We start from the raw sequence: 144,179 nt of genomic DNA, 5'->3' as shown, positions 1-144,179 counted from the left end.
TACTAGAATCATATGCATTACAAGTGAACTGCTGGGTGGATCTCACTCTGACTACGGAGGTAACCAGCACTTCAGTGGAGACAGAGAAGATCCCCACCAGCAGCCCAGGGGCCCCTCCTGGCTGCTCCCCCACTGACTCCCAAGGTAACAGCTCCTGACTTGCACCTGCCACTAATTTTGCCTGTTTTGAAATTCACATCAGCGGAATCAGATAGCCCATCTTAGTTTGTTTCCTGTTGCTATAACAACATACCTGAGGCCAGGTAATGTGTAAAGAAAAGAGGTTTGTTTAGTTTGCGGTTTGGAGGCTGCAAGTCCAAGGTTGGGCAGCCCTGATGAGGGTTCGTGGTGCCACCACAATGGCAGTGCAGAGGAGGTCACATGGTGAGCGGGGGCTGAGGAACCCAAGGCCCAGAACTGCTCTTTTCATAGCGACTCAAAAGGAGCCCACTTGGTGTGTTTATACCTTTCCATTGCTGTGACAAAATACCCGAGACAAATGACTTAAAAGGAGGAAAGATTTGTTTTGCCTCAGAGTTTCAGAGCCTTCAGTCCCTGACCACTGGGGCCTGAGTCGAGGCGGTGTCTCCAGTGGTGAGTGTGTGGCAGAGGAGGCAGCTGGGCAGCAAGAGAAGAAGGATGGCCCGTATCCACAGCACCCCCTTCAGGGGCGCGGCCCAGTGACCTAGCTTCCTTCCACTAGGCCCACCTCCCAAGGGTTCCACCACCTCCCTGCAGCGCATCGGCTGGGGACCAACCCCCGACACCCGAGCCTGTGGGACAGTCAAGAGCCAGCCTGTAACACGGGTCCAAGAGGATTTTTTAATTGGTGCTTTACAGTTGCACGCACCCACGTGATTTGTGGCTACGTAGCTGCACCTGCCCACAGTGCACCAATAACTGGCCCGCAGGGCTCCCCGGCGCTCCCCTCCCTCCCAGCTCCCGCCCCCTCCTCCAGGAATCGCTCTTTGATTTCCATGAGCTCCGCCCCCAACTTTCTGTTCCTCTTTCCTCTCCAGCTTCTGCACATGAGAGAAAACATACGCCCCTTGACCTTCGCAGCTTCACTTAACATTAGGTTCCATCCATTTTCCTGCAAATGCCATGACTTCATTTTTATGCCAAATAAAACTCCACTGGGTGTGTACCTACCGCATTTTCTTTGTCCACTGGTCTGTTGACGGACACTGGGCTGGCTCCATGGCTGGGCTGTTGTGAACTGTGCCGCTGTAAACATGGCTAGCCCCGCATAGCTGCGGCGGGAGGACTTGACCTCCTCAGGATAGATCCCGAGGAGTGGCCTCTCTGGGTCACGGGTGGTTCCACGCCCAGTCTTCTGAGGATCCTCCATACTGATCTCCGCAGTGGCTGCACTGATTTACAGTCCCACCAACGCATGGAACGTTCCAGATCCTCTTCAGCGGCACTCTGACTGGGGTGAGAGGGCGTCTCAGTGTAGTTTCGACTTGCATTTCCCTGACTGCTAATGATGCTGAACATTTCTTCATGTATTTCTTGGCCATTTGTATTTCTTCTTTTGTGAAGTGTCTGTTTAATCCATTTGCCCACTTATTACTTGGGTTATTTGATTTTGGGGGTGAAGTGCTTTGAGTTCTTTATATATTCTAGATATCAAACCTCTGCCTGAAGAGTCCCTAGCAAAGATCTCCCGTCCTGTAGGTCCTCTCTTCACATTCCAAGGTTTTTTGTTGTTGTTATGCAGAAACTTCTTAATATGGTGCCCTCCCATTTATTAACTCTCAGCATTATTTCCTGAGCCTGCAGGGTCCTGTTGAGAAAGTCGTGCCTGTGTCTAAAGCTGGGGTGTTGACCCTACACTTTCTCCTAGGAGGTGCATAATTTCTGGTCTAATTCTGAGTTCTCTGATCCATTTTGAGATGATTTTTGTGCAGGGTGAGAGATAAGGGTCTAGTCTCATCCTTCTACAAAGGGATCACCAGTTTTCCTACCACCATTTGTTAAAAGGGCTGTCTCTTCTCCAACGTATGTTTTGGCAACTTTGTCAAAAATCAGGTGACTGTATCCACGTGTGGGCTCCATTGTGGTCTGTGTCTGTTTTGATGCCAGTGCCATGCAGTTCTTGTTACCATGGTCCTGGAGTGTAATCTGAAGTCAGGTGTTGTGAGGGCTCACGGCCTTGGTTTTTTGGCTTACCATTGCTTTGGCTATTCTGGGTCTTTTATTTTTCCAAATGAATTTTAGGACTGCCTTTTCTACTTTTATGAAGAATGCCATTGGTATTTTAATGAGGACTGCACTGAATCTGTATAGTGCTTTTGCTAGTATGGCCATTCAAACAATATTAATTTTGCCTATCCATGAACATGGGAGGTCTTTCCATCTTCTAAGGTCTTCTTCAGTTTCTTTCTTCAATGTTCTATAGTTTTCATTTTAGACGTCTTTCATCTCCTTGGTTAAATTTATTCCTAGGTTTTTTGGTTGTTGCTTTTTTTTTTTTTTTTTTTTTTTTTTGGCGGGGGGTGGGGGTTATCGTGAAAGAACTTGTTTTCCTGATTTCTGTCTCATCAGATTTGTGGTTGGTATATAGAACAGGTACTGAGTCTTGTATGTTGATTTCATTTAGTAATCTGTGACTCTGCCAGATTTGTTTATTAGCTCTAGCAGTCTTCTGATGGAGTCTTCTGGATCTCTAGGATACGGTCGTAGGACCTGCACACAGTGCTGATTTGGCCTCTTCCCTTCCTGTTTTATCCCTTTCACTTCCTTCTCTTGCCTAATTGCTCTGGCTGCCAATCCCTCTTGAGGGCAGCATCCCCAGGGACCCAACCATCCTCCACTAGGTCCCATCTCTTAAAGGTTCCATTACCTCTCAATGTCACCACACTGGAGGCCAGGTTCCCGACACCAGAAATTTTGGGAGGACACACTCATACCATGTCCAGATCATAGCACAGTACTTACTTATTCCTGGCACAACGCCGTGAGGTCCCCCACATCTCTGCTTGGAGCGATAGATTATTCACCTCGTCACAGCATAGCCAGGGGAGTGGGGGCGGTGACAGTGCAGCCATCCATTCTGTAGCCGGTGGGCATTTGGACGGTTGCCAGGTGGTGGTTCCTGCAAACCGTACAGCTACAAGCATCCTTGGACATTTCTTTTGGGGCCCTTAGGAGAGAAATACACAGCCTTAGGAGATTCTGTTTTCCAAAGTGGTTGGGCCAGTTCACAGTCCTGCCAGCAGGGCACGAGAGTTGCATTTGTCATCCTTCCCTTCTGCTTTAGTCAGCTTTTCATTGCTGTGACCTAAAGACTTGACAAGAACCTTAAGGGAGGATATGTGGGCTATGGTTTCAGAGGTCGTAGTCCATAGACAGCTGATCATGTCTCTGGTCTGAGGTGAGGGAGAACACCATGGTGGAAGGGCATGGCTAAGAAAAGCAGCTCAGTACGTGACAGCCAGGAAGAAGAGAGAGCTCTGCTCACTAGGGCACGCCCCCAGTGACCCACCTATTCTGGCCACACCCCACCTGCCTCCAGTTACCACCCAGTTAATCCATGCAAGTGGATTAATCCACCGATTAGCTTATAGGTCTTAAGATCTAACCATTTCACTTCTGAACATTCTTGCGTTGTCTCCCACATGAACTTTTGGAGGAAACACTTCCTGAAGATAGGAGTCTTTGTTGTTTTAGCCATTCTGCTGGGTGGATGCTGGACAACTTTTAGGTTGAAGAACTGAGCATCAGACCCAAATGATTCCAACTTGGTACCTAGCCTACTGCCCAGTACTCAGTGGGTGCTCGAGGGGTATTTGTTGAATTACTTAATCAGTGACCCCACAGCTCATGATGATTCCTCCTCACTCCCAGACCCCTCCACTGCACAGGTCCCAGCTTCCCCTCTAAAGCCACACAGCAAAACAGGCTGATGAAACTCCTTTGGTCTCCTGAGATTGGCCATCAGTGATAAAAGGAGGCCATGGCCAGCCATGAGCTGACTGGGGAGCCGCACTCATGCACTTCAGGCACTAATGTGCGTCCTGGGGTCCCGGGCTGTGGGCCAAGGCAGATGTTCCACAGGCTGCACTACAGCCAGGAGTTGGGCAGTGAATGTGCCTCTCAGTGCGGGCTTGGCTGCCCCACCACTGGCTGGGAGCAAAGTCCCTGGAGCAAGAGGAGAAAGGAAACCCAGGGACGCGGCTGTGGGAGCAAGCCCACACATACACAAGCTCCCTCAGAAGACAGCACCATGACTGCAAGACGTTGATCCCTTGCCAACCACCTGGGTGCGTGGGGCGACCTTTCAGAGGAAGTCAAACAAATGAGGGTTTTGATCTTGAGATGCCCTGGTGCGAACGGATGGTGCATGCTTGGGACGGCTCTCTTCCTGGGGAGGCATGGAGGGCTGCCAGTCTCCCGCTCTCCAGCGTGCCTGGGCTGGGCTTCCCCTTCCCTCCTCGTGACGCTGCTGGCCAAGTCTGGGGAGAAGCAAGACCAGCATCAGCACCTTCGAGTGCTGACTGCACCAGGCCCCGCCCAGGGCTGCGCTGGGATCTTCCCAATTGACCTTCACCAATGTCCTCCCAGGCAGGGCCCATCCTCGCCCTGGGCATTAAGGAGACTGGCAGGTGGAGAGGACCCCTGGAGACGGTGAAGACCAAACAGCAGGTCACCCTGGTGATCCAGGTAGCTGCTGCTGTGCCACCAAATGACCTCAAGGCTTAGTGGCTTAGGACAGTCTCGGAGGTTGGCTCCACGCACACGGACTGGGGTCCCTGTGGGGTGTCCAGCTGGCAGACGGACTCCTCTGAGGGTCCGGCATGGCTTCTCTTGTGTCTGGTGCCTTGGCAGGTGGGCAGGGGCTCAGCTGGGCCTGCAGGGTCCAGGTCTCACCGATGCCACACGGGTTCCAAGAGGCCACCTCAGCCTTCCTGTCGAGGCCCTCGGGCACTGCCAGACTCAGGGAACTTGCAGACTCTGCACCCCTGCATCCGTGGAGGTCGACTGCTCCACTGGCCACCGATGACATCTCCTGCTTCATTGATTCCTGTAAGAAAGGGAGGTAGGGAGAGGAGAGCACCATAGGAGGCTGGGGTCGCTCCCATTCACAGGGGCGGAAGCGAGAGACCTAAAGATCAAGATCATGTTCAAGATCAGCAGATGAGCAAGCGTCAGCGGGACTTGAGCCCTGCCCCCCCAGCTCCCCCTGCTGTGGCCCTGCACCACTGCCTACAGAGGCCCAGGGTCCAGACAGGCTCCCCAGCAGCGTCTGCGAGGCCTCTTCTCCCAGGGGCAGTGCTGGCTGGTCCGAAGGCAGAGCAGCAGTTCCAGGCTCAGCTGGATGGCCGAGGGGATCCCCACCTGCCCACCCTGAAGGCCCAGTGTCCTCAGAAGTGCTCTGCAAAGACACTGAGAACACAGATGTCCTTCGGAAACACACGTGCCCATCCGGGTGGCTCCCCAGTGCAGGGGCAGCTCCGAAGACCTACCAGCCCGTAGGCGGAAAGCAGAAGAACCAGCAGGTGCCTCGCGGGGACCGCCATCCTCACGCGCTGGCACGGTACGGGGCTGCCCCAGGCAGGCTCGTCGCTGCAATGTGCCAGCATGCGTTCAAAAGCAGGCTTGGAAGGCTTAATTATAAAAAGGGATCTTCCCAAGACATTTTAACTCCCTCAATCCCCACTTACTGACAAGAACTGCACACACGCACCAGAATGTGAGTTTAGTTTGATTTGGGGGTCTCGAAATCTCTGTTAACTTGATTACTTAATCCCTCTTGGTTCAGTGGCAGAATTTCAAACATTTCTGGTTAAGGGTTTCTTTTGCTGCAGGCAGTGCAGAAGGAGTCGAGAGTCTGGGTTCTGGAGACATTGGCCTTGGACCTTGCTCGGGCCTCCTCCAAGTAGCTTGTGGGGTTCCACTCTAGCACCAGCTTGGGGGCTGTCCTATGACCTGCATCCTGTTCTGAGAAGGATTCTGAGGCCGCTTCAGCCTGATGACGAGTGCTGTGATTGATTGGTGATGTCTGTCCAGGTGCAGGCATGGGAAACAATGATACCTGCAGCTTAGATTCTTGAGCAGCTGGTCACAGGAGGCCTGCTTTCCCTGGGAGCCTGCTGCCCATGCAGGAGGGCCCAGCTCACTAGGTGACCAGGGAGCCACCCCCTCAGGAACAAGGCGCGTCGTTTACCAAGCCTCATTCATGTCAAAGCCTTTCCTGCCTCTACTCCACTGGCTTTCAGAAAGTGTCATCTGAGAGTCAGCTCCACCCTGCCCAGGCCTGCAGGCTGCACTGGGAGACGGCCTTGTGGGGGAGCAGCCTTTCCCCAGAAACAGCCCCCACGAGTGAACACCAACCGTGGACCTGACACCATGCTCACGGCCCACCCGATCCTCTCACTGCTGGTTCCCAGGCATTTGGCATTTGGTCACCATGTCACAGATGAGGAAACTGAGGTTCAAGAGGTCAGAGCAACTTGCCCAAGATTCCCCTGCGGAGGGTGGGGAGCCGCCCGCCGGTCTGGGCAGCTCCACGTCATGCACCACCCACACAGAACGCTGCTCCTTGTGTGGGCACTGCAGCATGCCACCCGGCCTTCCTGCCCAGCGAAGAAGGGGAACTGCAGGGGCAGCAGAGGACTCTGGGAGTGACCACGCAGCCAGGGGACAGGGGGTCAGGTTAGCAAGCTGCTGGTCGTTCTGAAGAGACACTGGGCTCAGGGGTCGCCAGAGTGAAGACGTGTTGGCAGAGGACACTTGCGTCCATTCGAGGGAGGCGTGGCTGTTGGCCGAAGCCTGGGAAAGGAGCCCAAGGGCGGCCACCTGAGCAGGGTCTGCCTGCTCCTCATGCAGCTCTTATCTGGGCAGCACCTGCTGTGTGCCCACCACATGCCAGGCACGGTCCCCACACCTGGGGGCCAGTGCCCTGGTCACGGTGCCTCAGAGCCTGGACCCTGCCAAGAGCCCCAGGGGTGGCTCGGGGCACGCAGTGCGCCAATCTTGCCAGGGGAGCTGTTCAGCAACACCCATCAGGTCCCCGTCCCCACTTCTAATTCCTCTCCATGTAGAACAAAGATCCGATTCTGTGCTGACTTAATGTTGTTCCTTGAAAGAGCCGTCCCTGGGACAAGGATGGGCGCAGTGCTGGCTTCCGTGGGAGCGGCAGGGGACACAACAGCGCGGAGGGCAGGCAGGCCGCAGTCACGTCATGGTGGTGGCAACCGGAGCTGTGGCCCCGGGGCCCTGGGGAAGGTGTTTCCAGAGCAGCTTCCTTACGGTGTGGGGATGCAGGGTCCACGGACCAGCGGTGACGGCCACCCAAGGGTCAACGGCTACTCAGCCCCCAGGAGGAGGGCACCACATCACACAGGGCCCCGTGGAACACCCGGCGGGTCAGGAAGAGCCGCAGGAGAGCAGTGGTCAGCTGCCGGTTCCGTGTGGAGGGGAAGCACGGCCAGGCAGGCCAGGTGGGACAATCGGTGGCCTCTGGGGCATCTGGCTGTCCCTATTGTCTAGTACTCGGCCGTGGGGGCCTCAGGGCAGGTGGAGAGTGACCCCACGTGTCAGAGCCCTGGACAGGCTGCAGGAGAGGGGTTCTGGGTGGGGCTTCTGCATCTACAGGTGCCCCCGAGAAACAGGCTCAGCCTGGGAGGGGCCGCCCTGCAGTGCCAGCCAGGCCCAGACGTGGGCATCAGAAATACGGACCACAAGACAGGCCAGCACCCAGGATGGAACCGACACCTCGAGGGAGCCGGCCAAGGGAGGGGGCCGTTGGCCAAGTTCGTCCTGCACCTTAGTGGGCAGGGCCTGGGGCAGCGGCAGGTCAGACACTGGTACCACGTGCCCGGGCACAGGGAGGAGCAGGCATCCCAGGCAGCACATCCCGTGCCTGGTCGGCCAGTCCTGCTCTTTATAAAGAAGGCGCAGAAATTGCTCTGGCCCAGCAACACCAGACCTGTCCCTGAAGTCCCTCCTCAGCCCCTGGGAATGAGACTGCATTTGGAGACGGGCCTTCAGAGAGTGATCACAGTTAGATGAGGTCATCGCCAGCGGGCTCACAGAGGTTGTTAGGGGAAATGAGGTCGTTAGGGTGGGCCCCAATCCAGTGCGCGAGGTGTCCTTGTAAGAAGAGATCTGGACACCAGCACACACACAGCGACAGGAAGTGGGGACAGGGTGCAGCCGGCACCTGCAAGCCCAGGAGAGAGGCCTTGGGAAACCATGGGTTGGCCTCGTATCTCGGCTCTGTTGGGGCATCTGTCCTGGCCACCCACACTGGGTGAGCTGGAAGGTGGGCACCTCACCCGTTGGTGCACAAAATATCCCAGCTGACTCAGCTCGTCTGCAGCTGGGTCACTGCCCTCCCGGGCTGGTGGGGCCCTGGCCCTCGGGGGCTCCTGTCCCTGCTATGGGGGACTGTGGCTCTTGGCTCTAGTTGGCTCTCCCCAGTTCTTCTGTTTTCCAAAGTGAAGCCAGAAATCTATGTTCTGTGTTAAAAAAAAAAAAAAAAGTCCTCTTTTTAAAAGCCGGCAATGAATTCAAACATTCTTGAACACTTCAGGCCCAACAGGACATCTCTGCAGGGTCAGGGGCAAGTCCGGGACTCCGCGTGCAGCTCGCTTCCGGCTTGGGGAGCGCTGCACCCCAGGGCTGCACACGGCTGTTCCATGGCCTCGGTGACTCAGTGAGTCAGGGCCAGGGACTCGGAGCCAGTCGGCCCGGTGAAGAATCCCAGCTCTGAGACCAGCGGTGGCAGCTGGAGTGGGGACTCTGCCTTATCTGAGAAGGGGCTTAGTGCTGCATGACTCAGCGACAGAGTGGATGTCAGCCAGTGGCGGTTCCTGGGGTGCCCCCACCCTCCCCGTTGGCTGGCAGGGCCTCCAGGGACTCTGCCAGGAAGAGTCTCCGGGCCTCAGGGGCCTGACTCTGACGGTGGACCCACGGCTGGCCTCTCCTGGGGGATGGCCGGTGTCTGCTGCGGAGATATGCTGCTGCTGCTCTGGCCTCTGAGTTCCACGAGGCCCGGGTGAAGCTCCTCCCCAGGCAGGCCCGTGCCTGTCCCTGTCTGTCAGGGCCACGGCCCCAGTGCCCACGTCCCTGGTCTGGGCTCCCGATGGCAGCGAGCCCAGAAGGTCAGCTCCCAGGGCAACCCAGGTTGACCAGGAGTTGTGGCCCAGCACGTTTCTCTTTAACTCCCGTCCAGAGGTGGAGGGACGAGGACACTGCTAAATACGGGTCCCAGGAAATGACACTCGCTAATTCCACCCCAGAGCCCACCCCTGCAGGTGGCTGCATGAAGGGGACTCTCGTCCCTCTCTGTCCTGGCTGTTGGGTCAATGGGAGGATGTCACGTGTCCACTCCATCTGGGCACATGTGGCCGTGGACTTGCTGGCAGTGCCTGCCCAGTGCGAGGGCACAGCACAGCCAGGCTCTGGGACTAGAGCTCCGCCCTAGCTTGGTTATTCCCTTGCCCTCAAGGTCTGTGAAAGGCCCTGCCCAACTCTCGGAGGCTCCGTTTCCTTGTCTGGAGGGCGCACAGCAAGGCCGCCATCACCAAGCAGAGAAAAGGCCCCCAGGAGAGCAGGCGTAGCTGAGCCGCTCGCTGTAGGAGCCTGCTGCCCAGCTGATGGGCCGCACCCCGACACTCCAGGCAGTGTGCCAGCAACCGCCCATTTTACAGCTAAAGAGAACAAGGCACAGAGAGGCGACCAGGGCACACAACAAGGACAGGCAGAACCAGGGCCTGCACCTGGGCGCTGTCTCAGTGGATTCTGAGTGTGTCTCTGGCAGGACGCGGAGCCCAGAGCCCAGCGCGGGGAGCCAGGAAAGACCTTTCTGGGCAAGGAGCGGCCAGGTCAGGGTGAGCAGCTGGGAGAGCTGGCTGGGAGGCTGCCGGTCAGGCTGGTAGCACTGCAGGGCTGTGCGACCCGCAGGGCCGGGGGTCAGAAGAGCAGGGTGGGGCTGTGCACCTGGGCTCCCCCCAAACCTCCAGGCAGGCGCTGCCGCTGCTGCTCTCTGGAGCACACGTGGAGGAGGAGAGAGAAGAGGGGACGATGGTGAGGCTCGGGTAGCAGAGCCTCAAGTCCAGCAGCCTCCATCCCCAAGAGCCCGTCCCTGGTGACCACGTCCTGTCCAGGTGGCAAATGAAAACCCGGGGCTTAGCACAGTGGATTAACCTGAGACAGATCTGTAAACGTCAGAGGCAGGATGAGGAGGCCAGGCAGGACCAACGTGGGGGCTCCGTCAGAGGCAGGATGAGGAGGCCGGGCAGGACCAATGTGGGGGCTCCCTCTGAAGCTGCAGGAGCTGTCCGACCCGACCAGCCAGAGCCTCTGCAGCCACCTTGCGCTCTGGGCTGAGTGCTCACATCCCTACTGGCCAAGACGGGGACGCTGGCCCAGCACCTGGGGCTCCCGAGGAGAAGCAGCCTTGCGCACAACTTGGGGTCCCCAGGAGAGGCACAGCCCCTCCACCCTTGGGCCTCCCTGCTCCTGGGGTCCCAGAGGCAGGGTGCTCCCTGCCGGGAGTGCAGGGGTCGTTCTTCTCCCTCGTTCTGGCCTGTGAGGCTGCAAGGGCCACCACGGGCCATGGCACAGGGGAGAATGCCTGGGTGGCAGGGGACAGGGGCAGGGCAGGGGGCGCCATGTGTGCCCGGGCTGGCCATTTCCCCTCCCTCCCAACCTCCCCAGATGATCTGACGTTACACACGAAGTGGCCGCGTCTCAACAATCACCCCGAGGAAAGACTCTGTAGAATTCCTCTTTCCCTTTCTTTTTTGGTGCTGGGATTTGGACCCGGGCCTTGTGTGTGCCAGGCACGCTCCTCCACTGAGCCACGTCCCTGGCCCATGGCTCCACTCACACACTGCAGGAGAGCCATCGTGAAGGATGGGAGCTGGAGGGGACAGGCGGCTCCCGGGCAGGAGCCGAGGCACTGCGAGCGAGGGGCGGCCCCCGTGTTGAACTCAGCCACACTTCTACCAGTGCGCTCACGGGTCAAAGCCGCGCGGGGGACACGGTGCGTTTTATTACGGGAAACTTTGGCCTGAACAAGAGCTACTGAGCTGTGCCTCCTGGGAGAGCTTTTCTGCTTTCCTGGGGCTCTGCACAACGCGGCGGCGGCTGCGTCCGGAAGACCACAGGAGAGGTGGTGTGCGTGGGAGCTGGGCACCGTGCCCACAGCTTGGGTGCGTGCCACGTTGGCTTGCTTTCCATCTCCTGCTTTTCATGAAAGGATCGATGGCCTGACCATAGGTATCACTCGCTCACATGCTCAACAAGAATGTCCAAGCACCTGCTGCATGCCAGGCGCACAGGAGGGACATGGATGCTGGCGGCTTGGTGACTGCGCCCTCAGGGGGCATCCAAGTAGAAGGTGCAGCGCGTTAGGAGGTAACAGTGCGTTAGGGAGACAGGGAGACCAGTGGCCGGGAGCGGGGCTTGGGACTTGTGCGGGTCGAGGTGGCCAGCAGGAGCGCGGGCAGCTTCAGAAGTAGGTGACACCTGAGCGAAGGGTGCAGGAGGCGTTCACAGTGACAGAGCGAGGGGCCTACAGCCCCTGGGCTTTCCGGGTCGCTCTGTGACATGGGTTAAGGAGGACTTCACTGGAGTGTGGACACTGAGATGGTGACGTCAGGGAGGGTCTGCCAGTCATGGGCAGCCGTACTGGCACCTGGATTCAAAGGCCCCTCAGCCCCGCGCTAGCCCCACGCGAGCCCCATGCTAGCCCTGTGACCTCCAGCAGGTCGCTCTGCCTCCCAGCACCTCGTTTCCCAGGATGCCTTAGAAGGCTGCAGGGATGAAAAGGGAGGTCGCGTCAGGTGACCCCTGCATGCCAGGGTCCCCTCCTTACCTGAGCCGTGGCTGCCCTGAGTACGTCAGCCAGGTCTCCGGTACGGGAACAGATCCAGAGGTAAGTCAAGCTATAGAGAAAGAAGGTCTCCTTGGCTCTCAGCTTTGGAGGTTCCTGGTCAGTTGGCCTGTGGCTTTGGGGCTTGTGAGAAGTCAGGATGTCACGGTGGGGACCAACGTCATCCACGTCACAGCTGCGGCTCAGAGGAGAGAGGCTGGGGTCCCACCACCTCCCACGAGGCCAGCTCTTCATGCTCCCAGCATCCCCAGAAGCACCAAGCAGAGGCCCCGCCCTTGGCACCTGGGCCTGTGGGGACAGGTCATGCCCCAACTTCAGCAGCAGGTCCCCATCACCCTGGCACCACGGTGACGGTCCTCAGCTCTCTCTGCTCCGCAATTATCAGGTGAAGTTTCAACACTTCTCCAAACAGATGGTTTTAAATTCAAACTCAGTAATTTCCAGAAACGGATGCAGGCACGCCCCACTCACGGCAGCCAGAAAGGGTGGCCTGTCTTCCAACACCCAACAGCAGGTGGGCCATCTACCCAGGGCCCAGCCGTTCTGCTCCAGCCAGAGGCCCAGGAGGGAAGAAAGCGTCCTAAAACATTTTAATTGTGAGTGGGGCTCGTTGGCCAAGATCCCATTGTGATAAACTGTCATCCACTGCTCTGAATGCTGATGGAACGGACGCCCGCTGCTCGGCCTCCTGTGTTAAGTGGCCCCGTCTCACTCCAACCGCAGACGCGTCCCAGCCAAACCTGCCATTTCCCCCGAGAGGCAACACCTCCCGTCAGAAGGCAAAAGCAGGAGCCTGGGCCCCTTGGTTCTCGCAGAATGTTCGCGCTGACGTGCACGGGCAGATTTAACGATGGCGCTTGCTTGCCCAGACCCTGCAGTTTGGCACCACGGTCGGGAGCTGTGTCACATAGTAACACCGAGGACAGAAAAGCCCGACGCCTAGAGGGACAGAGAAGCAGCGAGTCTCGAGTGTCGACTTAACTCCTCAGTGAAGCAGTGGCGGCGGTAAAGCTGCTTCCCAAGGCACTGGACAGGCTTGTGCCCACCCCCAGGGAGGGTGGGCTGAAGGGAGCTCTGGTTTCCTTGCTGGTTTTTAAAGTTTTAAACAGAAGTCCTTCAGGGCCATACAGCACGACCTTGGGCTGTCTCCTGACCCCACAGAGGCCAGCTCACCCCTCAGGACAGCTGGCCACACCCTCGCCAGGTCAATCAGCAAACAGCAGAGTCCAGCCAAGGACCACCCAGGGGAATCAGGCAATGCTGGGGGGTGGGCACGTGGCCAACATGCGTCCTACACTGGAAGACCTGCCTCCTTGCGTGGCCGACGACATCCCTCCTGGCTCCTCCTCCTCCTGTCCCCGGGACACTATCTCCCCTGCAGAGGGCGGCGCCCCCCAGCTCAGGCGTCCCTACGCTGAAGTCGGCTGTCCTGTGTTGGACCTCAGCCTCAGCGGCCCCCTGCAGGGGCGCTTCCTGAGCCGCGACTGCGTGGCACCCCGAGAGCAGGCCCAGCAGCCTTGCCCCAGAGTGCCCGGCGACCCAGGTCAGCGACCTCTCTGGGCCACTCACGGCTCCAGGTCTGGCTCGCTGGCTGGAGTCCAAGTGCCCTGGAGCATGGCAGGTTGGGTCTGCTCTTCCCTGGGGACCAGGGCCCCATACTGAGCCTGATGACAGAGCGGGGACAGGAGGAGAGGGGTGGGTTTGGGGCCCATGCCCTGCAGAACAGTCTCTGCAGCTGAGGCTACTCTGGTGCCCAGTCCTGGCCCAGAGGCTGGCCAACCCCTTGTTCCAGAAGTTTCCGTGAGCACAGACCCCTGCCCCTGGGCATCGCCTCCCTCGTGTGGCGCTCGGGAATGCTTTTGAACAGTTCCGAAGCCATCGTGGACACTCGGTTTAACAGCCGGAAACTGCTGCTCCTCTTGGAATCATGGAGCCCCAGTGGTGACATGCGGCCATGGCCGAGGGGCAGCTCTTCCATAGGGTCTCCTGGCTGAGGCCAGCTGCCCTTTGCCCTCGCACCTGGTGCCCCTGCCTGGTCCCAGGGGCAACACCTAGGTTTTGACCTCACCACTGAGGTCTCGAAGGGCCCAGAGGTCATGGAACAGAACCATGATGGGACATTGCTTTGGTCCCTCATGGTCCCTCCCAAGGACATCCCTGAGAGTCCACGGTGGCGTCCACTTCAGAACTGGCCGGGACAGCATCTCCGCACACTGAGAAGTCTAAATCAAGTCCCTGCCGAATGGATCATCCAACCTCGCTCAGTTCCCGTCCACAGAGGACCTCCCAGAGCGTCCTCCTCGCTTCAGGGGACGAGGACGCTGTTCTCTCCTCATGATCTGCTCCGTCCTGTCCTGTCACCGCCGAGAACTCGGACGCTCAGGGCTGAAGTCCGAGTTTGCTCTAGGTACACACGTTAGTCTCGTTTTCCAGCAACTCAGACGCTGACTCTGCTCTGATCCACCCACACTCTCCTCCTTCCTGGAGGCCCATCCTAACCGAGGGGCACCGGGATGTCCACTGTGACCCCCCCCACCCTGGCAAGAGCTCCCAAGGTTCCTGCTTCCTGTCGAGCCAGGCAAGTGGCGCCTGGTGTGCGTTGCTGCTCGGATGGCTGCTGAATGAAGGCACTGCCCACAATCCCAAGGGCCACCTCAAGTGTCCAGGGATCGGCCCTTCTCCTGACGACTCGAGTCCCTCGGTCCCCGTTGCTGGGGTCCGCCTGCCCTTGCTGGCAGGAGCCCCGCGCCTTTCTGGAGCGAGCATGGTTTTCCAACTGCCTACTCAGAGCAGCTCTGCGCAGCGCCCTCTAAGCACACGCAGGCAGGGACGCCCCAGGGACAGCGCGGGCAACGTGGCTTTCTGTCACCATGGGTTACAGAAGAAGAATCCGAGGCAGGAGGAGGGAAGTAGCTGCTCCAAGCCAGCAGCCCACCAAGGACGGAGCAGGGACGCCCACCTGTGCCCCGACCTCGGGGCCAGGTCGCCTCACAGGCCGTCGGAGGAGGGTCGTGGCTCTGGCCCTCCTGTGGGCTGTGGCGGGACCCGGGGATGGCGGAGCCGCCCAGCACAGACTCTGGGAGTGTGACAGACTGTGCCAGACGGGCCTGCAGCGATGGCGGCCTCCCGACAGTCGCTCTGCTGGCTCCCAGGGGTTTCACCTCATTAGATCCTCGGTGCCAAGTGAAGCAACCCGCCCCACCAGGTCCACTGCTCGTGGGGCGCTTTGCTACAGGTCACTGGAAAGTAGATCAGAAAGTCAGTCCTTTTGTGGCAGTTCAGCAGGTGGAACCGCAGGCAGGTGGCCCGGGAAGGGCCAGAGGAAGGCTGTGCTGTCCTGCCGAGGCCTGGACGTCCAGCAGTCCTGGGTGTGGCTTGGTGGGGCGCGCTGCTGAGGGCGGCTCCAGGTTCCCCCTCCGTGAACGAGCAGAGGCAAAGGTGGTGCCTGGGCCTGGAGCAGGCTGGGGGCAGCCCTTTCTGGGCACCTGCTGCCCTCCAGTCAAGCAGCCATGAACACAGGAGGGGCCACACCCTGAAGCTGGCATTTCCTCCCTGGAGGAGGAGAGAGCAGAGAAAAGGCCCGGGAAGGGCCTCATGGTAGGAGCAGGCCTGGACTTGACCGTGAGGTCCTGGGGCACCGGGGGTGAGAGCGGCGGGGGGTTTGGGCTTCGCGCTTAGGAAGCAGTCCTGTGGAGCCGGCCCTTGGGACGGCGTCAGGGACGAAGGTGTACACTCAGCCTGTCGCTGAAGGTGGAAGGCTGCAGACAGTCCCGCAGACTACTGGACGGAGGGGGACGGTCCTGCTCTGGCATCAGGATGCCCTGAGGGTGTCCAGGCTGGGTGCTGTCAACGCCTGCCCAGATCCTAGGCAGTTCGTCCGGGCACCCCTGGCCTGGCAGGAGGGCAGTCCCCTGGCCAGCCCTGGGCATGGCTGCTGGGCAGAGGCACGGTGGGAGGACTCTGCCCAGAGCTCCCGGGTTCTGGCCTCCCTCCCTGTCCCGCTCCTCCTCCCTCCAGGGCTTCCCGGGCACCTCCCAGACATGACTTTACTCCAGGCCACCTGGGCTCTGCCTCCAGGAGAGCCCGGCCAAGGCAGGGCCAGGTGCAGTCTATTAAGAGACACCCTTCGGGGACATAATTTGTGACCCCCACAGATTTTGTGCTGGAAGCTGGGTCCCATGAGGTCATGCTGAGTCACCTCCTGAAGGACCAGTGCTGTCCCCCAGGGGCGCCTTTCTGCTCTAGCAGGGGGTCCTGTGAGCAGGGCGTCCTAAGGGAGCCTGGCAGCTTCCTGTGCCAGCCTAGCACATCTCCCTCCCTCAGGCTCCACCATGGCGCCCTCCACCATACTGTGGTGCAGCCAGAGGCCTGGCCAGTGCCCAGCAGGGGCCAGCGGCAGGCACCCTGACCTCCCCGCTTGGTTGGTATGTACAGCAGCCAGCCTTGGGCATGTCATTAGACAGCAATGCCCAGCCGACTCTGTGGCCTCATCCCGGTCTGAGGAGGCCCAGCAGGCGGAGTGGGCATGTGCCCCACCCACTGGACTCAGCCCCAACAGGCTCCTCTGCCGAGCATCTGTGCCCTACATAGAGGCCCTGAGTGCCAGGGCCACATCCACCAGTGCCCTCCTCTGTCACTCAGGAAGGTAATCAACGTGGGAGGAGGAATGAACGTTGGAGGCATACTAGAAATTCCAGCAAGGCCCTGGGCCGGCTGAACCTCCCTAGGAGGCCCGGGGGAGCTGGGTGAGGGAGCAGGCAGGCTGGGGGACAGCTCTGTGTCAACGCTCGGGCCCCTGCCTCTATACACACTGCCTCGGCAGGAAGGGGCAGCCCTGGGCACACAGGTGCTCTTCCCAGGCCCCTGCTGGGTGCTCTCTGCATGGCCAGGGCCCCCGGGGACCAGGACCTCAGTCATGCGGCTCTGACACTCCCAGCCAGCCAGCCCCCGGGCTACTGTCCAGGGCCAGGAAATAAAATGTTAATGGCACAGGAAGCCGGCAGCTCAGGGACCTGAGGAAGCTCAGGCCCCATGTTCCTCCCTCCCTCGGCTCCCCAACGGCCCTTTGCTGGGTAAACTGGTGCGTGCAGAGGCTCCCATGCCAGTGAGGGCAGTGCCCGTCCCTGCTGGCGTCTGGACTCAGGGCCCTCGCTGACCCTTGGGGTTCCTGCTGGGCTCTCGCCCTCCCCAGGATTCCCTCCCCTGGGGTGCTGATCCAGATGCACGTCCCCAGGCCCTGACCTTGGCCCAAACCCTGCCAGGCGCAACCCAGGGAAGAGTCCAAGTGCCCCGTGAGAAGAGTCTGGTGCCTGAGCCCCGACCACGCTGCCTCCAGGCCCGCTGAGCACCCAGCAAGGCTGTGTCCAACCAACGCACGGCCACGGGTCCAGGCCTCGCCAGCACACTGGAGCCCAGGAAGAAAGCGGAAGGCAGGAACCCGGAATGTTGAAAGAAAAACAGACAAAGCGAAGGGGCCGCTCTGTTCACTGCTTCTGTTTCCTGAAGTCGTTCCTCTATCTGAAGTTCATGAAGTTGTTACTGTTTCTAAAAACTGTCTATGACTGCACTTTGCAAGAACTCCCAAGTCTGCTTGATGGTTGCTGAGAAAGCAGAGCCAAGAGTCAATTAAATGAGTTACTATTCATAGTCAAGCAAGCAAGTTCAAAAGCGAAATTTTAAAAATTCTTTTCGAAAGTATAAATGCACATACATAAGATATGGTGCACTGGTACAACGTAAGATGAGGCCTCTACAAGGAAGGTAACCAGGTCCAATGCAGGGGTTAAATGCCCCTGCTGCATGGGGTAGCCATAATTATTAGTTCTTGATGAACTCTTTACTATGGTATACACCCTCCTCTGAGGAAGTCCTGAGTTTTCCTTCTTGGAATTGCTGATTTCAAAGTCAGTCACTGGACAATGGACATGGGCAGAAATAATTCCTTACTATTCCCCTGGAGGAACGTAGCCATTTTGTCCCTCAGAATTAAGACTTCATGACTAACATCAACACACCTTCCAATCCAGAGCCTTGTCCTGCAGATCTGCCACCACGGCCACCTCCAGGTTTCAGGAAGCCGCTCTCTTTCTCTGCCCCGAAACCTTGCTGCCTTCTCTCTGGAGAGCACATGGAATGTGGGAGTCCCCCTGGTGGCCTCCTGGAGGGCGCTGGCTACCACGGCCACCAGCATCTTCCCCCCTGGTTCCCAGAGGCGGTGGCTGTGGGTAAGGCCCCCCAGGAGGGCCCTTCTTCCCCATAGTCACTGCCCCACCCGATTAAGGCTTCTGCCAGCTTCTGGAGGCAAGGGGGGTGGGGAGGAGAAGGCCACTCGTCACGGGTCACCAACTTAGACTGCGTCAGTGCTACTCTGGGGGGAACAGATTTCCACAGTTTACGACCTCCACGCTTGACCCACTATCTTCAATTAAGGCCGGAGTCTCAGGGCAGATGCCTGTCCCTGGTGAGGAAGCCCCGTCCAGGCCAGTGCTGGAGGTGCTTGGGCAGCGGCCAGGCCTGGGGAGATGCCAGCAGAGCCAACTGGGGACAGATGGGTGCTAGCTCTGCTGATGAATAATTCACGCCCCCAGAGAGCCCTGTGGACACTTGGAATCAAAGGTCCTTCTACAGCCCAGTCACCATGCAGGCGGGAGGGGGACGAGCTTGAGGGGGAAGCGGGGGAGCTGGGTCCCTAGGACACTCCCAGGACGCTCAACTGGCACCTCCGAGATGCCCAGGTTGCCCTCCCAGGGCCTGGGTCGTCGTGGGTACGAAGCCCCACGGCCTGGATCCTGGAGTGCCGCTGGCTGAGAGAGTGGGTCACCCATGGCTTTGCTCTGGATCCCCGCTGCCTCTGGAAGCCACTGAGAGCAGGTCTCTCGGAGCCACCATCTCAGAAACACAGGGCTCAGTTCAAGAAAGACACACGGAGCGCCTATCAGGGTAAGGAGCGTGGGTTGGGTTGTCTCGTGAGTTTGAAGAGAAAAATCCGCGCACACAAAGCTGAGAGCAAAGTTAGAGTTTAGAGTAACAGAAGAAAGCAGAGCTCCCAAAGAAGGGGTCCCAGAGGCCTAAGTGTGGCCGCTGTCGAGGGCTGCATGCAGATCTACAGTCTAAGGTCAGCGCCTGCCCGGTCCTGGGCGAGGCACGGTGTCAGGAGGCACTCATGCAGCCTCAGTCCAGCCAAATATCCAGTGCAGTGGCACACGCCTGGGAGCCGCTGGGGAGGCTGAGGCAGGAGGATCACAAGTCCAAAGCCAGCCTCAGCAGAAGTGAGATGCCAAGCAACTCGGTGAGACCCTGTCTCTAAATAAAGTACAAAATAGGGCTGGGGATGTGGCTCAGTGTCGAGTGCCCCTGAGTTCAATCCCCGGTATCCCGCCAAAAAACCAGGCATTTTTCCCTCTATGGAGAGGCAAGGATCCCAGTCACATAGGTCCTGATTTAAAAATAGCCTTTTTGTAAGTTTCTTAGCAAATATCTGCAGGTGCTGTTTGTGTTCGACTGCCCAGGAAGCCACCCAGGGCCCCTCTGTCCTCTCAGCCCCTCTTCCCCTGATGTTGCCGGGAGACACAGCGTAAATGAAGCATGGAGGACTCCCAGTCTGCGGAGTGTGGTTCCGTTTTGTGGCATTGCGGGAGACAACAGTGGAAGAGAGAAGGGCATCGAGCTGCTCCCTCGGGCCTCGAGCTGTGCCTGGGCTTTGTGTTCCCTCCAAAGGTGGGGTTGCTCCCCTCCCGCAGACCAAGATGGAAGCTCAGGCAAGTCTGTCATATGCCCGAGGTCACAGAGCCCACAGGTAGCAGATCCCAGTCCATCTCCAAAGCAGGCAAAGTGTGGTCTTGGCGTGACGGACGGCACAGAGTGAGCGAGGGAGACGCCACAGTGCTTGCTGGGCCGTGCACGCGGGACCTCCATGAGCAGCCAACGGCCTTCCCCGTTGGGGACGTTCTTCCTGTATTCTCTGCAACATGCCGGTTCTGTGGCTTTCCAGGGTTGCCCCAGTCCCTCAGCCCTGCTGCTGCCCCTGTCCCAGCCGCCCCTGCAGCCTGTGACCCTCACCGACAGGGCTCTGCCTGGGGTGCAGCCGCTGTCCCCAGCCACTCGCCCTCCCATCTTTGGAAGCTCCTCCTTCCCTCTCCCTGCCAGCTCTCTTCCTGAGGGAGTCCTCCATGGCTCCCGCTGACCCAAGTGCCCTTTCTAAATGACATCGCCGCTGGGGGCTTGGCACCGCCAATAAACCACAGGTCACCTTCCAGCCTGTGGAAAACGAGGACAGGCAGAGGCAGGAGAAAGAGCTTTTCAACTGTGAGGTGGGCACCTGGCGTTTGGTTCTAAGAAGGGCTGTTTTTGAGGGTCCCGCCATGCTACCTCTCCAGGTGGAACTTGGGAGCAGGTGGTCCTTCACCACCACAGCACCTAGGTCGACTGTGACCACCCAGAACTGCAGCCTAGCCGCGCGGCATCTGCCCTGCTGTCCTCCCTCTCCTGCTGCACCTGCGGGGCGCCCCACCCAGGCCCCGTGCCACGAGCAGATGGGGTGATCATTCCACCCTTGCCAGAGGCCCAGCTGGGAGGGTGTAAAACACTAATCAGTCCTATGGCACAGATTAGAGTGGCCTCGCAGTGTAGGGCAGGCGTTGTTGCCTCGGGCACACGCAGACCACGGCTCATGTCCATCACCAGTGCCAGAGGCTGGGCCACTGCCTGCTCATGCAGTGTGGGCTTCCTGGCCCTCCCAGGAGATGCCTGGCTTTGCCTTTAAGCACCGTGTCGGATAAGTTATTGCAAAGGAGGCCATTCAGGTCGACTTGTCATCTGTCAAGTCCCCAGGTGCCATGTGGCAAGGGCCTGCGTCTGCAGAGGACAGGCAGGGACATGGCAGCCTGTGCACCCTCCGTCCTGCCCCAGGTGAGGATGAGTCACTGTGATTCAGCCCCCCCCTGCAGGAGCCAGGTGTGGCTGTGGGTGATGAGGAGCAGCGCCTAGTGTCTGCAAAGGGCAGCTGCAGAGGAGACTCTATGGGCCCCGGGTGGCAGCAGGCAAGTCACTCAAGCCCAGCCCAGCTCTCTGCTCCTACCGAGGCATGGTCTCCACCTGGGCACCTCTCCTGGCAGCTCTGGAACCAGGAGGTTGGCCAAGTCCTCAGGGAAGCAGAAGCCAAGGTGGAACTGCCAGTGTGGCTCCCGAGGATGAAGGCGACGGAAGCCAGGAGAAGGGGGCTGGGCAGCGGTGGGAGGAGGGAAGGCTGGGCAGGAGCCTCAGCTGCAGCGCAGCTGGGGGTGGACGGGCCGGGGGACAGGGGAGTCCTGGCCGTGCCTGCCTGGCAGGGCACACTCTGCTAGCAGTGGCCAGCTCTAGACCTGCCTGGGAGAGGCCGTGGGACGCAGGCAGGCCATCCAGCTGGAAAGCCGGGAGCTTCCGTTCACTGCTGTTTTTGGAACCTGCGGCCCCGCCCGGGCCAGGCAGTGCTGTAGCTGAGCCCCGCCACCTGCCCCAGGTTCTCTTGTGCTCAGGCTGGTGTGGTCCTCCAGCCCTCCTCTCCCAGTCTCGCTGCCTCTGTCCCAGCTGCAGGGGTGGCCAGAGACTGCGACACAGACAACCAGCACACCATGCTGCAGCGGCCCAGCGTGGAGACCGGTGTTCATCTCCACCGACCCAGAGCGAGCCTGGGTGTGCTGGGGAGGCGAGGTCACCCTGGTGACAGGTGGGAGGGAGGGTAGGCAGCTCAGGATGGAGTGGTGTCCAGGGACGAGGTTGACACTGAGCCCGGCAGAGCGAGCAGAGCCCGGGAAGCAGTGGCTTCGGGCAGTGTTGAGCAGTGGGCAGGCCACTCCTGAGAGTCATCGGCTGCTGGGCACTGGGGTCATGAACCAGGCACTTGTCCTTGTGGGTTAGAGTAGCTGGGCTAGTCTGCCAGGGCAGGCCGGTGGACGCTGGGAAGCACCCAGCTGTTCATGCTTTCTTACACACATGCATGGCCAAGAGCAGATCAACAGCAACCAGGACTGGATGACACATAGGGACACAGTAATGTGAACCTGGTCTCTTCCTCTGAACTGACTCGGCAACCTCAGCATGCCCCTCGCCTCTGCTGGGAGCCTCAGCCCTTCATGGACGGGAAGCTCTGCACAGCTTCTCCCCAGCACATCTGCAATGCCAGTCTTGGGCGCTCACGCTCTGGGGCCACCGCTGACCTGAACACAGCACTGCCCCTCGCTGTGCCCCCAGCTGGACAGGGCGATCTGCGAGACTTCTCCAGGTTCCTAAGAACAGGGTGCAGCTTCACGCCTAGGCATTATTTCTGGAATCTTCCAGTTGCTTCTTTCAGGTTAGGGTTGACGCAGGCTCACAGAATGTGAAGGGCCAAGCTTGGGTGAGGGTGTTACTGTGCTCACAAGGAAGGCTGGCATGTGCCGAGCCCCAAGGGACAGGCTCACTGATGGGGACTGGGACTGGGACAGGGGCAGGTGGGGCGGGAGGGCTGGGGTCTGCACCTCCAACCTAGCCAATTCCCTGCCCACGCCTGCTGGTGTGGACGCCCCCACCACATGCCCTCCTCACTTCCCTCTCCCTGCTCGCTGACTTTGCAAGACTGACTCCAGATCCATGGGCCACGTTTCTTGCTGCCCCTCCTCCCCCACCTGCAAGGGCCTGAGCCGCTCCATTTCCCAGAACGGGAAGTCGACTAACCCAGCTCCTGTCTGTTTGGACACCCTCAGCGACTCCAACTCCATTGCCTACAGAGGGGAAGGGCCTTCCAAAGTTTCTCGGAAGATCCAAGTGTGCGCCAGACCCTTGGGTCAAGGTCAACCTCAATCCAGTCAGCTAAGAACAGAGCCACAGTCTCAGTATCACCTAAATCCTCTCCACCAGCAGGTCTGTACTCCAGAGAGACTTCTGGCATGCTCAGGACCAGAGAAGCTGAGCAAAGTACTTAGCGCAATGCAGTGGCCAGCAAATGACAGCTGCTGCAACGTTCTTGTTTCTTCTCTAATTCAAGAGTCTCCTGACTTTAAATAAATCAGGTACAAGAAATACCAGCCCATGAAGTGCCTAGGTCAGTTTTTCATTGCAGTTAACAACATACCGGAGGCTGGATACTTTATAAAGCAAAGAGGTCTATTTAGCTCTCAGTTTAAGAGACTGAAAAATCCAAGATCAAGCAGCCCCACTGAAAGCTTCATGGTAGATGGCATTGTGGCCAAAGTGCGAGAGAGAGAGAGAGAGAGAGAGAGAGAGAGAGAGAGAGAGAGAGAGAGAGAGAGAGAGAGAGAGAGAACCAAGAAGCCAGATTCAGTGGCAGGCTTGCTCCTCTGTGAGAATCCTGAGGACAAGTCACTCACCTGTGCAGAGTGGCGGCGGTCTCTTCGGAGGGTGAGCTCCCAGTGACCCAGTTGCCTTCCACTGGGCTCCACCTCTTCAAGGCTCCCCCTCCCAGGGTCACCACCGAGGACCGAGTTTCCAACACACAAACCCCTAGGGAACAAACAGTCAACCTGCCGCAGGGCTGGACTTTCGAACACACCGCACAGCAGGAAGTCCTGATAGAATCTGCATGCGTAACTGCTTCTGCTGCAAGGGACACCCAAAAGGCAGCTGTGCAAAGTCCCGTTCTGGAGGGTCATTAGTGACAGGGGTAAACATCCGTGACCTCATCTGGGGAGGAGGGGGTACGCGCTCTATCTAGCACGTGATTCCAATCATCTGTTTATGTCTGTGTTTTTGGTCCTGGGGATTGAACTCAGAGGCACTTCCCCACTGTCACCACCGGCCTTTTTGATATTTTGAGACAGGGCCTCCCTAAGTTGCTTTGAACCTGCCATCCTCCTGCCTCAGCCTCTGGAGTTGCCCGATCTTCCAACTGCTTTAAATATCCCAAGTATACCGTGTCTGTCTCACAGAAGAAAAAACCCTGGAAACCAACACTGAAAAGGTACCTGCTCCCAGGCGAGTTCTCTAGAAGTTAAATGTGTTCGAGTCCGAGAACAGTTTTTACTCTGGAATAACGAAGGCCCTTTGACTTGGTGGCAACATGCTTCTGGATGGGACAGCTTCTGGGGAGCCCTGCCGGGTGGTGGGTGCATGTGCAAAAGGAAGAGTCGGCACCTAAGGCCTCGCCCTGTTTCAAATTCTCCTGATTTTCATTTTGCAAAGTCTGAATAAGAACCTGACTGCTGCTTCGCTCCAACTTTCCTTGGATTCACAAAAGGTTCCGGATTTGACCCACGAAGACGGTGCCCACCCGTGAGGGGACACTGCCCAGAGTGGGGCCTCTGCAGGTTCCCTGCCGGCCCAGCAGCCAGCCTAAGGAGCTGTGGATGGAGATGCTGGGAGCTCAGGATGGGTGGCAGCAGACAGACGGCAGCTGATCAGGCCAGGAGCAGGGGTGCTGGCCTGTGGGAGGGGTGCGCTCCCCTTCTTCTTGAGAATGCTGGGAAGCATGTCCAGAGTAAGCAGGAAGTCAGACTGGTGAGCAAACACGAAGGCCTGGCCAGTCAGCTAGTGGGGGCAACTTGGTAATGAAGGGCAGTCAGGGCTGGGGGCCAGGGATCCTCAAGACCCATTTACGTGCCCAGTAGGTCTGGTTTGATTTTTCTCCCACCTCAACGTGTCCTAGGCACAGGGTGCTGAGCAAGCGCTGTGCGGGACTTGGTGCTGAAATGGAGATGGCGTCTGTTTTGGTGAGTGGCCAGGACTCTGCTGGGGTCCCCTGCAGAGTCCCAGGAAAGCAGCAAGTGAGCAATGAGCTGAACTGTCCCAGGAGTGTGAGGCGGCAAGAGCGCTCCAGCCAGAGGAAGGAGGGCCCTGTGGGAAGTGGCTTTTGAACAGGGGCCTTGAGGTGGACCAAACGGAACCGGGCCGACTGCCAGGGGGGATGGCCCTCGGGGAGGCGCTCTGCGCACGGTGGAACCCGGCCTGTGAGACACAGTGACTTGTGCGGTGCGTGACGGTCGCCAGGGCTTCACCCTCCACGCCATGCCCTGTCCCCAGCCTCCACCAGGGACAATCTAAACACGGTGGCAGCAGTGCGGCCCTAGCGGGCCCCTTCCCGGGGGCAGGGCCTTCCGGCTGCGTCCCCTGGGGCCTGGGCCCCTGCCACTCACCCTTCTGCAGCTTATCTTCCGACTGTGGAGAGCAGTCTTCCTTATCTCAGAAACAAATGGCCTCCGCCAGAGCCGGAAGCAGCAGGGCCGTTTATCTGCCTGACACGCGGCTCCGTTTGTGTTCTCCAGCCTTGAGACGAGCTGTGTCAACTGTGGACGCTGTGCCCCCGTCACTCAAGACATCAGTCACTTTCCCAGCTGCGTTCATCACTGGCTGCCTTAAATCAAGCCTCATCGATGCGCCCTTCACTTGCTACGGGCGGGAGCCATATGTCACGCGCTGGGGAGGCGGCGGGGGAGGGCCACACAGAACCTGCCACCGCGGATCCCATGGCCCGGTGTCCAGGAAACATTCCCATCTGTGATCTGTTTTAACGGAGGCAGAGATGTGTGTCTATGAAGTGTAACTTAAACATGCCCGACACACGGTGACCTCTGTGGTGGATCGTTGCTGGGGAGGTTTCTGCATATGCAGGCATTTTATGATGCATTCTGAGGACTGGTGTCTTTTTGAGCGGAGTCTTATTCCTGTACTGTCATCACCTCGTTTCTACTTCCTTTAGTGACAGTCACTGATGACTGCGTGTCGGTATCTGGTAACGACACAGAATGATAGTCCCTCTACCCAGCACCCGTGGGAGCCCCTGTTTTAAAGCCCGACCCTCTCCCCACGCCCTCCAGTCTGGTGACAATATGACCCAGCTCTTTTCTCTCTCACCCTTCAGGGCAGACACGCTTTTCATCTGCTAATAAAGTCTCTTGTGTAAGTTCCCACCTTTGGAGTGGTCTTCTGGGTGCTTTTGCTTATTTAAAAAAAAAAAAAAAAAAAAAGAATTTGATCCACGTAACCAAAGTGGATTTCTCATTACAGTGTGAGAACCACCCCAGCTGTCAACCCAGGGGGCACATGGTGGGCAGCCTGTCTGCCGATAAATCCACCTTGTGCCAGTGAAAGACGACACCAGCTTAGTGAGGGCACCTGAACCCAGCCGTGCCCACAGCATGGCCCAGTACTCTTCAGGACCATGGGCAGGAAGGCAGGACAGCACCCGGGACAGAGGGCAGTGATGAGGGATCTCACTGAGCGCACTCGTATTTCTAGCTGCTCTGCGGAACCACATGGACTCACCACTGGCCTGCCGGCAGCCACTAGCTGGGTGGACACATTCACAGGCTGCTCCCAGGGGCCTGCTGTTCAGGAACAGCAGTGCCCGGTCAGCTCTGGGACAGCCACAAACCCTCCCTCCGCTTCACCCCCGTGCAGCGTAAAACGTGCTTTGAACCCAAAGTCTCCCAGTCCTGCAGATAAGCAGTGAAGCAGTCACGCCCTGCTCAACAGCGCCTGGGCCAGCAGTGGACTGCACACACCAATGTGGTCCCAGGGGCCATGATGAGTCGCCTGCAGTGTGTTTCTCCGTGGGCGCCATCGTGGGGTGACCCATGGCCGTGGGTCTTCCCTGCTTGAGCCTCTGTTCTTCCTGCTGAGCTGCAGACCTGGGGGGCTAGCCTCCCTGTTCTTCAGCTAATGTTGGCTGGGGTCCTAGGGAGACCCGGGTGGTCACAGGAGGTCCCCAGAGCGGCTTGGCAGGTTTCGGGTTACAGAGTGGAGCAGCAGTGTTCTCAGAACCCGTACACAAAGATGGTAACGTGAGACAGCAGAGCGGGGAGAAGGAACCCGGAGCTAGAGGAGCTCGCAGCACGTCCCTTAACACAAGAGTGGGCTCGACAGCCGTGGGACAGTAGGGAAGGGTCGCACCTGCTCCTGCTTGAGGAAGCTGTTTCTTTAAGACAAGTCTCACTCAGAGAGGTCCTGTCGCGAAACCGATGAAGGGAAGAAAGTGTCCACGGCTTTAACTCTGAGGCAAGGCTGGACTTGCTCAGCCTGCGTGGCTCAGTGGAAGTGAACGACTGGAAAAGGGGTGGTGCCTTCCAGACCGCCTGCAGGTAGTGGGCTGCGGAGGAGAAAGGCCATTTCAGCCCTCCAGGGAGGCCGAGCACGTCTGGAACACATTCGGCCACGCTGTTCCAGTGTGCAGGCGCTAACACCCATGTCAAACGGCACAGTCGCCCCGACTATCATGTTAACGCAAGCTGGAATTTGTGTCAGAAATACAAATCCTTGCAGGCCTTCCAAATCCAAAGCAGAAGGGTTCAGACCCTTACTTGGAATTAAAAATGCAGCAGAGATTAGCACGTATCAGATTTCGTGTCATTTCTTCCCCAAAGCGAGCTGGCCTATTTCATCTGCTCATTCATCCACCACATATTCATGGAGCACTGAGTGTGTGGCGTGAGAACTCGGTGGTGCCGAACACAAGCCACTTCCTGGGAGCTGCGCTCAGGGGGAGCACACGTGAAGCACAACTGGAGACCTGAGCTCCCGCAAGGGGGAGTGACAGTGGCCTGATCTGCTCCCCAGCCTGGCATGCCAAAAAGGAAAACCAGGAACACATGGGACAGCGGTGGGCGAGACACTGAAGGCAGGAGGAGGAGGCTGACACCAAGGGACGGGAAAGAGAACCAAGGGGGCCCTCTGAAGGCCCTAAGCACTGCCCTGCAAGACCTTAACCTGGGCGGAGGGAGAGTCGAGGCAGAACCCAGTGGAGCCCGGAGCTCGCGACACAGCGGAAGGCCCACAGGGACCAAGGCAGCTCAGGTTTGCAGGACAGGCCCCAGGGAGGAGAGGGCAGCCTGGAGAACCACAGGACCTGGAGGGAGAGGCGGCAGGGGAGAGGGAGGGTCCCTGTACACTCAGGAGCACAGTTAGCAACCCGGTGGAGCAAAGGCCCACCTGAAAGAAGCAGAGGGGACCGTGACAACTGCCATCAGGCAGAGGGAGGTGCCCAGGAAGAACACTCTGGAGTATCAACCTCCAGGGAGAACACCACTTGGCCACACACTGCCTAGGGCGGCCAAGCCAATCACGGAGGCCAGGCCCACCAGGGCAGCCAGCCTGCTGCAGGCCATTGAGTGGCAGCCAGGACAAGGTGAAGAACATCTGCAGGAATGCATGTCCAGCACCCAAGTAAGATTACACCAAGGCACGAGAAGCAGCAGGAGGCCCAGTTCCCTAATCGAGACCCGCAGCCAGGCTGCGCAAAGGACCCTCGGAACTCAAAATTAAGAAAGTGATGACCTACAAAAAAAAGTTGGCAAAAGATCTGAACAGACACGTCAAAAAAGATATGATAAATAAGCACATGAAAAGACGTTCAACACCCTAAATCTCAGGAAACATGAATTAAAGCTACAACAACCAGACAGGTGTGGTGGCGCATGCCTATAATCCCAGTGATTCGGGAGGCTGAGGCAAGAGGATCACAAGTTCAAGGTCAGCCTTGGCAATTTAGGGAGACCCTCTTTCACAATTAAGAAAGAGAAAGAAAGAGGGAGGGAGGGAGGGAGGGAGGGAGGGAGGGAGGGAAGGAAGGAAGGAAGGAAGGAAGGAAGGAAGGAAGGAAGGAAGGAAGGAAAGAAAGAAATGGGATGTGGCTCAAGTGGTAAAAGCCCCCAAGTTCAATCCCGAATATCAAAAAAAGCCCAAGATGCTCCTCACCATATCAGAATGGTAAAAACTGAGGCATTGGCCACACCATTGAGGGCAAGCCCAGGGAGGAACTGGACTCTGGCCTCCTGCTGCCAGGCTAGCAGGAGGCGGGTTGGCCATGAGTAAAGCTGCTCCACAGTCCCTGGAAACGTCACGGGGCACAGGGCTCTTGCACGGCTCAGCTGCTGCACGTCCAGATGTCCACACCCGCCTATGCACATGTCCACAGCAGCTTCACTTCTAACAGCTGGAAACCGGAAGCAACTGGAATACTGGTGAGAGGAGCAATCTGTGCAAGGCCACGGTCATCAGCATCAGAAAAAGCACCTGGAAAACTCCGCTCCTGTTGCCACAGGGATCCATGTCAAAATAGCCAAGAGGAAAGGAAGTCTGACCGAAAAGAGCCATACTGCACCATTTGACCTACATAACCTCCAGGAAACAGGTCACCACCAGGGAAGAGCAGATCGGGGGTTGCCTGGGGGATGCCAGTGAGAGGCACTGGCAGAGAGGGAGGGAGGGTAACTCAGGGCTGCAGGACACGTGAGGCGACAGGGAAGCCCGCTGCCTGCACCGTGGTGACGGCTTCTAGTGCACTCGGCACGCTGCGCAACCTAAACTCGAGCACTTCACATGAGGTCCTCAGCAGAGCTGGGCGAAGGTCAGTGGGCTCTGGGTTCCAGAGAAGCTGGCAGCAGGAATTTTTTTTGGTGGTGCTGGGGATTGCACCAGGGCCTTGTGTGTGCGAGGAAGCGCTCTACCCACTGAGCTACCTTTATTTATCTTTTGTGTGGTGCTGAGGATGGAATCCAGTGCCCCACAAGTGCTAGGCAAGCGCTCTACCACTGAGCCACAACCCCAGGACTAGTGTTTTCATCTTAGCTACACTTTGGTTAAAACACTTTAAAACTTTTATTTTTCAACAAGCAACAAAGAAACCAAAAGGAATTAAAAAAAAAAAAACCTTCGTATGTACAAAGTGGGAAGCACACTGGAGGATTCTAGCTCCAGAGACAAGTCCACCCCTGACCTAATTCCCGGCAAACAGCCCGGCCCAGCCTGAGTCAGTCCCTGGGCACCGCTTGCTCCTCTCTGTCCTGCGTCTCGCCGTGGCTCTGCCCAGCAGCTCCCTCCAATGGGGAAATCTGAAGTGCCGTACTCAGATGGTCCCCAAGCTCCTCTATAAGAGGCCTGCGCCCTGCAGGCTCCTGGGAAGAGGCCAGCAGCACACCCTGACGCATGGTGGACTTCTGTCCTACCCCACCAACAGGAAGCAGGGCATCACTCTCTGCCAGAAAGGGGCCCTGCAGAGAATTCCCAGGCACCACCTGATGCTCCACCAGCTCCTCTTGCTCTGAGGCTGGGTCTTCAGTGTCGGAGGACCCTGACCCCTCTGAATCCCTGGACTCTGGAGCGCAGCAAGGTGTCTGCTGTGGGGAAGGGGAGCCAGCTGCATTTCCGGCAGCTTCTTCCTCCTGGACGAGAAGGGCCGCTGCTTCCAGCTCTTCCAGCTCTAAGCCCAGCTGCGCCTTGGTAAGGGAGACTTCTTTCAAGGCTTCCGCAAGAGCAGTCAGCTTTTTGGACCTTGAAAATTTATTAAGAAGAAAGATTAATTAGGAGGATTCATTAATTGGCCTGAGGACAACTGGGCTACAGGGCTTTGAAGAAAAAAAAAGTTGATTCCAGACTTTGACATGGTACACCAGGAAAAATGACCAAATGCATCAAAGCCATCAATGTAAAAAATGAAGCTACTAAAGCATCATGAGGAAACACAGATCTTCTCCATGACTTAGAATGAGGAGGGCCCAACTATGACTCAAAATACGGATCTACACAAGAGTGACAGACTCAGCTAGATAAAGACCGACAGCTTCTGTCTCCATGGCAACAAAAACATCATAAGCAAAGTCAAAAGGCTGACGCAAAATAGGGAATATTTACAATTCGTGTCCCAGACCAAGGCCCAGTCTGCTAACATGGATGCACCGGGCCAGCAGAAAAGAGCAAAGGACACAGCAGACAATTCTCATAAAAAGAAACACAAATGACTCAAGTATACGATGGTCGACTTCAGTCAAGTAAGAGAAGAGAATCTGAAGTCACGCTGAAGTGTATTTTCCACCCAGCAGACTGGCAAACAAGCAAACGCGTGGTAATGCTGCTGGCAAGGCTAGGGTACAGGTGCCACGCAGGGAGAGCCAGCCGTCACCCCCATGAGGGAGACGTGGCCACAGCTTTCAGAACTGGAAACGTACAAGCCCTTGACCAAGTCTAGACCTCAGGCACACCTGGCACATATGCCCTAGGACGTGGGTCTGCGGTCACTGACTATGATGCTGCTTTTATTTATTTTACTTGGTACCAAGAATGGAATCAGGGCACTTAACTATGCCCCCCCTCCTTTTATGTTTTATTTTGAGGCAGGTTAAGTTGCTGAGGCTGGCTTTGAACTTGCGGTCCTTCTGCCTCAGCCTCCTGAGTTGCTGGGATTACATGCATGGCCATTCCCCTGGCTTCCCTGTGACAGTTTCTAAACCCCACATGGGAAGCAATCCAGTGCCTCTGACATGAGACAGTTATGTGAGTTAAGGCAGATCCGTGAACAGGGAAGGAAGCGCTCCATGGGCCAGCGGGCAGACTTCCACGACGACAGAACAGCAGAAGGCAGGCCTCAGGATCTGCTGCTCCCACTTCCCCAGGGAAAGGAAACAGGACAGAGACTCATCTGTGTTCCACACATCCATGAGCTCCGGAAAGCCCAGACAGCAACTTGTGTGGGGAGGGGGACCAAACGGAGGGGGCCAAGGGGGCGGGCATGAGAAGGATCTTTCTTCACATGCCCTTTTCCTGTGAAGACCACGTGACGGCAGCGTGGAAAGCGCTTCCAATCAGAAAGCCCTGTCTACTGGAGAGGACTTCTCCAGACACCTCTGGCTGGGTCTGGAACGCTGCGCTGCACTGCAGAGGGACTCCTCCTCATGTGGGTGCTTGTTTTGTTTTAAAGGAACCAACAGAGCAGACTGCAGCTCTCCAGAGGCGCCTCCACCACTCCAAAGGGTGACGGCTGAAGCAAGGTGGCAGCTAGCGAGAACAACAGCCCTGACGAGGCGTCCTGATTCCCTCCCTGCAACACTCACGCGATGGCAGTGAGCACTGGACATGGGCACGGGCCGGTGTGTTTACACGTGCAGCTCACGGCCTGTCGGGAAATGAATGACGGACAGCGTGGCGGAGGCCTGGCCAGAGATGGTGCTGAACTCGGCTCCCGCTGCACCTGAGGTCCCTCTATGTGGGAGTGAGTCTGTGCGGGAGGTGCCTCCCGGCCCCGCTACCGCTTCACACGTGTGATCAGGACGTGGAACCTTGAGTGGCGGGTGAGCAGGGGCAAGGGCGGCACCGTCACGGAGGGGGGTCAGGACTTCAGTGTGGGAAGTTCCAGAGAGCTCAGGGAAGGGAGGTGCTGAGGCCAAGGAGCACCAGCAAGGCCAGCAGGAGGCAGCAAAGCAGCAGGGCTGGAACCCAGGGCCTCAGGCATGCTGGGCAACCCACCACTAAACCCATCCCTGGCCCTGTGAGGGGCACTTTAAGAAGTACAGTTATGGACCAAGAGGACTGCAATATAATTTGCACCCCTGTTCAGCACAGATTCTGAGACTTTACGCCAGCGGGAACAGGCTTGGCAGAGCTGGCAGGCAGTTTAAGCATCTCCCCCCAAGGCCCAGCTCCCCACCATGCTTCTTGCGAGTGACACACAGCTCTGATGGGTAAAGTATAAGCTCCGGAAAGAGGACGCTGCCTCCACTGAACTGCAGAGCGAGCAGGAAGCTTTGAGGGAGCACACACCTCCTTCTCAACAGTCCTGACAAACGCTGTCCACACACGTCAGAGCCGTGAATGGATCCTGAACATCTCCAAGGCCACATGGAGGCCTGGTCCCCAGTCCGAGGTGCCACTGGAGGTGGTGAGCCTCTGCGCAGTGGGCCTCGTGTGGGAAGTCAGGCCTTGGGCTGCCCTGGAGTGGGTGCTGGGACCTAGCCCTGTGGCCATGAGGCCAGTGTGCCTCCTGACGCACTCCCTCCATGATGCACTGTGCACCATGGAAGACGGCAACAGAGCCGAGCAGCCCTGGACTTGTGGCACCTGAAACCGTGAGCAGAAAGAAACCACCCGTCCTCCTGCTAAGCTTACTACTTTGGGCACTCTGTCACCACGATGGAAACTGGCTGACAGTGCCCACGAGTATCACTGCACTCTCTCCTAAACACCTGCTGCGCCACTGCACCACACCCCACGTCCCGGGAGGAGGAGCAGCTGGTGGGGCTCAGCACTGCAGCTCTAGCCAGCAGAGGAAAGTCCAGCCCCTGCCTTGGCCCCTGGCATCACGGCTCCGCAAAGCTGTTTCCTGGCTTCTTCGCAATGGAGCTCTGCTCAGCATCTTCCCAAAGAGCAAGTTCTGACCTCACAAGGCCGAGCTCCCCCGAAGAAGCAAGGCTACCATCCTCAGCTTAGCAACAGTAAGTGAAGGACATTAAGCTTTAACTACACAGGTTAAGAAAGGGAAAACGGAACTGCCTGTGAATACTGGGCTGGGGAACAGCTCAGTGGAAGAGAGCTTGCTCATCAGCACGGTAAGGCCTCAGGTCAGATCCCAGTACCACCAAGAAAAAACTTAAACTAACAAAAAACCCAAGACATTGTTATGAATATTACCAAATATATCAGTTTCATCGATTCTCAAATTGAAACGATCTGGACTTTACACAGATGCTGTAAGAGTATAAGTACAGAATTTCAAGGCTACACACCTGTAATCTGGATCTCTTCAGAGAGCGCACCCCACAGATACTGGGGCTAAAAGAGTGAAGTGTAGCAGGTAGGAAACTGGCGAGGTCAAGCCCGTGACCACATCAGAACTCACGCCTGTAAACAGCTGATGTGAAATTCTACACCAGGGAAAAGTTTGCTTCTCACTTTTAGCACCTCTTTACATAACAAATACTTTAAAAAATTGATGTTCAGTTTTGATCCTCCACTCCAGTTCTGGTTGGCTGACTTCCTGTGCGACACTGACGTTCTGATGAGAACATAGTTCATAAAAGGAGCACTCCGAATTCTCCCTACAAAATGCTAGGATGAGGGCTGGGGCTGGGGCTCAGCGGTAGAGCACTTGCCTAGCACGTGTGAGGCACTGGGTTCGATCCTGAGTACCACATATAAATAAACAAATGAAATAAATGCTGTATACCTACAACTGAAAAAAAAATAAATAAAAAAATGCTAGGATAAAAGCAGCTGGCATCTCGAACAGCATGGGTTCAGCATAGGCCCAGGACTCTGAGGAAGGAAGGTAGGTCTGCTGCTATTCAACTATTTTACACTGACAACTTAGCCAAAAAGCAAACTGTTCCTTTGGGGGAAATCAAGCCAAGACCAAGTGGCTATCTTGCTCCTTCAACTACGGCACCATCATCTGGCTCTGATCTGCCTCCTGGTGAATCTAGAGTCCACCTCTAGTGGGGTCACCATCACAGAAAGCAGCTCCTTGCAGGTGGCTGGTGCTTTTCTCTGTCATATTCAAAAGGGACGTGACTAGTTCACATAAAAAGCTTTGTCGAACGGCATCTTTAGATATCCAGGCTCTTATAAATACCAGGTATGTTCTGACATACTCAAGGGGCAGAGGCTGAGTTACCAGTTGTAGTTATATTATCTTTTACATCTAAGAATATTTCACCTGTTATGAATGTATTAAAAGATCTGATAATCAGATCACACCAGCGTTACATTTTAAAAGCTATACCTAAAACAAGTTTTTTCTTAGAAAGTTACTAGAAATGTAATCCTACCATGTAGCGTTAAGAAAGTTTTTACTCTTTTCACATAGTGAAATAATACCCTGTTTAAATTTTGGGGGGTTTGTTTATAGATCAGAGATTGCTGACAAGATACAGTAAACGTAACTACCGTGAAAGAGGAGTAGAGACAGCTGAGAGCTCACAGTTCCACCAGGGCTGAGCTGATAGCAAGCTCCTGCACTTACCTCACATCTGGGGCTGAGCTTAGGGAAACGTGCACAGTCTTGTGAAGCAGCCCACATGGTGCAGAGAGAGCCTGGAGTGAGGGGCAGCCAGTGCGCATGAAGGGGGCGCCCTGCCTCCTGCGGCAGAATCCAGTCTTAAGCTATCAATCAGCTTCTCACCACTTCCTGCTGCAGTGGGTCTACTACAGGTTTCACTTCCTCTGCCCAAACCTAGTAGCCTGCCAGGCGTGACATCTGAGACTCAGCCAGTGGCTGACAACGCAGGATGACGCTCCAGGGAGCAATTCAAGACACCGTCCCCTGGCTGACAGCGCTCACTGGCTGCTGGTCCAGGACATCACACCTTTCCCAGGTAAACATGCCCCCATGCCCCCACCCCACGATCTCAGGTTCTATCTGGGGCCAGGGATTCCTATTAAAGGAAATGGATGATAATGACGCAGCATCATTCCTCTCCCATCCCCCACCTCAGGACCCTGGGCCCAAGCACACCCTTACAGCCAGATCTAACAGGAAACACACTGGCTTTCAGGGGAAGCTGCCAGTGGAATTCCCACCTTACACCCGCAAGCTGCCACGACTCAAATACCAACAGGTGAACGGCGTCTGCTGGTACTCTGCAGCAGCCAAAGACGCTTCCAGCTGTCATTAGTCAGTGTCCAATCCCTCTGAACACGAGACCACTGATTAAACAGAGGACACTGTAAGAGAAGAGCTATTTAAGCCATATTCTGTTAGGTCAGTGAAACACCTTCTGATCCAATTTCCAACTGGACTTGAAGTCACTCTGTGGGTATAGACTGAGGAACCACACTGGTCCACAGGAGGGTAACTTTCTACAACCCAGTAGTTTCCTAGTGCACCGTAACCAACCACCCCAAACTGGTGGCTTCAAACAGCACGGCGGATTCTCTCACAACTCCAAAGGCTACAAGTTGGAGTCACGGAGTAGGAGGGCTTCCCTTCTCAGGGACAGCTCCACGCCGCCCTCCTGGCCCTGCTGATGCTGGCAGTCGCTGGTGTCCCCTGCTCCAAGCAGTGTGTGTCTGCCACTGCACATGCCCATCTCCCTGGGCGTCTCTTCTTATAAGGACACCAGACACGTGGAGGTAAGGGCCCACCCTACTCCAGCATGACCTCACTGTAACTCATCATGTCTGCGATGAACCCACTTCCAAATAAGGCCATACTCTGGACTCCTGGGAAAGATAAGAATTTTGAGGGGACACCATCCAATACAGCACACACCCTACAGCTGGAACAAATGAACAGTGGAAGTGCTCATTAGAGGAAGCTAAGAATGGCCAGAAAAAAGATCATTTCATCTACTTAAAATGGAGACCAAAACGTAGCAGTAAATAGTGATGAAAGGTTAACATTTCACCTTGAAAGAAACCACAAACTCTGAAAATCAGGTGAAGCCAGGTGCAATGGCACACGCCTTAATCTTAGCAACTGCAGAGGCTGAGGCAGGAGGATCACAAGTTTGAGGCTCTAAGCAACTTAGTGAGACTGTGTCAAAACAAAATTAAACCAACAGTGGTAGAATGAGTGAAGCACCTGCCTAGGATGTGGAAAGCACCAGGTTCAACCCCGGAACTGCGAAGAAAACAAAAAGGAAGGAAAAAAGGTGATAAAATAATTGGCGTTAACAACACATAGGCATCAGTCCAGCTACGCACGAATTCCCAAGATGAAGAGCGAGCTGGACACCAACTGCACTGGCAAACTTCTCCAGCAAACTTCCTCGTGGGCATCCCCCGCACAATCACTTGCAGCAGGTTCATTCCAAGGGGCCGGCAGTTTTCCGCAGGGTCTCTCGCCACCAGACGCTCAAGGCAGCCTGCGATGCTCAAACACTCCCCATCCTCCTGTCCTGGAGCTCTGTTCCTCCTGTGACCGAGCTGCGCTTTCGAGCAGCGTCCGGTGTGGGGCCCTTCGTCTTTTGCGCCATCTCCATCTATTTGCCCGTGCAGTCTCCGCAACCAACAAGAGGCAGATGACAAAAGCCCCGGCGAGGAGGGCAGGGACACCAGAAGGAGGAGACCTGCTGGAATGGGGACCAAGTCACTAGGGCAGCGTTCCAGGACAGCCTGTGTTTTGTCATCGTGTCCCTTCCCTCTGTTCACTTCCTCTAAGCAGAAGCTGGACAGGGTCTCTCCAGAGTCGGGCTTCCTGCACGATACCGGTGGGAGGCATGATGGCAGAGCTGCGGCAGCTGGCTCCTGGGTGGGCCCCAGGCACCCGCACTGCATGCAGGAAGCTGCACGGCTGCTCTGCGGCATGAGCGAGCCTGTGGGACCACGCTGCAGGAGTGGCCACCATGCAGTCCCAGCACCCCCAGCTCAAAGGGCTGTTCTCTCACCTGCTCTTTCAAATGCTCACCAGAGTGGCTCAGTGACAGTAGTGGGAACTACTGGAGGTGTGAAAAGACAGCTGAGAATTTCGGTGCTGCTCAGTGCTGATGGGGCAGTGAACCTGAGGTCACAGCATGTGCTCAGCAGAGCGATGTGAGGGGAGAGCCACGAGAGACAACCACCAGCGTTCAGACCATTTTGCAAGGACACGACAGGACCACCTGTCCAAGACTCTGCAGAGAACAATGCCTCTCTTCTTGAAGGGCGATAAAATATATCAAGATCAAAAACAGATCAGCAAGGGGACCTACACGGCCCTCAGTGCCACTGCACAGACGGGGTTCTCTAAGCAGATTAACGAGCGCTTCGAGGACAGTGCTGCAATTGTGCCGCTGCCTTTTTAAAGGTTAACAACAGGTTCCAGACCTTAAGCAGAGAAAGAAAATATACCCCGTAACTCATTAATATATACCCCGAACAGTGGACTAGGCGGAAAAAATGAGGAATAAAGTCTTTAAATGCCTCACACAGGACACAGTCAACTCGTCATGACAAACAGCTCCCACAAAGACCCACGCACACTGTGAGTGCCACAGAAAGGGACCAAGCTGCCCTCAGCACCAGTTGGCAGCAGGCCTACCGGGGGGCGCTGTGAAGACCCTTACTCATAAGATGGGGAACTGAGGCAGCAGATGGTCGCTCCTCTGGATCGTGGCTGCGCTTCTGTGGTCAGCAGCATTCGGGAATAGCGTTTTTTTACACGCAGTCGTTTATTTTGCTCCAGAAATGAATGCGCATGCACTGATGTGTATGTGGGGGTGCACCTGTTCAGGGGTGGGCAGCCCTCAGAAGGACAGGCCGTGGTTGGGGGGGCACCCTTGTCCAGCGACTCCATGGGCTGCTGTCCCTGGTGTCCTGAGGGTGGCACCGTGAGACCAGCAGGCCAAGGCCAGTGCAAAGGGCTCGGGAGACGTGGCCCCTGATCCCATCGCCACCCTGCGCCCCCAGGATCCCTACTTCATGCTCTTTAAACTGCCGTGTCACCAGCAGCGTCCCTCGGACGGGCTTAAAGCCCTCGTGCCAATCTGTCTAGGAATTCATGTTTGTAGCAAGAATCTGATAATGTAGAGCCACACACACGGGCACATACTACACTTATCATCTCAACACAAAGTTCAGAATGAGGCAAGACCAAGGGCAAGCGACGGAGGTTGGGACACAGGTCACAGAGGGAGCATTTGGAGGGAGAGAGCAAGTGAGCAGGAAGGGCTCCTGGGGGTTCCTAGGGCCCAGGTCGTGGCTGAGGTGCTGGTTACGTGGTGTGTCACCTCTTGAGGACGCCTGCTTTCTCTCCCCAGGGAGACAGTCAGGGCTGGTACTATGCCCCTCATCTCACACTGCGGCTTAAAAGGCGAGGCAGGTTCCTCCAAGCGCACAGGACTCTCAGAGCTCTGCCTAAAGAGGGCTCGCTGCCAGCCAGCTCATTCCCGAGGATGGGCTGCCTTCAAATGCCACTGTGAAGCCATCTTCCCACAGGACTGCCGACCCACAGACCAGCCTCAGTGTTTTCTGACCCCAGTAAGATTTTCGATTATTTTTACTTTAATATTATTTTCAAACCTGACACTTCTTATCTAACAAAAACCTTAAACACGAGCCACAAAGAAGCTTCATGCCCCTGGTGTGCATATTAAATCAAAGTGAGCGATTCTGCGCACTAGAAAGCTGACCTTCTCAAAGCAGAATGAAAGGCACAAGGGTTTGTAAGATCCCAATTCTCCATTTACAACTGCAACTAAAATTGTACACACTTACAAAGGAAAACATTTGCCCAGGGAGGGAGCAAGACACCTGCATCAAGTCTCCAGGTGCTCACTGTTGCTTAAAGAAGAGAGCGGACGTTCTTTCTGGAGAACCCAGGTGTCTGGGCTGGTCTGCTCCACTTCCTGGCGCTTCTGTTAAGAGAAGAGCCTGCCTCACTAACACACTTCTCTGTGAAACCACACTCGAATCACACATCAGTGAGAGCTTTCTTTTCAAACAAACTCTGAAATCCAGGGACTCCTCTGCCTCATGAATCCCACCCGAGTAACTGCTGACGCAGGCAGTGCAGACGTGAGACTCGACGTGTGCACCGTTAGACCAACAGTGAAGCATCACGGTGGATCAGTCTTCGCTTTCGCTTTTCCAGCTTTCCAGGCATAAACAGAAAGTGCTCGGCAATCTTCACATCTACCCTGGGGCTTCCACTCTGTGTGTTGTCCCCTCAGGCATATGGCATCAGATTGTCACTTAATTTTACTCTCATCAGCCAGAAACTAAAGCACTTAGGTCTCCAGCTCCTTCTCTTCTAAACCTTGAATGCCTGGAATGGCACTTCTTCAGAAAACCCCAAATCCCACCACGAGGTGACCATGCACCACCTGAAACCCCGGAACCAGGACCCAGACCCAGACCCAGCTGAGTTCCACTCTTCTTCATTTTGGAAAGGCAGTGATTCAGGACATACACCACATGACCCAACACTCCCTGTCATCAGACAGACTAATGTTTCTGAGGCCGAATGAATGGCCGGTCACCCCGAGGCTGTCAGCAGCCTCATGTCACTGTCAGCGAGTGCACATCCATCAGGTGTGGCAAGTGCCCTGAAAGGCTCTGGCTTCCGGAACATCCTGGATTCCAGGAGCTGAAAGCCAGGATCTGAAGCAACTGGACAGTGCCACCACTTTCCAGCTCTCGCATCCAAGGTCTGAGGTCAGCCCTTAAAACTACGGATGGCCAGCCACGCGTGGGTGTGGTGGGCATGACGTGAAGACAAGCCAGCTCACGTCAGCTGTGTGGGGGACAGGCACCTAGCCGCCAGCACAGCGTGGCAGGGCTCAGAGGGGACCAGCGCGAGGCTGCCAGCACCGGGAAGGAGCTGCTCACAGGGTCCCAGGGGAGCCCCTCCGTGCCGGGTGGCGAGAACTCTGTCAAGTCACCATTCTCTCAGGCTGACTGTCCCAGATGCACCCCCAAGTTCAACGATCAGATTCTTTGAAGGAAGGGAAAAGCCCAATTATTTCTTCTCTTCTGCCTGGACTGTGCTGGTCCTTAGAGTTCAGTCACCTATGAGGTAAAGCGAGTCCTCGTCACTCACAGATTCGTAACCCCACATCAATCAGCACAGGGCTGCGAGGCCCCTGGCGGACAGCACAACAGCGAGAACAAGATGACGTCCTGCCTGCTAGCTGCGGTGCTCGCCCTCTAAGTGAGTGTCCTTCACACAGGTCAGGTTTTCAGTTTTGTGCTTTTTGTTGGCGACTGCAGCTTAGAATGGTCCCCGGGCATGATGCAGGCGTGCTGCCTGGTGTTCCTTGGTGGCAGAAGCCGAGAACTGCCTCAGGGAGACAGGCTGCCCTGGGCACGTGCCTTCCTATAGTCAAGCAGCGATGTGCGCGAGATGGGGCGTCTCCAGCAGAAACGCGCATAAAACAAGGCTGACCAGCCGGCTGGTCCACATGCTGTGACCGGAGGCCCAGGAACCTCACCTGTATGCCCCCCAGGAGCACTGGTGCCACATCCACAACTCGGCATTCACAGCCACCTAGACCCTCCTCTGCACGAGCGGCAACAATCGTGGGTAAGGCCGCACCAGCCATAAGTGAAAGGAGTTGGGTGGGAGCGGGCAACGGTGAAGGAGCAGCATTTTCTAGAAAAAGAGCAGTCTATAGAACACCAGGGCAGAAGAGGAGGAGAGGGTGTCAGCGATGCTGGAACTGACGGCCTCACCATGAGGTCTCAGACCCTCCGGGCATGCGCTGAATCCCGAGCTGCGAGGACCCACCGACTCCTCTCTCAGGACTCCATGCTCTGCCTCGGAATGGGGCAGCAAAGGAGGTGAGGTATGATGACTGGTTATAAGAGATCCTGACCATCAGGACACACATTCCAAAATGTCCACGGCTTCCTGTCTTTGTATCTTCCATTAGGTCTTCCAGGAAGACTGCACGTGCCCCAGGTTTCTGTCCTGATCCGCATCCATTGGGGCCTGGCCTCATCTGGGGCTCTGAACTTACACACCATACCCTTCCATGCACCACCACCTCTCCCCGGGGGAAGTGGCCTACGTGTGCAAGGATCACAACAGTCAGTGATGGCCCCAGGAAGCACTGGTAGGAAGCCAGGCTTGACCACAGTTCTTACAGGGATTCCTCTATGGAAAGCCACAACTGGAGCGGGAGACTCTCCTAGTGCTTGCTAAGCTTGCTGCAGAACTACTTCAGCCCAGGGCAGGCAGCCCTCGCCTATCCAATGAGAGTTGTGAAATATTTCACCGGGGCAACTGATTTCAATGAATGAATTCATCTCCCTACTTGATAAAGCCTTGCCACACAGAGTAAAATCCCTGGACCAGAGGCAGCAGCACCCAGGAACGTACCAGAAATGCAGACTCTCAGGCCCCATCCCAGACCTCCAAACCAGAAACACAAGCTCCCAGGTAGCTCGTCTGCACAACAACGTGTGAGAAGTACTAATCCAGAGAGCTGGGACCGCGATCAAGTCACTCCTGCCACCATTCGCTTTTTTCTCAATACTGTGGACTCTAGTATGAAATCTAACACCTGAAAAGGTGAGTGGTGGGCATCCACTCAGGTTATCTATGGAGGTGGAGCATTTGTCACGACTTCATGGCCTCTGTGACAGGTAGCTGGCAAGCCCCTCCCACTCAGAGCAAAAGCGGCACCTCCACCTCAATTTCACTCACTGATTGAGCCTCTGGGTTAAGAAACAAACAACAACAAAAAAACACAAGGTGCCCCACTCTGGCGGTTCCTTGGCTCAGCGCCTTCACTGGCTGCTGCTAGCAGCCCAAACTGACCCCGAGGCCCAGGCTCAGAACCCGCCTCAGAGTCCAGACCCTGCCACCCTGGGTTTCTGCAGGTTGGAGGTTGTGCAAAACCTCCAACTTGCACGGGGACCACTCCTGGGGCTAGGACCTCACTCATTCGCTCATTAGTCATGAAAAGTGCTGCATGCTCAGGTGCTGGACACATCAGACAAGAATCCTGTGCGCATGCAGCTGACACCCTCATGTAAAAAAAGAACACATACCAGGTAAAACAGTGAGCTGAACGACGTACGTGCCACAGAAAAAAGAGCTAAAAAAGTGGTCAGCGGCGCTCAGGACAGAGAATATTCCTATGTAGGCTTGGGAAGGCCTCGCCGAAAGGTGACAGGAGTACCCTGACCTGTGGAACCCAACCTAACTCTGCTTCCAGGCACCCCATTTCCTCCTGCCTGTGTGCAGCAGATGCATCCGCCCCTGCTCAGCCCTTCCCATTTGGCTACCTTTAGTCTCCAGGTCACGCACACGTGGACAGCTACCTTGTCCAGTGCTCTGGGCCAATTCCAAACTCCAGGACCCACCTCCCAAGTCCATACTCCACCATCAGTGCCTGAGCCTGACCTTCAGCCTGCACGGTCCCACACACATGGCAAGTGGCAATGGGTCCTCTTCCTTCTTATAGGAAGATCCAGAGGTTTAGCAAAAGATTTTTTTAGATTTTTTAGAAAAAAATCTGCCAGAAGTTTGTTATTTTATATTATAAACTAAATAAAATGACTTGAAGGCTTAGGCTGTGACATTCTACAACTAGCTTTTCTCAGAAAATGATCCTTGCAGATGCCACAGGCAGGAACCACATTCTGCCACCGTGAAGTCAAGGAGTAAAGATCTGGCTCATCCAGGCTTGTCGGGAGCACTCGAGACAGTCTCCTTTGGAGACTCAGTGAGCCACACTGGCGATGTCTACTCAATCTGAGATCAGGAGAAACTTAACAGAAAGCTGTGTCCAGGCATCTCCATTGTGTGATGACGTCAGATCTGCGGGCTTCCAAGTGCTTTCATGTGCACCAGCCTGTGAGATTCTCTCATGTAAGCAGGTACAACTCTCCATATTCCAGGATGCTCCAACATTTGCCTGGTCCCAGCTTCCAGTGTGCAGAGTCCCCATGCCACTCAGGAGTGACACCACCTGGGTAAGTAATAAGCATACCTACTACATGAGAGCTGACCAAATGGACACTTGCCAGGAGAGCCAATGGAGAATCTGTCCTGGGTTGTGGAACCCAGTCCTTGACAAAACATTTGTGCAAATTAAGACTCCGAGTTTTATCAGGCTGGGAACTGTGACTTGTCCATCCCACATTTTACCAAGTGATCGTGATCCTCAAGGACTAGGTCGCGACTAGTTGGTGGGCATCTCTTTAAAACTCCGCATTCACTCCAACCCCAAGACTTAGGCAAAAGCTCTTCTATAATTAGAACTGAAGAACTGAAGAGCTGCCATCATGTCCCAATCAGACCCAAATTACTATCTACAAAAATTACCAACTACTAAAAATAAGAATGAAAAAGTGGCTCAGAGATATTATTTTACTAAGTATAGGAATAACCAGTACAACTGAGCCTCCAACGTCAGATGGTTGTCAGAACCAAACCTGTTGGCTGCTGAGCCCCCCGAGCTTCTGTGGGAACTGGATGCCAAAGCCCAATTACGGTTTGACTCAAATGATGGTACCACACGCATCCTGCACGGGACGCGAGGTGGAAGTGCTTTGCTTCTTTTAAACCTTGTGCATGGAAGCTGGGAGTGTTTTCTTGGAGCCTCCTCAGTCCACAGAGACAAATCTAGCCCCACAGGATGATGCAGTTAACTAAAAAGTGGTGATGCTGTAGGAAGGAGCAGAGAGCTTGGCTCGGATCACAGCTGCAGACCCCACTGGCTGAAAAAAGCGGCAGTAGCAACACAGTCCCTTGTTGCCTTGCTTGAAACACAAGAAATCAGCAGAGATAAGCTGACAGGGAAACGCTACACAAATCGCTGATCCTGCCGCAGGAGGAGCTGCCTCTGCTGGGCTCTGATGTTCCACAGCCTGTGCCCGAGGGACAGGCAGCCTGACTTTCTTCTTGCCGAGTGCTCCCGACGGCAAGGCACATTCAGACAGAGCCTGGAGGAATACCAAGTGCAGAAGAAAGGAGAATAAATAAATAAACAAAACAAGAACACAGGCGAACGCAGCGGAGAGCGGCCATGGGCAGCCAGAAAGGAAGAGCACGTCCCTAGGCAAAGGCCTCGCTAGGCCTCACGGGTTTTGCTAGAACACACAGGCCCGGAGCGCTGGCTGTGATCCTTATCGTGCTGTAGTCGTGCCATGTGAGGCACATAAGCAGGCGCCATAAGCCTTACTTCTGCATTTTCGACTCCTATTGTTCAGTGTGTGTCCAAAGAAGAGCAGAGCCGTACCAGGGCTGCCATCAGTGCACAATGGGGGCTGGGAACACAGCAACCCCCGAGCTGCAGTTTGTTCCATGAAAACACAGACAGGTTGTTCTGTGTCGAGCCGCCTATTCACTGCTGCAGCTCGGAGTGAGCCAGCAGCTGACGTGTGCACCTCAGTGTGCTTCCCCTAAGCATTCTGGGGCCTGCGGCAGCTTCCAAAATTCACTCCACTACAATGCGGTCTGCAGCCACACAGGTGCCACATTCACAGACTGCCCCATTTGCTGGGCATGCTGCTAAGCCCTCACCAGCCAGCAATGCACAACAGGAACGTGGCTCCTGCTTGCACAGGGCTTGCAGTCTGGCAGGAAGAAAAGTACAGGCACTTCTGATCCAGTACCAGAGCTCCCATCCATTGGGCCAAGGCCACTGACTGTGGCCCGCAGAGGCCAGACAGATGGAGTCTAGGGGGCAGGTGGGGTCTGAGACCAAATGAAGAGCACTCATCCTGCATAATGGAGACAGCTGGCCCCAGCTCTGCCAAGTGTTACCATGTGAAGATGTGGGCCCAGCAACTGCCAGAACCTCCCTTATTTCTAGGGCAGCTGTAAATCCAGACTTACATAAAAATCTTCCAATTTTTAGGTGTTGACAACCAATCTAAAGCATTTAAAAGTTGAGAGCCAAATGTGACCCAGGGTTACTGGCTTGCAACTTCTACATGCAGACTCAGTCCCATCTCCCTCATTCCCCAACACATTCGATACCCTCAGCAGCCTGCCAAGCAGCGTGCGCCTGCTCCCACACCCGTTTGCCTTTGGTTGGGTTTGGTTTTGCAGTACTGAGGACTGAACCAGGGCTTTGAGCATACTAGGCGAGTCCGCCATACCACTGAGCTACATCCCCAGCCTCCTAGCCCTTCGGGATTGCCTCAGGTCACGTCCCCACCTGCTCCAGCTCCACCCGCTTTTGCCTCTGCTCAGGCCCCACCTACCTCAGAGCACATTCAAACCCTACTCCAGCAAGCCTTGCGCGCCAGCCTGCATCCCTCCTCCAAATCACTGTCTTGCAGTAGGGCAGGGGTTCACGCAGAGGGCCTCTAACTCTGCCCTCTGCGTACGTCATCATCTTCCCAACCACACTGAGTGCTCAGGAAGAAACATCACGCTGATTCTCTGCCCACAGATCACGTAGTGTTTATCAGGGGCCATGTGTTCTAGAAGACTCTAGAAGATGCCAGAGGTCTGACTAACCACAGCACAGTGATAAAGAACTCAGGTTCTGAAGTCAAACAGGCCAGGATTAATTAATCTCTTGGCCTCGATTTCCATGAGTAACCTGGGGCTGTAGTAAACCGGGTTCATAACCCAAATTCACATGCATCCTATGAGATGAAGAAAGCACATGAGGTATTTAGCACGCTGCCCAAAATGCAGCAAGCTCTCCATAAATACTAGTTCTTATGACTCACGTGGGAACGCCTGATTCAGCCCATGCTTCTGTCAAACCAGCATTGCATCCGCCGGGCTTTTTCTTAGCAAGCATTTACTGACCACTGCTCCACATGAACACCTGCTAAACATACTGTGAGTTAGGTTATCTAATTTCTCTGATTCTACCAATTTTATGGAGAGCTGAAGCCAGAGAGCTTAAATGGCTTGTTCAGAGACACGGAGACAGGGAAGAAATGTGAAGTTGCCAAATGCTGCAGAGCACACTCCACCACCTATGGCTTCGCTGGAGACATCCTGACCTCCACTTCCCAGAAGCTGGCTTCATGGACCATGGCTAAAGACGAGACAATGACCAGGGCCTGGCTTAGGCCAGGTCACATCTCAGAAATTCCAGGGAGACGGCTGCTTGTCTGTCATTCTGACCAAGGGCTCTCAGTTCATTCAATAAACTAAGGAAGGTGAAGACAGGTTAAGAGAGACACAGGAGGCACGGTAAGACTCCGGCTACCGCTGCGGAAGGCAGAGTTGTGGTACACGTTGATTCTGGAGGTGTTTTGCTGTCACAGAAGAAGCAACTGGGAAGGAATTGGAACAATGCACCTGGCCTCCGATCCTACGCAGGAGGAGGAAAGAAGCAAACGTGCCCTGCTCGACCTGCAGAAAGGAAAAGGACAGGGAGGAGGCCACGGTCTGTGAACTAAAGACCTCCAAGGCACAGCAGATAAGAGGTGCCGCGGTGAGCCCCAGGAGCTGCTGTGCGTCTCAGAACCGACACCCCCTCGCACTCACTGAGCCAGGAGCTCTGTGCAGACTGGGTCTGGGCCTTCACAGGCACAGGGCGCTCCTGTGGTCTCCTGACTGGGCACAGGCCAGAAGCAGTTCAACCTGAGGGAAGGTGCCTGGTGGAGGGGTGCAAAGCTCGTCCCAGCCTTCCTCGTTCGACATTCCATTCACCATCTTAGATGAAACACGAAATACTCATTCTAATTCCTTAAGGCCAGGGGACAGGCCTAATCCTTCAATTCCCTGGTGTCTGGTGTTGGTGCCTGGCATACAGAACTTGGCTTCAAAAATGATTACTAAGGGACTTCAGGGGCAAGCTTACAAAGAGCGTCACAAAGGTAAAAAGCAGAAAATAACCCACACCAAAAAGATTATAACCAGTGGACTGGATACCCCAAATCCAGCAAGGTGAACCCAAGCATGGACAGAAGCAAAGAGCTGGCACAGATAAAGAGAATGTCTAGAACACAGATGTTAAGTTTTGGCCAATTTCAAGCAGTACCTTAAGGCTCCAATGGTAAGGAGACACTGACCAAATAATGCTCCCCCAGTAAAGCAACTGCTCCTCCCTACTTCAGCCAAACCTGGAGTGTTGCATTTACCAGGAGGGTACTTTTAAAAGGGCAGGAGTTCGCTAAAAGTGGGACCCGTATGCGTGAATGGCTGGGAACCAGAGCCGACAGGGATGACTTAAAGCACAAGATGCTGGCCTGGGAGGCTCAGGAGGGAGGCCCTCCAGAGTCCAGACACAGACATCTACGCAGAAGCGGCTTGTTCTGCACGGACCCAGAAATGAGACTGATACGAGGGAGGCCAATGTCAGTCCAACCTGAAAGGAAGACTTTCCAACAATCTGCTACTTCAGAGTTGGGGGGCTCTCAGTCAACAGTGAGTTTCCAGGCACAGGGATAAGCCAGGGCTAAGCAATCGCAGTGGTGTGTTTGCAGAGAGAAGTAAACAGAAGTTTACGGAAGAGAAGACTGCCAGACCTCTCAGTTCTGTGGTCGGCTGCACTGCACGCATGACCCTAACAAGGGACGTGACGTCAGTGTGAGCCCCGGGTCTTATGGTGGAGTCATTGGGAAAGGCTGAGACAGTCACGTCAGGTGCAGAAGATGGACAGCACAAAGGCAATGAAAAGCTGCCCTGCAGGACCAGTTTGGGAAAGGCGAGGGCACCTACTTAGCAGGGCAGAGGGTGCCAGGTCATCAGGAGTGAGGGACAGAGCTCACAAGATGGGGAGGAGGAGGCAGGGGTCTAGGCATTCAGGCTGTCATCCACGCACAAGGGAATCGCAGAACTCCACAAGCCAGCCACGGCAAAATGCCATCGCGAATGTGAGCCGGACACTTGTGTGGGCAACACGGCAGGGAGAGGGTAGGTGGCAGGGCAGCAGAGAGGGAGCTCAGGCAGGACAGGAAGAGACACAGCCTGAAGAGAAGGAGGCAGGGAGACCACGGGAGGGTTTGTGTAGTTGTGTGAGAGACCATGCAGGAAGAATCGAAAGCACCTGGTCAAACCAAAGGCAGAGAGCCCAAGTGTGATACTTGTGACAACAGAACCACCCCAAACATCCGAAGTCCCGACTGGTTTCCAGATTACTGAGTCACCCCAGACTCGTATCATATGCTTGACATATATCTTTCACCTATTAAAAAAATAAGGTTTTATAATTATATTTGAATTTATTGGAAAACTTCATCAGAAGTTTACTGAAGCAATGTTCACAAAAATTAAATCTTCCAAGGACAAAAAAGAAGAAATACCAGGCAAATACTAATCAAAAGAAAGCTGGGATGGCCAAGTTAACATCGATCAATACACTACACGGCCAAGGCATTGTCAGTGATCAAGAAGACCACTCCATGCTAGAATGTCTAGTTCACCAGGGGCCGAGGCATTGTCAGTGATCAAGAAGACCACTCCATGCTAGAATGTCTAGTTCACCAGGGGCCGAGGCATTGTCAGTAATCAAGAAGACCACTCCATGCTAGAATGTCTAGTTCTCCAGGAGACACACAATCGAACTGTTAGCACCAAGTAACACGCCTCAGCACAGACAGCACAGGCTGACAGGTCTCCAGGAGGAAACCGACATGACGGTCAATACCACAGGAGATCGCCGCATCTCCTTCAATCCAACATGGACTTATGAAGCAGAAAACCAGTAAGGACACAGACCCAGACACCCCGCTGATGAGTGTCACCTGAGTTCAGAGGTACACAACACAGCAGCTAACCATTAGAAGATGAGTATTATCTTCAAGATAAAATTAAAAATTTATGAAAACTGACTACAAGCTAGAAATAAAATTCATCTCAGTTTTAAAGTAGTACGATTCTTTGACAGAAATAAGTTAGAAATCAATAACAAAAATATGAGTATAAAATCCATCTACTTGGAAAGGAGAAACACAGTTGTCAACATTTCACGAGTAAGGAAACATCTGGAATGGAAGAGTTAGGAAGAGTCAGTACACACAGCACCTGGAGCGGCACACCACACAGACCCCGGAGGAAACGCAGTCTTCAGTGAAGGCAGGCTCCACGCCAGTGTGACAAGCTTCTACGTGTCTGGGGGGAAAGGTACAACAGACCCCAAAACACAGGTGGACCACAGTGACACAGACAAAAGCAAAGAGTAATAAAACAGAAGACAAGTCAGGAGGAAGGATCGAGAGAGCCGAAGTATTGATAACTAAGCAAACACACCTGCTGTCTTGTAAAATTAACTTAAGTACAAATGAAACAGGGAAGTATCAACACTACGAATATAAAATATTATAAATACATATGCTAAGAAAAAGAAAACAGATCAGAGAAAATAAAAACAACTTTTATCAGAAAGCTGGAACATTTTGATGAAATGGACAGATGTCTAGAAAAACAGAACCTATGAAAACCGACACCAAGAGAACTAGAAGGGGCTGGGGAGATAGCTCAGTTGGTAGAGTGCTTGCCTTGCAAGCACAAGGCCCTGAGTTCAATCCCCAGCACCGCAAAAAAAAAAAAAAAAAAAAAAAAGGGAACTAGAACATTTCCATAACAAGTAGAAAACTTTAACCAATAGTTAAAAATCTCCCCACAAAGAAAAAGTATTTTTTTTTTTTTTTGGTTGAGTCTATCAAAGATGCAAGGAGCAAATAATTTTTATCTTACAGAAACTAATTACAAAATCAGAAAAAGCAACGCTCCAAAATCATTTTATCAGGCTGACATAACCTTGATAACAAACCCAGAAATAGAGGAAGACGGGTGAACTGTGGGCCAGCCTCCCTCCTCCCCTAAGGAGCATGCACACACACAGCAAGCCAGGCCCAGAACCACGCGGTCTTATAGTCATGATGGTTTATCCCAGGAAAGCAAGGCCTGTTCAGCTAGGAACTTTATCAGCGCCATTCACTACATTAACAGAATCAAGGGGAAACTGTCTAAAGATCACCTAAAAAAAATGAGAAAAAATACGCAATAAAATCCAATAACCATATGGGAACAAAAACTCTGCAAACTAAAAGTAACATGAACCTTTTAAAATTTAACCTGATAAAGACTATCTATAAAAGCCTGTAGTAATCATTATATTTAATGATTAACTGTCAGAAGCATTTCCTTAAAGATGAATACAGGGAACGCATTACCAGCATATCTAGTCAGCACTGGACTAGGAGGCTGGAACAGAGCAGTGAGGTGAAGAAGACGAAAGAGGAGAGAACAAAAGGGTACGAGGGGTGGAAAAGAAGTGGCAGCGTCACTATGTGCACCACGACTGTCTGTGAGAAAACTGAAGAGCAACTACACGCAAGAGCTAAAGTAGATCTGGTGAGGCAGCTGGGTACAAAACTCAGTGTAAAAAGTAAACTGCATTTCTATGTGTTTTAAATGGGCTGTTTGAAAGTAACTGTTTTAAAAAAAAAAAGTTCCCATTTATAAGAGCAATCAAAATATAAAGCAATAAATCTAATGAAATGAGTAAGTCTTTTATGGAAAAATCACCAAATTTTATTGAAAAATATTAAATAAAACTTAAGAGTTGGTTTTAGAAAGAGAGACTAAACATTTTAGTTTCCCCAAACTGATTAACAGATCCAAAGCATTTCTAATCAAGATGCTTCTCATGGAAGTTGACAAGCTGATTCTAAGGTAGAAAGCTACAGTAATTAAGGCAGCATGGTATTGGCACATGATAGACAAGTACAAGTACATCAGGGGAACTGAACAGACAACCTAGAAACAGACCTTCATGCTCGTAAACCTGATTTATGACAGTGTACCAGGAAAGACCAGACTATTTAATACCTGAAGCAGGGATACAGTTATCCATATGGGGAAACAATGAAACCAGACCCCTTATCTCCTAACATAGAAAAAATCAATTCCAGGTGGACTAAGAACTTACATGCTAATTGCAAAAGAATAAAAATTTTAGAAGATACTACAGCAGAATATCTTTATGACTTCCACATCATACAGACTTTAACAAGAAACAAAAGCACAGTCATGATGGAAGACAGTGATACATTCTACAACACTAAAATCAAAAACTTCTGTTTATGAGGACACTGAAATAAGACTGAAAGATCACTACAAAGTGGGAGGAAATGTGTGCAACATATTTAACCAATAAAGGACAAATATCCAGAATATTAAAGAATCCTACAAATCAAGAAGAAAGATGGCTTTATTGAAAAATGTACAGGATGGTTCACAGAAGAAATACCAATGGCTCAAAAATACATGAAAAGATGCTCAGCATCATTAATAGTTGGGAAAATACAAATTAAAATTACAAGAGAAACTATTTCCTACCCCTTCAGATCATCAGATCTTAAAAGTGGAACAATATATGTGTTGACCTAGAAGCAGAATCAGAGAAGTTCTCCTACACTGCCTGAGGGGAGGGCTGGAATAAGCTGGTGCAACCATTTTGGAAAACCAATGGCTATTACCCAGAGAGTCCACTCTACAATTTCACCAAATCCCAGCACCTCCGTTGCCAGGTACAGGGCTCACCCTAAAAGCTGCCTCAGTCCACCATGAACATGTGTAGTGAGGCTCTGAGCAGCCTGTTCCTGGTAAGGCAAACTGGAAGCCAGCATCGACAGTTCAACTTACAGAACAACAAACTGCAGCACACTCACTTCACAGTAAGGCACACAGCAGGCAAGCAGGAAAGCCAAGCACACCTCTGTGCACAGCCATGAATAAATTTCTAAAAACTGAGGGCAAGAAGCAAGTTCACAGAACACACACAACTAATTTGTCTAATATTGAAAAACAAGTGAAACCAAAAGGTAAATCTGGGAGACAATAAGTAAATTGCTGAGTAATAGGAAAAGCACATCATCAACCCACACCGCTTTCGGTTGTGATTACCAGAGGTAGGGAGAGGACACATGGAGGCTGGTCATGCAGGGAGCCTCTGGGAAACTGGTAATATTCTGCTTCTTAGGATTGGTGTTTGGAATGTGTGTGTTCAGTTTAATATTCTTTAATCTGCAGGAATATGTATACATACATTGGTGTACTGCATTTTATTCTTGTTTGTAAGGAAATATTTTAAGAAAATAGGGACATTCTATAAACATATAAAAATAGCCTACCAAAGGCTAACCCTGAATAGATAATGGAGCCCCATAGTTCTTTTAAATAGTCAGGAGACAAATAAAGATCAGTCACTACTTAGAATTACGAACTGAAGTATAGATCATCCCTAAGAGGCAAAGTTCTGTAGACAGAAGGATTTCTTTAGCCCAAGCCAAAACCCTGAGATTTCTTTTTCCAAAATTATTTTTCACGAATCATTCAGCTATGCCAGCCACAAACCTAGGCATCACCTTTATCCCCCTAAATTCAATTTAGTTCCTAAATCCTACTTCCCTAGCAGGCAACTCTCATCCAGCACAGGGTACTATTAGCAGCCTTGAAGCCGGCCTCAAAACCCTGCCCACTACAGCCCCATGACCTTCTCCCAGCATTCATTCAAAATCCTTCCCTGGCTCTCCACTGCCCTTAGAGTAAGGGTAACAATTCCTGACCTGACTGAGAAGGCACTGTGCAGTCTGAGCCTGGCCTAAACTGCCAGCCTCACCTTGTCCTCTTCTCGCACACATGTACCCTTCCTTCCTTGTTTAGTCCCCCTGGCCTTCTTTTGATTCCTTGAACACATATACACTTCCCTCCTGCTACAGGGCCTTTGCACACAGGAGATCTACTGCCTCTTCCTAAAGTCCATCACCCCTTTCTAGCTAACTCCAGTGTGTGCTCAAGTCCTTGAAGCACTGGTTTCCCCAGGGAAGCCTTCCAGACAGACTCCCTCCTCCTGTCCACCATCAGACTAGGTCGGCCATCACATGCTCTCGGCAGTCTTTTCTGTTGCAGTACTTTCCATGCTTTATTTTACTTTTTGTCTGTGATTTTCAGACCAAAATCTCCCTCCCCAAGGGACCCTGAGTTCTATGAGGGCAGGGTCAAATCTGGTTTTTGTTTACACTGCAGGCCTGGAACTTAAACCCAGAACCTTGCACACAGTAGAGACGCTTAACTCTTTGTTGAATAAATGGAGTGACAGAAGACACTCAAGGTGAAAGCATTCTCAATTCACCAACCACCATCACCACCGCTTAGGCTAATGAGACCCCAAGAGGCAGGAAAGGAAGTTGGTACCTAAGAGAACGTACGCTGCACGCACTGAAGACAGCCCCTCTGACCTGGCAAGTGACCTCTGCGACAGTCCACTAGTAGGATGTGGCACAATGACCTGCGCTGGTGACAGGAGGATCCGGGTGGCCTTGTTTAAAGACTAGAGAGACACTTCTCCCTGCAAACCTGGAACAAGGTTAGAGTGTTCTGAAAAAAAAAAAAAAAAAAAAAAAAAAAAAAAAAAGTGTGGGGCTGGGGATAGAGTTCAGCTGGTAAAGTGCGTGCCTCGCACGCACAAGGCCCTGGGTTCAATCCCCAGCACCATGGGAAAAAAGAAAAGAGCTGAACTGCAAGGAGGGGCAGCACTCACATTCGGGAGGCACCATCAGACTAGAGTTTGACAGCACAGAGACCCTGTGCTGACAACCCCTCTGGATCAGTCAGCACGCGGAGCCTCAGCCTCACAGCTGTGTGTGACAGACATGCTGACGGCTGTAGTCACGAACATGGAGCCGAAAAGTGAAGTCAGTTTCTTCCTGTAAGAACTAAATGTTTGTTTTCCTTAGGCATTAGGATATGCCAAGAACAGGAGTAAAGCCTAAACTGGCTGCCAAGCTTTCCAGGAGTGGCACATGGGTACACTCCACATGAGGAAGTATCTTGGGGTTCTAGTAAGAAATAAAAAAATGACATCCCCAAACAACTCTGGGTATGTAGCTGTCCCAGGATCAGAGCAAGGAGGTGGCAGAGAGGAAGCCCACCAGAAGAGATGCTCTCCACGTCACCCTGGCAGGTGAAGCACACCACACGATCACACACAGTGGCACCTCGTCCTGCACAGGTCACCTAAGCAAAGGGCAGGCAAGCCACGATCCTACAGGTGCAGTCGATCGCTGGATATATAGACTCTTAATAAAAGGGGCTCTTTCCCTGCTATGTGAATTTGTATGCATAGTAAAATGGTTCCCCAAACAATGAGAAGCTCTGGATTGGTAATGTTGGATTATTACCTTACCCAAAGGTCAAGTCTGTGTCAGGGAAACTGATGTGCAGGGCCCACCAGGGCAGGTGCTGGGTACATTTTGAATTCACTCATACGCTGAACTCATTTACACAAGTGAGGCATAAAGAGCAGATATTCACATGGTGTGATCAGATGCATGTGCTCTGGTCTGGGAAATGCCGTCATCCCCAGGCATCTACCTATAGAAAATGGTTAAATCAACGGCTACACGTGCTGCCCCTCAGTCACATCGCACGTCACTCCACCTGTCTCCTACTCAGGCACATGATTTGGAGAGGATACAGGTGTGGGAAACACGCTGGAGCTGAGGGTGCACAGCCTCCTTCCTCTCCACTGACTTCTGTTCCTGACTCTGGACACAGTAGCAGCACTTACCTGAGGTCCCAAGAGGGCCAATTTCAGAGCTGAACCCCTCAGGGAAGCTGCTGTAAGCCCTAACACCACACTCTGCGCTGACACTGCTCAACGACAGAGTAGGGAGCATCTGATGAACCTGAATGTCCACCCGTGAGACCACACCAGCACCCCCATCCTCTCTTATACCATGCACCAGCCCATTCTGACCTCACCAACACCCCCATCCTCTCTTATACCATGCACCAGCCCATTATGACCTCACCAACACCCCCATCCTCTCTTATACCATGCACCAGCCCATTATGACCTCACCAACACCCCATCCTCTCTTGTACCATGCACCAGCCCATTCTCACCTCACCAACACCCCATCCTCTCTTGTACCATGCACCAGCCCATTCTCACCTCACCAACACCCCATCCTCTCTTATACCATGCACCAGCCCATTCTGACCTCCACATGACAGGTAAACAAGCACCACCAGAAAGTTGTTTCCTCCATCACTCATCTGGATACCCAGTGTCCATGTATGAAGGGCATGTCCCTGGGCATGCACTGAAGGTCCTACAACAGACAGGTCTGCTTTGTGCAAGGAGAGGGTAAAACTGCTGATTTTCACTGAACCTTTTTATTGAGCTAAAAATAAACTTTTCGATGCTGTGGGCATTTACTGAGCATCATTAGTAAGAGTCAGGCATCTGGCCAGGTACTAGGGCAGGAGATGAAGAACTCTGAGTCCTAGGACATCCACGGTCCTGACTTCTTTGGGCCCTTTTTCCTTGAATCACTAATTAACAATGAAATCAGAAAATCATGCCTTATAGGATCAAACCTGTATAGGACCCTACCCTATACATGACAGTTCAAGTTCAATTCTTATTTTTTCTTCTCAAAATGATAGTTAGCTTTTTGTTCTTTAGTGTTTTAAATTAACTTATAAGGAAAAAAACACAAGAATTCCCACAGCAACAATCAGGTGAAGCCAAGCTGGCGTACTCGCATTGTGGCAAAGCTCAGCCTTCAGCGACCAGGCTTCCTTTCCTTCTTGAGGCAATCAGAAGGTACACCGGAGAGCGGCAAAGAGAGTGGCAAAGGAATTGGGTCCGTCGCCAGAGTATCAAGCTCCAGCACTGAGCTGTCCTCAGCTTTAATAACTGTCAGAGACTGCTGGGAGTCCCGGAAGCCAGCTCTAATTTCCTAGGAGAGGCAACCCCACCCCTTGTCATATTTCTGGCTTTGAGAAAAATGTACACACTTCTCTTTGGAAATAGACAGTTGGTCCATGAAGTCATGGCCTTGAAGCTTCTCCTGATCAACTCATCACCAAAAAACGTACAGTACCTACGTTCTAAACAAGCTTTTTGTCTCATACTGGTTCGGTGAAGCTTAATTTCAGTCTTAAAAATAAACAGAAGGTCTACTGCTGGGTGTGGAGTGCACCCTTGCAATCCCAGGGACTAGGGATTGCTGAGGTAGGAGGATCACAAGTTCAAAGCCAGCCTCAGCAACTTAGTGAGGACCTGCCTCAGAATAAAAAAACAAGGTAAGGATGTAGCTTAGTGGTAGACCACCCCAAGATGATTGTTTCATGTGTTTCCTGTGGTTAGGCGCACCTCGATAAGAAAGTAACAATAGAAAGTTTGGAAGATAATAGTGTGTTCGAAATTATAGTTCAGAATATTACGAAACTCTCCAGGCAAAGGAGGTAAGACAAGGACAAAATGAAAAACACATCTGTTCATGAAAGTACTAATTTGTAGGGAACATTCCTCAAGCTTATTTGACAGCAGTTGCTGACACAATGGTTTAAATAAATCCAGCAGTCTGGATGGGGAAACTGAGGAAATGGTGAAGACCTGCCATGGATTGTAGTCCTTTGCAGTTACTGAGGCTAAGCTACGAGCTGAGGGAAAGCTTCACTCAACAGGCATCACCGCAAGCTGTGCTGTGAGTTCACTGGCACTGCCTCACCTCATGCTGTGTGCCGGAGCTTGCCCTTCCCACAGTCCTGTCTCAGACCTGCTGCTGGACAGAATCACTTAGGATACTTGGTCTGTTTACATTAGTAGGACGTACAGCCTACCGATGCATTGATCCTGTTATGTTTTAACAAGTGTCTTAATCTGATTGGATAATGTGCCTCTATGTCTTGTACAATCCTAAGTAAAATTAGATCTGTGCCTTCAGAGCCTGGTCTCCGATGTCTGTGTTCTTTGGGTGATATCATCATCCTCACCCTCAGCGCGACCTCTGTTCAAAGTAACTACACTAATTTACCATTTCAACTTTAACAAAAGCACACAGCTCTATGAAAAGACAATGGAAATACATAATGTTAATATTTTCTTTTTAAACCTTCTAAAAGGTCACGCTAAATGAAAACATCTAAACATAGATCGTAAATTTGCTGATATATACCCATTAAAATTGAATCTGTCAAATTCTTTTAACACTCAAAATTTGTATTTCTGAAATTAAAATGATTTCTTGGAAAGCTGTTTAAATTGAAAACAATAAAAGAATAATCAATGATAAAATCATCTAAAATAAGAATCATATAACTCACTTAACATCTGGAAACATGCCTCAAGGAGGTTCCTTTCCAACTCGGTGGCCAACAACATACTCCAGAGCTCTATTTATTATTTTCCCAGCTTCTATTTATTCAAGAAAGTAGTCAGAGCAGGAAATGGGACAAGTCAAATGATCACAATCAATCTCATCACCTTCACAACACGCTGTGACTGTAATTAATCCTCTGTTTGTTTAGGGGACTTCACACCCTCATATTAGGGCAGCAACTCCCTGCTGGCTTCAGTTGAGATAATGATGTTACAACAAGGATTGGGTTTCAATCATGATAGGCAGAAGAAAAGGAAACTGTACTTGAGGCTGTCAAGTTTTTAAAAAAGCTTTCTTGTGACTCCATTCACAGGACTCTGACAAAGCTCCCCTACACAGGGCACTTTCTAAGTGTGATAACCACATGCAGGCCACATTAATCAACGTAAGACTCTTCTCCAAATAAGATGCCATGACAAGCCAAGCCGGAGGAGATCCTGGTTTACAAAACCTGACTCAGTCAATGGCCACCCACACCCTGTGCTCCTGTGGCCTCCTCCCCTGAGCTCTGAGGTACAAGGCATCCACCAAGGAGGTGAGGGAGTGCCACCGGCTCACTCTGTAAATATGGCTCCAGCCAGCCCACTGGCAACTGGACATCTCGGAGTACTGCCTTACCTTCCAACAGTGTTTCAGCTGCCAGACACTGAACACCACCACCAAGCTGGACATGACTGACTTGAGCTCTAGATCCTAATGAAGCAAAACAAAACAAAATGTGGCCTACTGAACTGCAAAAAGGACATCAGGTCACAACTAGGAAATCTAAATACGCCTTAGTTAATAATCATGTTTCAGCATAAGTCCATTTTCCAAGGGAATCTGGGTGGGGGGAATCTGGGTGGTGGACATCTGGGAACTCTCTGCAATTTTCTGTAACTCTAAAGCTATTCTGAAAAACTAAAGTTTATCTGAAAGCACACACACACACACACACACACACACAAGTAGGATAAAATTACAAATAAAAAATGAAACAAAGAAAAAACAACAACAAAGAAAATCCCCACAAAACTTTACTTTTCATATATATAATTCTTTTATTAGTTTCCTCAATGCACTTAGTTATAGGGAACACTCACAGGTTTACCAAGGGTTATTTTAGTCTTAAGTCCGTAGGAACATTTGTAATCCTATGATTTATTGGCACATTTCTTGTAAGAGAGGACTAATGAAGAGCAACAGTCCCCAGCGGGCACTGCTGAACCGCTGGTGATAAGGTAAGGAACCATTAAGTAAATCCTTTCCACATGAAACCGCGCTGAGCGGAGGCAAGTGAACTGGCATGTACTAATCTTTTCTTGTGGAGATAAACCCACTTCCATCCAGGATGAATTTGTGGGTTTAATTAAAAGTAAACAGTAAAACTAAAGAGCAACTTGACATGCCAGAATAGGCACCTTACCAAGAATGATTTCAATTCAAGGGAAGTTTAACTTGCTTGAAATTATACACAATTGTTTCTTGAAATTTCTATATGCTGATCATTAGCAGCTAATGTAACACTTAATGCTTTACTATTTGTCAGAGAAGTAACTTGCTATATAAAAGCAAAGTTGCCCAGAGTGGCTGATGAGCACTCTGCATGCCTAGGTGTAAGAGATCCTGGAAATCGCCTTCAGTACTGCAGGTGACGGTAGATACCACAGCTCCTCCCCAGCATGACTCGGAGGTGACTCAGAACTGCAGCATGTCCTCCTGAGGTGGACACTGTTCTCTGAGGAAGTGTGCCACTTATTGCCAAAGTGGGCCCTGGGGCTGTAGGGGCCGCTTTAGGGGTGCCCCAGCACCCACTGTTACCAAGGCAACTGGACAGAGGAAGGCATCAACCTGTGTGGGCCAATCCCAGTCTCCCTCGTGTAAGCCAGGGCCTGGCGCTCCTCTCCACTGGAAGTGAGGCCACGCCAACCTGGCGCTGCGGAGTGGCCGCGCCTCCTGTGCGTGCAGGGAGAAGGACGGCAGTCTCTGCTGAGAGGCGTGAGACCCGAGGTGGAGAGCAAGCAGGCCTCACTTCCCTAAGACCCAGCTCTGCTCCAGGGCCTGGCACCCACGGGAAGCTTCAGACTCCCAGTGAGGCCCGTGGGCACGTCTAAGTCCAAACGAGTTCTTTTATGTGACCAGCTCCTTACGAATTCTGACGGGCTCCACGGCACGCCGACTGCAGACAGGGGTCTCTCAGGAAGCCCCAGCCCACAGAGTCGCCCACGGGCTCCTCGTCTACTCTACAGGCAATCCACGCCCGAAGAGCCTCCAGGCTCCCTCCAGCACACGCAGCCACAACCAGGGTCTGTCACCACGGGGCAGGCACACAGGCTTTCCTCATCTCACCGCTCGCCAGCGCGACTTCCCAGCCCCGAACACAACCTCCATTGCTATTTTGTTCCAGGCAAGCAGAGCACCTGCACATTTTGCTCCTGGATTCAGATCTGTCTTTTATCCAAACTGTTCTCTGTACAGCTGTAATTCAAATGTTCCTGGCCACCTGGATTTCCTGAGAGGCCTCAGGGCGACCTACACCTTGCCCACTGCAAGGTCATCTGCAGACGCACCTTCGACAGCCCCGTAACTGTGAAAGTCAGAGCCTCCATCTCTCCTTCCATATCCCATCGGTCTCACTACCCCGGAAGTCTGGCCACTAGTCTCCTGCTCTTTTACTACCTGGCTCATGCCTTCTCAGCCCTTCAGCCTCCAGCTGCCGGCTCTGCCCACCCTGACTCGCTCCCACAAGCTGGCTGCCCTCACTCAGCAGCTACTCCAAAGCTAGGACTGTTCCATTGCTCCACACTCCCAGGGCACAGTCCACATACCTCCAAGTGGCCACAGCTCTGGCTTCATTTCTGTTCCCATTCTGAGTGTGCCAGCCTTCAGAAGGGCCACATTCCTGTGCCGGTTGTCTGAAATGTTCTTTGCCTTGCTCCTCCTGCATTTGACCGACCCTTCTTCTTCTTCTTCTTTTTTTTTTTTATTTGAGGTGCTGGGGATTGAACCCAGGGCCTTGCTTGCAAGGCAAGCACTCTACCAACTGAGCTACCTCCCCAGCCCCCGACCCTTCTTGATCTTTTGGCTCTCTCCTTCAACTCCTGCTCCAACAAGGCTCATCTGGTTTCCTGTTGCTATGACAGGATACCAGAGGGTGGAAAGTTTATGGAGAAGAGGTTCACTGAGCTCACCCAGCAGGGGGTTTAAGAGCACAGCACGACAGCAGCTCAGCTTCTGATAGAGCCACCTGCTACTCCTCCAATGGCAGGAAAGCCTGAGGGGAGCAAGCCCACATGGAGGGAAGACCAGGGCTGACCACCTCACAACAGGCCACTTCCAGGAGAACCAGAGCAGTCCTGCAAGGACCGACCCCAACCCACCAGGGGGACCCAAGGACTCTGACCCTGCTCCCTCCCTCCACACTGGTCTGCAGGCCCCAAGCCTCCACAGCTCACACACAGAAGCCTCTGGGGTGGAGGCTGAGGCGCACCCACGGAGGTGTTCCCACTGTCTGTGATCCCTGTGGCTACTCTTGGGACACCCTCACATTCTGCTTAAGCCTGTACTGTGCAGACGGTCAGCTCTAAGAAGGAAAGACCCCCTTGCTCAAAGAAACCCCGACACTGACCTCAGCACCTGGCCACAGTAAGGCTCAAGAGGGTGCAGAAAAGAGACCACTCCGCTTGCACATTCAGCACTGATGCGGTACCTCTGCATGTGGGTCGGCCCGATCCCTCCTTTTGGCAGATCCATCAGGAAACAGCGAGAACCAAAGGAAAGAGAAGCAAGCACCTATGTGGTTCTGAGGAGCACAGGCAGAGGAGGCAACCAAGGCAGCAGAAAGCGGTGCTACGAGCTGCACTTAAAGCTGAGGAAACAGAACAGTTTCCCTCTGCAGCCTTCGCTTTACTGACTACAGGGTAATGAAGTAAGATTTCATTTAGGGGGAAAGTATGTCAAAAAGCAATGGAGAAACAGATGCACCGAGAGTATCAGTTAGAGTGAAGTACAAAGCTAAAAGTAAAGAGAACCAGCATTACAAACATTTTTTCTTCTTCTTTTCCCCACAACTCTAAAAAGCAGCTTACTAGACTGGGTGGGGTTGAGTTCACAGGTAGAGCAAGCACTTGCTAGCAGGCACAGGTCTTCGGGTCGGTCCCCAGCACTACGTAAACAGTAACACAAAACTAGACTAGAGAGAAAAAGTGATTTAACACTTCACTTACAAGCTCAGATTTATCCTGAAGACAACCAGGATTTTTAGATTTCAGTGTTATAAAAAGAAAACTAAACTTTCCTATGTAGCAAAATGAAAATAATACATTATTTGATCACACCTGTCATTTTAAAATATACTATGAATCATAACTATGTTTTAATTCCAAAACTATGTTTTAATGCCAAATTAGTTATTTGTTAATAACTAATGAAGAATTAGAGATTTTAAAAGCATACTTAATAGATGCTACATCATAAAAGGAACTTACTTGAATACTATTGTAAGTATAAAACAGATTACGAAATGACACGTGTACTATTACTTCCAGTTGTTTAAAAATGCACTGGGAGATAACTGGAGGAAGTTTGACAACACTAATACTGGTTGCTCTAGATGAAATGACAAGTCACTTGAGGTCGCATGGCTAAAGGGGAGTAGAGCTGACCATACCCCACTTCATTCTTTCTCGTCCCATCTGACTTAAAGGGTCTGCGCTGCTAAACCCTCACTGGGTCAGAACTATCACTGCTACTCAGGGTCGCAGCCCTGGATGACAGAAACAGAGGAAGGCCAGGCACAGTGGCGCACACAGGAAATCCCAGCTGCTCAGGAGGCTCAGGCAGGAGGACTGCAAGTTTGAGGTCAGCCTGAGCAACTCACAAGACCCTGCTGGAAAGTAAAAGAGAAAGGGCTGCATGCAGATGGAGTTCAGCAGCAGAGTGGTGCTTGCCTGGCAGGCATGAAGCAGTGGGTCCCGTTCCCTTTCCCCAAAAGAAAAGAGGAAAGAAAAAATTTGATATTGAATGTGGTTGAAAATTTCAATAAAAATAAACTAAAGCTGATCCACATTTTTCAAAGTGCTACATTAAAAAAAATAAAATAAAAAATGCTCTTTGAATTGGCTCTCAAAGGAACAATTCGATTCAACTAAAATGTACTGTGCTCCCAACGAACTACGAGGGGCCATGAGGCACACCTGCTGCCCTCAAAGCTCTGGGAGACAGATGTCACACCTGATTCTGCAGGAGGGGCAAACCTGACACATGCTAGTGACCTCTCAGCCACATGCTCTAGGAATATCCGAGGAAGACAAGAAGCCATCAATTCCTTTTCCTGCAGGCCAAGACCTCTGAAAGGAGGGCAGTTTTCTTCGGCGTTTCTTCCACACCCCTGAATTGAGCACAATGGCTGTGTAACATGCCACATGTAAGAGGCATGTCTGGAAAATGTCCACAACCAAACGTGACAACAAGGCAGACCTACTCACAAGCCCTGACCTCAAGCAGGTCACCACCATCGGCTGCCACCCAGGGAACGCTATAGTGAGTCGCACACAGGATGCTTCAAGAGGGCTTTTAGCGAAGGATGGTGGGAAGTACTCTTATCCAGAAAAATAATCTGCAGAATCTGTAACTCAGAAGAAGAATCAGCTTTCGTTCCTAGGCTTACAAACACGCTGAGACACAGGTACCCCGAGGGAGGATAACCATTCCCACTGAGCAAGAACAGAGGAACTGCTGCTCCAGCGCCACCAAGTCCACACAGGAAGGCCTGTGCTACCTGCATTCCAATGAGTTCTTGCCAAAATAAATGTCTGAATGTAAAAATAGAATGCGTATTTTTTCTGCTGGTCAGAATTTCATACTTGTCTGGTATTTCAAATAAAATTTTACAGTTTTATTATAATCAAAACCATCAAATGTAGACGAAGGAAAATACACAACTACATTATACAACACAGAAATAAGGAGCCAGGTTTCACTGGTGCAGGACAGGAAGCAGCAGCCAACCAGAAAGCAGAAGGTGAGGGGAAAGTCAGTTATGAAAAGCACAGATATGCCCATGGTGCACTCGGAGCGGGGGAAGTTCAAAGCAAAGATGAAAAGTAAAGCGCAACCACACGGCACCTTCAGATTGAAGGACGGCATTAGGAATTTTAATAAAAATTAGATAAACAAATGGTTTATTTCAAAGGAAGAAAAAACAGCTGGATCATCAATTTGACACACAAAGTAAAACAACACGGTCTATTCTGAGAAAAGTTCTGCTCAAACTGGTGAAGGGGAAGAAACACTCGTATGAATTTGGTTCCCCTCCCCCATTCATTATCCATTTTCAAAAAAAAAAAAAAAAAAAATTGACAGACTATATTAAGAACCTAAGAATTTCACTTCATTTCCTGCAATTTAAAGCCAAGAGAAAAAAATCTTAAAAGAAAGATTAAGATGAAATAAGAATGACAATCCCCACACTGACCTGAGGTGCCATCTCCTGCACTTTAATGAATCAAGATCGTCACGTCACTGTAGTTAAGAAGGAATGCCACGAGAAAAGTGCACTCCCTGAAATGGGGTCCTGACACAAACTCCACACCCATCATGTGTCTGTAAAATCCCTTCCCTTAAAGGAAAAAAAAACCACACACAGACTCTTTGGATTTTTTTTATTACGAAAATGAAAGAAACAGCAGGAAACGGCAGCAGCGGGATACTGGATAGGCTTAATTAGCAAATGAAGTGATGACAGGTCATCATAACCTCAGTGATTTAGGTTCGAAATTCCACCTGATAAAACCTGGATTTCCAACACAGGCGGCCCCACCTGCTCAGGTGTTAAGTGGCGCCTTGAGCAATCCCTACACACTTTCCACACCAGACGCAGTGCCAAGTTTTTCATATTTCACTCTGCGATATAATCAATTACCAACAGTCAAAATGGATATTAAAAACCATACTGGAAAAAAAAAAAAAAAAAACAATACTGAAGTATTCACTGACCAATCACAGAAATAATAAAAACGTAATTTTGTATGTGCGTCATGACTGATGCTGTGCCATCAATTTCTATGGCACACAGAAACCGTTCCAATCGACTAACAGCCTCTTGGTACTGAGACAGAAAATACGGTCATGTCTGGTAACTCCCCCACTAAATGAACTTCACTGCATTTTTAAATTTAATATTTTATCTACTAGGTTTCCTCAATTGAAGCAAAGGTAAACACTTTTTGAAAATGCTACATTCCAAGTGCTGGAGCCCATCTGTGAGTGTGCAGACTCTTCGACATATATGCTATCAAGAGTCCTGCTCTCAGGCTCTGAAGTTATATTTTTTGTACTCTGAACTACGGACACTGAAAACCGCAGGAGTTGGTTGGACAGTCAATGGCACATTTCCCATCTGGATTAGATGTGATCGGTGTACATCCTTCGATGTTTACACATGTCAAATGTGCGGGCACAATACACACCCACAATAAATATGCCCTGGGCAGAGGTTGGGACACTGCCTCGAGGCTTCCTGATGGACAGCCAGGAGAGCAGCATGAACACCCATGACTCTCTTTAAATACCCACCTTCCAGGCACGCAGTGCAATTTCTTCTAATAAAACGAACTCCTTGGCATCTGTGCCTCCCTCCCTCCCTAAGTGCGTTCACCAAGGTCCCCCGCTAACCTAGTCACTTCTGAAGTGTTGGGCAGCTACACGGGTTTCCCTCCCACTCAAACTTATTCCCCATGCTCCTCATTTTCTTATTCCTGGGTAAGTGCCGTTTCAAAATGAGAGCATCTAAAACTTCTTTAGTGATACAGAACTTACTTGGCTTTCTGAATCCACACACAGTAGTCAGAGATGTAGAGGTCATTCAGAATGTAAGCAGGATCATTTTCCTGAAGAATTTTGTGAATATCCAGTAGACACTTTAAAACTGCACTTTTACCTGAAGGAAATTGAAAAAAGAAAAGAAAGAAAATCAAGTCATCCTGAAGAAAAAAACACCTGATATTTTTAACTGAGAAATTCAGACACCAAGGAGTAATATAATGAAAGCAGCTCAAGAGTTTTGGTCATTTCTTAAGAATACTTTTTTCTGAACAATATTTTTAATATTCCTTTAGTATAGGAAAAAATACTAGTCACATTAGGTCCAAACCCCTCTTTCCTTAAGGATTATGAATACTCTATTGTTAGCCAATTAATTATAGATATCATAAAAATTCTATGAACTATAACTGTCAATTAAACAAAAGGAGTTTTCCTAACTAAATATTTAAGAACATCATAATTTATTTATTTATTCACTTATTTTTTGGTAGCAGGGATTAAACCTAGGGGTGCTTAATCACTGGGCCACAACCCCTGCCCTTTTTATTTTGAGACAGGGTCTTATTAAGTTGCTTAGGGCCTCATTCCATTGCTGAGGCTAGCTTTGAACTTAGGTCCCTTCTGCCTTAGACTCCTGAGTCACTGAGATTCCAGGCACATGCCATCACACCCAGTAAGAGCATCATACTTTCAACTAAACAACATTTTTCTAATTCAAGCTTTCAAAGAAATTATCTAGTACTATTAAAAATTTTCACCTAGAAACTCAGATTGAAACTAAAATATCACAGCACTACTTCAGAACTAAGCTGACAAAAATCACTTGGAAAAGAGCCATCGATTATTAAAGTCTTGTTCATCCTAATCACCTCCTCCTGGTTGTTAAATGAACCTAATTTTAATCCAACCAAAGTGTACAGAAGGAGGCTTTTACAACCCCACAATTCCCTAGGTGTTCCAAACTCCATGGCATCCCCTGAAACTTATTAACCATGGGGCAACTCACTAAATCGGGAGTAAGACCACGTCCTTGGATCTGCACAACATAGCAATGTCAGCTTGTGCTACTGTCTTCACAGTTCTAAACCATGAAAATACTGCACACTGATGTCATGAGACCCTGGATGTGTTTTCACTGGCTTTTCCCATTCAGGTTATAAAAGAACCATGAGGGAGATGAGCACATGGCAAGATCCCAAAACTACTGCCACCAACATTCTAGTACAATGAACACTAGGAGCAAGTGTGAAAAGAGCAGGAACCTCTGCCCACAGTGGCTGGCTGATGCCCCAGGGGACGCCTGAGGCAGCACAGGTCTTCCACCAACTTTAAGAAAGGATGAGGGACACCACTCACCCAGCTCACACCCTGGCCTCCTTCCTCCCACGAGCTTACCCACTAGTCCTGGAAATTTTCTTGGAAATGCCCCTTCTCCCATCCCACATGGACTCCCACTGTCTCAGACCTGGACGGCCTGCGCCGACACGCCCCGCCGCCCAGAGTGCCTCCAAGGTCTCCACTGACTCCTTTCCAGGTTTCTGCTCGGCTGGCTCCTCTTTTCTTCTCCACTCGACACAGCCTCCTATCAAGGTCCCGCTCCTTCTAGGAGGTCCTGGGCTGACTTCCTAGTCCTCTGGGTCCTTTACTAAATCCAGCAAAGTTAAAAAGTGGAAAGGAAACTCAGTCGCTCCTCCCAGGATCTCCCTCTCAGCTGGCTTTTCAGGAGAGTTCCTGGGTGGGGATGGTGAGATACACCTAGTGCCGAGTGCCTCTGAGCTGAAGGGCCAGGACCTAGGTCCCAACTCGCTGGCCACCCACTGTGCCATTAAACCTATGCATTCTTGTCCCATTCAGTTCACATCATGACATTTTTCTTTCTCTTCTTTCTTTTTTTTTTTTCAGTGATGCTGGGGACTGAACCCAGGGCCTTGTGCATGCAAGGCAAGCATTCTACCAACCGAGCTGTATCCCCAGCCCCACAAAATTTTTCTTATTCAAGGGCTAAGGAGGTAGTAAGCCCTTGAACACAGAGATGCTGACTCTAGAGCAAATGTTCATTATGTGGCCTCCTCATATGCAGATGGGAAGAATGCCAATCGAACCTCCACAGCTGGACTATTTGCTACGAGAAGCAAGTAACACTTAGAAGGGCTACAACTGTAAGATGTCAAGTTCATTTGGTTAGGTCAACACCGGAGCTGTGGCCTATGAAAGTGGCCTGGTTAGCTATGTCAAATGATCAACATGGGCGGCCCCCAGGCTTGTTTTAATTACAAAGCAGTAACATTAAAGGTAGACTCGAGGAAGCAGAAGGTACCAGCATCAGAATCGCACCCGTGAGGAAACCAGGTTAGCCACGTTATCTGTGTTATGGAAAGAGCCAAGGGAGAGCATGACCCGTAGGGGCTCTTCAGGTCCTCGCTGCCTCAGGGGAGATGGTGATTGCGGCAGGCACGTGCCCATCACTCTCTCTCTTGCTCGCTGTCTCCCTCTCCCCTTTTGGCAGAAGGGAGGTGCAGAGGAAGAAGTTGGTTAAGCTTTATGATAACCTCCTAACTTAAAGCTTTAGAAGTCAAGCACAGGTCTCCACCAGATACACGACTGGTTGAGACATGAATACTCTTCTCCAGAGTGACGGCCCGAGAATTCTGTCTCCCAAGGGCCCCTACATACTAACAAAAGCACCTGATCAGACAAGGCGGGACTTGAGACAACCACATGGCTAGAGCAGGTGTGTGCTGGGCAACAGGCAGAGCAGGTGAGGAGTCTGGCAGACGGTGACAGAAGAGGAGATGGCCTTAACTCACGGGTGGGCACCGAGGACAGAGCCTACCCCACAGGTTTTTATGAAGAGGAGTATGGTGTTGAGGTCACTCATTTAGAGGAGCCACGCCGAGTGAAATTACAGACCTTCATTTAGCAGAGTTGTTCAAGTTAGGCTGCCCTCCTGCTAAGAGCCTCAGACAAGTTCAAACCTCCCACCTATCACTAAAAAACAGTAAAATAATAATAGTGAAAAGAAACATCAAGATAAAAAGAAATGGTGAATAACAAAAAGTAAGAAATAAACTAGGTTGGGTAGCACATGCTTGTAAATCCCAGCAACTTGGAGGTTGAGGCAGGAGGATCGCAAGTTAAAAGCTAGCCTCAGCAACTTAGCAGGACCCTGTCTCAAAATAAAAAATAAATGGGACTGCAGATGTGGCTCAATGGTAGAGCACCTCTGGGTTCAATTCCAAGAGCGGAGGAAAAAAAAAAAAGGTTTTTTTTTAAATGTCTTTAAAGCAAAGAAATTGCACTGTATGTGCATGTTCTGATCCCTGTTTTTTTCAAAAATGAAAATTGAACATTAGAAATCCTAAAGGTTGATGTACCCAGACGAGTGGCTGACGGTACCTGCCTCAATGGCCACTGACCGAGCATGACAGCAGTGGGCTGGCACCTCCGCCTGTGATGGGCTGACAGATCCGGCTCCATGAGAAGGTTCTAGGCCAGACTCTGAGGGAAATGACTAAACAGACGCCATGTTGCTCTGAGACTCCATGTTATGTAGGAAATAAGCTTCTCCCATGGGAACACCCTGCCTCTGTGCCCATCCTCAGTTACTTGGTGTGACAAGTTTAACAATACAGAATGATAATTCCTATGTAAAGAAAAATTGCTCTCTTTTGATTCCTATTGCTCCTAAACAATGTACCATGTGAACAGCGACTGTGTGGATGTTAGCAACCATTCTTTAGTTTGTACCTAGGTAAGGGTCATTCTGACCTACGTCCCCCTCTGTCGATGATCTCATGATGTTAATGTGTAATTTCAAAACGTAGCAACAGACACTTATGATTAATGTGATTTTTGGTATAAGAACCCCTACAACCCTGTGTCGGGGCTGTTCTCCCAATAGCCATTTTTGGGGGCACTGTGTGAGATAGTCAGCCGGCTGGCTTAATAAAGACTCTCAAATTTGGACTTCTCAGTGGGGATCGGTCTGTTCTTAATTTGTGCCCCATAACACGCCATGGCGTGCAGCGGGCACCCTCTACTTTCCCTGCTGGCCAAGTCATTCCCAAAGAAGAGTTCAGCAAACACTCGGGAAAGGCTCCACCACGAAGCATCCTGAGACACTGACAAGTAAACCTCACAAATTTTAATTAGCACTTTAAATCATCTCATTTTTTAATGTATTTATTTTCAAGAGGGGTCTCACTATGTTACCCTGTTCAGTTCAGAACTCCTGGGCTCAAGCGACCCTCCTGCCTCTGCCTCCTGAGCAGCTGGGACTGCAGGCTGTGCCACCACCAAGCTGTTTGTTTAAAAAACCAAGAAGCAACATTTGGATGCAACAATTGTTTTAAAAAATCACACGCCAGGCTGTTCTGAATGGGAAAGTTATGCACGCTCTTCAGAGGCTGGGTCTTCACTGCAAGCTTCACTAAACTATGTTCATCACACTCTCTGTGACAGACTGGCAGTTGACAACCCAGAGCAGGAGGTGCTCTGAGACCACCTCTCTGCACCATGGTCCCGGGTTCCTGGGCCAGCCTCCACCAGCATCTCAGCCAGGTGCCCCGTGGGCAGGGGAGCGGGGCTGACATCCTTTGCACTGACTGCTTGGGCCTTCACACTCTGACCAGTTATCCAGCAGTGATGGCAAGGGAAGACCTGGCCCTCTTCTAGGCTGTCACCTGACCAGTTGCCAGAGCCCAGGGGAACCCCCAGTCCCTGGCTCCCATGGGGCTTTGTCTAGCCACAAGCCTGTCACACACCCTGGGAGCATAAGACACTGCTAAGGCCCAATCTAAGACAATTATTTCTGCTCAAGGCACTGCAGGGGAGTGACATTTTCAGGCAGTTCACTGCCTGGTTCAAAGCAGAAAAAAAGGAGGCACTTGCAGAGAAGGCACAGCAAGTCTTCTCAGCGCAGGAAGGCGGGCAGCAGCCACTCCAGTGTCCGACCCCACAGCCAGCGGGCCCCTTGCTCTGAAGAGGCTGACAGGCCAGCCTGCTCCTGCAGGAGTGGCTGAGACCCAGCCCGTGCTCACTCAGGAGGGCACCGGACGGTGCTTCCTGGTAGCGTAAGTGACAAGAGGCACAGATGTCTACTTCGGGGAAGTGACTCTCTGATGATGACCCGCAGAAAGACAACGCCCACACAAGGAACACAGATGAGGGTAAGAGCAGGGTGAGCATACCCTGCACTCTCCTGGACAGAAAGGTGGGCTCCAGACAGCACGCATCCCTGCCGGGGCAGAAGTGGCATACCAGGGTCATATGTCTTAAAACAGAAGGGCCAGAGCTGCTCTCAAGAGGAATCCTCTGGCCCCCAGAGTCCTCTTGGCAGACCAGGCTTGGCAACTGTCCCTGGCAGGCTGGTCCAAGGTCGGAGGCACTTAGGAAACGGCTCCCATCCTACAAAATGATCAGGATGTTTTGCTGGCTAGAAGCCAGCTCAGGAGAGGACTGTAAGCTCTGCTCTACCCAGTAAGAGGCATCTCTCTGCAGCGGCTGGCACACCACAGCAGCTGGCAGCTCAGGCCTGGGTACCAAGTTCTGCCCCTTCAGCCTTGAGCTGTTTGAGAGGCAAAGCCAAGAAAGAGAAGGACAGGAGGTGGTTATTTTAAAGACCTGGAGGAAAACACTGCTTGATCTTTACTTATAAAATCATCTCAAAATGAAATGTCAACTTTACCATCATCTTAAAATATATAACTTAGATACGCAGCTAGGTTTCTGGGATTCTAAAGAAAACTTATGATCTTAGGTATTTTTTTAACAATAATTTTCATATGCATTCGACCATAACAAGGGACAAGCTAGAAAAATTGTGCCAAATTAATCAAAATTAAGAGATTGAAGCAGGGTAACCTACTTTAGCACTCAGGCCACATGAGGTCAGAGAATAAAATCAAGACCCCAACAATTAACACAGATATATATGCTAAAGTCAGCATTAAAAAAAGTTTCTCAGGACTGGAGGTGTGGCCCAGTACCCAAAAAAAACAGGAGGGGGGGACCTTCTCTGCCTGTGTAATTTTTTTATACTCAATTTCCCTGGATGCTGTTCACGTTTTTACATTTCTGAGTTATAAGAAGAAACATATACTTGAAGCAATGAGTTACTATTTTAAGGATAAGTTTAGTCTTATACCAATTGAAATAGTATTGTTATTAAAATTGTATTTATATTCACAGACAAAATTAATATGAAGCAAACACAGACTGTGTACATGCTCCCTTTGCTTGAAATCAACAAATCTCAAACCGATCCCAATCCACTATCCAGGTCTCAATCGACCACTACTTGTGGGAACAAAATTCCAATTCTCCCCAAACTGGTTCAGAGTCCCTGTGCCATGCCTGATGCAACCTCTGTAACAGCAGCCAGTCACTACCCAGTGTCCTTTACATCATCAGCCCTGGGGTTCAGATAATTTCTTCCTTGTCCCATCAGAGGAAAATGAGTATCAAGACTTTGAAGGAGCTGGCCCAAATCACAGCCAGGACTGGAAAACAAGAACATGTGACCTGTGGTCACTGTGCAATACACTAGGTCAGCGTCCATCACCTTGTGTACAGAAAGGACATGACAGTTCATCCTTCCTCCCTGGTCCAGAACAAAGTCCTGCAAACCGTGTGATCTTGTTCAATCAAATCTGGGTGTTAATCTACCCCAGAGGACACATGTCTAGCTCTGAACACAGCTGGTCACAATGCTCAGCTAAGAGACACAAGTTATGACACTTGAGTTCTGAGGACTGCATCATGACACAGGCAGAGCAAACAGCTCGATGACGCCTTCCCTTATGGTGTCTACCCCCTGAAAGAATGTGGCTGCCTTTCTCACGTCTGCACCATCAAAAGTTCAAGTAAGAAACATAACCCAAGACTACTTTTTGTCTTTTCTGCAGTAGCAGTCCCTGTGGGATTGGCTGGTCTGGAAGGACAGCCCTGACACAAACTCCACACTCCTCCCTGTGCCACCTGTCAGAGCAGTGCTTGTGCCAGGCACAGTGGCACACGTCTGTAATCCCAGCTTCTCAGGGGATAAGGCAGGAGGGTTGCAGGTTTTAATGCCAGCTCAGCAACTGAGCGAGGCCCTAAGCAACTCAGTGAGACCTTGTCTCTAAAAAAATATCAGAGATTAGCTTGTTTCACCATCTGTTGAAGTTTGAGATTTTTAGTCTCAGGGCTACAGGTTTTTTTTTTTTTTTTTTTCCTCCTAGGCAACCTCGGAATAACTTTTTGAGGGTTCAGCTCGCCTCTCAATGGACCCGTTGCAAAAATTTAACCCAACCTTGGCCCCCGAGTCTTTTCCGATGTCTGAAAATGAAGAAAATTTCCCCAAAGATTCAGTGGACTCTCATCCAGTCAGTTCAGAAATGCTAATAAAGCAACTTCATAACTGGACTCTGAATCCTGTGCTAAACGTCCTTCCCCTCTGCCAGAAGGTCCACCCCAACCACAGGACAGAAGTGAGAGGATCTTACTGGAGGTCAGAAGAGGCTTTCCCTACAAGCGTTGAGGAGCCCGAACATTGTTATCTGCACAGAAAGAACAGCCGTGGCAGAATGTGGCAAAATGGAGATATCTCCTAAGTGTAAGATTTTCCCAGCTTGAAAGAGAGCAACAAAGAACCAACAATCTTAAGGGAGTTCAGAGTGAATCACGAAGTGTACCATTCAAATGTACCTGCAGTTATTGCGTATATCATGGATGGGACCCTTCTGAGAATGCTAGAATAGGGTATGATTATGACACAGAATCAATATAGGAAGAAGTTGTATCTTGTTCATGATGCTAATTTTAGGCAAGCTTTTCTATGCTTAGATTGCGTACCAATGATTTTTGAATAGTTTATGTATGAGTTCTGTGATGTCTTTATTCTTTTTCATCCACTTTTTTTTTTGGGGGGGGGGTGTTGAGGTCCTATTCATGCCTAATGCCAGCCATTTATAAGGAATCCATGCTGTTAAAATGTACATAAATGATTTCAAATATGCTATAGTTTTACTTTTCTGCTCAATCCAAAGAAGTACCAATAGGTCTCAAGTCTTTCCGTGGATTTTATAGGCCCGAAATCTGTGAAATAAAACTCAGGAATTGTAAGAGACATAAAGAGACTATTGGATAGTTTGATTAGAGTGTAATAATTAGAGTAGATAATTAGATTTTCTGATTTTCAAAAATCTGAGTTGCAATAAAAGGAAATTTTCTGCTATTTTAATTTTCAGTGACAAATAAATGTGTACATAGAGGAAAAAATATATATATATATCAAAAGGGCTGGGGGTGTGGCTCAGTGGGTAAGCACCCAAGGTTCAATCCCCAGTACCAAAAAGGAAAAAAACAATACCTAAGGGTAGCATGTCTAATTTCTTTCGACAGTCAGGAGTGAAGCATCCAACTCAAGGTGGAACACCCACAAAAGCTGCCCTGTATACAGTAAGTAAGAAGGTAGAAAGGCTAAGAAGTGGAAGATGCATGGAAAAAAGCTCGACTTCTGAAGTCCCCCATGCAGCCAGAGTCTGCCGGCTTCGTTATTTGGAACTTAATCTGAGTCTGTTCCCACAGGGGTGAACCAAGAAGCAATTCTTATGAACTGCTTCGGGACTTAAAATGAGACAATAAGCATGTGAGTGTGCACGCATGGGCAAGGGAGGGGGCCAGCAGGCACACAGGACCCAGGGTCCTGGCACTTCCTTGCCTCCAGCAACACTGCCTGGACGTCCCAGGGTACCTCCGGGTCCAGACAGAAGGAGGAGTCTGCTCCCTTCGCTGTGCCACCAGCCTCATCCCTTCCCTGACTCCACGCTAAGAGCTGCTGCCAGGCAGACCAGGCTCCTCGGGTCCATCAATAGGCTGACACCACACTCTGGAGGGTTCTCCCTGAATAAGACCCCATCTCCTCAGGGCTGCCACCTTTCCCTCCTCTCTTCGTCACAGCCCAGGCCCCCAGACAAATGGGTAGATGTGCTGCGCGTTTCGGTCCACCACGGCCTCCTGGGGGAGCTCTCCTCCTCCACCTTCCACACACAGTTTGATAGTTAAGTGCCGTAAGTAATGCACCCCCACAAGAAAACAGAACAAAACAAAAACAAAGACCATGCCCAAACTGACAACCACAGGCCACAGCTGGGCAGCACCTCCCCAGCTCGCCTGGGCCTCCTCATACCTGTTCCCAGCGGGGACACAGGCTCCTGCGTGTGCGTCTCCTAACGTGGAGGGGCCTGCTCCAGTGTGAGCAGAAAGTCAGCTGCGGCTCCGCTGCGGCGGACAGAGAAAACTGCTGCTGAACCCACCAGCACTGGCCCCTGGGCTGGGGTGGAAGATTGCCCAAGGCCCCGCTCACCACAAGGCTCCCTCCAGCCCCTGGCATCCACCTGAGGCGGAGCGGTTGGCTATTCTGGACAGGGCTGGAAAGTACGTATTTTAGCTTTGTAGGCCACGTAACAGTTGTTGCCACTCTGTCATTAAATCACAAAAGAGGTGTAGACAATATGCACATGTATCAGTGTGTCTGTGTTCCAATAAAACTTTGTTTACGGATGCTTATATACGAACTGCATATAATTTCATATGTCACAAAATACTATTTTTCTTTTAACTACTGAAATCTTAGTTCGAGAGCCATACAGGACAGATTTGGACTACTGGGGGCAACTATATCACTTTCTTAAGGGGCTGTCTGCTTTGTGTCTTATATTTTGTATCCTATCTTCAGGCCTTTTATTCCTGTCATACAAAAGACGCCGTGAGCCAAGACCAAGACATGTACACCCTATAACTCTTCACTGATTCTACATAATGCCTTGCAAGAGAAGAGATGTGATCCATATCTGTCGAATAAATATATGTTACTTGCTACATTTTCAATATTAACTTAAGAAACTCTAAACTGTATATTAATTTATGTCTCAATATTAATATGCAACTGAACTCTGATCCACTAGTGTCAAATAAAACATTTTTTCTTTATTCCCACAAGTTTGTATTAAATATATACAATTTTAGGTATTTTTTTACTTAAAGGAAGTAGACATAATATTATTTCCTAAATAGATCTCAAAACTGACTTTAAGCCAGGCACAGTGAAGCATGCCTGTAATCCCAGCAACTCAGGAAGCTGAGGCAGAAGGACCACAAGTTAAAGGCCAGTCACAGCAACTTAGTGAGATCCTGTTTCAAAATAAAAAATAAAAAGGGCTGGGGATGTAGCTCAGTGGTAAAGCATTCCTGGGTTCAATCACCATTATCAAAAGAACAAAAAATAATAATAATCTGACTGAAAAGAGGTACTTATAGGTTAAAAACAACAAGAAAAAAACCCTGTACCTTCAAACCACGCAACTAACCTACTTTTTACACTGCTCAATTCATAAACTGCAGAAATTAATAAAACCTAACCTAAGTAGTACAGAAGTGGAATGTAAACTTCAACTGTATAAAAGTATAAAGGATTAGCTGATTTTGTGACTTCACACCCCAGTAAGTATTACTATTTAACTCAAAATTTCAAAGAATACTAACATTTAAAAATATTTGGGGGCTGGGTTTGTGGCTCAGTGGCAGAGTGCTTGCTTCACAAGCGTGGGGCACTGGGTTCGATCTTCAGCACCACATAAATAAATAAAATGAAGACTTTCTGTCCATCTACAACTAAAAAAATTTTTTTTAAATAAAAATAAAAATATTTGAAGGGATTTTTTTGGTACTTGAATAACCATAAGCTCTTAATCATTTTTGGCAATTAAAAGGCAATTTACTATGTAGAAACCGTGCAGGAAATGCTGCAGCCTACAGTGTATTTTAACAACAAAAAAACATACATACATGAATGTAACCTACCCTGAAAGCAACCTGAACATTTTTTGTGGCTAACAACCTTCAGCAACTAGCAGGAATCCTGGAGAGGAGTCTGTGGAGATGACCAGAATCTGGCTCTCTTCCCTTTCAAGTGCCGGCTCACAGACAACACCCTCCTGTGTGGGGACACAGGTACAGACCCACACATGCTCTGAGGACACGTGGTTTATAAGAAGGGGAGTCGTGTGCCCACTTAAGAGATTCAGAACACAGACCTGCACTCTAAGGAAGCGACAAGGATGAAAGCAACCTGCCCTGCCTGCAGGACAGGGCCTGAGACCCGCTGGCCCAGGCACAATCCTCGCATTCCACCACCCGGCAGCAGCACTCCTGGAGACTGCGCGCTGAAGCGCTCTCCTTCCTGGCCTTAGGTGGCATGCAAACGGTCAGCCACAACTGGTAGGAACGCTGCTTCAACGTCTGACTTTTAATTTCACACATTTTAAACTTATGAAAGCACCATGACTGTCCCAGTCTTAGAAAAGGTAAGAGCTACAGGGTATTCATTAGGAAATAAAATGTTCAAAACCAACTTAGACTATGAGGAAGAAAACAGGAACAATTACCATCTCCTGCTGGGGAGCTGGGAATTCAGTGATAGAATTAAAGAAGTAGAGACATAAATTCTAAATGACTAGGGACTATCGACTAGTTCAGAGGATACAGGGCAAAAGCTCAGATCAGAGGGCGCACGGACTTTCCATAGTCAGGTTTCAAAAGATAAATTTTCCTTTAAAAACTGTGCTATCTGAGCTCCTCACGCTCTTCATCGCAACGACTGCAGCACTCCCTTCACCTCCGGGAGCAGCGCTGTCCTCCCCCAACCCCACAGCAAATCCCACGCACCACGAAGTATCCCCTGCCTCCCGGGAATGCCACCTCTCCCTCTTGAGCCACTCCATCATCATTTCTTTAAGATACCTCCCCCGCCTGCTAGACCTTTTGCTAGAGACGGTCATCTCAGTGTCCCTGCTACTGCGCAGGCTCCGTGTCAGACACCATCTACCTGGTCAAGTCCTTGCTACTCTCTGGCTTCACTGGGTAGCCTGCACAGAAGAGCTGCTGAGGAGGCGTCCACTCAAGATACTGGTGAATGCATCGACTAACAATGAACTGTCAGTCAGTCAACACCCTCCGGACGGCAGGAGCTGAGACGAGAAAGTCTAATAAAGCCGAGGGTCCCCTCTATGAGTCCCAAATGCTTTAAATCTGTCATTTTCCCTAGCTTATGCTTTCACTACCCATATTTCTCCTTTTAATTTCTTACTACAAATGAAAAAAGAAAAAAAATTTTTTAAACCTGGCAGCATCTGATTCTGTGCCCGCCCCCATTAGAACTACTGCAATTCCAGGATCCAGTTCAACACAGCGAGTAGGACAAACGCCTGTTGAGTCACCCTGAGGAACCTTCAGAGCATATCTAAAGGGCAGAAATTAAAAGGCGTAACGATTCTCTAAAATGTCCTGAACTAGGAATGCATGAAAATTAAATACAGATAAACATCAATATTGGTCAACCTGAGGATTTCATCCTTTGGTAGTTAAGTTGTATGTTATCTCCTCTACAATTCAACTTTTTAAAGTATTTGCAGTTAAACTGACTGGAATAAATACAATTTAAACATTAAAAAGAAATTCACTTTCAAGGTTTCATCAGAAGTTGGAGCTCATATGAGGTGTTTACCACACCTCAATTTCTTGAACATTCATTTTTCTTAAAAAAGATCAACCCCAAGCCCTGGGCTTGGAGCCCCAGTTCTTCTCTTCTTGCACACTGATCCAGTTCCATCTCTAGAAGATGTCAGTAAGCAGTGATTTCTGAAAAGCTGGTTATTACTGAGCTCAGTTAATGCTGACCGAAGGGCCACTGGCCATCTGAAGTCAAGTCAGCTTCTACCTGTGAGCACAGCTAGACCCGAGGGTGGCTTCCCGGCTTGCAGCTTACCCGGAACTGCTACTCGCCACTCCAAGTGTTTGCAGACAGGCAGGTTTCTGCCAGCCTTGAAAACAGAACAAACAAAGAACTAACTTTATGGTGCTTTTATTAGACAACAATTTTCATACAACTGCCCAAATGTAAATTGTTTTCCACACAACCACAGATAAATTTTTTTCTTTTACTGTAAACATATGGGATACATGTTGCTTCTCTGTACATGGCGTAAAGGCATGCCATTTGTGTAATCATAAATTTACATAGAGCAATGTTGTTTATCACAGATACATTTAAATTTGAAACACAGAGATATAGTGGTTGAGAACCCAGACTTGGAAAAAATAAAACAAAGTAACTTTTTACTTTTTATACAGGAAAATCACAAGTACAGAACAGAGAGCCCAGCATCATGAACACCACATCCTCATCACAGGCCAGCAACAGTGAGTGCTTCAGCAGCACCCAGCCACTTCCCACTACCCAGGATGGACTATTCTGAGGTTGGTCTCAGACATGATATAATTTCATTTATAACAATTTCAATGAAGATGCAGCACACTGGGTGGACCTTGAGTCAAATTCAGGTTACGCTTCTAGCAGCACAGATCGGCAGCTCTGGGTTACTAACTTAGCTTTTCTGACACCATCTTCCCCCCACCTCAGGGTCACCAATGCAAGGGAAATGTGATTAAGAGGTGTCTAAAGAGCAAAACCTAAGCCAGACGCAGTGGTGCATACCTGTAATCCCAGCGGCTAGGGAGGCTAAGGCAGGAGGATCTCAGTTCAAAGTCAGCCTTAGCAAGGACAAGGTGCTAAGCAACTCAGTGAGACCCTGCCTCTAAATAAAATACAAAATAGGGCCGGGGCTGGGGCTTGGTGGTTGGGTGTCCCTGAGCTGGTATATAAATAGCGATCACTAGATAGATGAACTTAATGGTGGCACAAAGAAAGAAGCTAGCACCAGGGCTGTTATTCCGTACTGTACCAGTTTATTAAAAAGCTCTTTCTGGTTCATTTCCACTGAAGTCACCAAGCATAAGACAGGTACCAAATAACCACCTGAAAGAGGCTCTAGGAGAGAACAACCCACTTGCCCTGGAAGCTGCAACCATGAGGTGCAAGGACTGGTACAGCAGGGAAGGGCAGCCTGTGGTGGCTGAGGGGAGGGCTGCTCTGGAGGCAGGGCGTACTTCCTGGGACAGCAACACCCAAAGGGGCCTCCGCCTCTCTGCTGCTTCTGGACCAGCCAGACTGACCCTGTGGAAGCTGGGGTGGCAGGGGGGGGGGGGTGTGTGTGACACTTTTTAAATAAAGCTCAAAATGAACATTTTAAGTACTAAAATTAGACTCCTCTTACAACCAGAAGTGATGAGAAAACTTGTTTGCTATCTAAAGCGGTAGAAAAAAGTTATTGGATATATATTACAGGAGACCTGGGTATAATAACCATCCCTCCCAAGAGTGCCAGACATCGAAGGAGCTCAACGGGGAACTGGGAGAAAAAATGAGGTTGTTGCTTCCCTCCCACTCATCCCATCCAGTCCTCCTCACAGATGCAGAGTGAGGCAACCTTATTAGCTGCAATGGCACAGATACGAACACTCGGAAAACTGCACACATGACACATGATCAAGTATGAAACTGAGCCTTCTCACTCTGAAGTGGAAGATGACTTGTGAAGCACGTTAGAAGAGCTGTTCTCATCCCCTCTACTTTTACTTCCAATTGACTAACAGCAGCTACAAGGTGCTTGCATGAAGGATTCCACTCATTCTTCCTAGGAATGGACAAGGAGGAGGTAGTGAAAGCTGCTGCTAAGACGAGGACAAAAGGAAAAAAAGGGGGGAGTTGAAGACAAAAGCGGGAGTCACAGGCTGCAAGATGACAGATGGGGGAAGCTCAGGACACGGGCAAGGTCCTGCACTGAGCATTAAAACAGTACTTTAGGGGCAAAGCCAGATTTCCTGCCCTTAAAGAATTAGGATCAAACATTCAGAAACTTCGAGAGATAAACACAGCCTTCTGGAAGAGGGGAGGGAGGGTCGGAAGACACAAAAACCTAAGAGCTAAAGGTCTACGAAAGGATCTTTGAAAGGCTACTATGAGTCAGATAAAGCCAATTCTTGACTCCTTGAAAACTGTGATTTTAGTCCATGGGTTATAATGAAACGTTCTGTGGATTCTGAATCCCCCTCAGGGGTTTTGGAAACTCACTGAGCTCAGCGTTTCTTTGGGGGAGTACCCAATGCCTTCCACTGTGGAAGATCGACACCGGCCTTTTATAACAGAAACAGAATGTCATGCAGCACTGTGAACTTCGTAGGCACAAAGTTACTCCAGGACACCAGATGCCAAAACACAGCCACCTTCACTTAAGTATGGGGTGTCCATGCAAATGAGTCTTCAGGGACAATACTGGCATCCTTGTGGCTGATTATGGTCACAACCATCACCGCCATCCTCACATCTCAGGGTGTAAACTCTAGCCAGGCGGGCCCTACGTCTGGCACTAACCAACCACAGCCCAGGTAAGCCACAGAACCCAGGTGCCTATCTACAGTGGGTTCTCAGGAAAGAGGACCACAGTGCATTATTTCAGGTTTTCTGCTACTATCACAATATAGCTGATAAAACTATTTCTTATCAGAGTGACGATGATGAAAAGCCTCAATTTCAATTCTGACCTAATAAAACTTTGGATAATTGATTAGAGTGTAAGTCAAGGCAATCAAGTTTATTTTAAGTTATGCAATCACAGAACTGATTACTTCTCAAATTAAAAAACCAGAGAACTGGATTATTTCCCAGAATAAAAAGAAACAAGTAACAGTTTCTGCATAAGAGAGTAAGTGAGCCAGCGTGAGTGTGGGCGTAGCCACACACGTGAGGTTCCACTAGCTTTCCTCTGGAAGCCATGACGTGATAGGATAATCACATACTGCTTAAATCTAGGAATTCTTGCGGTTTAAATCTATGAATAATGCCCAGATAATCTACCATGCCTTAAAAAACAATTAATTGTGAGGTGTGGCTCAAGTTCTCTAATCAGTCATTTGCAGACTGATTTTCAAGGTGATTTTAGCAATTCAAGATCTTGGACAGAAGACGAGAAGAAATAATATGAAAAAAAAAAAAAAGATTTTCTCCCACTGTTAAAGAAGATAGATTTCTCAATGATATTAGCTCTTTTATCCTATAATCAACAATCTTTCAAAATAAAATAGTTTACTCTAACTAAAGACTCCAAAGGCATCTTTCATTTAACTGTGATTCATCCTTACAATTATTATCTACTTTAAGAGGATCTTCTTCAAACGTGCCTTTTTCCCCGAGGGCAAGACAACTCCAGGTCACGCAGAGGACAAACATCCTAACAGAGGAGAATCAGAACCCCTAGCAACATGAATCTCCCCAATAAGCCAAGGCATCACCTGGATTCACAAGTATGGACTCCCTTCTTGCCCTTTAACCTCAAGTCTGAAAACTAGGCTCCCAAAAACACTTCTGTCTGAGGGCAGAAGAACGACGAGAACTTGCAGGTGGGAAATCTAAGAAGGAGTATGAAGTAATGAAGTGATTTCTGAATCGATGTGCCACAGCTAACACACACAAATGGATCCCGTCCCTTCAAAGTCATTACCTTAGCAATTATACACTTATATACTCTGGAATTTGTTTTGGAGCCTGGAAGTTTCCACATCCTTCAAGCTAGTGAGTATCTGTCTTCTCAGGCTGAATTTGGCAGCAAAGGCCTCCCAGTAGTTGTACTTTTCTCTAGAAGTACCCCTGCCAACCTCCGAAGCCTAGGTGACCAGTCCTCCCAGATGATCCCTGCACTTGCCCAACAGAGCCCCTCTCACTCGCCTGGAGCCACTCACTCATCTGACACAGCCCTAACCTCACTGCAGCAGGCAATCACTGTCATACCACAGTCTTCCATGGCACCTAGAAACCACAGGCCTCCAAGGAATGCTGAACAGCGTCGCCTACTACAAGGCGAGCTGGTTTGCGACACTGTGCATTCTCTTTTCTACCCACTACTCTTGAAGAGCATCAGGCCTCTGGGTGAGTACATGTCTATGCAGAGGGACTATTACTTTCTTTATACCCCTGGGGAAGGCTTTAACTATTTTTACTATTATCACTTACAGAAAAAAAGCAAAAACCATGATTAAGTCTTCACATACTAAAAACTCACAACTTTCCCACTCCCAAACTGCAAGTCTGGTATCTCACCTAGCTGCAAGATCTTTATTACGTCTCTGTAGGCCTTCGTCACCAGCTTGAAATGGCGATAAAGTGGGTAGCACAAAACTCTCCTTCCAAAAGACACCAGGATTTCACGCACATCATTCCATGTCTGTGAAGTGCCATTTTCATCAGTAGTCATTTCCATAAAATGTCACACAAACAAAAGCATGCAACGAAACAGGAAACCATTCTCAATCAAAACTGTGACCCTGGATCATCATGAAGTGAAGTGCAAGAGAAATACAAAGCCATGAAATGAGGTTCTTTTTGTACAGTTTACAATATTTTATTGCAGTCTTCGTAATCTCTCGTACTACATCAACATACCATGAATGCTCCTTAAAAATCACTTATGTAGCAGGAAAGTTTTAAAGAGTCTCAAGAACTACAAATAAAAATCTAATGTAAAATTTGTTACTTTTTACACTGAAATAAAGAATTTCAAATATAAATGTAAAAAAAAAATCTAAAACGTGGCATTAACAAAATACAGGTGCACATAAATAATGTTTTTAAATGATATGCTTTATGTCTTTTGCCTTTTAAGATGGCAAAGATCTAGGCTATAGAACACTTCAGTGAAGCATGTCCTGGTCTCTGCCCTCCTTTTTGCTTTGGGCATGAGTAATATTTGGTATTTACCTGAATAATCTGCTTTTACTTATAAAAGAGAAAACACTGGAAAAGTGCTTTATCCTAAAAGGTGTCAAATCAATACCATTAGCAATTCAAAACTTCCTGAAAACATTAGGTACAGGGGCTGGGGTGTTGAGGCCCTTAGTTCAATCCCCGGCACTCCTTAAAAAATAAATAAATAAATAAATAAATAAATAAATAAATAAAAATAAAAAGCTGAAGAAAATTTTCTACAAGAAAGTTTTTAAACTGGTTTTTGATAAGCAAAGTATAAAAATGGAAATCATATATAAAACTTGAAAAATAAAATTAAAACTAATGAAGCAAGATGATTTCTTTGTATACTAACTCTTAAGGCCAAGAAAGCTCTGATTAAATATACTGAATATTTAACAAAGAATATTTTATATCTAAAAGGAATTCTGAACTTTTAAAAAATTCTATCAATAATGTAAACACTTACGCATTTAACATTGCTGTTAATATACAGGAATTAAGATTATCTCAATTCAAAATTATCTCAAAACAATAAAACTTCTAAATAAACTCCTAAGTACATGGATTTTCATGTAGATTTCAATTCCCATATGAGGATATCACTAGTCACTGACTTTGAACGTCCTCACTGGCAGAACTGTTGCGAAGCCCAGCGTCTCTACTGCATGCTGACAGTGGCCACAGGGGAGCCCGAGGAAGCCTGGAGAGCCACACTCTCCATCAGTAACTCGCCTGCCAGCCAGCTGGAGGCTTCGTGCAGACTCGGGGGCACTGAGGTTGTCTAGTGAGCTCCCCCGGGAGGCTGCTGGCCCATGGACCCCTCTTGGAAGAGCAGGCTTCTCTGATGCAGCACCTGTAGCGCTCCTGTTTGCACCCTTCCTCCTCAGCGAACAGTGACACCACAAACAGCCTTGACTGTGCAACCCAAAATACGGGTGTCTTTATAGATGCTACAACGACCAATGGTTTAAAATTATACTTTTTCTTAAAGTTTCTACTTTTACTTTCTTCACGTACAACAGTTTGTTTAAAATTAGTAAATTTAAGTCGTCATCCTTTGATATTTTTGGTGAGACTTGCACAACTATTTTATAGAAAATAGACACGAAAACAATTACTAGTACCCTAAAAGAAAGCATCAAAACCACACTGATTGTGGGACGTGGGGTAAGTTATTTAAGCTGTATGATCTGAGTTTCCCCAAAGTGCAACCAGCAATACTCACCTCACAGATTTGTTCAGAGGAACAGGTAAAGTAACAGACATGAAAGGACTAGTACAGACCTGGGGGGCCATCATCACCTAGGATTGCTCCCCATCACTGAGCACTGGGCTCCAGGATCTGCCAACCTGCAAACATGCCTCCACCCACATTCTCCCCCAACAGCTCACATCCCTGTTCTTCTTCCAAAGTATATTTCTCTTCCCCAATTTCCAAAATACTAGTTGGCTTCATGACCACACGTTACTGAAAAAATGAAAAACAAATTTGCAAAATAAAGCTTCCACTATCAAACAGAAAAGCTTGAATTACCCAAACTGAAGTAATAACAACAGAAAAATAACTTTTTGAACAATAAAAATCTAAAACCTTGCAGCTTGAAATCATACCTCAAACCAGCACAGTGTGGCACTCAGTTTCCTGATATTCCATGAAGACTCAACCTTTGTTTTGGAGAAAAGATTAACATCTGTTTTAGAAGAAAAGTCATTTGAAAATAAAACAAATATCTCTACTCAAACTTGTACCTAAGTAGTACTGACAAATACAAGAACTAAGAAGTGTTATATGAATGTTGAAAAATGATTGTTTACTGATACAGAGACTATTAGAAATCTGTTTAGTTTGCTTGGAATTTTATAAAATAAAAATTTCTTATTGATAAAAGTACCAAAACATAAAAGCAAATAAGCAGGGGCTTTGAAACTAAAAGTTAAGGCTAAAAAACACTTGTTCCAGGGCTGGGGTTGTGGCTTACTGGTAGAGCATTTGCCTGGCATGTGTGAAGCACTGGGTTCGATTCTCAGCACCACATAAATAAATAAAGATCCATCAACAACTACAACTTAACAACAAAACAAAACAAACAACAACAACAAAAAAACCACTTGTTCCATTTCTGTCCCTCTCAGTTAAGTCCCTTGGTACTAAAGAGCCATCTGTGTCACTTTGACAGTATTTAAGAAATGGCCCTTCCAGAGAATACCAGTGAGGTTAAGGACATTCTAGAGAAGTTCTCCAAGATATCAGGTGTCAAAATTTCAAGTAGGTAAACAAAAGAATAAACAAAAGGTCAATTTTATCAAATAAAACTGAATGCTCTCACTTATCAAGATTCAATAATCTGAAGTACTTTCTGGCCAAAGAAAACATTTTATCCAACCATAGTGTCTTTATAAAAAAAGAGTGCAAACAAGTTATTTTCAGATACACTATGCCCTTGCATCATATACATACCTCAAGAGTCACCTTAGAAGTATTCAAAATCATAACAAAAAAAAAAAAAAATTAGTATAACCAGGTGCAGTGGCACATGCCTCTAATCCCAGGAGCTCAGGAGGCTAAGGTAAGAGGATCTTAAGTTCAAAGCCAGCCTCAGCAACGGAAAGGCACTAAGCAACTGAGACCCTGTCTCTAAATAAAATACAAAATAGGGCTGGGGGTGAGGCTCACTGGTTAAGTGCCCGTGGATTTAATTCCTGGTACCAAAACAAAACAAACAAACAAACAAAAAAACCTAGCACATATCAAATTCTAACAGTAATACCATGCTAGTGATGTGGATGAAAAGAACAAATTAAATAACAGTATGTGTGTTACGACCCAATGTAAACACACATGTGCACACTAGAAGAAGTCTGGAAAGATACAAGCCATCTTGCAATGGTGATCACTTCTGATTATTGAAATCAAAGGAAATCTTAATTATGTTTTCCAAGTATCTATTTTCTTTTATGATGACATAAATTATTTGTGCTATTCAAAAAAAGAAAAGTATATGCTCAGGTCAGAACTCCATGTGCTTAGACAATTATAAACAGTTGCAAGCCACACTTGCTACTAAGAAATTTTTAGTTTTTCAACCTTTTTTTTTTTTTTCATTTAAAAAATCAAATAAGAAGTAAGATAGAGCCTACATTTTTTAAAAGAAACGATTTATTGTATAAAAGGATTTAGTTTTACAATATGATTCTTTTAAAGACCAAAAAAGAACGTACGTGATTTAGGGTTTAAAGATCTGATTTACAGGTAATTTTTTAGAAGGGCTCTACCTTTATGAACTGAGACACCTGCAGGCAAGTACTAAGATTCCCTTTTGTGTGAAATACCATACTTTGCACATGCTGACTGGAGGCTTGCAGAAGAACCTCCATAAGCACCTCAGCTGAGCCTATCCTTGCCAATGTCAGGTGTTATGTGAGCAGCGCTCTTGTTTGCCCTACAAGAGGTGAGGCTTAGGACAGCCTTTCTGTCTCCCCTCAGCTTCACATCTTTAAACTTTTCTGCTCTGCTCTTTAGCAGAAGCTAATGCCAAGAAAGAAGAGAAAAAGACAATATGAGCACTGTGCTTGCAGGCTGAGACCTCCATTCCATGCACCACCCCCTGCGGCATGCAAGTAACCATCAAGACAGGTCCGGCCCTCGACAAGAGAGCCGAGGCACTGACACGTGTCCCCAGCACAGTAGGGGACACACACACACACACACACACACACAAACTTACATTCTTCTCACCCTCAGTGACGCGAGTCTCGTAGCAATATGCCAGAAGAATATCAATTAAACCGTAGCACACCTGACGGCGAGCTTTCTTGTCTAGCAGGAAGGATTTATTGACAAACTTCCGTAGCTGGTATTTCTCTTCTTCAGAAAAAGACACTAGAAGAAAACACGTTTAAAAATCAACATCTCATTCGGTTTTGTAAAATCATCAATGTGGAAGATTTACCAAAATTAGAACTCTGAATATAGAAACTAGAGTTAGAGTTCTTTCTACTTAAGTCTAGACATCTAAACAACTTTAAAGTAGATGACAAAGTTTTATTAACGCTTCTGTTCAAAACCTAGCAGCACTGAAGGAGAAATTTCCAAGTAGTCATTTTTATTCATTTTCAGGCCCCTCCCTGTTCTGTACTTAAGGTATTTAATTGTCATAGTCTCTAACTTTAATACTTGGACAACAGAAAACATAAGAGTCATAAAAACCACTATGACAATTTTCATTATCCATTTTGAAAATTCAATACAAAGAAACAGAAACATTACCATATACTAATCAGTTTTATTTTTTACCATATAAACAAAGTTTACCATAAATGCACAAATACGACTTTATCACACACATTAGACTGGTGGGAAGATGGTGTTTCTTTTCAAGTTTCCTTCTCTTCTGTTCTTTGTGGGCACCTCTTCCCACCTTTATCTTCATAAACAGCCTTACATAACAAATCTAACATATCACTGCATGGTTCTCTCCACACCCAGGAACAAGCAGGAACTCCACCAACAACACTGCTGGCAAACCGCTACGTCAACTGGAACAGACATTTTTGTAATGGAGCATAATATTCCACGACACACTATGCTTTATCCCACCACGCCCCCTACTGATGGTCATTTACCTTGCTTCTCCTTTCCTGCTACTTAGTAACAACGCAAAAAATGTCCTTGCCACATGTCCTTGGGTATTGGAGGCTTTATTTCCATAAAAGAGTCCCGGGAGTAGATTTATTGTATCCGAAAGTTTATCTGTTTTAAAGTGAATACTTCATTCTTAAAGGCTACAGCAATTCTCCTTTCATTCCAGTCATGAAAAAAGATCCCTTTCCTACACAGACTCCCACCTCACCTGGCAAGAAACAACAGATTTCTTCCCAGTTGTTTCCAGGGTAATGGACTGACAATAATCATGGGAGGCAAAGTTCTAAGATGACGTGACCCTTCGAGGAGTCACATCACCATGAAGGACAGGGCTTGGGACTTGCCTCTAAGAACATGGGAAAGGTGGGGGGCATCACTCCCACAACGAAGTCTAGTTAGAAGCAGACCTGAGCCTGGGCTCTGCCTGCTCATTTTGAAGAAGTGAGATGATGTGTGGTAAGGAGGCCTGCAAGAAGACGTCGTACAAGTGCCCGTGAAGGCCTCTAAAATCTGAGAGTGGCCCCAGCAGAGAGCCAGCAGCAAGGGGGGGCCCTCTGTGCTACCACAGCAGGGAAAAGAATTCTGTCAGCAACAGCGTGAGGCAAGAACAGCACTCCAAGCTCCAGAAAGGAGCCCACACCTACATGAAGGCCACCAATACCTATCTGAAGAAAAGAACATATTTGTCAAGACCTTCTGAGACCCTGTGCAGAGGACCCAGCAGAACCAGCCTAAACGTGCAGAAACCACGAGAGCATAAATGTATGTTTTGTTAATCTGTTATACTGCAAGAAAAAAACAAAATTGTGACACACCATGGTTATCTCATTAGCATTTTTACTGCTAAACTTTGAGCACTTCATAAGTTTACTGAAGTCTTGATTTGCTCCCCTGTGAATTACCCATCTGAATGTGCTCCACCCATTTTTCTCTGCTGGATGCCTTATCTTGTCAAGTTTAAGAACTTAGTGTATTAGACATAAATCCTAACCACCTCTTCAAATCTACTGTATCTCTATAGCTTTGTTTATGGTACCATTTGCCATTGAAGTATTTATTTTTCATGTAGTCAAATAAATTCATCTTTTAAAAAATATTCTGGATTTATAACCTTGGTTAATGTTTCCCCAACCTCTGAATTGCACATGAAGTCTCTCTAAGATTTATTGTTTTGCTTTCTACATTTATGCTTTAATCCATCTGGAAGCTATTTTTTCACATTTTAATATTTCAGTTTATTGCAGATGAACAGTTAATTGTGCCAGCACAATTTGTTAAGTAACCCATTCTTCCCACTACATTGAACCACTAACTTTGTCAAACAGATCTATTGCTTTTCTTGCTAAAAATTACATCAAAGTATTCTCAGGTTTTGTCACTATTTTGAATACGGTATTTCCTCCATTTTCTTAATTAAGTACTTCTTGATAAGAGAAAAAAGCTATGTCCTTTCATATATCAGACACTTAACTAATATTGGCTATTTTGTCCAAAAGGACAAACCTGAAATACGTGGTGATTACAAAATACTGTAAGCTTACATAAAGGCTAGCAATCATGAGACTGCAGATCCTTGCCAAACTATTATAAAGCAGTCTGAACATCAAGTCTTCCTGTGGTTACAAAAAAACCCACCCAGATTCTATTCAATTATGTATCTTCTCACATTAACAAAATATAAGTATTAGTTCATTATTATTCAAATGAAGTAAAATACCTTGCCTAGAACAAGATGCACAGAAAGAGTAACAGCTAAAAACATGAACTAAAGGCTCAGTTCCTAGGTATGGTAAGTAAAGCCTTGTCTTTTTTTTTTTTCAGTGTCAGGGGACTGAACCCAGGGCCTTGTACATGCTAGGTTAGTGCTCTACTGCTGAGCCACACACCAGGCCTGTCTCAGAACAATTTTAAAAGAAACCTAAGCATTTACATATATATACTGCAAAGTAGAAGTGCTATCACTCTTTCATCTTGCAAAGTAATTTGTAATTTTCCTTCCATTCCCAATCACTCACTTTCAAATTCTCTTAGTTTTTTACCCGAAGAGGAGCATTCTGCTTCCATTTCTGATGTTTTATCAACATAATGTCAAAATAACTTTCAAGTCTTTTTCTCCAGGTTAAATTCAGGTGAAGATAGGTTAATCTGCCATAACAGAGACCAGACCCACAAAAGGCTGAAATGAGACAAAAGTTTCTTTCTTAACCTGGAAACATGATTCAGGCACCAGCTTCCCCATCATATAACTTCCACTCATCCGTCTAAGACATCTACTCTGGCTTTTAATTATTTCCTACCTAACTAGAAAGCAGAAAGCAATAGGAGCGTGACAAGCCCCTTCTTTCCAGAAAGTTCATCCATAAAGTGCACACGGCACCTCCACTCCCTTGCCAGCAGGCACATACCACATGCAGTTGCAAGGAGGACAGGAAATAACAGTCACTAGCTGAGAGGTCATGCAATCAGCTGTAACTCAAGAAGGACTCTTACTGAAAGAAGGGAGAGGACAATGCAAAGACACCTGGGCTCTTTGTCACCTCTTCAGAGGCCAAAATCTATTATTTGCGATATTTCCAAATCGTTCTCCTGGTAGCTGTCTGGCTACCCAGTCCTCTGTCTCTGCATCCCCTTGTCCAGCAAGACTGCCTTTCTGCTCACCATGGCTTGGTAAGAGCAAGGGAGAATGATCACACACAAACAACAGGCCTGGCGCTGGCTCATGTGTGCCCCAAAGGCCTGTGTGTGTTACAGGCTGTTAGGAGGTGGCATCATCTTTTAAGGGCTGGGGCTTCCTGGGAGTGGGGTACCCTTGATGGGAGGATGGGAACCCAGCTTCTTCCTGTCTTCTTCAGCATCATGACTGATAAGAACCGTCTGCCAGACATTTCAGCCGTGATGTTCTGTCCACCACCAGCCAAAATCAACAGGACCAAATATGAACTGAAACCTCTAAGTGCGAGCCAAAATAAAACCTTTTCTCTTTTTAAGCCAATTTTCTCAGATATTTGTTACAGTGATAGATAGAAATCAGCTAACAAAACTCTTTTCATGTGTATTTTCCAAAACTCACTTCCATTCTGTCTTAGGAGCCTTAAGTTTAAGATGGTGACTTTTTATTTAAAGGCTTCCAGCCATTTTGTGCCCTGTTCTTCTGGAGTGGGGGTTGTGGGGGGGGGGGGGTGGAACACTTATAAATACACTTAAGTTTAAATACTAGAAGCAATACTCCTTTTACTCACTAAAATACACTTATTGCAAGAAACAGATTTTGAAATATATTTACATAATTATTTTTCAACCTGTTAGCAATCCTACACTAAAAAAGGGGAGACATGTATTTGTATAGCATTACTTATGTAAATGACAAATAGTTTAAAAAATTCATTTAATTTGCTGGCCAATAAGTTAAATGTGATAAATACAAGTTAAAATACTGGTAGGTATCAAGTCAAGCACTTTTTAAAGACCAATGTTTAAAAATTAAACAGGGAAGACAAACTAGGTGTTGATTGCCCCACTAAAGGACTCATCTAAAAATCCCTTAATTTAAATAGAAGCACTCAGCTTACTTCAAGCAATTCGATCTAAGGAAACTACACGAAGGAACACACACCATCACAGGAATAAAGTTCGCTTGACAAGCTATCTTAAGACCCACGTATTTTTTCAGATACTCATTAATTTAGCTAATAGGAAAGTGCCAGGTGTTCATGGCAATACTACCTCACTAGAGGAAAGACTTTATACCCTCGTTCGCCAATAAAGACCTCTGCTTTCTTAGTCTGAATCAGAGTGAGAGTGTCCAGAACCATTAATGACACACTCTCCCACATTTTCTGCTTTCATTCTTAAGTAATCATACCTGTACATTTTTTAGCGATTTGGAAAGGCTGACCCGGGCATCACAGTTTCTGATATCACTCTACCCAGACATAAGGACATGCATGTATTACATGTCACTTTCAACCACTACATAGCACACAAAAAGTCGACCGACTGCACCCTCTGAGTTCTTGGGTGCGAGGTGCCCCAGCCTTTCCTTAAAACACCACCAACTTTTCTGAACATTTTTAAAGCTCCATTTTGACCTACTTAGTTCATTCATAATATACAAACACACCCACATTCTGAAATTCATGCCAAGAAACCAGAGAGGATAAATAACAACATAAAGGAACCAGGAAGTCACTAGAGAAATCAAGAGTTTGCACTCCGAAAGGCCTTTTTATTACAACTATAGATCATGCCACTTCCAGGGGACTTGGGGAGGTTTGCACATAGCCAGGTCTAACAAGGCAGCGGTCCTGGAAGTACCTAGACATGTGCCAGCAACGCTTGGATGATTGCCACCATGAGTAACATTTGTCAAGCATTTGTATAATTCAGCTATACTACGAAGCAGCTTTGCTGTATAGTTCACAACATTTCAGTTAATTATACTTCTAAAAATAATCTGCAGTGAACAAAAGCCAGCTGAAAGCTCAATAGGTTTGGGGAGCAAAGGGCCCGGGATCATCTCCCAGCATTAAGAACCCCATCAACATGCGTCAGGTCTGCAAAGGGACTCCCATCAAAAGGGAAAGGCGTCAGTGGTGGTCACTCTCCTCCCAAACTTTTTAAAAATTCTGTTAATTTTAAATCTCCCCCTCCTCCCCACAGGCTCCTTGCAGAGCACTGCCCACTGCAGACAGATGGAGGGAGCAGGAGCAGTTGCCACATCTGAGCCTCCAGCGAGGCCAGCACTGCAGCACTACAACCATCAAAGCCGACACTCAGGGCTTGTGGTGCCAAAAGGGACATCCCTGCTAGGAAGTTCACTGACTGTGAACGTCCTATATGAGCAAGGACATGCCGGCATGCTTAGGCTGAGATTAACCACTGAAAGATACCATGACAAGTGTGGCAAGTCCGGGAGCACAGCCCTCACCACTGCCATTCCAGGCCTCAGGGAGGCCAGTCTGAAGCGCCTCTGAAGATGGAACCAAGTCCAACCACGAGAACTGGGTGTTAGGAAGACCAGGACAAGAATCACAGCCCAGGCCAAGCCAGTAGCAAAGGTTCCTTGAGATTCATCTGGAATTCAAAGCAATGCAGGTGAGTACTTCATGATGCGAAGGATGAACCAAAGGTGCACCCCTCAGCCACAACATCACACCCCTAAGAGGACGTGTTCAAGAGGCCTCACTGCCATGACACAAAGGAAGAGAGCAGAGAACCAGAGAGGGCACAAGGAAGTGCAGGGGATGGACAGAGCAGGACCACGTAGCTTGGGTGAACAGAATTTTAAAGCTTGTTTCTTGGTTCATTTCTTTCCCCCTTATTTAATCCTGGTTCAACACATTTTAATTTATTCCTCCAATTTTGAGAATCTCAAGTATCTGAGTAGGAAGCCAGGCACAGTGGCACACTGTAGTCCCAGCTTCCCAGAGGCAGAGGAGGAAGGACTGCTGGAACCCAGGATTTCAAAGCCAGCCTGGGCTATACCGTAAGTCATCCTATCAAAAAAGGAAAAAACATTTGAAAAAGAAAAGAAAAGAAAAGAAAAGGGGGGAGAAGATATCTCATTAACAAAATACTTCCCCTTAGAGCCTTATGAAGTATACAAAAACGGTAATCTCATAGATTGGTCATTCAATTCCTGGCTCTCCTACCACTAATTTTACTCTCTGATACTAATTTCTAACATTCACAATGCACATCACCTCATTCAGTCCTCGTGACAACTCTGAGACAGGTATAGGATTTCCACAGTAACCTGAAGTCATCAGTCCACACCGCTGGACACCCAAGCTCGAGCTGCGTGGGCTTACACCCTGCACCTAACCTGTGCTTGACATATTAGAAGAGATGCCTTCTGTTCAGCCCAGCTCAAGCTCCTCTACCTTAGATCACAGTCCTGGCTCTTCTGAAATGTGACTTTTAGCATGAATCATTCTAATGGCCCAGCTGGCGGCCTGTGCCTGAAGCACTAGCCCAGATAAAAGTCACGGAACAAATGAGGATCAGGAAAGCCCGTGGTTAGGACAGACTCTGGCTTGACCCCCTGTTAAATTACACAGAGAGCAGTAACTCAAAGCACTGCTGACACGGAAAACTGAACTGAGAACAAGCTATTTATCAGGAGAGTGAGAATGTAAATCAAAGGGAATGCTTCTTAAGGTAGTCGCCCTTCTGATTTGAGGGCAACTAGCTCACCCTGGTGGACAGAAAACTCAACTTCGCAACTGCCAATTTTTTCCCACACCACCTCACTAAAATACTCTGCTGCAACCACGGAAACGGATTCCCACCATTTGACATCCTTCATGATTTCAGTCTGGGCAACTTTCTGAGAAGAGACAGGCACACAGCTAACTACCCAAACGACATTAGCAACTCTGCACCTGAAAATCTGCCAGTGTCACGTGGGAACTCTCTGAAGGCTTCTTAAATTAAACGTAAACCCAGGATTTGTTGAAAACAATAACTGTATCAAGTTATTAGATAGCCAATTATCTAATTTGTAAAAGCTTAGAGCAGCAATTTTTTGATCTAGGAAAAATTACCTAAACTCTAACAAAACTTAACTACAAAAAATAAAACTTCATTACTATTTTTATTTTTCCATGAAATATAAACTTAGCACCTGTTACATAACAGGCACTAAACCAGACACTACTGCACTGCTATGCAAGGAATAAACTGATACCACACCGAGCCCAGAGCTACTTCAGATGGAGTGGGAGTGGAGTGGAAGAGAATGCAAAAATACACAAGTAGTAACAGCAATCACTTTAGGAAGAGGAAGCTGGGGTGGGAAGGGTCTATATTTCATTAAATGTTCTTGAGAGAAATAGATAACCTTTTGTGTACTCAAAGAAATTTCAGTTTTAATATATAAATAAAAGCCAAATCAGTATGTTGGTCAAAACAGACTCTCATTGCTGATATCTCTGAAACGGTTAGAACTCTAACATGCAGATTTAATATGCCAACCTTGAACTTGTAGAAGGAACTTCTTATTTTAACTCAGGTTCCTAAGAAGGGCCTCTCTGTGGGCAACGTCTGGCTTTGTGCTAAGTATGGCACAGCCACTCCTTTGGCTCATAAAACCCCAGCTCAGCTTTCATGGGGCATGCTGGCCTACCCATTCCCTGCAAGCGTGGGTATGAGCACAGCTACAATGGCCTCCTCATAAAGTTGGCGAAAAAACAAGAAGGACATATTAAAACCACTCAACAGAGAGACAGAGAACTGGGTCCTTTCCCACCAATACTAACACTTAAGCACCTTTCCATAGGAGTATTCACACCTCTCAAGTAGTTTCTGCAAAATCAACAAGTGTCCTGCATGCTGAATTTACTATGAATTAATAAAAAGATATTAAAAGGAATCCAGTGATTCTAAAGGAAACTGTACTTCAAAAGTACTTTTCAACACAAAATAAGTGAAATGATTTAGTGGCATTTTCAAGGACGAAGATCTCATTTCTAAAATTGGCAATACAAAATCATATTTTCACACTTTTAGGTAATTAAATCATATGCTTAAGAATAGAGAAGGCAGCAAACTTGGTACACAGAGATTTTTTTTTAAATTTTAAAAACTTTTTTATTTTAAGCTAATTTTAGACTTATGGGAATATAATTGCAAAAATAGAAGACAATTCCAGAATGTTTCTCAACCTGCTTACCACCATGAGATTTTAAGTTTTAACTAATAAGCCCAATTGTGAGTTTCTTACCTAATGCTGCATGACTTTCTGGCTCCTGACTCTTCCCCAAACAGGTCATCATTTCTGAATAGGGATCATTCCACCAAGGATTATACTTCAAAATCTGTTGAACTGCCTCGTCTTCAAATAAGTCAGCTCTGGGAAGGAAGAGTGAATGGCACATTACAGGGCACCGGGCTGGCTTCCATCTCTCCAGTTTGATCTTCATTCATCACATTTCCACTAGAAACACAGACTGTTAATTCAGAGTATGTGTCGAGGAAAGACTGAGCCCTGTATTTACTATTTACTAATCCTACGAGGCCATGTGCAAGTATGACCCGAGGGACGTGACATTTGTGATTTCCTTAAACAGAGGTACTGGACAGTCGTCCTCCCCTAAAGGCATGCCCTTTACACAGTGTTTGGGAGAAGTGAATCTGAACACACTGGACTGAAACTGAACTCTTGTGCTAGGATTTCATGCGCCACAGATTTTGGTAAGGTTGCAATAAAGGGAAAGATCTTTCAAATTCACCAGCAAAGAAAAACAGGGGCAGGAAATTCAAGACAATGCAACTTCAGAGGCTAATGGAGTGGAGTGCGCATGCACACATGCACACACGGCACTTTCTGCACTGATACTTTTACTACAATGCAAGCTATTTTACCTAGTTTGCTAACAGTTCCTTGATTTTAAATTACTGAGGAAGATAAAAGAATGACTTTCAAAAATGATAAACAAAATGAGAAAATGGCTAAAATACTAAAGAACTCATTCATTCAACAAAACGTAATGACTGCCACGTTCCAAGCTGCATGTGAGGCACTGGGGTGTCACTGTCCTGGCCCTGGTGGAATTCACAGTCCCACGGGAGAAAAAGCAAGCTCAAGAGCACACGCTGCTCTGACATAACAGCAAACATCCTATGGCAAAAGACAACGAGGACAGCCAGCAAGGGCTCAGGAAGAAGGAATACCTAACTCGAGAGCTGAGTGACAATCAGTGGCTACTCTTATGAAGAGGGGTGGGTCAGGGTATTCTGGGCCCAAAGAATAGTTGTCAAATCCAGGTAAAAAGACTACACATTTAAAGAAAAAAGTATTGAGAAGAGATGAAAAAAATATGTTGTGGTGACAATAATCTTCTAATTCATGTTGAAAAATATAGGGGGGTTTTATCCATAAGAACTGAATACTTGAAAGGGCCTTGGACACTGCAGCACTGGAGACGCTTGAGGCAAAGGCAGAAGGGCCCACCCGCGAGGAGGCTAGCTTCTCCCGGGGAAGTCCAACAGGGAAAGCAATCAAACTGGCTGGGTAGATTGGCAATCCTACCAACTCTATTTCTCCTGCTTCCCAACCCTCTAAAAATGTTCAACTGGTCATTTTGAATAAAATTTCACTAATCCTGTTCCAGTAATCCAAACCGTGATGGCTCATTGTTCACAGTGACCATGAAATAAAGGTTCATAACCAAGATTTGAATCTAATGTTCTCCATTCCAGAATAAATTACTTTCAAGTTTTTAAACACCATTAATGTAACAGGCATTCACTGACTGCACACTGCAGGTGGCATCAGAGACAAAGACCGGTGGGGCGATCTACTCCCTGTCCTTCAGGAAGACACAACTTAATGGAACCATGGGTACAAATGCAGAGGCTACCAAACAATGTGGTAAAAACAAGACAAGCAGCAACAGGGCAGCAATGATGCACCAAGGGCTATACCAGCCTAGGAGGAAAGTCCCTGGGGGCATGGCTGAGTCCTCTCCCAGAACATGGAAGGCCACTGAGGCCAATGGGCAGAGGGACAGCACAAGTAAGAGGCCCTGAGCAGTGGTGTGGCACGGGCAGGGAAGCTGAGGAGAAGCTGGGCAGTGAGTGCAGACTGGAAGCCACCAAGTAGGCAGGATCCACCTGTCCCAATTGCTACAACCTTCTGGTGTCCTGCCAAGGAGAGCCTGGACTCCCTTCCAGGGAACACCAAGCCCACGAGGAAGCAGACCTCACCTCAGTCCTGCAGCTGACACATCTGAAGAGTTCAGACAGGAGGGAGAGGGGTCAGCTGGAGAGCAGAGAGCAGGGCAACACCTCAGAGAGGGGCCAGAAAAGAGGAAGGGAAGGCAGTGACACAGACAAATGGCACAGCGTCAGGACTGACTGAACGTGGGGTAAGGATGAAGCCAAAGCTGAGTCCTGGCTCTGGAAACTAGATGGCTGGGGTGGAAAATGGGGCACTTGACGACGTGAGAAAATGCAGGAAGACTTTAGGGGTGATGTGATGCGTCCCGCTTCAGACGAGCTGAAGCAGAAGGGACAGTGCAATGTGAGGTCATGCTCCAAGCCTTAATCTGGCTTCCTTGGAGCCCTCGTCACCAAGAAACTGTCATCTACTGCCCTCATTAGAACAGCAGCCCCATAAGCAGAGACCGTTGTCCTTGCCACTAGCACGCAGCTCCTTCAAACAAATGCTTGTCGGGCAAACGCACACATGGAAGGATGCCTGCAGGAGCTTCCCTCCACGGCCTCTGTCTGTGCTCGTGCTCTGAACAAAGGCCACCTGGGACACCTGTCCTGCTCCTAGCTTCACGTAGACCTGAGTCATCCAGAAGTCTGATCAACAGACCATCTTTAACAAATTCAAACTCATGTAAGTTTTAAAAGGGTCCCCAAATGGTGGGTGATAATTTTTGTCCTATCTTTATCTCACAAATGTTCCATAACGTTAACTAAATTATTCTACTGTTTTCTCCCAAAGGAATAGGCAAGATTTCATGAACTGGTTAAGGTACAAAATAGTCAACAATTAACAATTTAAAGTCTATTATATGCCCAGCACTGTGCGAGGCTACAAAAAATACCAGAAGAAGACAAATGACAGCATGAAAAACATCCAGATTTTACAATATAGGATTTTAGAAATAATCATCCAGAGTCAATTACTTTTGCCTTTGAAATTTATAAATTTCTTTCTACAATCAGTGGACCTCACCACGTCCTGCTTAGGCTAAAATTGGTTTGCTTTCATCAAGCCCCGCTAAAACCTGACAACAGGAGACCTACGAATGACTTCTAAGGACAGGTTGAACAACTTAAAAATAGGGATTGTTTGTGCTAATGTATTACATGTAAGTGTTACATCTGTGTGTGAATATGTGTAACAGAGTGCATGCAACACATCATCCACAAGGCAGACAACACAGGTACAAAGGGAGAGTTTTTCTGAATTGTATTAACCACTAACAACAACAACAAAAAGCACTGAACTAAAAATGTTTTAATTGAAAATTTTACAAGAACTTTACTTGTGTTTCATCAAATATTAATAACATTTGGGTAAGTCGGCCAGCTAATATGAATAATGAGTAAAGGATCCCACAAAATTACTACTGGCCCAAGTCTTACTGCCTTGGAAGTCACCAGGAACCTTGACCCTGTAACTCTGCTCTCCTGCCCCAGCCCAGGACTGAACTGAAGCCACTCTGGTAAGCCTCCTTGAGCAAGGGAGAGAACATTTCCCACACGCTATTAAAGAAGATGAGCTTCTGGACAAGAAACAGAGAGATGAAGAAAAATAAGGGCTGCTTACAATACCACACTGCCAACTATCAATTTCAATTTCCCAATTCTCTCAGGCCATACATTTATTCTTCTGGTTTCAGAAGAGATAGGCAGTTCTAATTAAGCTCCCTCCCACTTGAAATTTCAGTCTTGTAAAGCTCATTCTGTTTTCATGCTAGCCTGAGAAATTTGCTGACAATGAAATTTCCACTTTAAATATTCAGCATGATTTTAAATGGGTTTCTTCAAATTACTCTTCAGTGGACCTTTAAAACCACAACTGGAGAGATAAAGGTAATTAGAAATGGCAATATAAATGGCGCTCAATCTCTCAGATGCCCTCTGAAACGTAACACACCCTGCTCTCACTCGGCTGCCCTTAGGATGGTGAAGAGTTCAACCATTTATCATCACACATCATTCATTGCATTTGCACATCACAAGACAGATTTCTGCCATTCCAATTAGTATCCCACTGTGTCACAGGAGATAGGATGTTAATCACAACAGCAACAGCGGTTAAACTAAAATAGTGTACATAAAAAGAAAACACAAAGTGACAAATGGAGACTCCCTTCAAGTCCTGGCCAGGCCACTTAGTGGTAGCGTGACCTTGGGCAAGTGCCTTGACCTCTTTTCCTCATCTGCTATGAAAACTGAATTAAAAATCGCATGAGAGCATTTGATAAGCTGAAAGCACTATACAAACGTGAGGGGCAGTGATGGTCACAGTTGCAGATGTACCAGTGGAGAGTCGTCAGCCTTGAGCTGGGGAAGATCAGGGAGGCCTATGTCAATGGACAAAGACCATCTTCCACACAGGGCCAGTGACAATCGGAATAAGGGGTGCTCTCAACATAGTCTCTCAAGTGATCATTAATTACGTAAGTTCATTGTATAAATGTAGCCTGAGCGAGAAACATTCTGGCTAGACAAAACTAATACAGGTGAGACGCAGAGCAAAACTCACAATCTACAGGTTCTATTCACAGTCCACCACAAGGGATAAAAACTCGTTCATTTGAAACAGATTGCTGATTATAGGTGCCAGGATGAGTGTTAGGAAGACCCTGGATCAGCAAGAAAAGCAGGACATGAGATTCAGGTTCTTAAGGAACTGGAGATAGTCTTTCATTTATGTATATCACTAAGCAAAACAAAATGCCTACTTAAAAGAAGGGTAAGTGTTCCCATGAATTCATTCTTTTTTTACGTAGTGAGGAAACCCTCAAAAAGGATGTTAGGTAGTCCTCTGTTGCTAGGGTGAGCAACTAGAACCAACACAGACATACAGTAGCTACAGCTAACCCCAGAGCTCAACTAAGTTTTGAGCCATAATTTCTAGCATCCAAAATGTACTTGATCTGTAGGGTTACACTCAAAAAATTTTTAAATGAATGTGAAGTAAATTATTTAGTCCTCAAAAAACCCAATACTCACAGATAATGATCAGGATCAAATTTGGCCAGCTCAGCAGCCAGGCGCTTCTGCCTTCGTTCAGCCGCAGGAGTAAAATCTGGATCCTTAATGTCAATGACATCACTCAACTCATCCTAAAAGCACTCAGAAAAAGAAAGGAAATTTGCTATCTCCTATTTTTAGCATTTAAAAACTCCACTCTTGCAAGGAAAATAAAACAGCAAAGCACAGGAAGAATCTAAATGATCAGTAAACTGTGATGGCATGTGTGACACAGCGATGGATCAGGCAACAGCCAGTGCTCTCTGGGCCTGCTGGAAATGATCAGACCATCCCACCCGATCCTTATGACAAGCAAACCTGGCAACGTGTATTACGGCTACAAAAGTCTGACACAGAGGCAGATTGGAATAACCCCTGCAAACAAGCAGAACACTTTGTTCTCCAGCATCGCCCACCTGCAGACCTGAAAGCTATTCAAGGGAGAGTGGTCTGAGTACCAGACGTTCACATCCTTCTTCCTATGCCTGGCTCAACTGGTCTCAAAAAAGAATCAGCATAGGAGGCTGCATACACAGAACTACATGTTCTACTTTGGAAGTCAACCTAAGTCCTTTGTTTTGTTTTGTTTTTCAGTACTGGGGATTGAACCTAGGGCCTGATCTACATTCCCAGCCCTTTGCTATTTTGAGATAGGGCCTCATTATAAGTTACCAGGGCTGGCCTGGAACTTACGATCCTCCTGCCTCAGTTCCCGAGTAACTGGAATTACAGGATTGCACCACCATGCCCATTTGATTTAAGAATATTTAAGGGCAATTTTGATGGATATGACTTTCCATTGAAAAATTTGAAAATCTAAGAATCAATTTTATCATAATTGTCTTTACAGAAATGAATACCTTATTAATACACACCATGTTTTCCAAGTGGAATCCTACTAAAAATACACATATTAGGAAAATTGTCTAGGATAACAACTGGTCTTCATTCCTTTGGTCAGAACTGTGAAGCAAAGAAACCTTATACAATGTAAAATATCCCCATAACTGTGCTTTTTCTTTCTTCAACCTCCCCATCTCTACTACTAGCCCCAGTTGAGAAGAACAGAAGCTGAAAGAAGCCTAAAGGATATTACTTGAAAAGAAATCAAAGGAAATAACCTTGTTGAATTGGAGAGAAACTGTTAGGGCAGATAATGTAAATGGAATTATAGGTTAGTGCCTAATAGGCAGGCTTAAAAGTCAATGGCTGCAATGCAAAATCACTAAAATTAAAGTGAGTTATGCGGAATTAGAAGGGAGTGATTAGGACATAGCCTCAACACACAATCGAAATTTTCACATAATGAAAGAAAAAATTCATCCCTACCACAATGCATTTAGGCCAAATAATATCAACAATATTTAATCTTAACATTCTAACACAATCACAGGGACCAGAGACATTTTTGGAAGTCACAGGAACATCTAGAGTATCTTAATATTTCCAAGTACAAACATTTTGGGCAAAAACCAGATTAATGACTGTCCCCAAACTTATAAAAAAATTTGCATTCCAATAGTTTCTTTGCAGTTTACATTTTGGAGAGTTAACATATATTTTTCTATAGAAATACTAATAAACAGTAGCTAGACTCTCAGGGCAAGCCACGAGTTTGTGCCATTTGCAATAACCCTGACAGAGGGTACTCAGGATGGAAGAGCTTAACAAGCATGCAGCGTGTTTGCCTGGGAAGTGCTCGCAGGGAGGACTCCACCAGAATCACCTTCCAGGGCAGCACAACCTGGGTCTTTCCTGTCTCCTGTGCTTCCTCGCCTGCCTGAAACTAGCAAGTACAGCCAGACTGGGTGGGGTGCTGACGAAGGCTTGGGGAGAGGAGGTATTAGGTTGCATCTCAGGGCTCACCAGCCATTTCCCACCCCTGGATTCCAGCACCCTGGGGCCACCCCTTTCCTTCCGTTCTTCTGGCCCCAAGGAGTTCCCTGGCCCCAACCCTCTCTCAGGTCTCCCCTAGATACTTCTGAAGACAGTCTAATGAAGGAGAAAGAGTGGCTCTGGAGTGAGACACGCCAGCTCCCGTTGTGCCATCCACTCTGACACATGAACATGGTGGCTTAGCACAACCCAAATTTACTCTTTTGCAGTTCTGGAGGTCAGAACCCCAAATCAGTCTCACTGGGCTGAAGTCAAAGTATGGGCTGGGCTATACGCCCCTCTGCAGGGTCACAGAGAATCCATTTCCTTGCCCTTTCCATCTGGAGGTGTCCTCGTTCCTTGGTCTGCAGCCCACATCACAAGGCCCTCCCTCCCTCCCTAAGCTGTCATTATGTGGCCTTCCCCCTTTTACTGACCCTCAGTCTCCCTACCTAGATAATGCAGAGCACTCTCCCCTCTCAAGACTTGTCACATAATCACAGCAGCACAGTTCTTCTGCTGGGTACTGCAATGTCTCCACAGTCCTGGGGAAAACCCTAAGGACATCTTCTTAAGAGAGGGGGGTGAACATCATTCAGTACCAGAGGCTGCTGTGAGGATTAAGGAGATAGATAATACAGGAAGGCATTGAGCACAGGGCTGAGCACATTTCTGCTGAATCGTATTCTGTCTCCCCATTCCACTGTGGCTCCCTGTGACCCCTAGGCCTGATGCTGAGAATACCTATCCTCCCTGGGCCTCGGTTTCCTCACCTGCTAGTAAAGGCAGTAATGAGTTGGGGCAAGGGGTCTGTTTCATTACTGTATCTGGACCAGATGTTGGGCTGCGATGGGGTATTGTTAGTGCATCTTGGTACACACCGTTACATTGCAGAGGATAAATGGACATATCCACAGACATTCCACACACCAAGAGCACCTCAGGATAGTTCCACATCAGCTAGTCTGCCTTGCCCTTCGAATCTATGTCTCCCTCCCCCTCCTGGCTCCAGTGCATCCCAGCTACACCAGAGTCCAATGCTAGAACACACCAAATCAGCCCCCCGCGTCTCTGCACTGACACTGCCTGCTCACCTTCCAGAACTCAGTGCACACAGCACTGTCCTCGAAGGGGCCTTTTCTGGGTACAAACCCAAGGAGTAGCTCCAGTCTCTCAACAGCACCCCCTCCTCTCTCCTTACCCATCGCTGTCATGATCTCATTTATCTGTTGTTTACCTGATTACTGTGACATCCCACTAGAATGTGCCACAGGGCATTCTATCTAGTCTGTCTTCTTCACTGTGCCCCTAGAACTATGCCTGGTTCAGTGTAACATAATGAAAGAGCAGAGAGGGCTTGAGGGCCTGCTGAGGCAGGTGCTATTCTGGATGCTGGCCTGGAGATCCAACACAACACATATGGATAAGCTTCCTGCTCTCTTGGGAGTGAGAACTGACCCAGAAGCAAGCAGCTCTTTTCCCTCTCACTCCTCTCCCCTCTCTCCCCTCAGGTCTCCTGTCTCAGAGCCTTTATATGCAGTCATACAACACTCACATGTCAAAATGCTAATGTTCACAGCAGTGCAGGACCTGCCCAGACTTGTTCTGCACACAGACACAGTGGTGATACTCAAATTGGATCCTAAGAAGAAACTGAAACAAACAAAAAACCAAAAGCAAAGTTGACTTGGAATATAAAAGTCAAAGACATCAATCAACCAAAGAAAAAGAGGATGAGAAACAGTAAATTACAAGAGAAAGAAAAGGATCCCTCTTCTGCTCTGGTCACTAGTCATCTGAGCTATTTAAAGACAAGCACTGCCAAGAAAAGGTCATGGAGGATTTAAATCAGGCTTATGTACACTTAGCCATAGATTAAGACAGAGCCAGCCCAGAGCAAGAATGAAGAACCGTGTACACATCTGGCCAGTGTGTCTCCTGAAGACAAAGGCCTCAGGTCCCCAATGTAGCCCAGGGCAGGAAAGAGCCAGCAAGCCCAGTGTCCCACAGCTGCTGGCGGCAGTGGCCCCCAGAGCTTGCTGGATTGGTGCCCAGACTCTCTGGGACTGTGGTTGTGGGACTGTGGTTGCTGGCAAACACTGGTGCCAGAAGCTTGCTGTGCAGCCCTGACTCTGAGCAGCCAGGGCTGTATTCCAAAGGCGCCCTGGTGGCTGGCAGCAATTTCAGAACGGAAAGAAAGAAGGGGGTGTGTTTATGTGTATAAGGAAGTGGAGGGAAGAATACTGCAAGATTATGTTTCAGCAAAATCCTTTTATTTTCTTCTTTATCAGTATAAAATATACTGATATTTAAAAGCTATTTAAAAGGTTGGAGGGAAAAAACAGGAAAGACTATCACTTGTAAAGAGTTAAATTACTCAATGAAGACAAGATGCTTGGGTGTTGGAATTAAGGAAGATTTTTTACTTTCTTTTTGTATTATATTTTATAATGAATCTACATTTCTTTAATCCTGAGAGAAAAATAGTCATTTTTCATTTTAGAAGGATGGAAAGAAAACAAGCTGTTAGAATACGGGTAAAACGTGAGTAATGAACAGCACTATGGCTACCTTCTCATCCAAAGGCAGAACTGGAGAAACTAAACTTGTAAGTAAACACTGTCTTTTAGAATATGGTGAAGTTTTTAAAATCATTTCAAATTAGAAGAGATGTTCTAAATCTCTTAGTTGTACGATAGTTGCTTTCAATATTCCCCACTTGCTTTACCGGTAGAAAAAGAGCCACATTATTCATCTTGCAATTCAAATGACTGTCACAAACAGCGGCTGTGAAGACAGAAGAACTCTAGAGTACTGCCACTCGCTGAGACTTCTGTGCTAACACCTCATGAGACACTAATACCCTGAAGAGATCAGCCTTTAACTCACAGTCTTGGTGTACCAGGATTTCTGAAAGTCTGGTTATTGCTTAGCTGTCAAGGACAACATATACCTCAATTTAACTAAGGTGAGAAAATGCGATTCTCTATAAAGACTACACACATCCACTGGCTTGTGTGCTGATAAAATATGACATATGGCATAAGGGAGCCATGGTCACACAGTGATGCTGGCTGGTGCACAGAGTGCTCTGTACAGTCCTCTGAAGAAGGTGGCCTTTGGGATGTAGACTCCGTCACCATGGAGAAAGGGGATATGGTACAGACAGCATAGTTTATCTCACCTCCTCCAAGAAGTCTGACGCACCCCCTGGTATCCAAATAGATTACTATTTCTAATTTCAACAGTAAAAATTTAGAATATGCACACTATTTGCATATTTAAAAAACAACTACTAATTGTGTGCACAAATATGTTGATAATGAAGTCCATCACTATATATAATTATAATGCACCAATAAAACTATGAAAATTTTATTTAAAAGCTTATAGTAGCACAGATCAGGTTTTGCCACCAAATTAAATATTTTAAAATGTTTGAGTTTTCAGAACTTTTGGGGTCCCAGTGTTGCACACCTGTGCCACCAGCAGTACAGCATTTAGATAGCCAGGCTCCTAGAGTAAATGCACACACTCAGCTTTTTTCTTCGTACTCTGAGGGAATACACATTTGAATTGTGTTTTAAAAAAAAAGCAATGTTTATTCAGTTAAAACTTGAAGAGTTCAATGATTTTAGACAACTGAGCTAAATGATTGGGAACAATAAACATTAAATTCGATGGCCCATTTTTGATGGGAAACATAATGAAGAACGATTATAGAGAACTTCAATGACACTGAGAATGTTTCCTTTTTAAGTGGGGTGACAGGCATTTAATACCTGAGTTAAGACTCTCAAAAAGATATGAAGAATATTTCACAGTAACTTTTGTTTAAAATCACTCTAGTAACTTTACAGAACGTTTTCGATAGATGCAAGAACTTCTGACCTAAAAGGGACTCAGCCGGGGCATGAGTCAGGGCACTCCTGTGACCTTGAGAACCTGTCAGAAACCCAAAGGGCTCCTCCCTTCACAGCAGCAGTAACTCAAGCGTCAAGGTCCCGGCCTGGGGAGCAACTTTAACATGGATGTACAATCTGTACTCAGCCTGTGTGACATTCACCATCCTTTATTTATGGCTTTGGACTGGAAAGCCCCAAACAGAATGACCACAAAATAGCTCTTGGTCAAACAAATGAGGTCCCTTCACTGCAGTTCCTGTAGCTGACAAAGTGGCTCAGTCCTGACTACCTCAGAGCTCACCAGGGAACACCAGCAGGCAGAGGGACACACGATCCACAGTCCACCAGGAAGCATCCAGGCTTTTTGAAGGAGAGAGTCCACCATCGTCACTCTTACGCAAATTCCAATTTTGTTTCCCTTCAGGAATCTTGAGAGCATTTTGTATTCCAAGGGTAGGTATTGCCATAGCTTTCTGCTTTTCAGAGTTTTCATATGCAGTATCTCCTTAAACTTTCACAATAGCCTTAAAGTGAGTAAGCAACCTGACCCCCACTTTACCAAGAGAGTAGAAAACACCGGTGGCCAAATAATTGGCACAGCATCCAAATCTAACCAGAGGTACAAGTGGAACCAGAAGTTAAGTCCTTTACCTTTCCTTGATAGAATCAAATGTATCTTAGTACAGATTGAGCATCCCTAGCTAGAAAACCCAAAATCTGAAATTTCCTGAGCGGCACTTGAATGAGAGTTTCCATGCGAGCTCCAACAGGAGACAGAAGAGCACCTCCCTTCCACCAGGAACTGAGCAACCAATCAAAACACACTCTCATCCTCACTAGGAAATCATCTCCTTTTTATAAAAGACATTTCACGTCAGAAATATGTCTCCATTTTCCAGGAGTAGAAAACACAAAGCTTTCTAGGAAGCAGGAGGGTGTCTTCTGTATTTTGGAAAGTTCCCCTCTGAACCAAGGGGAAGCACAGCAGGAGGACATCTGCAAGAGCAGGGGGACTAGGCAGAACAGCCAGAAATAGAAGGGAGGGAACACCTGGGTGACAGTTAAGCGCAACAAGCTGTGCCATGGGGTCTCGATGCACGCTCTTCACCAGAACTGACCAGCATAAGCAGAAGTGAAATTAGAGAAAACTCTGCATCCCAAGTTTTTCCGCAAAGGCAACATACCTGTAACCGAAGAACCACTCCTGCCCGTGAGTTTCCAAACCCATAGCAGCACTGCGGATTCAGAGTGCCTTCCGGTACCTCTTCATAGGGAGTCTGTTCAATTTCCCAATCAAACTCTCCATCGTCATCTTCTACTACTTCTTCAGGAGCACCTAAGTGCATTAAAAAGTAATATTTTTCAAAGTATTGGATTTCCTAGGTAAAACTACAGGAAGAAAAAGTGTAAGAAAAAGTGTCTATACATGTGCACTAAAAGACAGTATAGGAACAGCCACAGCTCCATTATCCATGAGAGCCAAGCAACTGGAACCAGCCCGAATGCTGGGCAGTGGCAGGACAGGTCAGTCAACGTGGACCACCACTGACAATGAAAGCACGTGCACCACAACCGCGGGCGGGACCGGCTTATGAACTCATGTTGAGGGAAGGGACCTGGACAAAAGGGAACACAGCCCCTAAGAATCAATATGCCATTTGAGCTCAGACAAAACGAGGCAGCAGTGGCCTTGGAGAGCAGAGAGGGCAACATAACCGGGAAGCGATGCGGGGAGTCGGTGCTCGATCGTGTGGCGTCCACGCTGAGGAACTCCTTCCACCGTCCACTTCTGATCTTAGCACAAAAGGCTGATATCTTGTCTAAGACAAGGCAATGTTTTAGCTGGTCCAAAAACGTGCATCACTGGTTCAGTGGGGTTATTTACATCTCTTAACCATAACACCAAGATGAGCTACTTTCACATGACCACCTTACCTCGTCACCTGAGGTACTCTCCCGTTTCCTATTCACTAAATCCCTTCTCCCCTAGAAACACACAGAAATCTAAATAGTTCTAATTATTTCTATTTCTTCCCAACTGCAAAACACATACCTATTTCTTCCACAAGTGGTTTGGCCGTCCTGGGTTTTCTTGGTGCCAGAAGAGCAGTTAACATGTTCAATTCCTCAAAATACTGCCCAGGAGTTTCTTTGGGTAATCGAATGGTAAAAATTCCTTAAACATAAATTTGTTTTATGCTTAGACAGATGAAAACTTTCAAAGACTTCACAAATATATTTAGGAAATACATGTCTCAGTAAACATGATTCTAACTCACTAGGCTCCAAAATCATGCCCCTATTGCAGATCTAGTGAACACACGTCAAAACGGGAAAAGGTCCAAATAGGGTTTTTCAGAAGCTGTCACTTCTCCAAGTCAAACCGCCAAGTGACAGACTGCTTCAGTCCCATCCAGTGTCACCTTAGCCTACTGATGCCATTAAAACTCCAGATCAAGACTTCTGAACATCGATGGTCCGAGGAGGTAACAGCTTAGAATTAACCAACAGTTACTTACGAAATGTATTTCTGGGCTGGGAGAAAAATCAGGTGTCTAATCCAAGGAGAAGAGCAGTTGTAAAAATACAAAAAAATGTTAAAAGATAATTATCTGTGTGGCTCACAGAGAGTCTTTGACATCTCAAGACCACATCCGGGAGTCTGTTACGAACTCCAATTCTACGTACATACTTTCTCCCCTGACTGGGTTTATCAACCTCATCCAGGTTCCCCTACGACCCTTCATTTATTACTCTACATTTCAAACTCTTACCTGTTTCAATGCACATAACTACATCCCAATAGAGCAAATATAACTCACCCAAATATTTCCACATGTAGGACCTTACTAAATGTCTGAACTGTTACAATTTAGTAGCCTTATTTCTACATAAACTCTTCTGTAATTAAAGGTAGATTTACTACTAGGACAGCAGGTTCTTATACTGCACTGTGAGTGAGAACTTTGTTTTTTAACTCTTTCATTCCTCTCCTCTCTTGTACCGTAGTGCATAAATTACACAAGGGTACACGAGATACTCTTACTATAGATGCATTGACAAAAGAAAAGCCAGTGGCTTTTAGAAAAGGAAAATAAATGGTTTCATGGTTAGCTAAAATGAGGTACTTATCAATCATGAGAAGAAAATTCAATTAGGCTTAAATGCCACCCATGGATAGTTTCTCTCTCATCTATCTGTTATTAAAATTCAACTTTGAAAATTGTACAAGAAAGATTCTATTCAAAAGCTTATGAATCATCCACACCTTTTATAATCAATCATCTCACTTTTAAACACCTACTTAATGTAGAGGAAGTACTTCTAGAAAATGGGGTCAGAGTATTTAACTAATTCAACTTTGCTTTGAAGAAACTCATGAAATACTTTAAAGGACTGAGGAAACTAACTGTCAAAAAAAAATCATGAATAAAGGCAGCAGATTGTAAAAAGTGACAGGAGCAGATTGTAACTGCAAGACATCTAAGGGTCCCCATAGTCGCTTGAAAGACTATTATGTAGATATGCTAACAGGAAGAACACAAGGAAAAACAACCAAACATTCCAAAGACAATACCTTTCTCTGCATCGTAGGACCCCTGCTCACTTCCATTTTCTACAACTCTTCCAGGAAGGGTGAGTCTGCAGATTTAACACAGGTCTCATCAAGTCCCTACATACAACACAACATAAGGGGTCACAGTAACAGGGTTCACCAATCCACCAAATCTATCAACCAAAGCAACTCAAGAGGCTGAGAGGCAGAAGACTGCAACCCAGCAACCGGAGAGGCTGAGGCAGAAGCACGGCAAGCTGGCCGGTCTTGGCAACTTAATGAGACTCCCAACAACTTAGGGAGACACTGTCTCAAAACAAAAAATGAAAAGGACTGTCAGTCAATATAGCTTAGTGGTAAAGTGTCCCTGGGTTCGATATCCAGAAACAAACAAATAAACAAACCCTAGTGACCATTTAAAAAGTAAATTCCTCAGCATTTCTTTTACATTTACAAACTACATAACTTAGATTCCTTCCCCAACAAAGAAAGTAAAAATTATAGAAGACTCATCTTTCTATCTGAATATCCCCAGTCACCAATAAAATAGAAACTGCAAAAAGAAAGGCCACAGTATTAGCAATCTCTACCGTAATAGCACTTCCCTTCTTCATGAGTGAGAGAATCATTTACGTGTCCGGTGCCTGACATGGCAAGGGCTCAATAAAGGTTTACTGAGTTCTGGGGGGCGGGGAGCCAGAAAAATGACGAGTAAAGAAAGAGCAAAACCAATTGTGTATAGCAGGCAAAATACTACTTAAAAAAAGAAAGAGAATGCACAAAAGCCTTCCTCTCAAATCTCATCATTATTGTATGGCGATTTCCCCCTTTCATACCATAGGAAATGACCGATGCCCCTGCTTCAAGCATTACCTTGATTCAGTCAAGTCTTCCACTGAGGCCCCAAAACAATTTTTCTAGAACAGAAAGCTCACTGTCTCTCTTGTATTTGAAAAAGTTGTATGGCTGCCTGATGTTGTCTACATAACTACAATTCATCAGTTAAACGATCAGACACACTTCCTACCATCCCAAACTTGAAATCGGAGCCTCTTTTCCTTGCCTCACTCTCTTGCCTCAAGTTAAAAACAAAACACAACACAACCTGGCAGGTCGCGCAAATGGCCCAGGATCCGCGACCTAGCGGCCACGGAGGTTTCCTCCAGCTGCAATGCATTTTCAGCACCCAGATCCCGCTGGAGCCCAGAATCATCAGTTTATGAATCAGCCATAATGGTCACGATCTCTGAGAGCCAGCCTGATTCAAGCCTCCGCTCTGCCATTCACCAGCTAAGGAACTTGGTTAGACAAGCCTGCTAAGCTCCAGAACCCAGGAGCTCACAGCAGTGCCCACCTGAAGGTTACCAGGAGAATGAAGCAATAAAGCACAGAGCTCCACGGCTGGCCCGTAGGCAAGCTTTCAGAAACCGTAAGGTACTGCTGCTGACCTCCTCTCCCAATTCAGGGGTACAGAGTTAAATTCTTACTTCATAGGAATAAAAACCAGCTGTTTGCAGGTGTGCCTTCCCAGCTAGACCCTGAATTCCTCAAGGAGAATGACAACTTTTATTCACCTCATATACACTGCAGCAAGCTGTATTTTCAAAGACTGCCATTTCACATCCCTACTCTCCATCATGGGGGTCATTATTATTTCCCCTTAAAATTCAGCAGACTTCTGGGGCTGTTTTGGTCATTACAATAAAGCACAAGTGACAAGACACTCTGCCTTTTCTCAAGTGACATGGTCATAAAAGGTGAAAAAGATTCTGCCTTGCTTGCTGGAATTGTTCTTGAAAACTTTGGATGCTGGTTATTAGTCCAAATCTTCCAAGGAAACACAAAAGAGACATGAAACGAGACCACGTGGGGAGGTCCTAGGAGACTCTATGAAGAAAGCCGCTTCACCAGCCTCCACCCATTACATTCCTTACTAACCTATATTCCAAGTCAAGCCACAATTTAACCACAGTGGCATTAAAATTTTTAAAGCCAAGCTGGGTACAATGGGGCATACCTATCATCCCAGCAACTTGGGAGGCTAAGGCAGGAGGATTACAAGTTTGAGGCCAGTCACAGCAACTTAGCAAGACCCTGTCTCAAAATAAAAAATAAAAAGGGATGGGGATGTGGCTCAGTGGTTAAGGGCCTCCGGGTTCAATCTCTAATACCAAAAAATAAACAAAAAATCTTTAAAGCCAGAACAGCCCAGCCAAACCCTTACCAAATTCCTTGCCCACAGAAACCAGGGCAGATAATAAAATAACTGTTGTTTTTTTACAACATTAAGTTTGACTGGTTCTCTAGCAACAGACACCTGGTACCATGAGCCTTCAATAAGTAATAGTACAGTGGTCCTCCTTACCCACTATTATTTTCTGTGGTTTCAATTACCCACCCCAAGTCCAAAAATAAAGTATGGTACTTATGACAGTACAGTACATATGACAGTCTGAGAAAGAGAACACACTCACATAACTTTTATTACATTATACTGTTATAATGTCTCAGTTTTATTATTATTGTCCATTTCTTACTGTGTCTATAAATTAAACTCTATATTAGATATGTAAGCACAGGAAAAAACATAATATAGTATACACAGGGTTGGTTTCAGGCATTCAGTGGGGTCTCCCCACGAACAAGGGGAGGACTACTGTATAGTCAAGCAGGAAGGGTAAGTTAAGGTCTAACTGAAATCCAAGCAGTGCCCAAGGCACTGTGAAGGAACTGGTTTGACTGGAGGGGACAGTGTGTATCACACAAGTACTGGGCCAAGAAAAGCGGTCTGCAGCTGCACAGAAGAGGACAATGCTGGTACCTAGTAAGAAAGGGGAGGACAAGGGACTGGAGGTGTCCTGGGAAGAATAATCCAGAGGGTCCCCTGAATCATGGGGCTAACAGTGGTGCCTAATCTGCGATCATCTCTGTCAAAGTTAAATAAGATGAGGCACAAATTACACCTAAGGGCATTACTGGTCCACCACCCTGAGGGTGACCAGGTGAGCGGCTGATGCGCTGCTAGGGTTCTGCAAGAACAATCTTACAGGCAAGTGCTGGCCACCCTCACTGGGACTCAGGGAGAACCACCACAATTAAGGGGCCTGACCAATCAGTGAAAGGGCACACGGGGAGGCAGAAGACCTGTCTAGGGCAGCGGAGTGGCACAGTGGGAAGAGCGAGCGCCTGGCCAAGGGGCACCACCACGCAGCGAGTGGAGCCTGGGAGGACTGAGGCAGAAGACCTGGCCCAGGGGCGCCACCGAGCAGCGGGTGGCACAGTAGGAAACGCGAGCGCCTGGCCCAGGGGCGCCACCGGGCAGCGGGTGGCACAGTAGGAAACGCGAGCGCCTGGCCCAGGGGCGCCACCGGGCAGCGAGTGGCACAGTAGGAAAAGCGAGCGCCTGGCCCAGGGGCGCCACCGGGCAGCGAGTGGCACAGTAGGAAAAGCGAGCGCCTGGCCCAGGGGCGCCACCGGGCAGCGAGTGGCACAGTAGGAAAAGCGAGCGCCTGGCCCAGGGGCGCCACCGGGCAGCGAGTGGAGCCTGGGAGGACTGAGGCAGAAGACCTGGCCAAGGGGCCCCACGGAACAGCGGAGTGACACAGTGGAAAGAACGAGCATCTGGCCAAGGGGCGCCGTGGCACACGGGGGGACCAAGGAGAAGAGAGCACCTCGGCCAAGGGGCTCGACCAAGCAGCAGAGCGAGCGCCTGACCAAGGGGCGCCACCGAGCAGTGGAGCGACACAGTAGGAAGAGCGAGCGCCTGGCCAAGGGGCGCCACCGAGCAGCAAGTGGCACACAGGGGGACAGAGGAGGCGAGAGCACCTCGGCAAAGGGGCACGACCGAGGGGCAGAGCGAATGGCTGGCCAAGAGGCGCCACCGAGCAGCAAGTGGCACAATACGAAAAGCAAGCGCCTGGCCTAGGGGCACCACCGAGCAGTGGAGCGACACGGTGGGAAAAGCGAGCGTCTGGCCTAGGGGTGCAGCGAGTGGCACACGGGGGGACCCAGGACACAAGAGCACCTCGGCCAAGGGGCGCGACCGAGGGGCAGAGCAAACGCCTGGCCCAGGGGCGCCACCGAGCAGCGAGTGGCACAGTAGGAAAAGCGACCGCCTGGCCCAGGGGCGCCACCGAGCAGCGAGTGGCACAGTAGGAAACGCGAGCGCCTGGCCCAGGGGCGCCACCGGGCAGCGAGTGGCACAGTAGGAAACGCGAGCGCCTGGCCCAGGGGCGCCACCGGGCAGCGCGTGGCACAGTAGGAAACGCGAGCGCCTGGCCCAGGGGCGCCACCGGGCAGCGCGTGGCACAGTAGGAAACGCGAGCGCCTGGCCCAGGGGCGCCACCGGGCAGCGAGTGGCACAGTAGGAAACGCGAGCGCCTGGCCCAGGGGCGCCACCGGGCAGCGAGTGGCACAGTAGGAAACGCGAGCGCCTGGCCCAGGGGCGCCACCGGGCAGCGAGTGGCACAGTAGGAAACGCGAGCGCCTGGCCCAGGGGCGCCACCGAGCAGTGCGTGGCGCCGGGGGACCTGAGCACCCGAGCTGCGCCGCCTCGGCGTCGGGGACGCAGGCGGGGCCTTCGGGAGGGCGGAGCATCAGCCCAGCCGGCAGCCAGGTGGGCGGGCCCGGGACGTCCGGCTCAGGGGAGGCCGGCGGGCCCGCGCGGGCGTTGCGGTCCGGGGTCGGCGCGCGGCGGGGGCCTGCGCCGACCCCCGCGGCCACCCCGCGCCCGCCGGAGCGCCCCGATCCGGCCGCCGCGCGCGCGCACTCGCCTCAGGAAGTAGGGCTTGGCGTAGAACTTGAAGTCCGCCCCCTCGAAGTACACGTCGAACTCCGAGGCCCGGGCGTAGGGCACACGGATGGCCACGGTCAGGAAGTCGGGGTCCTGGCTCAGCTCGAACGCGGGCGTCAGCATGGCCGCGCCGCACGCGGGGCCACCGCGGCCGGGGCCTCAACTTTCCGAGAAGTCCCGCGCGCCGTGGGCCGCGCCGCTTCCGGCGCGAGGCGGAAGTTTCTGCGCGCGAAGCAGGAAGTCCCGCCCTACGCCGGGCGCCCAGGAAACGCGCCCCTTTAAAAGGAGAGGCGGCGCTTTCTCCTCAGCGGGACGGCTTGGGAGAAGCGGGACGGGAGTCCGCCCTGAATTCTCCAAGCGTCTCTGGCGGACCTTAGATTTTAACAGCGTCCACCCGACGTGCGTGCGAACCGCAGCTCGCACGTTCCCAGGTGTGAGCCCTCGGGAAAGCGCTGTGCTTGGGAAATCTCTGCTCCGAAACGAGGCTCGGCCGGGCGCGGTGGTGCCGCCCGCCATCCCGGCCGCTCCGGAGGCCGAGGCAGGAGGGTGCGAGTCCGAGGCCAACTCTGCAACTTAGCGAGGCCCTGTCTCAAAATAAAAAATGAAAAGGGCTGGGGGTGTGGCCCGGTGGCTGGGCGCCCCTGGGCTCAACCCTCGGTACCTAGGAGCCTCAGTACTAATAACAACGACGATGATAGTAACAAGCTGGCCCCGCGGACACGCTGAGGTCGATGTGAACTGCACGCAGGGCTCCAGCGTCGCAGCTCCTCGTGGTCAGCGCTCCAGCGAGCGCTGGAGCAGGTGCAGCAGAAGCCGAGGCCTCCCGGAGCTCTCACGTGCCTGGCAAGCCCTGCACACTCTTCCCTCCCTGCTTTCCCTCCTTTCTCTCCCCTTCCTAGAATCCCTTATTTGAATAGGCTTTTGTCACTAGCAGTGTCCAGTGTGACAGCTGATCCACGCTGTGAACGCCGAAGAAAACGGCCCGGAGAGGTTACGAAATGTGACTTAGAAGCTTGCAGTTTACAGTGATCAGGATCCAGAACGTTTGGCCCCTGAAGCGTGTCAGTGTCTGCACTGAGGAATTGTGGACCCTCCGAGTTTACCCTGTCCTTTTTCTCTCTTCCGCTTCCACTCGTCAGAGGCCGGCCTTTCTCCTTCCTTGTCTTCCCGGCCTGTACTCCCTTTAGTCTGCCTTCCTCTTGCTCTCCCATTGCCCCTCCCACTAGTCTCCCTCTTCCTCTGTAGATTCTCTTGAACGAACTTCCCTCTCATTCAATTTTTTTTCCTGTTAGTGCCCCAGTAACTTGCATAATCCAGTTACGGCATCCATTCCCAGGTTTTCAAATGTCAGTGGTAAAGTGTTGAAAATCATCTGCTCGGAGGGAAACCTAACAAGATAATTTCAAGAACCTTTTCAACGACTGGTTTTCTGTGCTTGTAAAGAAAGTCTTGAAACTTAATTAGGATTCAGAAAAAAATAATAACAGGCACGGACATTAGTTGAATACTTACTGTGTGCCAGCATTGCAGCAAACCCTTCATCTGATCTCATTTTCCCTCCCAACAGCTCCGCGAAGAAGGCGTTGCACATTCCCTTGGCCTGCTCAGGATCCTACAGCTCATAAGTGGTTCCATGGGAATTGAAACCTAGGTAAGTGTACCTCCCAGGTCGGGTCTCTGGACTACTGCAGAGTTGACTCCCTCTAATATTACCTCTTACCTCTCTTTCACAATCTGAGACCAAGCCTGCCTGCTTTAGACCACAGTGAGACTTACAAATCAGACACTCAATACGACAATGAATTGATGCCAACTTGGAATTAGTAAGACCCTTAAAAGGTCTCTTGAGATAGGCCTTTGGCTAAATTATTCCAAATTAGCTTCTCTGGAAAAAATCTTTACATCCACCATGGGACCTCTGTACTGTAGGTCACAGCATTAATATTTTTAAATTATTAATGCCAGAGAATTAACTGGAACAAGCTATGTGTGCTATCTCTGAAGACACTTTAATTAAAAGCAGTTTACGCACTAGAGCTGTGTATTTCCTGGGCATTTTATTATGTGCTTGGCAATGCACTCACTGTGCACACTCACACACACACAGAGGGACAACAGCTAATTGTGAGAAGAACAGACTATATGATCGTGCTGCTGTTATTTATAAGAAGTACATATTATACCTGCCTTGTCACAAAATACTGAGAGTTATAACCGTATGGTAGGTTTTTGTGGTTTGGGGGAGATTGGGGTTTTTTTTGGTTTTGTTTTTGAAAGCAACAGTTTTAACTGTATTTTGCATTTCTGATTGGTGGTAAGTTACACACATTATAAATTCATTTTAAAAAGACAAAATTCCCTTTGACTGCATGCTGCTTTGGTTGTCTCTCTCTCTTTCTCTCCCCTCCCCTTCCCCAGAGATAATTCTTCTGGTTACATTTGCAGACCCTTTTATTTTTCTGAATACATCTCTTCGTACTTCTGTGACTTTATGCTAGGACACACTTTTAGGTGGGTGCATTATCACATTATAAATGTAATTCTGCAATTTTTTCTACTTTGATACATTTTTGAGACATAGCTATTGATTCATAGATCTAAATTGAGTTCCTTCTTTTGGACTCATATTGCTTAAGAATAAAGGCATTATTAACATTTCAAATTAATTCCGATTTAGAGGTAGAAAACAGGAATGAAATATCTTGTCATTTTTGAACCAAAGGGTGCAGTATTAAATTTTTATGTTTCCATATCCTTAAGTCCTACTTTTCGGTAGACATTCACTACTTTAAAAATAGTTTTTCTGTAGCCAGCTTATTGAGGACAAGTATATAGCCTGTCATCTTTTATTACATTAAACTGTTCCTTTCCTGGTGTACTGATTTAAACTTAAACGTTAAATAAAAATGAATTTTACAAACAACTTAAATTTCAGCTTCATTACCAAGTTCTGTTGTTTGAAATCCCTTAATGTTGAAGTACCCCTGGTTTCCAGAAGGTGGCATCTATCTGGGCAATTAAGACAATGTGATCTCCAAGAACAGTTTGAACCTGGAGAGGAGTTTCTGAAAACTAAGGTGCTTCTAGGAGGAGGTGACTCACATAGAACTCACAGATGACAGCTGGAGCACTTTGATAGACAACTTTTCAGGCTCTTGCTCTATTCAAAGAAGTATAGGACGATTTTCAAACAAAAATGGTATCATACTCTATTTGACTTTTTTTCACTTAACATAGAGTTACAGTATTTCCTTTTAAATACATTTGTTTTTAATTAAGAACACATTTATCCATAATTGTACCCTTCTTATCTACCAGTGCCAGTATTGTAACTTGAAAAACAGAACCAAGCAAGGTAATGATTCATTTTGAGAGAGGAAAAATGAAATTAATACTAGAACCATAAACAGACCAAAAAACTAGAATGCAAGTACAAAAGTTTGTATACAAACTAGATTATGCATTTCCAAATTTGAAAAAAAACATGTCCTGTTGTATATAACAATAGTAAATACAATGGGATTACATCTCCTGAGTCTTGTAATTCCAAGCCATGCATTGGTTCTAAGAAGACTGATGGATTCACATATACCTGGCAGATAAACAGAGGACTGTACAAGAGTTTTAAGGGATGGTCCCAAAAGGATATAGACATCGCACGCCATGAGCCTGACACTGGTGATATCACCAGTGATTTTCAAAACCTTTTAATTCAAGTGTAACTGTTCTTGTTCTTTGCCCCAAATCTTCAGCCCATTCAAGTTACAGAGGTTAGAACTGAAGGGGTACAGTGCTAGTAATGGGTATTTCGGGTAGGACTTAGTCCAATTCCAGTTTCACCCAAGCTCAGTAAAGCCCTGAAGAATATGCAGAGCGACTGCAGCTGACCTGGCTGCATCTGTTGACAGTCTTTATGCACAGTGGGACTAAGGGCTGAACAACATATTTCAAGATGCCAATTCAATCCCAGTAGACGAAATACAAGATCTCCGAGGAACATAACCCGACAACATCATGAGCTTCCTTTGTTGTTTGGTGTCGAATTTGTAAAGGACAGAAGACACCATTTTGTTACCCTGACCAGATGCTCTTTATGGAACCTGGAACCCATCTGTCACTAGCAGTGAATGATACTAATGTCTTGCCACTGATCCCTTGTCCAGCCAGTTGCCCAAGCCCAGGGTTTCTCCACCTAAGCATGGGGGAGAAGGCCAACTTGAAGGCCATCCTGTGCATTGGCAGGACAGTTAACAGGATCCCTGCCCTCTAATCTCTCCATTCCAGCCCTGGTCCCCCTGATGTGACAAGCACAATGTCCACAGTTGAGAATAACTACTCCAGATTGATGGGAGCCACCAGGAAGTGATTACACCACCACCACCCCAGGGCCTCAACTGTGAGGCTGATATGGGGAACTGAAGGCTGCCTCAAAGAGGAAGTTGATTCTGTGGCAGGAGACAGCCTGCTGGGGTCTGAGAAGTTGGTCTCTATCTTGATGTAGATGGAGTGATGTGGGTTTATCCACAGGTGAAAATTCATGACACCATCGCTTTAAGGTTCATGTGTCTTACTATGTATCTTGATAAAAAACATAACCTATGGGTGTTTGGTCAGCTATTTGAAGGCTTTGGAAGCTGGAAAGATAGACTGCTGCTGGCTCATGACTGTGTTCTGCACAGGGTATTGCCTGTAGCTGCAGAGAACAGCCTTGTCCAATATCACCACCTCCCGTGGACCAACGTAGTGCATAAGGCTGAATTCCTTGTCTCAGTGACGTCGCACACTGCTGTGTTGTGGTGGGGCCATCAGAGCTGCAGGGCTCCCCTAGAATAGACTGAGGCCTTGGTTTCCACCGTATGTTCCAGTCCCACCTCCACCTTACAGTTGTTTCTCAGAGCTCTAACTTCCTCTCTAATACCATCTGCTCTCCACTCACCTTAGGATCTGTTTCCAGGTGTCCTATCTAAATAACATCTGGGGATGGGGACATAGCTCAGTGGTAAAGCATGTGCTTAGTATGCATAAGGACCTGGGTTCAATGCCCAGCACCACACAACTAAATAAATCTTCCCTATACACTAGAATCCTTCCAAATAGACTAGAATGCTGACTTTCCATACTGAAATTCCCAAAGTTAACTCTGTGTTCTCCTTGATTTCCTGGAATTTCTTCACAGAGCAATCTTAAAGCCACGAGTTGGCTTATATCTTCAAAACCCATTGCCAGGGCTCACTACCTTCCTGAATGCCTCTGTGATTGCTGTAGCCACCCGAAAGAAACCAATCTTGTGGAAAAGAACAGCAACTACAAAACTATGAGGTCCGTGCAGGGGAAACATAGGCCCTCCTGCAATTCAAAACGATCTCTGTTGGTGACATGTATCATAGACTCATTGCAGACACTTCTCATGCAAGTTAAACTAGCATAGCTGGCTGTCGTATATTGTTTCCCCAGAAGAGTTCACATTAGTCACTTGTCCCTAACATAAGGACAGATGCTTTCAGCAGCTGCTCTAGTGTTAAAACGCAGGTAGTGATTATGTCATTGTCAGTCGTACACAATCAGAATGCAGCTTTGGCCCCCCCAGTTCTCATCGTCCTGGTGCTCCGCTCTGCACTCTGAGTTTGCATATTCTCTGCAAATCACATCCATCCTTCCTTTCCTTACACTTCACACCCCGCATTGACATTTTCTTTGTTTCACATCAATTTTTTGATGATTGTTTTGGCCATATGGGTTTGTTTTATTATGCTTGTTTTTCAAGGTTCTTTCGGCATTTAACAGCGTTTTAGTTGTGATTTTTTTTTTTTTTTTAATCACAAGTCATAGCCAGGTATATTGTCTCTCTGGGTCAGACATGAAGAAACAAGACAAATTAAACTTAAGTCTTCCCTGGCTTCAGGAAGTTTCTAGCCAGTGGACAGTGCCTGAATGGACATTGTAGAGCCAAGTGCATCCATTACTGTCATTTATGGAATGCATAGTTTTTTCCCAGTTCAGAAAACAATGTTTGGGGTCTCCCCTTTTTCTCTCTGCAATATTGCCCCAAATCATGGGAAATTAGTGATATAAATTAAAGGAGCAATAATGGGTGGTGTTTCTGGGATACGTACTGTATACGAGCCATTTTTCTAAGTGATTGGCAAGTGTTTGCGGTCTCATGCGCACATCAGTTGTGCAAGGAAAGTGCTGTTGTGTCACTGGCCACCATCACGTAGATGAGGAAGCTCATCTATCCAATGTCACATGCCTAGTGACAGGACCAGGATGAGGACCCCATTGCTTCCAGTCCATTGTCCATGAAATATATGTTTCTATTTTAGATGGTCTAAGAAGACAAAAGGAGAAGAGAGTGAAGATTAAAAGATGGAAGAGTGAATCCTAAACTTAAGCAATTTAGACATTAGTTATAAAAAATAAAACACAAAAGGATCAGAAGACTATTTCCAAAGATTCCTTCTCTCGCCATGAGCTACCATTGCCAGCGAGCACACCCAACTGTGGTACCTCCATGGTGCACCTGGGTTGGCCCTGCGTAACCAGCAGAATGAAGCAGAAGTAACGCCATGTGACCTCTGAAACCCAGGTGGTGAAAGATCTTGCTGCCACCTGGGACTCGGAACGGGGGTTCTGAGGGAGGCCAGCTAGTACGTAAGAAATCCAGCCCTCCCAAAACCACAATGCTGCGGGGAGGCCAACCTCACCAAACAGAAAGGCCGTGGCCGCCCTGAGCCATCTCAGCCAGCCCATCCCAGCTCCATTCCCATGAGTAAAGAGGGCATCTTGGACGTTCAAGCCCCAGCAAATGCCAAGTAGAAAAGAGGAGAGTCCCGCTGAAAGCAAAGGGCGCCAGGCTTCTGAGCCACCCAGCGGTCCCAGTTATGTCAGATGAGAGGCAAGCCATCCCCGCTGGGCCTGCCCTGTTTCCTAATTTACAAAGTCGTGAGATAACAAAGTGGTGGTTGTTTAAAATCAGGAGGTTTGTAACGCAGCAACTGAGAAATGAAATTGCAGTTTAAAAAAAAACACACCAAAGAATGTACCAGTTAATATCAGAGAGATCCAGAGATAGGGAAATGCTTCAGTGTTGGAACAATTAGAAAAACCTCATTTCTGATAAGGAAGTCTGGAGCTCAAACCCAAGGCCCTGGGGAGAAAAGTGCAGATAAGGGGCAGACCCCAGTCACTTCATCTGATGCAAAGATACAGGAACCTAAGCACAGGGTTGGAAGGAAAAGCCATCAAGCACGAGCTGTCGAGGGTGGCAAGCGCCAAGAAAACGGTTTTACAATGGAACCAGACCACAAAAACCACCCAGCAGCACCCATTGTTCTTCCTTACAGAGGTGGAGACTGGAAGCCGGAGAAATGAAATGAAATGAAATGAAATGAAATGAAATGATGGAAGGGGAGGGGAGGGGAGGGGAGGGGAGGGGAGGGGAGCCAGAGCCGCCTCCTCCGGGACCCACAGCGGTTTGAGGCAGGGTCTCTGCCCTGCCTGAATCTCCGTACGCTTTCTCCCCTGCCTTGGAAGTCCTCTGGTACACACCCCTGTATTTGTGCAGGCACAGCCATGCCGGAGGCCAAGGTCTCCGATGGTGTGGATGTGAAGTTGCTTGTCTTTCCTTGCCCTCTCCCTCATGTTGAAGAGAAAGCAAAGCACAGACTGGAAACCCTCTGGCTTCTGAACTCACCAAGTGCTCCAGGAAGTTTTTGACAGCAACTTTTCTGAGGTTTCATTTGCATTTCGTAATATTCACTGTTCCGAGTGTCCCACTCGAGGGATTTTTAGTACTGAGTTGTGCAACCATCGACATAACCCGGACCCTTTCCATCGCCATTCAGATCTCCGCTCCCACCCAGCTTTGGGCTGCGTGTCTACTTTCTGTCTCTAGATTTGCTTTTTCTCCACATTTCACCTCAATTCTCCAAGGATGTGTGGCGCTCTGTGTCTGGCTTCTTTCATGAGGCCCAGTGGTTTGGGGTCCATCAGCAGTTCACCCCCAACCCCCACCTTTTTTTTTGGACGAACACTGTTTTGTTTCTCTACTTACCAGTTAAGGCACATTTGGCTCATTTTCACTTTTTGGCTCTTATGAATGAGGCTGCTTCCATGAAGTTTTAAAAGCAGTAAGGATTGCCAAGCAAGAGAAGTCACAGAGATTTTGGTTTTTCTGAGGAGGCTGCTTATTAAAATAAGAAAATACAGAAAACCTCCAAGAAAAGCGTAAATTTCCCAATCAGCTCTAACCACAACATTAACATTCCGCACTAAGCATCTGTGCTTTTTATAAGACTAAACTGTACATACTTTCAGATAGTTGACTTTAAAACTAATGTCATGATGAAAAATCTGCCTATGCCAGGAAAATTTTATTGACTCGATGTACCATAAGTTGTTTATCTAATCCCAACTATTAGACAATTCAGTTATATCTAATTTGTTATTATAAACAACAGAGACTATTGCTGTGCTCACAAAAGCCATCTCCACACAAAAATCATGAAGCTGGTTACTTCTATTTTATTTTACTTCCTTTGTGATTTTTATTGACATTCAACCTTTCATGCCATTCTGAATTTTTTTGTTTATTTTGTTTTGCATGCTGGGGACCAAAACCAGGACCATGTGCCTGCTAGACAAGAGGTGTACCACTGAGCCACTCAGCCAAGTACTCAGGGCTGGATTGTAGATGGCCTTTTTGAGACAGACATATGCAGGAATGTCCAGTCCTGTGTGGTCCTCAGGCACAATCCTCTTTCCATCCTGGGTGCAATTAAGCACCCACAGTCCTATATAGCTCTTCAGTCTGTTCCAGTTTCCACTGAGACATCCCCTGACTGGCCCCAGGACTTTTGCTGCCCTTATACCTAGCTAGAGGGGCCCCTACTGGACCCCATGCTTTCTAGAATCCCTGCTCTGGCCCTCTTTAGACAGTGCCCTAGCCTTACCTCTTCTAGGACACTGTCCAGACAGACTCCTTAATGTCATGAATCTACTGCCACTTTGAGACGAGGCCCTCCAAAGGCAAACTGCCTCTGGCATCCACCCTTCATGCCTGCTGCCAATGGGCAGCAGTTGGCATGGCCTTGATGAAGGGTGGACATGGGCAGGGGTGGGCAGGAAAGAGGATGAGCCAAAGACTGGAGACTGGCTGTGCAACCCTCCGTGTACAAATGCAGGCCTTCAAGTCTGTCCTGGCCTTTGGGTTGTCAAACAGCACATGTATCACGGAAGTCTCTAGAAATGCATTATTTAGCAGTGGTCAGTCTGACTTAGAACTCCTGAATATTTAAACATGTGGCAGGTGGGCCTTTATTTGTACTCTTTCTCCACCCTGAGACTGTTAGGAGCAGGTCTCACAGGACCCTGGCTCAGCAAACTTTATGCCTCCCCTGGGCACAGAAACGTGGCCAGGCCCTGACCCACGTCAGGGCCATGATAGGCTGTCAGGGGCTTCTCACTTCTGCAGACCTCAGCCATCACATCATCTTACCAGTGTTGCTCTGCAGAGCCCAAAACACACCGTGAGACCACCCCCAGGGACCCAGCAGCAGGGTGATTCAGGCATTCTCTTGTCTCAGTATCACCCAAGTTGCTGAAAGATCTGTTACCCACCTTGGGGATTAAGCCTAGTGTCTCTTTTGAAATCGACATGGACTAATTGACTCAGTAACTACAGTAACTATCTTGAAAAATGTAAAGCAATAACCTTTGCTATATATATAAAAGCACATAAAGTTTATAAATTAATGGATTATAGTAAGTCAGGAATTTTTTAAAAAACAAAAGGAAAAAAGATTAAAATGGAAAACAGTAATCAGGAAATGAACAGGCCCATACCCAGCACCCCGATGAGGAAGCAGCACATGTCCACCTCCAGAATCCCCCAGCCCCTTTCCAGTCACCTTTCTCCACCTCCCCAGAGGAAACCAACATCCCAGCTTCTAACACCAGCAATTAGTTGGGCCTATTATTCACATTAACTAAGACAGTTTGTACTGTTATGTGTCTGCTTCTTTCCCTCAATATCAGGTTAATGAGTCTCATGTAGTAGTAGTTTATTTCATCTCCTCTACATGTTGTATTTCAGTATCTGGATATATTACCCTGAATCCAACTTTTGTTGGGCTTTTGAATATCCAGGTTTTAGCTCTTGTAAATAAAGTTGCTATGAATTTTCTTTACATCTTTTGGTGCACGTAATATGATTTCTATTAAATATATACATATTATACCTAAGAGTGAAATTTCTGGCCATAGCGTATATACTTATTTAAGAGATTGTGCCATACCATAGAGTTTTACAAAGGAATTGGACCAATTTACATTCCCTCTGGTGATATGTAAGAGTTGATTGCTTCACCAAATGCTAAATATTACCAGATATTTTTCATTTTAATTATTTTGATAGATGTAACTTTCATAGATTCTATTCCTTAATATTTCATTGTAAAATTTTTCAAGCATATAAAAAAGTTTAAAGAAATGTTAAAATTAATACTGTGTTTTACTTACAACTCTAAAACCTTAAAAATTCCATTTAACATTAGCTTGCTTTGTATTTCATTTAAAAAAAAAAATCTCTAATTTTAGATTTTGTTTTGAAAAATATAACCAGTATTTCTATCCTCCTGACAAAACGAGGATCCTAACCTATCAACTTTCCCTGTACTGTCCCCCAGCCCCCTGTTTGGGTTTATGGATGTTAATCACACCTTGATTACAAGCCTCCTCCAGGATAATTCCCTGTTGCTGCTTCTAGATCTGTCAATATGCTCTTCCTGATTCTTCACACACCTCTGCTGCTTGCATGGCACCCTTGCATTCAGTTCGCTTCTTGGTGAGGTTTATTTTGTTCATTCACAGAATCAACAGGCAGACAACTTTTAGACTGTGCATCTTCAGATCTATATTTCACCCTCTGTATGAGTCTCCTATGGCCGCTGTAACAAGCTGCCATAAGCTAATGGCTCAAAACAACAGATAGGTTCTCTGACAGCTCTGGAGGCCAGAAATCTGTCAGTTTCAGCAAACCAAAGCCAGAGCTTCCAAACGCTTTGCCCCTGGGGCTCCAGGGGATCTGACCTTGCCTGTCCCAGCTGCCGGAGACCAGCTACCTTCTTAGCCTCTGGACTCCTGCCTGGAATCACGCCAACCTCTTGCTTCCGACGTTCTTTCTCTTCTCCCTCCTTGGACCTTCTTGCCCCTCTCTCCAATGGCCTTGGTAACTTCTTCGCGCGTTCGTTTATGGCTGTGTAGTACTCGTCTAGGATGGCCCCTCGCTTCCTTCGGAGCCTCTCCAGCACGCTCTTCAATCTCCATTTTCCAGCAGTGCACGGCGGATTCTCAGACTTCCCGCACTGTGGGTGTTCGTTAGCTCCAAGCTGCACGTGGGTCAGTGAGGAGGTGGAGGTCTGTCTCCCCTGCATGCTGAGCACTTCACTCCTCTGTCTCTTGTCTCTACTGCGGCTGGCAAAAAAAACCTGGTTTATATTTGCTTCTTCGTGTGCAGACTTCTCTCTGGGAACTTAAGGCTTTTTCCTTTATAGTTCTATATTTTCGTTGAAACATCTAGGCAAGAATTTCTCCTAATTTATCCTATGTGGAAATTGTTATGCTTTTTCTATCTAATGAGTTTATCTTTTTCTCTTCTGTAGGCTCTGCAGCCATTTTTATGATGGATATTGCCTCTCCAAGCCTCAGTCTGCCTTCTGGAACACTAACTATAAATATGTCAAATCTCACTCTATCCTCGTCTTTAACCTCTTTTTTATTTTGCAGTGCTAAGGATCAACTTAAGGCCACATGCATGCTAGGCACACTCTCTACCACTTAGCTACACTCCCAACCTCTAATTTTTCACTCTTCTCTTTTATCTTAGTGCTACATTTGAGTAATTTTCTTAGATGTAGCTTCCAGTACTAGCTAACCCACAAGTTGAGTTTCTAGCTTTGATCACTACCTATTTTGACTTTTTAGATGTCATACTTTCTTTTCCTTTTTTAACTTCCCCAGGTCCCGCTGATAGTCTCTTATTTTCCACTTCAGTCTCGTAGCCTGTCTCACTTCTTCAAAACTATTGAGTGTACTTATTTTGTCTTCCACGTTGGCCATCCGGGGCCTGTACTGTTTGAAGTTTATTCTCTGATTTTTGCTTAACATGAATTGTTTTCGCAGGTGTTTTATGGCTCGGGAATATGAAATCAAGTTTCTTGCACTCTTACCTGTGCGTGTTCACGGACCTAGTGCGTCAGTCTGCTAGGTCTGCCATGATGAATGACACGTGGTGGCCTAAACGTCGGAACCTTGTTCTCTCACAGTTCAGGAAGCCAGCAGTCTGAGGTCATGGTGCCAGCAGGGCCCTGCTTCCTCGGGAGGACCAAGGGGAAACTCCTTCCTTGCTCTCCAGCTTTGGGGCGCAGCAGGGTCCAGTCTCAGTGTCCACCATCACGTGGCCTTCTTTCACGTGTGCCTCTCTGTGCCTTCTTCTGAAGTTGCTGAAGACACAGGTCTGTGGATCTAGGTCCTGCTACTACCAGAGTGATTTCAACCTGAGACCCCTAATTAATTACACCTGCAAAGATCCTACTTCCAGATGAGGTTACTTCATGAGGTTAATTCATGTCTAAGTAGACATGAATTTTTTACGGACACTATTCAACCCATTACACCTGGAATTAAATGTGTTCTGGCAATGAAAATTGACTTTTGCTCTTCAGAATTAGAGGAACTACCAACTTGGGACCACTTTTTAATTTATTTATTGTATTCTTTCTGGCTACATACAACACCAGGATACACCCAGACATGATCACAAAAGCTTGGAATGCAGTCCCCAGACTTCCCCCTGCTCTCTCCATCCACTCCACCGATCCCTCTTCAATCCATTTACAGTTGACTTTTTTAACCTAAAATTTCTTCTTGTATTGTTTGCCCCCACAGAAGGTGAGCCCATGTAAGGGTCATTAGGAATACTTAAATCCTTTGGCTTCCTTTTCCTGCCTCTGATGAACCCAGTTGACACAGGCGATATCTCTCCCGCCTTTGGCGAGGTGGGTTGTTTTCTGTGTTCCTAGCCAAAGTCCCACCTGTGAGGGGCTCTCTCTTCATTAAGCTTCCTGACTCTAACCTCATACCTTGCCTGGAATCTAGGGCATTTCCTGTCCAGAGAAATGTTTGGCTTCAGTGCTGAGTAACCTCTCTGGTTTCCAGCTTTCTCGTAGTTTCTTGGCCTCCACGATTTTCCTCATTTCCCACCAGCTCATTCATGCATGTCCAAAGGAGTTTATGCACCATTGAAGGACACCAAATGAGAGCTGAACCAACAAGGGACACGTAATCATGTATGATAGAAAACTCAACATTGTAAGAATGTTAACTCTTCATAAGTTGATTTATAAATTAGCCTCAGTACCAACGAAAGCCTTTTAAATTTTGGAATGAGACAAACTAATTCTGAGTTCATATGGAAAAATAAATAAAAATAGCCTGGAAAGCCTCTAAAATGATGAGACTTGCCCTCCTATATATTTAAACACATTGTGAAGGATAAGTAAATAAAATTCACTCACTCAGGAGAGTGGCAGACAACAGAATAGCAAGCCCGTCTCAAACAACATGGGAAGAAAGTTGGGGCGGTATTGGTGTAGAGACAAGAGAGTGCAGTGTGGGTCGGCTCTCCATTGCCAGCACGAACTATCAAGAGAGCTAACTTACAAAGAGAAAAGGGTCTAGCTCACAGTTTATTTGAGTTTCCGGTCTAAGACTAGACAGACCCGTTGCTTTGTACTTCTGGTGCACATGCCAGATAGCACAGGCAGGGTGCACGGTGGAGCAAACGCTCACCCCATGGCCAGGAAGCAAAGGAGAAAGAGGAAGGGCCCACGGTCCCTTCAGTGGCTCCTCCCATAAGGTCCCCCTCCCAAAGTTTCCATCTCCCTGTGACACCGCTGGAGACCAAGCCTTTACCACGTGGACTGGGGCAGGCACGCTACATCCAAACAACCATATTCACCATCTGGAATAAGATGAAGTTGGTCCCACACCTCCACCTGCATACAGTCCCAATGGACCAAAGGATTTCAAAATGAAACTATCACTTGATCAGGGGTTCTTTACATATATTCTGAATAATCCCACAAGTCAAGAAAAGACAAACCACTCAAAAGAAAAACGGACAAAAGACTTGAGAGCAAGTACATTATCAAGTAAGATGACTGACAGATGAAAAGATGCTTCACTTCATTATGCCTCGAAGAAATGCAAGTCAAACCCTTAATACCTTTTCAAAAAGAAAACGAGTAATGGCTCCAGGTATCGGCAAGGGTGGCAGCAACAGAACCCACACGCTGAGGACACTGTGTCAGCTGATGCACTCGCTGGGCGAACTGAAAGGGCAGCGTCCACTAACGTTGAGCCTTTGCCTACTTTTCAACCCAGAAATCTCCCTCCTAGGTAAATGCCCAGCAGAAACACATTCATGTTCTCACCAAAAGACAAATCCAAAGATGTCCACGGCAGGCGTGGCATGAAGCCATCTCCTTCCAGCCCTGTTCTGCTCTGGGTTTCCTACTGTCCGAGTTTAAAATCTCTTCATCCCTTGCTACTCAAAGCGTTGGCCAGCAGCAGCAGCAGCATCTTAGAGACATTAGAAAGGCAAGACTTCAGGCCATGATCATTAGTGTCTCCATTTTAGAAAGACCTCCCAGATAATTAGTGCGCACATTCAAATTATAAACGCCCTGGTTTAAGGCATGGTTGATTGGTTAGGGATTCCCTTTGGTGCAGCCGAGAGCATTCGTACATAGACAGAGCCCCAAACCTCTTCTCCCACCCCCTAAGGGTTCATTGGCCATCACCTGGCACATTTCAGTCTAAAGCTTTCTTCTTGCTTAAGCAAACATACGTATGCACCCCGGGGAACATGATTCAGAACACAGCACTAGAGCCAGAGTACCTGAGTGAAAATCCTATGTCTACTTCGTTTTTAGAAGAATTTATTTTTCAGAGCAGTTTTAGGTTCACAGAGTTCCCTTACACTCAGCCTCCACACCCTCCCCACACCCGCGGGCGCCCTTGTTGAAGTCACTGAATGGACGCTGGCACATCTCACCACCGGAGTCCGTGGTCTGCGTTAGTGCACACTCCTGGTGTTACACGTTCCATAGGTGTGGACAGGTGTGGGATGGCCTGTCCACCACCATCACACAGTAGTCTCACTGCCTGAAAACCCACTGTGCTCTGCCTGTCCACCTCTGCCTCCTTACTCCTCGCTAACCCCTGGCTGTCAAGTTCCACCTCTTCCTCATGTCATGTACCTGGAATCAGTCAGCATGTCCCATGTGGGGACTGGCTTTTTTTCACTCAGCAATATGCATTTAAGGTTTCTACATAGCAGAAAACCTCCACTTGTGGGTTCTCGTATGAGCATAAGTTTTCAGCTCCTCTGGGTAAATACTTGGGAAGTCAGTTGTTAGGATCTGTAGCAAGCCTACATGTAACTCTAACAAATTGGCAAGCCTTCTCCCAAAGTATCTGCATGACAGTTCCTGCTGTTCCATAGCCTCACCAGCATTTGGTGGTGTTAATGGTGTGGACGGAAGCCATTCTAGCGGAAGCATAGCATAGCATATGTATGATGTTCAATGTTGGGAGAAATCCTAGTTCTTGGCTGGCAGCAGTGAATGTCTCAAGTGTGTAAAGGAAAACCTTCACACATTCACGCCCATCAGGAAAACCTGCTGAAAGGAGCATTCTGCTCTGGCCACCTCGGAAAGTAAACAACTGCTTCAAGTTGACCGAGTGTTACCAAGGGAACCTGCATAGGAGCCTGGTGGTCTGATCCCCTGTGGCACATTGTGATTGGGCAAGAAGCCTATAAAATGTATACCTGTTCCCACAATAAACGAGTTTGCAGGCTGCTCGCCACAAGCCTGTTTCACCCAACTCCAGGAGTCTGGGGTCTTGACTCCACGTCCTTAGCCTGCGTCTGCGCTAGCCTGGCACCCCTACAGTACAGCACCTTTTCAGATGCTTATTATCCATCTGTATGTTTTCCTTGATGAAATGTCTGTTCAGATCTTTGTTTTTCAAGCAGCATTCATTTTTCGTTGTGAAGTTGTAAGACTTCTTTGCACTAGAAGTGTGTGTTGAAAAAGTTTTCTACTGGTCTGTGGCTTCTCTCTCTCTCTCTTCACATTGTCTTTCACAGAGCAAAAGCATTTCTTTTTTATTCTTCTTTTGTGTGTGTGTGTGTGTGTGTGTGTGTGTGTGTGTGTGTGTGTGTGTGTGGATTAGAACCCAGGGCCTTATTCAAGCAAGGCAAGTACTCTATCAACTGAGCTATATCCCCAGCCCAGAAGTGTTTTATTTTATGAAGTCCATCTCATCAATTAATGATCTTTCACAGATCATGTTTTGGTGTTGTGTCGAAAGAATCATCATGCCCAGGATCTCCTAGATTTTCTCTGCTCTTTTCCTCTAGATGTTAAGCTTTGTGTTTTATATTTAGATCTATGATCCATTTTATGTTAACTGTTGTGATGGGCAGAAGGTCTGTACCTAGATTCATTTTTGAAAAACGTGGAAGTCCACTTACTCCAGCGCCATTTGTCGTAGTCTTCTTTGGTCCGTTGCTTTGCCTTTGCAATGCAGTGGTATTTATGCGGGTTTATTTCTAGGTGCTGTATTCCATTCCATGGGCTAATTTGTCTCTTCTTTCACCAGTACCACACTGTCCTGATTATATCACTTTATAGTAATGCTTGAATTTTGATAGTATTGGCACTCCAACTTCATTTTTCTGCTTCAGCATTGAGTTGACTATTCTGGATCTTTTGCTTCTCCATATAAATTTTAGATTAGTTTGTTGATTTTGAAAAATAGCTAATGGGATTTTCATTGTGATTATGTAAACCTATAGACCCAGTTGGGAGGAATTGGCATCTTGACAATATTGAATTTCCCTGTCCATGAACTTGGAATATAACTCCATTTATTTAGTTTTTCTTTGGTATCTTTTTTATTAGACCATTAAAATTTTCCTTACATAGCTCTTGTACATATTTTGTTAGGTTTATACCTAAATACTTCATTTTTGAGGTGTTCATAATACTTGTGTTATGTTTTTAATCTCAGGTTCCACTTATTTCTGGAAATAGGAAAGTGACAGATTTTTGTATATTCCTTTTTTTTCTTTTTTTCACAGCACTCATGTAATCATACATGGAGTGATCCTGTCTGTTCCATTCTATTATCTTTCTGTCCTCCACCTGCTTCCATCCCATTTTCCTCTACACCAAAGTTCCTTCATTCTTCTCTTCCCCCCACCACCACCCCTCGGTACATATTATCATGCACTTATCAGAGACAACATTCGGCCTTTGGTTTTGGGGGCTTGGCCTCTTTTACTTAGCATGATATTTTCCAGCTTCATCCATTTACCTGCAAGTGCCATAAATTTATTCTTCTTTATGACTGAGTAATATTCCATTGCGTATATATATATCACAGTTTCTTTATCCATTCGTCAGTTGAAGGGCATCTAGGTTGGTTCCACAATCTAGCTCTTGTGAATTGAGCTGCTATGAACATTGATGTGGCTGCATCACTATAGTATGCTGATTTTAAGTCCTTTGGGTATAAACTGAGGAGTGGGATAGCTGGGTCAAATGGTGGGTCCATTCCAAGCTTTCTGAGGACTCTCCATACTGCTTTCCAGAGTGACTGCACCAATTTGCAATTCCACCAGTAATGTATGAGTGTGCCTTTTTCCCCACATCCATGCCAACACTTATTATTGCTGTGTTCTTGATAATAGTCATTCTAATTGGAGTTAGATGAAATCTTAGGGTGGTTTTAATTTGCATTTCTCTAATTACTAGGGATGATGAGCACTTCTTCACATATTTGTTGATCATCTGTGTATCTTCTTCTGTGAAGTATCTGCCCATTTCCTTAGCCTGTTTATTGATTGGGTTCTTTGTATTTTGGGTGTAAAGTTTAAGTTCTTAACTTTGGAGATGAGTGCTCTGTCTGAAGTGTGTGTGGAAAAGATTTTCTCCCAGTCTGTAGGCTCTCTTTGCACATTATTGATCATTTCCTGTGGTGAGAAAAAACTTTTTAGTTTGAATCTATCCCATTTATTGATTCTTGCTTTTATTTCATGCACTATGGGGGTCTTGTTAAGGAAGCCTGGTCCTAAGTCAACGTGATGGAGATTCAGGCCTACTTTTTCTTCTATTTGGTGAAGGGTCTCAGGTCTAATTCCTAGGTCCTTGATCCATTTTGAGTTGCGTTTAGTACAGGGTGTGAGATGGGAGTTTAATTTCATTTTACTGCATATGGATTTCCAGTTTTGCCAGCACCATTTGTTGAAGAGGCTGCTTTTCTCCATTATAAGTTTTTGGCATCTTTGTCTAGCATGAGATAACTGTACTTATGTGGGTATGTCTCTGATTCTTCTATCCTGTACCATTGGTCTACCTGTCTATTTTTTTGTGCCAATACCATACTATTTTACAATACAATACTTTTTTTTTTTTTTTTTTTTTTTTTTTTTTTTTTTTTTTACTATTGCTCTATAGTAGAGTTTAAGTCTGGTATAGTGATACCTCCTGCATCTTCCTGCCCAGGATTGCTTTGGTTATTCTGAGTCTTTTATTCTTCCAGATGAATTTCATGATTGCGTTTTCTGTTTCTGTGAGAAATGTCATAGGGATTTTAATTGGAATTTGTATAGTGCCTTTGGAAGTATGACCATTTTGATAATATTAATTCTGCCTATCCAAGAACATGGAAGATCATTCCATCTTCTAAGGTCTTCTTCAATTTCTTTCTTTAATGTTTTATAGTTTTCATTGTAGAGATCTTTAACCTCTTTGGTTAGATTGATGCCCAAGTATTTTATTTTTTTGAGGCTATTGCGAACAGAGTTGTTTTCCTCATTTCCCTTTGAGATATTTTATCGCTTATGTATAAAAATGCTTTAGATTTATGCGTGTAGATTTTATAGCCTGCTATTTTGCTGAATTCATTTATGAGGTCTAGAAGTTTTCTGGAGGAGTTTTTTGTGAAACCTCTAAATAGAGAATCATGTCATCAGCAAATAGTGACAGCTTGAGTTCCTCTTTTCCTATTCATATTCCTATTAATTTCTTTAGTCTGTCTAATTGCTCTGGTTAATATTTCAAGGACAGTGTTGCATAGAAGTGGTGAAAGAGGGCATCCCTGTCTTGTTCCAATTTTTAAAATGAATGCTTTCAGTTTTTCTCCATTAAGAATGATGTTGTCTGTGGGCTTAGCATAAATAGCCTTTACAACATTGAGGTATGTTCCTACGATCCCTATTTTTTCTAGTGTTTTGCATATGAAGGGGTGTTGTATTTTGTTGAATGCTTTTTCTGCATCAGTTGAAATAACCATATGATTCTTATTCTTAAATCTATTGATATGATGGATTCCATTTATTGATTTACGGATGTTGAACCAACTTTGCATTCCCGGGATGAACCCCACTTGATCGTGGTGCACTATCTTTCTAATGTTTATCTTTTTAATGTTTATCTTTTTTATGTTTTTGGATACGGTTTGCCAGTATTTTGTTAAGGATTTTTGCATCTATATTCATCAAGAATATTGGTCTAAAATTTTCTTTCCTTGATATGTGTCATTGGTTTGGGTATGAGGGTGATACTAGCTTCATAGAATGAGTTTAGTAGGGTTCCTTCCTTTTCTGTTTCCTGGAATGCTTTTAGAAGTATTGGAATGAGTTCTTCTTTGAAAGTCTTGTAGAACTCAGCTGAGAATCCGTCTGGTTCTGGGCTTTTCTTGGTTGGTAGTCTTTTGATGGCTTCTTCTATTTCATTGCTTGATATCGATCTGTTTAAATTGTGTATGTCCTCCTGGTTCAGTTTGGGAGGAGCGTATGTCTCTAGAAATTTGTCAATATCTTCAGTAGTTTCTATTTTGTTGGAATACAGATTTTCAAAGTAGTTTCTCATTATGTTCTGTATCTCCGTGGTGTCTGTCATGATATTTCCTTTTTCATCATGAATTTTAGTAATTTGAGTTTTCTCTCTCCTTCTCTTTGTTAGTGTGGCTAAGGGTTTGTCTATTTTGGTCTATTTTCGAGAAGGTTCCATGTGCTGCTGAGAAGAAAGTGAATTCGCTCGTTGATGGATGGAATATTCTATATGTGTCTGTTAAGTCTAAGTTATTGATTGTATTATTGAGTTCTATGGTTTCTTTGTTTAGTTTTTGTTTGGAAGATCTATCCAGTGGTAACAGCGGTGTGTTAAAGTCACCCAGAATGACTGTGTTGTGGTCTATTTGATTCCTGGAATTGAGAAGGATTTGTTTGATGTACAGGGATACACCATTGTTTGGCGCATAAATATTTACTATCATTATGTCTTCCTGATTTATGGTTCCCTTAAGCAGTATGAAATGATCTTTATCCCTTCTGACTAACTTTGGCTTGAAGTCCACTTTATGAGAAATAAGGATGGAAACCCCCACTTTGTTACTGAGTCCATGTGTGCGGTGGTTTTTTTCCCATCCTCTCACCTTTAGTCTGTGGATGTCTTTTTCTATGAGATGAGTCTCTTGCAGACAGCATATTGTTGGGTCTTTCTTTTTAATCCATTCTGCCAGTCTATGTCTTTTGATTGATGAGTTTAGGCCATTAACGTTCAGGGTTATTATTGAGAAATGATTTGTATTCCCAGTCATTTGGCTTATTTTTGGTTTTTAAGTTGGCTTGATTTCTCCTTTGAGTGGTTTTTCTCTAAGGTAGTTCCTCCCTTTGCTGACCTTCATTGTTGTTTTTCACTTCCTCCTCATGGAATATTTTGTTGAGAACATTCTGTAGTGCAGGCTTTCTATTTGTAAATTCTTTTAACTTTTGTTTATCATGGAAGGATTTTATTTCATCTTCAAATCTGAAGGTTAGTTTTGCTGGGTATAGGATTTGACTGGCATCCCTTTTCTTTCAGAGCTTGAAATATGTTGGTCCAGGCCCTTCTAGCTTTTAGAATGAGGCTGAGAAATCTGCTGCTATCCGTATTGGTCTCCCCCTATATGTAATCTGATGCTTTTCTCTTGCAGCCTTCAAAATCCTATCTTTGTTTTGTATGTTAGGCATTTTCATTATAATGTGCCTTGGTGTGGATCTGTTGTGATTCTGTGCATTTGGTGTTCTTTAAGCCTATTGTATTGGATTTTCCATTTCATTCTTCAGATTTGGAAAATTTTCTGCTATTATTTCATTGAATAGGTTGTTCATTCCTTTGGTTTGTATCTCTGAGCCTTCCTCAATCCCAATAATTCTTAAATTTGGTCTTTTCATGAGGTCCCATAATTCTTGGAGGTTCTGTTCATGATTTCTTACCATCTTCTCTGTTTGAGTAACTTTATTTTCAAGATTAAATATTCTGTCTTCATTGTCTGAGTTTCTGTCTTCCAAGTGGTTAGTCTTTTGGTGATGCTTTCCATTGAGTTTTTTATTTGATTTACTGTTTCCTTCATTTCAAGGATTTCCATTTGTTTATTTATTTATTTATTTATTTATTTTTTGAGAATCTCTATCTCTTTGTTGAAATGATCTTTTGCTTCCTGCAGTTGCTCTTTCAACTGCTTATTGGTGTAATCATTCATTGCCTGCATTTGCTGTCTTATCATCCTTTACTTCACAAATCATTTTAATTATGTATAATCTGAACTCCTTTTCTGACATTTCTTCTACCACACTGTCACTGGATTCTGTTAATATAGAATCTAGGTTTGTTTGGATCATTTTCTTCCCTTGTTTTTTCATGTTGTTCATGTATCTTCCCCTTTAGCAGTGCAGACCTGGGGTATTGCAGTTTCCCTCCTAGAGGCTTATAGTGACCCTATAGGTTTCCAATACCTTTTCTTTAAGGGGGAAATCAATATTAGCAGTGCCCAGTTCAGACAATATGCAACCCTAAACCAAATAGCCCCTATGAGGACGTTAACAATATTGTCATAATAAACAGAATGAGTTCAGTATTATCTTCAGTATAACAAATAGACTTGCAATAAGGTCTGCAGTTTCTAATGGAGGACAATGAGGATGGGGGGTGTAGGATGTAGCTGTTAATGGGATAAGAAAAGAATGTATAGAAGTTCTAGATCATAGAAAAAGTGAGAGTGTAATCAATTATATTAATTTCATAACTTACAACCTTATTAAAAATTTTTGTTAGCTCCAGGATTTTGTGTGTGTGTGTGTGTGTGTGTGCGCGCACGCATTTTCTTTTGGATTTTCTACATAGATCATCATGTTATCTGCCATTAAAGACTGTTTTATTTCTTCCTTTCCAAATTGTATACCTCTCATTTCCTTTTCTTTTTTTTTATTGCCTTAGCTAGAACTTCAAGTATAAAATATTGAGAAGACTTCCCTACCTTGTTCCTGATCTTGCAAGAAAACTTCTAGTTTATAACCATTAAGTATGACGTTAGTTAGCTCTAGGTTAATTTAGTTATTCTCTAACAAATGGGACAAACTATTCCTAGTTTGCTGAGAGTTATTTTATGAATGGATGTTGGATTTTAGCAAAAGCTCTTTTCATATCAATTGGTATGATCATATCAGTTCTCTTTTCAGTCTACTGATGTGATGGATTACATTAATTGATCTTTTCTTTTTTTTTTTTTTTTTTTTTTTTTTTTTTTTTTTGCAGTGCTCGGGATTGAACCCAGGGCCTTGTGCTTGTGAGGCAAGCATAATTGATCTTTTTTAATGTTGAACCATCGTTGCATACCTAAACTAAATCTCAGTTGGTCATGATCTATGATTTTTCTTATGCATTCTTGGGTTTAAACTCCTAATGTTTTGTTGAGGATTTTTGCATCCATGTTCATGAGACATATTGATCTATAGATTTCTTTTCTTGTACTGTCTTTGGTTTTGATATTAGACTAAACCTTGCATCATAGAATGAGTTAGAAAGTATTTCATCTGGTTCTATCTTCTAGGGGAGATGGTAGAGAATACATATAAATTCTTCCTTAAGTGTTAAGTGGAGTTCACTTGTGAACCCACCTGGGCTATATGTTTTCTGTTTTGGAAGATTATTAATTATTGACTCAGTATCTTTAATAGGTATAGACCTATTCAGATCATTTCTTCCTGTGTGAGTTCTGACAGGTTGTATCTTTTTAAAACTTCGTCCACTTCATCTAGACCATTGCCTTTGTGGTCACAGAGTCCACAATATTCCTATGTGATTCTTTTAATGACTATGGGATCTGTAGTGATGTCCCCACTTCCTTTCTGAAAGCAGTGATTTTGCCTTCTCTCCTTTGTCCTTTAGTTCTTAACCTGGGTAGAGGTTTGTTGATCTTATTGATCTTACCCAAGAGCCAGCTTTCATTTCTGTTGATGTTGTCTATTCATTTTCTGTTTTCAACTTCATTGATTTTTTTTGTAGTTGTAGGTGAACAGAAGGACTTTTTTATTAGTTTATTTTTATGTGGTGTTGAGAATTGACCCCAGTGCCTCACACATACCAGGCAGGTGCTCTCCCACTGAGTTTCAGCCTCAACCCTGTCTTCACTATTTCTGTTCTTATTTTTAGTATTGCCTTTCTTCAGCTTATTTATACATAATTTGTTCTTCTTTTTTAGTTTCCTAAGGTGGAAGCTTTAATGACTTGATTTTAAATCCTTCTTTTCCAACACATGCATTCAACGCTGTAAACTTGCCTCTATGCTCTGCTTTTGCTGCATCCCACAACTGTTTTGTAAGTCATATTTTCATCTAACTTGAGATGCTTTAAAATCCATCTCCATACTTCTCCTTTGGCCCATGTATTATTTAGAAGCACACTGCTTATTATCTAAGTACTTTGCAGGTGCTGTGATTCAAATGTGTCCCCAAGTTCACGTGGCGGAAGCTTGCTTCCCAGTGTCGAGGTATCGGGGTGAGGTCTGCTGTTTAGGGCGGGATGCATCCCTGTTGTTACCATGGGAGCAGGTTAGTCACTGCAAGAGCAGGTAGTTACAGGACAAGTCTGCCCCTGTTCTTGGCTCTTCCACCTGCATCTGTTCGTCCTTCTGCTTTTCTGCCATGAGGTAATGAAACCCCAAAGCATTCTGGATCAGAGTCAAAAGTACCAAGGGTCAAACTCTGTTGCCATGCCTTTGGACTCCTAGCTTCCAAATAAACTCCTTTTCTTTATAAGTTACCCAGTCCATGGTATTCTGGTATAGCAACAGAAAACTGTTGGTGAAGACAGTGTTGGAGGGTTCAGCTTTCTTTTAGTGATTTCTAGATCAATTCCGTTGTGGTCTGAGAGTATACATTGTATGATTTCTGTTCTTTTAAATGTTTAAAAGAATGTGGTGTGTCTTGGTGAATGTTCCATGCGAGCTCGAAAATGTTTGTTGTTTTGCCATCATTGGAGGGAGCGGTCTATACATATCAATTATATCCAGTGGGTTTATATGCCATTGAGTCTGTGTCCTTACATATATCCTACCTGTTGGACCTGCCCATTTCTTCTAGAGTGGTATTAAAATTTCCAAATAGAACAATGGACTTATCTATTTTTCCTTGCATTTCTATCAGTTTTTGCATCAGGTATTTTCATATTGTTTTGTTAGACACATACACATTACAGATTGTTATGTCTTCTCATACCATAGACCTCTTTATCATTATTTAATGCCTCTCATTGTCTCTGAATTTTCCTCCTCTGAAATCTTCTGTTTGAAATTATAACTACTCTTTCTTTATTAGTGATAGCATGGCTTATCTTTATCTATCCCTTGACTTTTTTTTTTTTCCTATTCCTTTACTTTAAATCTATATATGTCCTGATATTTAACATGGGTTTCTTACAGAAAAAGCATAGTTGGTTCTTGGTTTTAGATCCATGATGGCAATCTCTGTCTTTTAATTGGTGTATTTAGACTGTTGATGTGTAAAGTGATTATTGATATAGTTGGATTAATATCCACCCCATTTGTTACTGTTTTCAATTTGTTTCCCTTGTCCTTTGTTTATAATTTTATTTTCTGCTGTTTTCTTGTCCTTTGAGGTTAAACATTTTAAATGATTTTATTTTCTCTCCTTTCTTATCATGTCAGTTATACTGCTTAGAGTTGAAAATTTACATTTACAACTAATTCAAGTACACTTTAAAATAACACAATACCATTTCACAGGTAGGTGGTGTGTGTGTGTGTGTGTGTGTGTGTGTGTGTGTGTGTGCACGTGCGCGCACGCGTGTAATTTCAGTGTGGGGGGGGCTGGGAATCAAACCCAGGATCCCACTCATGTGCAAGTATCTTTTGATAGCAAAATATGCCAAATATCTCCCTCTTTTCCCTAGTACCATTGCTGTTATTTCACTCATACATGAACTTCAATCATGAAATACATTCTTGGAAACTTCTAGACCTCATCAATGAATTCAGCAAAATAGCAGGCTATAAAATCAACACGCATAAATCTAAAGCATTTTTATACGCAAGCAACGAAAGAGCTGAAAGGGAAATGAGGAAAACAACTCCATTTGCAATAGCCTCAAAAAAATAAAATAAAATACTTGGGCATCAATCTAACCAAAGAGGTAAAAGATCTCTACAATGAAAACTACAAAACATTGAAGAAAGAAATTGAGGAAGACCTTAGAAGATGGAAAGATCTCCCATGTTCTTGGATAGGCAGAATTAATATTGTCAAAATGGCCATACTACCAAAAGTGCTATACAGATTCAATGCAATTCCAATTAAAATCCCAATGACGTACCTCACAGAAATAGAGCAAGCAATCATGAAATTCATCTGGAAGAAGAAGAAACCCAGAATAGCTAAATCAATCCTTAGCAGGAAGAATGAAACAGGGGGTATCGCAATACCAGAACTTCAACTATACTACAAAGCAATAGTAACAAAAACAGCATGGTATTGGCACCAAAATAGACAGGTAGATCAATGGTACAGAATAGAGGACACGGACACAAACCCAAATAAACACAATTTTCTAATACTAGACAAAGGTGCCAAAAATATGCAATGGAGAAAATATAGCCTCTTCAACAAATGGTGCTGGGAAAACTGGAAATCCATATGCAACAGAATGAAACTAAACCCCTATCTCTCACCCTGCACAAAACTCAACTCACAATGGATCAAGGACCTTGAAATCAGACCAGAGACCCTGCATCTTATAGAAGAAAAGGTAGGTCCAAATCTTCACCTTGTTGGCTTAGGATCAGACTTCCTTAACAGGATTCCCATAGCACAAGAAATAAAAGCAAGAATAAATAACTGGGATAGATTCAAACTAAATAGCTTTCTCTCAGCAAAGGAAACTGTCAGCAATGCAAAGAGAGAGCCTACAGAGTGGGAGAATATCTTTGCCACTCATACTTCAGATAGAGCACTAATTTCCAGAATATATAAAGAACTCAAAAAACTCTACACCAACAATACAAATAACCCAATCAACAAATGGGCTAAGGATATGAACAGACACTTCACAGAAGAAGATCTACAAGCAATCAACAAACATATGAAAAAATGTTCACCATCTTTAGTAATAAGAGAAATGCAAATCGAAACTACACTAAGATTCCATCTCAACCCAGTTAGAATGGCAATTATCAAGAATACAAGCAACAATAGGTGTTGGAGAGGATGTGGGGAAAAAGGTACACTCATACATTGCTGGTGGGACTGCAAATTAGTGCAGCCACTCTGGAAAGCAGTGTGGAGATTCCTTAGAAAACTTGGAATGGACCTACCATTTGACCCAGCTATCCCACTCCTCGGCCTATACCCAAAGGACTTAAAATCAGCATACTACAGAGATACAGCCACATCAATGTTCATAGCTGCTCAATTCACAATAGCCAGACTGTGGAACCAACCTAGATGCCCTTCAATTGATGAATGGATAAAGAAACTGTGGTATATATATATATACAATGGAATATTACTCAGCTATAAAGAATAATAAAATTATGGCATTTGCAGGCAAATGGATGAAATTGGAGAATATCATGTTAAGTGAGATAAGCCAATCTCAAAAATTCAAAAGATGAATGATCTCACTGATAAGCGGATGATGATATGTAATGGGGGGTGGGAGGGTGGCAAGAATGGAGGAAGGAGGGACTGTATAGAGGAAAAAGAGAGGGGGGAGGGGTGGGGAGAAGGAAAAAATAACGGAATGAATCAAACATCATTACTCTATGTAAATGTATGAATATGCAAATGGTAGTTGTTACTCCATGTACAAACTGAAACAACATGTATCCCATTTGTTTACAATAAAAATAAATTTTTTAAAAAAAGTTGTTAAGCCCTTAAAAAAAAAAAAAAGAAAAGAAAAGAAATACATTCTTGGCATCATTCTTTTGAATTGTTTCTGTCAGATCAAGAATAAGAAAAACAAAAATCTTTATTTTACCTTCATGTATTTATTCTCTGATGCACTCCTTTTCTTTAAGTACACCCAAGGTTCTGAATTATATCATTTTCCTTCTCTCTGAAGAATTTCTTTTAATGTTTCTTGTGAAGCAAATCTAGTAGCGATTTTTATGTATTTAAGAAAGTCTTTATTCCTCCACTTTTAAAGGACCAATTGTAGGATACAGAATTCTAGGCAGGTGGAGTTTTTTTTTCTCTGTCATCATGTTACCAACTGGAAAAGAATCAGACTATGGTGTAAGCAAAGGGAACACTTACTCGAGAACAGAAATTATAATTTGGGCGCACAGCCAAAGGTGGAGCCAAGGTATGTTCCAGGGGGGTCCAGGGAAGAGGAGCTGAAAGGAGTCCAGTGGAGAGCGAGTCTGATCTTCTGTGGCTTGTTCGGAAACCTCTGGGTTGGCTGATGGGGCTGAGGTGGGGTGCCAGGTGGGTTGTCCGGGTGCTGTGGCAGACTGCCTCTTGGACTGGTGATCAGATCGTTCACTGGTCAAGCTCACTCAGCTGATTCATCTTTCAAAGCGACAGAGAAACATGGCGCAGTGTGTTGTTTGGCTTTAGGCAGGCGCCACAAATGTAATGCTCCGTGTACAGTCTTCTTGCTTGCATCCATTCTGAGACGCTAGATGGAATTCTCGTCTTTTTTCTGCATAGTCAAGTTGTCCTTTCCCTCTGTCTTCCTGCAAGACTCTTTCTTTTCCTGTGGCTTCCTGCAGTTCACATTTGATATGCCTGTGTATGGCGTTTGCTGTTGTCATTTTCACATGTACCCTGTTTGATGTCCTCTGGGCTCCCTGGATCTGTGGCTTAGTGTCTGATGTTAATTTGGGAAAAATCTTTAGACATTATTGCCTCAACTATTTCTTGTATTTATTTTGCTTCTCTTTTTCTGATATTGCCATTATACACATGTTGAACTTTTAGTTGTCCCACTCTTCTTGGGTTCCATTTGTTTTCAGTCTTTTCTCTCTTCGACTTTCTGTTTTGGAAGCTTCTCTTGGTGTATCCTCAAGCTCATAGTCTTCCCTTAGTGAGTTCGGTCTGCTAATGAGCATTTGAAAGACAGTAGTTTTGACCTCAGGCATCTCTTTTAAAGCTCTCTGCTAATTTCTGTCTCTTGGCTTACCTATGGCATCTGTTCTTCTTGTGACCTTGCTTGCTTTTTCACTAGAACCCTTAGCATATTAACCAAAACTGTTTTAAATTCCCAAGGTCAATGGCTTATTAGTCTGGTGCTAGTGCAGGCACTCTTTTCAAGCTGTGTTTTCTGCTTTTAGTGTGCCTTGTATCCTGTGCTTGAATACCAGACATGTAGAGGAACTACAGTGAATAGGCCTGCAGGGATGTGGGGATGAGCTGCGGGGAAAGAGGGTTTTCTACAGTCCTGTGGTTAGGTCCCAGTGGTTCAGTAACTGTGCCCACAAGATGACTAGAAAGGGCTGGAGTTGGACATTTTTCTTTCCCCAGTTGGTTGGGCTATGATAAACCCCAATAAATTAGGTTCTGATTTTTTAAAAAAGCTAAAGGGCCTCCTTAGGAAGGCCTAAGGTGTTTCCAGATGGTTACTGTTCCCCTGCCAGGAAGGGATTTTCCCCCAACACTGTGAGAACCTGGTAGAGCTCCTGGAGATAACTTCACAAAAGTGTGGGGCCCTTTAAGACTAAGGCCTCTGAACTTTTTAATTCTCAGAAATGCCCACATGGAGCCTCCAGCGATTTGTCAATTAAAGGTTAGGTTTTTCTACTTTACTACCAATTTTTGTGGCGCTTTCTGTGCAGGTGCCAGCTGTTTTAGGGGTACGTATGACAGAACTTGGATTTTTGCTAGATACAGGAGGTAAAGAAATAGCCTTCAAAAATGGCTTCCAGTAGTGTCCACGTGTGGTCCTCAAGGCCTTGTGTAATTCCCTACCTGAGTGTGGGCTGGATCCAAAAAGTGGAACAGGGCAAAGTGGTGGTCTGCCACTGCTGAGATGAACCGGTGGAAGACCCTGGCCTCTGTCTCTCCAGCCCTGTCTGGCTTTTCTCGAGTGCTTGCCCTGCAAGGGAGGCCCCCTGACAAGAAACGGAGAGTGGCCTCTGGCCATCAGCCACCAAAGGACTGAGGCTCTCATTCCAAAGTCCTGAGAGAACCTGGATCTTCCAGCAGCCATAAGAACGTAGCTGGAAGCCAATGGTTCCCCAGTGAGCCTGCAGAGGAGACCACAGACCTGGCCAGCACCTTGAGAGTGGCCTTGTGAGAGCCAGTGAAGCAGAGGACACAGCTACTATGCTGGATTCCTGCCTCACAGGACCCATAAGCACCACTGTACCTTACATGCTGAGTCATGGAGTGGTTTATCTTCAAAGCTAGGAAAGAAAATAAAATTTGCATTTATGTCTTTAAGATAAACTATGTTTTCTTGTACTAATGATCATGGAACTGTTATTGGCACTTACTATGAACCAGGCCGTGCGCTCGTTCCTTTGAATGTATTGTTTGAGTGGTATCCACAAAATGCCTCTGTAGTGAGCAGCATTATCATTCCCATTTCGCATGTAAGGAAATTGAGACCTAAGAACGTTCTGCAGATTACTCAGGATCACCAAGCCAGTAATGACAGCGTCTGATTTTAAATCGAGACATCGAAGTTCACTCTACCTTCTGCACACGAATCTAGAGTGATTTTGCTCAGCAGCTTTATTGGGCACC

At 47.5% G+C, this 144,179-nt stretch overlaps 1 protein-coding gene and 1 long non-coding RNA gene across 8 annotated transcripts; both read right to left on the bottom strand.

The window, feature by feature from the left end:
• Positions 1 to 29,461: 29,461 nt before the first annotated feature.
• On the bottom strand, positions 29,462 to 114,142 carry SHQ1 (SHQ1, H/ACA ribonucleoprotein assembly factor; the record flags this gene model as incomplete). Of its 7 annotated transcripts, none has more annotated exons than XM_079122578.1 (13): positions 29,462 to 30,085; positions 64,844 to 64,964; positions 81,882 to 82,005; positions 84,141 to 84,194; positions 86,255 to 86,409; positions 94,895 to 95,022; positions 99,871 to 99,983; positions 105,973 to 106,176; positions 106,856 to 107,007; positions 107,725 to 107,847; positions 109,249 to 109,313; positions 110,802 to 111,054; positions 114,000 to 114,137. In XM_079122578.1, 12 exons carry the CDS (start codon positions 110,873 to 110,875, stop codon positions 29,566 to 29,568), a joined length of 1,833 nt encoding a protein of 610 aa, XP_078978704.1. In that variant the 3' UTR covers positions 29,462 to 29,565. The 7 variants fall into 7 exon arrangements, with proteins under 7 accessions (XP_078978704.1, XP_078978703.1, XP_078978702.1 ...); XM_079122577.1 differs by lacking the exon at positions 114,000 to 114,137 and adding an exon at positions 112,872 to 112,971 and having other exon boundaries at positions 110,802 to 112,448; XM_079122581.1 differs by lacking the exon at positions 110,802 to 111,054 and adding an exon at positions 33,310 to 33,355 and having other exon boundaries at positions 29,720 to 30,085; positions 114,000 to 114,142.
• Positions 53,531 to 58,995, bottom strand: LOC306650389. The gene is made up of 3 exons (XR_013760908.1): positions 55,073 to 58,995; positions 54,878 to 55,029; positions 53,531 to 54,630 (listed from the first exon to the last, which is right to left on the bottom strand). It is a non-coding gene; the product is annotated as an uncharacterized lncRNA (long non-coding RNA).
• Positions 114,143 to 144,179: the final 30,037 nt, after the last annotated feature.

The sequence above is a fragment of the Sciurus vulgaris genome (assembly GCF_902686455.1).
Source record: "Sciurus vulgaris genome assembly, chromosome: 19".
NCBI classification, from domain to species: Eukaryota; Metazoa; Chordata; class Mammalia; order Rodentia; family Sciuridae; genus Sciurus; species Sciurus vulgaris.
Note: the sequence above shows the minus strand (reverse complement) of the source record. Positions and strands in the feature narration are given on the sequence as shown.